This window comes from Zosterops lateralis (genome assembly GCF_965231275.1).
Source record: "Zosterops lateralis genome assembly, chromosome: 4".
Lineage (NCBI taxonomy): Eukaryota > Metazoa > Chordata > Aves > Passeriformes > Zosteropidae > Zosterops > Zosterops lateralis.
Genome location: NC_139765.1, coordinates 13848351 through 13992529, shown reverse-complemented (window position 1 = coordinate 13992529; position 144179 = coordinate 13848351). Strand labels below are relative to the sequence as shown.

The window sequence follows — 144179 nt, the reverse complement described above, 5'->3', positions numbered from 1 at the left end:
AACTGTTCTTTTTTTCATCAGTTCTTCAGTATTCAGAGGTGTATCTGTCAATGATTTTAAATCAATTTAATCACTTTTTAAATAGAAATTGTGACAGTGAAATCAAACTCACAGGATGGAGCTTGGTTTTGTGCAGCTAGTACATAGTGTGAGATGAGTAAGTGTGGCTGCAGAATATACAATTTCATTTGATTTTATTTAGGATGCCATCTCTATCTGAGAAGAATAGCAACTTTGATATGAGAATTGCATTAAAGGTCCATGCTATATTCTGTGAATATCACTATAGGTTTAAATTAGCATGTTGTCTCTTTTCTAGTACTCAGCTCAGGTATTTTACCACCTTAGCTGGTGGTAAAGTAATAATAAGTCTTTAGCCGTTGTTTTAAGAAAAGAGAAAATTATGGAAAAAGAGAAGAGAAAATGAGCTCTGTCTGATCACTCAGCCCTAAAGAAGTTTATGGATGGTATAAATAGTATGTCTTTCACCGTCTTGTGGTTTATTTTTTGCAGGGTAGGGGTTGGTGTTTGTGTGTTCATTTTTGTCAAATTTTATGGATCCCAATCTAGAGATTTCAAAGGGGCTGCACATTTCACACAGTCTTAAACTGTGATGATAAATCAGTGCAAGGAGAAGTACGTCAACCACCAAGTTAATACTTGTCAGAGATTTGAATGTATTTTATGTTGGAAGTGACAGGAATGCCACAGCTTAAAAGACTTCTGTATGGCAAAGAGTCATTTAATATGTGAAGTGATAATCAAATTCTAGTCCCAGATCATGGAGAAACTATATACAAAATAGGATTAAAATAAAACCTTTTTTTTTTTTTTTTTTTTTTTGTCAAATAGACTAAATCCATGGCATTAAATTCAACATATGAAGTTTATCCTTGTAAAATGAACAGTAACAATAATGAAAACAATCTGTAGTAAGACATTAATCACTGAAGGGTTTTCCTCAAGCTTTGTGGTAAAGACTAACTGATAAAAATGAAATTTGAAATGTTTATCTTGTAATATAACAGTAAAAAGGCTCCTCCGTGCCACCCTCGGGGTGGGGGGGGGGCGGGGCAGTGAAAGAGGAGTTGCCTGGTCGCTTAGAAACCGTCCGCAAGCACCCTCTCTCCGACTCCAGAGTAGACTGCCTGCCGCCCTGAAAGAGTCTGCCCCCTAGACCACCTTAAAAACAGAGCTCCATTCAAAGAAGCCCGGTGCCGCTCCCAAACCGCTCCCGAGCGGCCGCCGGGCAGCCAGCAGCCGCCGCAAACCGATGGGGCGGCCGAGCGACCGCGAGGCAGCCAAGCGCCGCCGAAAAAGCCGAAAAGTGAACAGGGCCGCCCGGCCCTGACTCCTGCCGCCGTGGGGCTGGCTCCCGGCGTCCCCGCGGTCCCCGCCAAGTCGCCCGCCCCGGCGCGGCAACCCCCAGCGTGGCTCCAGCTGCCGAGTCCCCGGCCGCCCAGCCCAAGCCCCGGCACGGAAAACCCCAAAGCCCGCAAAACCACCACGTGGCGCGCCCAGATCGCCGCCGCCGCGGGGCTGGTGTCCCCGCAGTCCCCGCCAAGCCACCTGCCCCGGCCCGGACCCCCGCCGACGCTGCCGCCGCTGTGAGGCAGCGTGAGACTTCCAAGACGCCATGTCTGGTTGCAAAACTGCCATGAGAACCCGCAGCCCCTGCTGCCCGAGGGCGACCCTGTACATGCAAATTAGAAACCCGAGGTGCATCTCGGGACTCTTTTAACACCAAAAACCCCTTATAAAAATAAAACTAAGTAAAATTAAAACACACATGAACCAATACTAAGCCGTGTAAACCCTAGAGTATGAGGAGAACTGATTTTTCCAGTTTCTGTGACTCGCTGTAACTTGAGAGTGCCAAGCCAGAAGTGAGACCCCGAGGAAAACAAAGGAATTTCAGAAGTCTGGGAACACTCCCAGCGAGGGAAGAGTTTTCCAGCCCTGCTCAACTTCCTGCACCAGAACTGACCAGCACCCTCCTCCTCCATGGCGCAGCAGCGGGTGGTCACAACCTCTCGAGCAACCATTGTAAGAGCTGATTAATAAAGGCATTTTAAAGATATTAATATTATCTCTGCCCATTTATTTATAACACTAACTGCCTAAAATTTCCATCATTTTATGGAACCCTAATGATTGAAAATTGAGTACAGGGGATTTAGTGAGATTCAGGATGACAACACTTTTTTTTGGAGGTTTAAAACATTCAGTGAAAAGCAACATGTAAAGCTTTATTCATTGTTAAAAAGTGCATTCAGTTTGTCTACTTTGAGCAGCCTTCCTACAACCTTTTAAGCCGTATTGGTCAGATAATGCTGAAGTCCTTACAGAAGTGGGAACATGTTTTAGTAATAAAAATGTTATGGTTTATTGCTGAAAATATTTTTAAAATGTAATCCATTACATTAATGAAAACAATTTAGTAATTTGGTATAGAAAAAGGTCGGAATTTATTTTCCAGTGCTTGAGGCTAGACTAGGTTAAATTTGTTTGAAACTGTCTTGGTTTGGATAGACAGGTATCTGCCAAGGAAGATTGGAGCCTCCCTGGGAATGCAAGCCTCCCCCTCCCCTTTTTCAAATTATTATAAATTTGCAATTAAAAGGCTGTCAGGCAAAGATTTTGGGAATAGGTATAGCAGTTCTTTACTAGGGATATTAAAAATACAAATGTTGTAGTACAAAAAGAATAAGCAAGCAAACAAACAAGGAATCCCAGAAAAAATCCAAACAAACCTCTGACAGAGTCAGAAAATGCAACCTGACGCCCTGTTAGTCAGGGCATTAGAAACAGTCCAAAGTCAGCCCTCCTGGAGTGGCAGATGTGTCCTGTTGGAAGCAGAGATGATGGTCCTGTGGAGCCAGGGGTCCCGAAATGGGTCCAGTCTTCCTTTGGGAGTCCCATGGGAAACACTGGAGTGCCTGGTGATACTTGTGGCTCCTTTTTATCCAGGTGGAAATGGTTGCTCTTCTGTTTTCTAGTAGAGCATCTCACAATAGGATGATGAAATGTGTCATGCCATTGGTGAGCTTTGATGGTGCGTTAACAAAAGATATTCCCATGGGGATAGTGAAAGACTGAGCAGAGATAATACCCCACTCGGTTTTTAACAGCTGGCTTGTTCTCAGGGAAGGCAATTACCCCCTCCCTTCTGTTACAACAGATAAAAAAAAAAAATCTTTGGCTATCTCTTTGTTTTGGTTAAGTACCCTTAAGTATCCAACACTCAGTCTCCTTGGTAACTCATGAGGAAAAAATTCTTTAAAGTAAAAAAGGAGCAAACCTAACCCCCAACAGGAACAAACCCAATTTCTCTGTGTATATGAAAAGTTAATTAACAAACATTAAATCAAACTAACTTTGAGGTTTGGATGTGGAAAGCAAAGTCAGACAAGAAATAACGCTAATTGCTGGATGCTATGAGCAGAGTTGAGAACAAAAAGTGCTGTCAGAACAGCTGCATTCATTTTGTTAGCAGGATATTTTTAAATATATTTTTAATTTGCATGACCAGGGTATGGGGACCTGTAGCAAATATTAATGACCTTTGGAAGAGTGAGAGCCAGCACCTCATGGGCATGGTGACAAGGCTTAGCCTGGTGTCTGGGTAGCTGGTGATGCAGAGGCATCCAAGGGGTGAGGTGAGAGATGTCTGGGCACAAAGAGCTCTGGGACAGGCAGGGGACTTTCCACAGCACAGGTACAGCCTTAGGCAAGGACCAAGGCCTAGGGATGAAGGCCCATACTGAGGTTTCTCACAACTTCTCACAATTTAGCTGTTTCCACTCAGTCTGATCCAAGATTACAGGTGCCTTGCACCAGGGATTGCCTAAGGGAAGAGGTGACAGGGCCTGTTGGTGGCCCAAGGGCCACTGTAGCCCTACATGGGGATGTCTGGGTGTGGAGTTATCAAGAAACAAAAAAGTGAGGGATGCACAAGAAGTGTGCTGAGAGCACTTTGATTAACAGGTTATCAAGATCCCAACCATAGGGGTTTGTTGGGGGCATCCCAATAAAGAAAACAAAGCTCAGCCAAAACAAAAAGCCAGTCTGCACCTATTAAGAGATATATTATCAATGGGAAGATAAAAAGTCTGGAGATAAGGTACCCCTATAAGGAGAAAGAGTGGTGAGGAAACAATATTGATTGGCAGAGGCACAGCAAAAAGAAGGAGAATCATAGTTGCTATTCTTGAAGGGGACATATATCCAAAAATAACTTGCAAAGAGCCCTGAAGAGGTGGTGAGGATTTGATAACTGTACACCTTGTCCTCCTACATAGCAAGTAATCATGGCCAGATACCTTCAAGACATGTGAGCCTGGTGCTCAGATGCAAACTTGGACCTGGGTGTCTTAGTCCTTATAGGTACAACAGTGTCAGTGGGTGAAATCTGTTCTGCTTTGAAATAGACTTGCCCTCTGCCTCCTCCAATACAGTCTGGAATTGAGATTTACTACATTGATACACTTGTGTTGCAGCATTAATCGCATTCCTTCAGCTGTGTGAATGGAAAAGGTGATGTTTGCAGAGCTTTCAGACAGGATGGGTACTCTGTAGGTGTTTGTACTGGGATTTAACTCCAGCCAGTAGCTAAGCCCCACACATCCACTTGCTCGCTTTCCCCCACTGTGGGATGAGAATTGGAAGAGTAAGGAAAACAATGGGCTGAAATAAAGAGAGTTTAATAGATAAAACAAAAGTCATGCACACAAGCAAAGCAAAACAAGGAATTCATTTGCCACTTCCCATGGGCAGGTAGATGTTCAGCTGCCTCCAGGAAAGCAGGGCTATTCTATCCCAGGCAAAACCAGGACATTTTGAAAGCATAGCCACTGAAGGTTTGGAAAAATCTGCAATTAGTTTTCACTCTGATATGGCTAGGCTGTAAAAGCAAAGAGAGGACAGCAGAAATTTCAGCCTGTTTTAGCCACCCAAGCTATATTACCTGTCTTCAATGGTGGTGGAAGTGATAACTGATAATTGAGAGGCTTAATCTTCAAAATATTTTGGACACTGATAAAAAAATTAATTTTAGAAGCTGATTCCAAGGTAGGTTTTCGGGGGGTTTTATTCCCAAGAAAATATATCAAAAACATCAATCCATCTGAACTGGAAAATTACGCATAAAAAAAAGAAAACAGGCTGATGCATTCTAGGAAACTGGAAGCTAACCAGCCCTACCTGAGTCTTGGTCCTGATCTGGAAACTATGCATTCTCCCATTCATGTAGTCCTAGGAAGCAAGCATTTTATTCATGGGGATACAAAGGAGCATTTTTAACTGAGCTCTTCATAAAATCTTACGTGAACCAGCCAGTTTTTAATCTAATTTGCTTAGGAAGGAATATTTCTGACAAAGCTCAGAGAGCTTTGAGCCTCATCTAAGTTCTGCAAATTTCAGGAGCTGATCACACTGTTCAAAGTGGATGGAATTTAAACAAGCCCTGAATGTTGCTCAGGTACCATAGGACAGTCCCATGCTCTGAACAAAGAAATATTTATCCCACTAGTGAGTGGGATGTGATGGTTTTCTGCAAAGCAAGGAGAATTGGGACAAAACCTTTCGTAATATAGATCGACACCCTTTATGATGGTGGGATTCAGATTCTATATGAAGCATATTCTACAACCTCAGCAACTGCCAGGCAGATTATATAAATATTTTTCTTCAATTAATGAAAGGAGTGCTGCAATAAAGGGCACAAAGAAAACAATGTATTCAAAAATGCTAATTCAAAAATTCGAAATGATGTACTTGTGTGGAAGTACAATTTTGCCACACCCTTAGAGGGAAACTGCTGAGAAACTCCAATTCTACTTTGATTCAGAATTTCCTTATCTTCTTGGCATAGTTTACAGCCAGATGCAATGGCAAAATTTGATGATGAAGTAAGTTAATCATCTTTAAATTGTAGTGTGCAGAGTCATGATGTTATGGTAGGAGTGTGATGCAGAGTTGTGTTTTATTGCTGTTTGTCATCACATTAAATTGGCTGAGTTGTGAATTGCAGTAAGGGCATTAGCATTCACAACCATTACTGCCTTGAACACTGTCCAGCCTTTTCACTTCCCTCTTTCCACTCGTTCAGTAATTCTGCTTTATGCCTTTTTTGAATGCAAAATAGATTCCATCGGATTTCCTCCCCTCTCCTGGCTGCCTTTACTGGGAATTGCTGTAGAGAGGAAAGCTGCTTTTAAGTTCCCCACCTTCTTTCAGACTTGTCATCACGGGTGACCAGTTGTTTTTTGCACCTTTGAGTTTTGTTCATTTTCTATACCAGTGAGCTGTAAAAGCCCTTATAAACCACAAAAGTTTGAGCACTTCAATTTTCACATATTATTTGCATGTGTTGGAGAATCTGGGCACTCAATCTAACTAATCAATCAACTAATATTAATTCTTTTACTTCCACAAATGTATATTCTAATAGGGATGAGAAAAGTTAGTGGTTTCAACACATCTAGAATTGGACTAACAAAAAAAAAGTTTGGGTTGGGAAATTTTTAAGAAATATGTTTTGTCCTTTCTGAATATTCTCATAATATACAAATTAAACTTATTTTCAATTCTGAGCATGGAGCATTTTATCCTCATTTTCCACTGCTAGTGAAATAGAATGGATAGAAAGCCCACCCTGAGGCTTGTAGAGGTCTGAATTGGACTCAGTGGAAGCTGAGTGAACCCTGAGTTGCACAGAGACTTGTGGAGAAAACCTTGTGGTTTCATTCAGCTTTACCTCCAGCTGATGGCATGATGACCTGGGTCAGCTTGTCATGGTCTTGTACTGTTGAACCCTAAGCTCAAAGACATTGACTTTGCAGCTTCTCTGAGTGACTTTGCCAACAATTGACCACATCTGATGGGGAAAAGTGTTCATTAAGATCCAGCTGGAATTTCTCCTGTTAAAACTTGTGTCTGTTGCCTGTAGCACTGTTTTCCCTCTTGTGTTTTTGCTGTGTACCTACAAGCAGGTTTCTCTGCCTGCTCTGCAAACTACCATGAGCTTGTTGAAGACTGCCATAAGATCTCCCCTGAGATCCCTGTTTTCTTCCTCTTATGGCTGAACAAATCCAGTGTCTCAGACACTTCTTACACTTGTGTGAGCCAGTGCTGCAGTGGTCCCATGTTACTGGCCTTCTCCTGGTCTCATCCCAGTTTGATAATGTCTGTCTTCCAAAACTGGACATCATTCTTCACATGTGGTCTAATGAGTGCCAAACAGAAGAGAAAGAGGATAAAATTATTTAAGTTGCTGGGTCAAGTCTTGGTAATGAAGCTTGGTACCTGGTTATTGATCTCAGTCTGGAGGGCTTATAGCTAAACCGCAATGGCCATATGTGTCAGAGAAGACAAAAAGATGGTCAGGGTGGCTAAAGCCTGTCAGTGCCACTGGGGTCCTGACAGTTGTGTACCATCCTACATAAATTTCAAGTTTCCTTGAGTAAACCTGAAGATTTGCCATTGGTCCAGACTCACCTTTAGCTACCAAAAATTAAGTATCATTTCTAGGTGTTCCAAACAGGTGGATTAAATCATTCCCCAAAATTTTTTTGTCTGTGTGCAGACACCAGGTGAGAGACTTAGACTTAGACACTAAGTTGAAGTTTTGCTTTTAGGCAGCTAAATTCAGATGAGATGACAGTTCAGATGGGATCATACCATCAGATAGTACTCTTGCACCCTTGGAGTAGAAAACAAAAGTTTACACTGTTTCACTTCAATGTAGAAATTTCTTCCTCAACTTCAAGCCTAAAGGTCTTATCTTCAAACTGACTGGTTGGAAGCTATGGTTGTGTCTCGCTTGTGTTAGGGCATGGTAGAGTTTTTCTCATTCACTGATGTGGTTTCCTGCGCTGGATAGGCTTGCAAAAGCATCAGAAGTTATTCTGCAGGGGTTCTCCAGCTCAATCTATGTAAAACGTGGTTTGCTACTGTACTGAAAAATGCTCAGTTTTGAATGAGATTTTGCAACCATTAAGTACAGATAATGGGAGTGTGCTTAGGATGCTGGACGCTCTAAACAAATGCTATCCAACAACCACCTAACCTGCTTTTGGATGTATGGTTTGAAAACCACTGATAAAAGAAAAGTTTGGAGAAAAGCATAGTTTGCTAAGAAGGGCTAGATGGCAGGGTTGAAATAGAAGGAATCTTTTGGAGCATTTTAGCATTGCTTTTGTCCTGAACGCAAATCCAGATGTCTCTGAGTTAAGCTGAAATTGAAAAATCAGGGCTATGACTTTCTTACATCATGCACATGAATTGTGAAGTCAAAACAGTCTTAAGCTTGAAGTGATGCATCAGACTATGGAAAAAGAAAAGGACTCTTTTGCCATGTGACTGAGAGACTGGACTTCAAAAGAGGGGTGCAAGAAGTAGTCCAAGCAAGAAGTCAAAGCAAGAAGGAGTCAAAGTCTGAGTTGAAGTCATTGAAGTCCAAGCAAAAAGGGGTTGATTTTCCTCTCATTCAGTCTTATATAATGTTGCAGCTCCAAGCAGTTACAGCTCTAAGTAGTCACATCCTTAAGCAAGAATTTCCCACTAGTTACAGACTCAGCCTATTGTTTGTGTTACTTGGCAGTCTTACAAAACTATATAGTTTCAAAAACCTTGATATCTGCATATGCTGTACTTTCCCAGTTCTCCTCACATCTGTGGTCGCTTATCCCACGGCATGTATCCCACCAAGGCCAGGATATCATTAAGCTCCTCTGTGCTCTCTGTTCTGTCCCCCATTTGTTCTCCCATTCTCTTTCCACATGTATCTCTTCAACACTTAGCTTGTAAAGGTCTTCACTATTACCCTGGGCTTCAAAATCTCAGATTTACCTAGCAATTTCTTTTCTCAGCTGTTGACTTTATTACTGCAGAACTACTTCTGTTTTCATGAAGTGCTGAGAAGACAATTTAATTAGCAGATCAAGAATTGGTCTAGAAGCACCAGTGCATGACTCTCTAACCGTAACCACCTGTGATGAAGAGAGATTGTACTTTATTCCATTAACAGCTATTATGAAATTTGGGAAGGAAGGGAAGGAAATGACAGATGGCTAACAACTTTATAGAGGGTGTTGATGTGATTGATTTTTTTCTTAAACTTTGTGAAGAAATGGGCCACTGTCACAAAGTCACTCTGAGGCTGCAGGGTGCTGGCAGTCCTCACCAGTGCTCTGCTGCTGGGGAAGGACATTTCTGTTGTGCAAACACCATGAGTGGCTGCCACTGGCCCTGACCCTTCTGGTTTCCAGAAGAGCACAGTTTTTATTTCTGGAGAACCTGGGAATGGCATCACAGCAGCCAGCACAGAGAATTTTAAGGCTTACTACACCCAAGCCTGATTGCCTTCTAGCTGTCTTGAAATCACATTTACCAGAAGTAAAGATGAAAGCAAATGTAAATGAGAATTTGTTTACATAGCACAAATGTCTGTGATGCAATTACAATGAATTTAGAGACAGAACTAAGAAGAAAACTCTTCTTTTATCCACCCATACTTTAATGAATTTTAAGAGGAATTTCTCGGTTCAAGGAAAAAGTGTTTAACCAAATTTGTTGCCTGGGATTCTTCATGGATATAATGTTTGCATCTAATTTATTCTCTGTGGCTACATTTAAATGTAGTTTAATCAAAATACTGATTTCAATCTTTTCCCAAGGGCTTGCCTCCCATCTGCCACTTCACGTTCAGAAATACTTAGTTTCATGTAGCCATGCCCAAACCCCATATCTTCTTCCTAGATGATAAACAGTTTCTGCTAACAGACTTTCTTCTCCCTAAAGAAACCCCAAGTTCATTCTAAGAAAAATACTCTTGTTGGCTTGCTACAGTCATATTCATGGCTGAAGGTAAAAAGCTTTTTTCACACACCAAAAATCATATTTGCATCAATGCTGAAGTTTTCCTCTAAGTAAACTGGTATTCAAACTTGTGTGTACATGCAGCACATTTAGTGCTTGTTTTTGACTGGTGTGGCTGTTACATATGTTGGTGTGGCAATGCATTATTGCCCTGCCCTTGGCAGAGCTATCATGTAATCTGATAAATATTCAGATTTAAGAACAACATTCTAGCAAACACAGTGTCTCCCAGGGACCATCAAAAAGTGCTGGATATAGAGAGTGATTTAGTTGTTTTGGGGTTGGGTTTTTTTTTGTTTGTTTGTTTGTTTGTGTTTTGGGTTTTTTATTCTTTCTTAATTTTTTTTCCTGATTACAAAATTTTCATGGAAATAAACTCATTGTTAGTTTAGCATTAATCTGTTCCTGGTACTTGCTGTTTATTTGCTTCAGAAGCTCGGTGGCAATATTTTATTTGCAGATTTAATTATCTCCATACCAATTAATTGTGATTTGTTAATAATGGTAATAGTAGTAATTGAAACAGAAAGATAGGAGAAGCATGCTATGTACCAAACATGTTGATAAAATAATTTCCAAATGAAACATCTTTCACTTTTTTAAGAAATAATGGGTGAACTTAAGGCAGTGATTTTACAGGGAGATGGGAGCTTTTCTAGAGTGCAACAAAATGTGTTTAGATACTTGTACAAAATTTGTGTTATGCAGCAACTGATCCAAAACTCATTGAAAATTTTTATTTCAGTGGTCTTGGGATCAAACCCTTGTTTAAGTAATTTCTTAACCCATTGTCAAGCAATCTCGGATTTTGCCTCTTTCATATGAGAACAATTAAACTGAAAATAAACTAATTAGAATTTAATCTGCTGTTGCAGTGGGGCTCAGGAAATTAAGGATTGTGTTTACTGTGGAATTTATTCAGTAGTCCTAAATTCACCTAGGAACAGATTTCTTTCCCACATTGAATAATCAGGCTTTACTAATTTGAAGAACTTACTCCTAGAGCCCACAAATCCAGGGTAATACATTTTCTTTAGAGAGGAAGAAGGCAAAGCTAACCAGGACTGGATTTTTACATGTAAATCTCAGGGATTACAGGAGCCTTTCCTGCCTCTGTGCTTTACATCACTCTCCCAAGTAAGCCAACAGAGTGGGGCAGAAAGCCTAGAAAACAATCCAACAGTCACCTTGAAATTTTTTTTTCCTGCTTATGTCTTGGTTTTGGGTTAAAGGTGGGCAACAAAAGTCTTCTGGGACCCCTGGAGAGGATAGGACAAAATTCCTGAGAACACAGATATACAGTCAGAAAGGCTATGACAAATCTGCCCCTGAGTTTGCAGGTCTTGTCTGCCCAAGAAGGCTCCTGCTCTGATGCAGCCCCTTCTCCCGCAAGGTGCTCATCAGGTGTTCTCAGCAGCAATAGGGCAAAGCACGTGGGACTGCTGCTGTGCAGTGCCCACACTGTAAAAGACTTGCTCTGCCTCACCTCGAGGAGACAACACTGTGGCCTCTGGCAGGGCCACGCTAGCACTGAGATCCCTAACCCTTGTGTGGGGAAAGAGATTTCAAACAAACAAAAACACCAAGACCAAACCAAATACCCTAAGATGAATTAGTGATGTTTGTTGTAGTAGTGAATACCCATGCAAGTGATTCTGAGCAATAAGATCATACAATAAATATTCACTCCATGTTATAAACACATATTATATTATTGGCTTTTCGCAAATATTAAAATGAATGGTATATGTATAATGTTGGAATAACTGTGCTACATGAATATATGTGCTGTTAATAAAATTTACAAATAGTAGTGTGATAAATATATCTTAGGTCATAGCACAATATTAAAATGGAGATTATGTGATGTTAAAATGCTTTTATTCATGTAACTAACTCAGAGAATGGTGAAGGCAACTTGTGGATTACCCTATCTGGATGAAGATAACAGTGACTGAAACCAGAACTCCAAAGGAAGAATTTATTGCCTCTCTGTTATCAGGGAGTGTAAGAACAACAGGATGGAATCAGAGGAGAAATAAAATATATTGATTTAATCTAAATCAAGTGAAAGGTCAAAACCAAGCAAAAGAACATCTAAACTTAAAGGAATGTTTGAATAATGCATAATGGTCTATGAATATGCAACAGGCTAATGCAATGGAAAAGGATTTAAAGGGTGTTTTTGAGACGGTAGGTGTGCTTTTAGCTGAATGCCAAGCACCCAGCCATAATCTTTTGTTTTATTTCTGTCTCCTAATTGTCTTTTAATTAAACTTTTTAAATTTAACCAAGAAAGTGAACCTAGTTTTTCATGCTCCATATAGAAAACCCTCTTCTCATAGCTTGCCCCAAGAAGTCCCATGGATCTTTCCTGTCATGACTAGGTCAAAGACTCAGCCAAGGGGCAGAACATGATTTCTTTTCCAGGCTGCTGTTTTAACACACAGGAAAGGGAACCTGTCTAGAGATCAGGTTGCCAGCCTTGAACTTGGAAAATTTGATTCAGTTTTCTCTTCTGCAGCTGATTACTTATAAGACCTGAGGGAAATAATTTTATGTCAGATTCTTCAAGGTATGATGCCCATTTGTTTTCCATGGAAATTGGTTAAGATTAGATGCTAAGTACCTTGATGTTCTCTGTGGGGCCTTTGAATTTTTACCTGAAAAATGGAGATGGGATGATTCATATACTTGATAACTGTACTAACAGTTGTGAAGTTCCTATACCTAATAGCTACAGAAGTCATAAATTTACTGCAGGTAGAGCTACATAGTTCCAAATGCTAATTGGAAACCTTTCCATCTCGTTTAAAAGGATTATTTTTTGCTTTAAAGATAAACTTCTTGTAATATTCAGATCAGTGGTAAATTTTATTATTTACTTGTGTGAATCCACCAACTTTTTAAGGGACTTTACTCTTATTTATATTTCTTTTCCCATGATTATTGAAATAATACCTTCATCACTAGGTCTGTAAATTAGCCATATGAAAGAAACTTCAGCATCAGTCAAGGCAATTAAAAATTTGTCTAGGTGGAAAAATACTGTACCTTGCAGATGACACTCAAGCAGCCACATTTTTCTCTAGAGCTTGACAGATTTATATTCAGTCATCCTCTCAGGACTAGACGCAGACTAACCAGGATAAAGTGATGTTCTTAATTCACTTCTCAGAAGGGCTTTAGTTACTTTAATTCTTTGAGCAAGTTCATTCAGGGTCTCTGTGTGGCCTGATATTGTGCCATGAAGAGGTATCCTGAGACACTGGACAGAGTTCAGGGGTGAAAATAAGGATTGCATGTGGCCACAAGCTAATCTTGGAGCTTAACTGAGAGCTTCTGCCTCTGAAACACCTCAGAATGTGTTGGCTGCTTTATTCATTTGACCTCTGCTTTTTGCTGCCTTTTCCTTCTGTGGTTCTCCTACCTGTCAGATGCTAATTTTTTGGCACAAACCTGCATTGGTTTTGGTTTTTGGTTTTTTGGGGTTTTTTTTGTTGAGTTGGTTTTTTTGGTTTTTTTTTTTTTTTCATTTCATGGTGTGCAAGTACTAGAGGGAACATCATTAGTATGAGAATTTACAACAGTGTGCAAAACACTTCTTATTCTTTACTTGCTGCTGGAGAATCAGTACAGGAAAAGTGGTATAAGGGTTTTTTTCCCCCTATATATTTTTCTGGGTTTTTCTACTGCATAAAAAAATTTTGATTAATTTGTGCCTCTTCCACCCAAGATGCATTAATGCACTTCTCAGAATAGAATTAAATTCCTGGTCACAATGAACCAAGAGGATCTTCAACTTCATCTTCCGTGAATTTTAAGAAAGGAATATTTATTTTTCTTGTGTACCTTCAGTCTAGGAAAGAACTGCAATTATTCCTTTGCATTGTGCTGAATCAATCACAGGAAATAAATAGTGGCGTCAAACTGCCTCTTAAAGAACCTTTGGTACTTTATCTCACCTTACAGACGTGAGCAGATTTTGGGCAAGTGACAGATTGCTCCACACTGGTCAGCACAGGATCCAGGTACCCAAAAGGATAGCACAGTCCAATGGTAGCAAATAAAACAAGTCAACTCTCAGAGCTCATTTATAGTAAGATTTTTCAGCATCAAACAAATAGAATCTGCTAATAACAGATAGGCAGTTGTTCTAATGAAGAAATCCTGATTTAACCACTTTGCTCATATTAACCTTAATGCTCTTAGTGTTCAGAGTTGATCAGACTCTGACTTACAAGGGGTTCTGTGGGACAGGGACACTCAGTTACACCTGAGAATTGAGCAAACCACATCACCAATCTTATCACGAAGTGATAAAAATCTGTACAAGGAAGAAAAATGCATCTGTGCACACTTTCCCAGACTGCCTTAATGTTGCACGCATTCAATATTCAGAATTATTCTGTGAATAATTTATGCAAAAATATTCCGGTGGTACAACCGTTTCAGTGGGTATTTGCTATTTTGGGACTTGTGGTTGGTCAGCTATTTCCATGTGACAATTACCACTTTCTGCATGTGTGATTCTTACATGTGGCTCTTTAGGGTGAAGATATTTAACTATTTGCTGAGCTTTCCCTATGTGCAAATGAATTTTGCTTTCAACAATGTACAGGAAAAGAAAAGAGATAACAAAAACCAAGCAGAGATAAAGGATTGCAAATATTTGAGGAGGAGCATAAGTACCAACAAAATTCAACTCTACAGCAATTTTCAGTGTTATGATGCTCCAGTTGTAAAAACTGCATTTCCAAGGGTTTAGGAGTCTACCCCTAAAAGCTACACCCCAGGTCAGTTTGGGGGTGCCTGGAGGCCTCCTAGCAGCTCTGAATCATAAACTAATAGGACAGTTGGGGTGGAAGGGACATTTAAGGATCCTTTAGTCCAACCCCCAGCAATGAGCAGGGACATCTTCATCTAGGTCAGGTTGCTCAGAGCCCCCACCAATCTGACCTTGCATGTTTCCAGCAGGGCTGGGTCTCTCGCCCTTGCCAGCCCAGGAAGCAGAAAGCCATGGTGTGAAGCCCAAAGTCTGGATCTCTGCACTACAGCACAGAGCCCACCTGGCTGCAGGGATGAAAATATTCAGCAATGATGGTTTATTGTGATTTATGAAAACACATGAAAAATACATTGATTTTTCCTGCTTCCTTCCTCTCCATATATTATTCTATCCTTGCTCTTGGTTAGATGTATCTGGTTTTGGAAAAAAAAAAACAAAAAAAAAACAAAAAAAAAACAAAAAAAAAAACAAAAAAAAAAAAAACAAAAAAAAAAAACCAACCCCAAACACTAACACATCATATGAGCATGGCTTCTTATTTCTTCACTTTATCATGTCCAGTTGCCATCCCCACAGCTTGGAGACTTTTGTGGTGCAATTCTTTCCCATGCAGCACTCAGACAACAAAGCTCCCAGTGCTCAGGATGAAGGGCTGCACAGGAAAGGGACATTAATAATGTCCCAGGGAATTTTCAGTTTTCTCTGAATGTGAATTTAGCTGTGTTCCCTCCTGCTGAGCGAAATGATAATGAGGCAATTAAACATAAACAGGTGCAGTGAGGAGCTGCTCTGGGTACAGCAAACCTCCCCACTCCAGCGCCATGCTCGGCATCTGCATCTTGGTATCATTGAGAAGGAGTGACAGAATAATAATTCTCATCTCGTGTTAAGATAGAAACTTGTCAAATTCAGAACCTTCTGTAATGAATGCCTTTTCTCTTTTTCATAGGTTCTTTGCATTTGCCAAGCTTCATTTCAGGAATTTCTCGAGTGAGGAAATGCACCCTTAAGAATTACTGTGTAATGAATTATTAATTAATTATCTGAAGCTTTATAGCGTTTATAAACCTTTAGGTACTCAAAAGGTCTTCTATATTTTTTAAAATATTCCGGATGTTTAATTAATTTTTTAAAATGGACTATGTCCATCTTTAATTTGATCAGGTATGCTGTGGTCTTTACCACCTTGTTCTGGAAAGGTAGAGCAGAAAACCCACACATGCACATGTGCATAGCTCTTTAGAATTCTAGTTTATTTAGCCCATGAACAAAAAGTTAACATTTGATGGATAGTTTCAGGAAAGCAGCATTCCTTCTCCAAAGAAGGGGAGGGAGGACCTGCTGTGGAAAAGTTGACTGGGCACAATGCTGTTACTGCTGGGTTGAAGGGTGGCACAGTGCAGGGCACCTCCTCTCACCCTCTTCCTGCAATCACCATCTTGCAGAGGCTTTTTTTTCTATTCCTCCTTTTTTTATTCTTTTCTTTTCCACTATATAGAAGATGTTTCATATCTGTTCAATATAAGTTCATTGTTCCTTTTTATTTATATGCTTCTTTGTTGCACCCTGAAGTAAACCCTGCCCAGCTCTCAGCGCCATCCTTCACTGACCATCCTTGATGATTCATAATTGTGCATTTACCTCTGAAATCATCCTCTACCTGTAATTTTTAGGCCTTTGCTGTCACTCTATGAGCATATTCTCAGGGATCCCCTGTGACAACCTTCTTTAAGAACCTCTACAAAGAAAAGACACGCCACTTCATATTCATTTGCGTCTCAATCCAGGAAACTTCTAGTCAAGCTTTAAATATATGCTGAAACAACTTTTCCAGTATTTGATTAATATATTTGAAGTTGTCACTGGAATGATATCTTTTCCTCTTTGAAAGGATTTTATCTGATCTTTTCACTGTTCTTTGTGCCTAGAAACTTCCATAGGAAGCTCTGCTGAGAAACATATGTACACATGACTTAAAAACCATCTGCTTCTCTGTCACCTGAAAGACTTTGCACAGAAAGCTAATGCATAATTTATCATAGACATTTTTTGTGTCACGTTTGGAAGTTGTAGCTTTTTTACCTTGGCTCTACAGAGGGGAAGATGCTTTTCCTGAACCAAAAAGCTTAAAATCCAATCTTAGTACCACAGGTAGAGGTTTATGTGCTTGGCTTGAGCAGCATCTGCTCTGTACCTGGTGCAGTCATGTCCTGTATGTCCAGCAGTGCAACTTCAAGCCTGCCGGTTTAATCTACTTTTATGGGATGCAGTCTTCAGAAATCTGGTCTGCCTGATACAAGTAACCAGTGACATGAATGGGAATATAAATTACCTTAATAACTATTTTCAAGGCTTCTGTAATGCAGTTTAAATGCAGCCCATTGCTGTAGCACTGGGGCTGTGCACAGCATGCAGCCAGGTGAGGAGGCAAGTCCCTGGAGTGAAGGATGCTATGCTGCACAGATAGCATCACTGCCCTCACAGTGACATCCTGTAAGCTATGTGGAGCAAATACTGTGGGCAAAATGTACCTGGCAGACAAAAAACTCTTTGCAGACTGAAGGATGCAGAGGTAGCTTAGGCTTGACAAGCCTGGATGTCTAAAGAGAGGATCTCCAGACTTTGTTCTTGTGCTGTTTCGCTCACGACAACATTGGGAATCAATGCTAGTTCTGGTGATAAGACTCTTAAGACTTTAATCAGTTAATTACCAAAGAATACAAGTGTCTTTGAAAATGGATATTTAGATATTACATTCGTTGAACAAGTGCAGTTGTCTTTGTCTTTCAGTACCGTATTAAGGATACTGACTGATTGCTCAGCTTCAAAAGAGAAAAGTTTAATAGATATAAAAATAGGTTTATATTCCTTATTTAGGATTTGTTGAAAAGCAGCTGCTGAGGGTACCAGACTGTAGTGGGTGAATCTGAGATATAGTTTTGACTGTAGAGTTTTGGCTTGTGCTTCCACTCTAAACCTGAAATACACAAAGTGAAACCCTCACCTGTTGTTTGTGCCACGTGCTGAATAGTAACTTGACATGATATCATGTTTCTAAATCTGAACTTGTCCTTTCTGGGTCTGCTTACAGCAGTGTGGGAATAGGTGTGAGGATGCCAGTGCATGCACATTACCTAGCTTGGTGTAAAATCTTTTCTTAGGAGCTAGTTTGAACCAATGGCTGCAGTGCCTTTGCCCTTTGCCAGTGATATTTGTGCTTTAATACTGCCTTACTACGTACCACATGGGGTATTTTTATAAAATATGAGTAAACATAAATTGTACCATTATATATCTGAAAGTTATTCTGCCACCATCCTAGATATGAAAAAGCAGATGTTTCCTCTGAAGTTCTCTTTCTCCTTGTTGTATATTTGGACCTTTCTAGTAATCTGTAGTATAGTAATTTGAGCTTCACCAGGCTATTAAATGTTGGTTTAAATAACTTTATCTCCTCCTATATGGTCTTAAGCAAGTTTTTATATCATCGTCAAAGTTCATGGTTGTCATATGTGCTGTTGAATGTGCTAATAACCAGTGAAAATATCACTCCTTATTACATTATTGTACTTACAGTTTTCATGACAGTACAAAAATGATGCTCTTAAGCTCTTGCATGCATATCAAAGTGCTCTGCTCCCTGTCTTTACTTTGTCATTTCTGTTATTCCTCCATTACAAACAAATTTTCTTGTTTACTGTTCTGTCAGGAAGACTATTTGTGCTCTGGCTGTAGAACACACTGCTTCTTACTTGTTTTTTCATGAAACAGTTAACCAGCAGGTTTGAGGAGGTGCTAGTCAAAAGCAGTCTCTTTTATTGATGTTTTCATTGTTTATTAATTCCACATAGCCAGAAAGGGTTTCTTTTACTGATGTGTACATTGCATATTATTTCCACATAAGATAGAGGTATTCTCTGACAGGGATGTAGCAAAAAGAGTAAAAGAGGCATAAAACAACTCTTCACCTGGCAGCAAATGCTGCCCTCAATCCCCCAAGCCCCAGATGTGGACCATCATTAAGAAATTGGGACACATCACTGCTGCTGGAAGCTGAGTGCTGTGAGGACTCCTGCATTTACTGCTCTGTTAGCTCCCATTCATTATTCCTTATCTCTGCTCTGTCCCCACACATTTTCTGGTGAAGACAATATGTTTTTTTAAGGGTTTTTCTCCACTGAGAAATGAGCTCTAAAAACTTTGTTTTGCCAAATATGCATGAAGGGAATTGAAACATGCTGCCTTTCCTGATGCTGGCAGCAGTTCAGTGATCTCAGTGGTGGCTTCAATGGTAACAGGAATGGCCACAGGAGCTGCAGGAATGGTAGCACAGAGAGCAACAGGAGGCTGTGCCTGTCTCATGAACCATCACATCTTGCCTACCATAGAACATACAGCATTACAGGTGAGGGCACACAAAAATTTAAAGGACTTTACAGCTAAATTGGCTTATGTCTTTTGAAATGAAAAATGTTACAGCACAGCACCAATAAATAACCTGTGAAGGCCAAGACAATACTTGTGCTAGTAAAAGGCAGCCACTGTATATCAGTAAAGTCCATTTTTTAAAAAGTTTTGGGCAGCACTCTCTGTCTCAGCACAAGTATATCACTGGTGTGTTTGGCCAGAAGCTTAGTGAGAAAAAGCAAAGGACAGAGGGAGAGATCCTCCACCAGCTTTGGGCTCCAAACAGATACTCATATTCCAGAATCCATCACATGTAGCATTGCCTCGTTCCTTTTCTATTTCCTTCAGCAGTCAGAAAGCATAGGACAGCACACAGCTGCTTTGGGTTAATTGGATCCTTTAGCATCTTTGTTTTGGCTGCTTTCAAAAGGTGTTACCTTGGCATGGTTTCATTCAAGGACTCTAATAGATCCAGGCAAATACTGGTTTGAGATTTTTTTTTTTAATTCAGAAGCCAAACCAAAAAAAACAGGAAAAAATGGCTTAAGTCAGTTTTCTGAAGTTTTCTTTGGCAAAATGAAACAAAAAAAAAGTATCATGTCAAATATATCATGTATCAAACCCTTGAATGAACCAAAATATTTCATTCCACCAAAATTGAATGTTTGTGTTCTGATTACTCTTGCTTTGTTTTTTTATTGTTTTTTGTTTGTTTGTTTGTTTGTGGTTTTTTTTGGTTGTTCTTTTTTTAATTGAATGACACTTTGAACAAATAAGTCACAAAATTTTACTTGCAAATGATTGGAATGGAAATACTTGACATCTTCAGAAATCTATAAATTAATCTTTATTTCAGTCAAGGATTTAGCTGAATTCAACCTAAATTTACTCATTTTTTCAGTATTTTTTTCTTTGTGTTGAATGTTAATGGAAAAATATCCCCCAGAACTTTTCTTCTTGCTATTGAATTGATTCTGGAATTTTCTTATTGCCCTGCCAGTGAGCTATTTTCCTACTTTTACAGGGTTTCTTTTGACTTTGCTTTTTTGTGATGAAGAACATTTCAGTTTTGTTTCTTAATGATCTGAAAGTTCCTGTCATTTGATTGTGAAACTGTTAACATTCTACATCAGCTGTGCCTTGGCCTTCCTCTGCCTATTCTGTAATAGTTAGAGGCTGACGAGGAGTAAGGTAAATTCTGCCTGTGCCATTTTAGAGCAGATGTTTCTGTCAATACTCTTTTTTCCTAGACTTGCTTTAATTTTTCCTTTCTTTTTTTCCCCCCAAACAGGGACATTCAGTTAAAACACAAGTGTGAAACTGTGCAAGGAGAGAGGAATCAAAGGTTCATATTTAGCTTGGCACATTGCATGCTCTTTAAACACCTCCTGCCTTGAGGATGTTTGGCTCTACCAGGGAAGCCCGCAGTCCTTAAGGCCAGAGTCCATCTCTGCCCAGAAATGTTCACTTTCCTGTTTGTTTGCTCCTTGGCCCAGAAGCCTGGTAATCTGGACTTTTCCCAAAGTATATGTACTTGTGGCATAGGCCACTGTAGTGAGTCCAGGGCATTTGGAAGATGTCTGTTTTATGGTTTTATTATGGAAATAAGAATTCTCAGCAAGAATTTCCAGTGGACTTCTCTACAAAGCTGGAATCTGGGTTTATTTTCAAGCTTTGCACAATCCATATCCTTCCACCCGTTTAGCTTTAATCTTCTGCATGTGATAAAAGTGTTATTATTTTTGGAGGATGAATGTTGTTTCAAAGGCTCATAGTCAGCCCCTTCCAACTTTGAAAACATCACCTTTTTGAAAGAGGTTTTCTTATTCTGCTTTGTCTGCAAAATTGAGTTTTAAATATTCCCATAAAATCTCTTCATTTCCTGTGCCATGTGCCTGGAAATATACTGTTTAGTTTGTTGGGAATTTGAGGTTCAAAAATAATACTGCATTTATATATAGAGTTAAATAGGCTTGGAAATAATCCTTTTAAGGACGTTATTTACATGACCAAAAATAATCAAGATCTGATTGTTTGAGAACTATAGGATAGAATGTCAGTAATACTTTAACAAGCAAACTAATCAACTGGTCCTCCAATGCCTAGAACTGATGAAATAGATTCTTATTAATTCTGCTTGTAAATGCTTGGGAGCCATGCAAATTCCCACTGGTGAGAGCCAGATGGGTCCCTCGATAGCGAGATTCTTTTATAGGTTCATTGCTCATTTCTGCGACTAATCCTTTCCTCCTGATGAGGAGATTGTCCCCACTGATCCTATTTCTGGTTACACTGTTGTTCTCAGAGGCAACAGGAATACAAATCATGGCTGGCACGTCCTTCTTGTGGCTGTACTGGGCACTGAGATTTGAGCTCACCTCCAAACTGTTGTTGCTGCTGGGGATGAAACCTCACACTGGACTGAGGATTTCCACTTCTGTCTGCTGTCCGGGCCCTTCCTGGCAGCTCAGCAGAAGAGAAAGGGGGTGAGGATGGGTCGCTGAAATGACAGAAAAAACCAAAAAATCTCCAACAACATTTTTAGTGTTAGAGAATCAAGGCATTACTTTATTCTGGCCAGGATGTACAACAGAAGTCATTTCATCCACACATTGGCCGGGTTGTGCAGAGAAAATTATTCCATCACACATGACTGTTTTCTAGATTTTTCACATACTTATACAGTCAAAAACCAGAAGACTCATTGGTTCAATTTTCATTGGTTCCAGGTTATGCAATTCTTAATATTTGGTTTCCTACTGGTTATTGATCCCTTTGCCTTCTATGTTAATTAGGTTCTCATTCTTCCTTCTCTTATCTATCTTTTCCCCAACTGATACTCGGAAGACTTTAGAACTCAAAGACAGAGTGAGTTTTAAATAGGTAAGTAGTTTATTTGGCAGAATGAGGGACATCTCCTCCAAAGGTGTGCACACCCACTTGCCCACTTGCATTTTCTTTTATCTTCTAGAATGTTACATTTGCATCAAGTTTTGCAATACACCTATTCATATACATATACACATATACATATACAATACACCTATCCACTTGTACATATTCATTCCCTGGCTCCACCCCTCCCCTTTGTATGCTAATCATCTTATCAGTCCTTTGTGCCCGCGCAGTTGTCTCTGGTGGTCAGCTCAGGTGTGATAAATTTGGGGTAAAAATTCGTGTATAAAATAATAATCCAATGTATAAAAAGAATGATGTTAATAAAATGTAAAGTCTAGTAGGTAGCAATCTGATCCCCAGCCTGCACGGCTTCAGTTGCAAAACAAGAGAAGGACCATCAGACTGAACAAAGACGCTAGCCAGCCCCAATAAGAATCACACCCTTTCCAATGCAAGGAGAATTCCTTCTTGACGACGATGCAGATTTCATCAATGCCCTGGCACGATATGCAAACTGAAATCAACATAAGACTGACCTGTATAATTGGTATAAGAAAGAACCTTCCCGGATCTGGATCAACGGGACTTGACAAGATCCGGGAAGGCCATCAAAAAGAAATTTGGACTATTTGGCCCACCCTGGACACCTGGACTGCCTCAGGGCAGAAAAATCCTATAAAGCGGTGGACTGAGGGCCGTTCGGTGTGGATTTGGGCGTCCTGTACCCTGGCGTGCAGACCCCTATCCACCCAGCGCGGTGCTGCTAATTTCCTATTTTGTGGTCTTCTCTTTTATTGGTGATTGATATCGTGTTATTAATAAATTGTTTCTTTGTTAATCTGATATTTGCGATTGCATTTATAACATCAGGGGTCTCAGGAGTTGCAGAGGATGAAGTAAAGTGGTCTTCATCAGGGTTGACCTTCTTACCCCCTTCCCTTGCATATGCTTACTGATCCTTTGGCCACAGTCCAAGCCATGAGGCCAGTTTCATCTGGTTCCAGGGGCCCCAGGAGCCTCCTCATCTCAGCATCCTTGGTAGTTTTGCATATTCGTGTCCTATTATCAGGCATCTTTGCATTCCTTCTTGCTGTTCTTGCATGTAGTCCTGTCCTTTTCTGTCTCAAGCAACTAATACAGTAAAAGACAAATATTAAGCAATACATGTCATCTAAATGCCTATTCTTATTCAATACCTTCTCGTTTCTGTGATTAATACTCTCTAGTTTCTAACCCCATGTTTCACAACCGGGTGTCTCCAGCCATGCCTGGGGTGATGTTTAGAGTTGATGTTTGTTAATGGTCACTATCTTTTTCATATCTTCTGAGCTACTCCCAGTCTGTTGAGATGTTAAGCTCATCAGGCCTCAAATGGTGAAACAGTCCTTTGAAAAGAAGCTTCCTTTCTCCCGGGGCAAAGGTGAACAAAACCCCTGACTAATGTTATATAAATGAACTTTGAACTTTGTATCATTTCCAACACCCTGCGGCTGGCCTGGGGCAGCCTGCTTGACCTCGCAGAACTTGATTGCTGTGCTTTTTGGTTGGATGAAATCTTCCTCTGTAGCTTAACAAAGCTAAAGTTTGCCTCATCTCTAACACATTTTAGATTACATCATTTGACTTTTCATCTTTTCATGTTTGGGGTTTTTATGGCAATTTCCTTCCATCTGTGTTGCCCAGCATAAATGTGTCAGCATGCCTCCTGCAGAGCTCAGCCTGATGAGATTGGCAGATTCACCTCTTGTAGATCCTTTTACTGGCCAACCTGTTGCAGGTGTCTCAGACATCTTAAAAACCCAAAATCCCAAGAATTCTTTGAACTTTTGTTTCCAAGTCATTACTTTGAACCTCCAACAGCACCACACACATCCTGGCCTGAGCTTGAGCCTGTATCTGTGTGTGTGCTGACCTGCTACCAGGCCCAGGGAAGCTGCAGACCTCTCTGCTTGCCTTCTACAGCAAAAACGCTTTCAGTGATTGAAGGAGTAAAATCTCCTAGAAGATGCACTATTATTAAGGTGCAAGGAGGAATCTTTCAGAAAGGAGAGAAGGCAGATTTTGGGTTACTGCCATCCCTTCAAAGGGAGGGATTTCAAGCCTGCGTGTGCCCCTAATGGGTTAGTGTGCTCCAAAACATGCACTGGAGCTGCAGTGTGAGCTCTCTCAGCCTGGGAAATTGCCCTTAGGAAGAAGCCCCACTGAGAAGCAGGGACTGTAGGAATCAGGTCAGCCTGATGAGCAGCAAAAGCTTGTCCAGGGATGCAAACAGCCATATGGTACAGGCTGGCTGAGCCCCCTGGCTATGCAGACCTCATTACTTATCAGCAGTGGAAAGCCCTGCCCTGGCCTTCCACCAGAACTGGATGTCAACCAGAACAAATCCATAGTTGGACAGTGACAGATCTTGAGCTGGGGAGCTCAGGAGCATCAGTGCAAGGAGGGAGACAGGAGTGTAATTAAAAGTCTGCAGGAGGCAGGGAAAGTGCCAGCTGGATGCTGGGGGGCTTTCATAGCAAAACAGTGGGTTCTCTCTACAACCAGGGATGCTGAGATGAATTGTGCATCTCTATGGGTTGGAAGGATCAAAACAATGCCCTGACTGATGTTTACCATGAATTACTAATGATTACATGAAATTTGAAAATGCTTTGGGCAGTGGGCAGTTTTGGAAACTGAGATTTTGACAAGGAGTGCATACAGATTAGAGCTGAAATCAGGTGGAACCATGGCATGGGCTTTCACTAGTCAGTAAATTCTGGCCCCTAAGGTGACAGAGACCCACTATAGAGTAAGGGGTCCCAGATGAGTTTATGGCAGAGGTTTTGTATTGTCTGGGGTATGTGGCTCTCCTACCACACATTTCAGAGTCCTCTCCCTTTGAGGGTAAGATTACCAGTTGGAATACATGTTGGGTGTAGCAGACAGTTGTTAGACAAATTGCTCTGGGATTTTACAGTGACGTGAGACTTTTCTCAAAGAACATAAATTGGGACTAATTGTCTCAGGTGAGGAATGGGGTCAGTCTCAACAGATGCTCAAGACTTGATACCTATTTTGGAAATGTATCCTTTGATTTTTGGCTGCTAGGGTTATGTAAGCTACCTATAGTGGAGAGTGTAATGTTAAAGCTGCAATAGGGAAAGAATATTACAGCCCAAATGAAAACACAGTAGTAACTGAGAGCTAGCAATGTATACTTGTTAGCCTTGAAATATATACTCACAGAATGTTTATATGTCGGTGCTTTTATTGAAGAGCTCTGGGAATCAGGGGTACAGACCCAAATCTGACTCTGACATGGATTCAAAATGGACACGGTTTTATACCCTTTCATTATGTAACTATATATTAATTATTCAACCCATATTGTTCTATTGTATACATTGAACTTATTCAAGCATGAATTCTTGTAATTTTCATCAGGCCCTCCAAACATTGTTTCTCATGATTGCTATAATTAAACAATAATCATATTCAATTACCAAACAATCATTACATTTAACAATCATATCATTTATCATATGATGATTATGCAGGTGCAGTTTCACATGATCTAGTAAAGACAAAGCCTAACCTTCGTTCCCAGGGCCCACCCAGGCCCAACCTTTCTTTTCGCCCCTCCTGAATCTATTGTATACAATTCCCATGATTTTAGAAACATTTTAACCCTATGCCATCATACTGATTTATTTTTTTTTTACCAAGAAGGTAACATTTGCTGTTGACTCCCTGTTTTGACTAGACAATTTTAGGCATACCTTCCCAGATAGGATACTTAGTAGCAGAACCCCAATAAAGATGCTGCTAAATGAGGGGAGATCTTATATTATTCTGTGGAGCAGGAAATACTACATGTGAAGTGTAAGACAAGTGCTGGCCAACCTCTCTAGTGGTGCTGCTGGGAAACCTGTTGGCCCCATCTCTGTGCTGCTCCAGGAGCATGGCATGGCACATCCTGTCTAACCAGGAGTGTGCATGCATGGTCAGCAGGTTGCATTTGGGTTGTGTCTTCTCCTTGTTTTAAACAAAAGTCTGCACAACAATAAATTGTTTCCAGTGGTGGAGCATCTTAAGAGCTATAGGGCAATGCTAATATGCACATTTGTGTGTGTGTGTGAATTTGCACAATTTGCTTCTTGTCCATCCAGGGTAAAGGTTATTAACAGCTCTACATAGAGATCTGTTTCTGCTCCCTCTTCAGCGTGTCTGTTCATGTCTGCTTTCCCTGTCAGTGACTATTTGCTTCTGCTGCCCACCAGAAACAGACCTGGGATGGGGTTATGCAACCAGATATTTACTATCACAAGCCATGAAACAGGCCTTCTGTTTAGTTTTCTCTTGCCACATTTCTTCAGCTCCATTCATGTGCAAGCAGGCGGTGTGTCTGCAAACAGTGTGGTTGCCATCCCCAGTGCCTTCTGTAAACCTCTGTCTCCGTGCCACAGCTCTGCCCCTGTTTCAGACAGTACCACATTGGCTGCCACCTTCTTGGCTGTCTCACTGCAGCAGGCCTGACAACACTCTTCTTCCAGCCCAACGCAGACTAGGAGCACAGCAGAACACCAATGTTCCAGCCATGGATCCATGGCTGTGGCTGTTGGGACTGGTGTGCCTGGCCAGGGTTTTCCTCTTACCCTGCCTGCATTGCTTAGGGATACAGGAAGCTTTGAAGGCCAGGATTTTCTTCTCTGGCAACACAGCACCTACTGAGTTGGTCCACTGCTGAGAAGTGTCGCAAGGAATGTCATAAACAACCAAGGATACAGACACAGCATTAAAATGAAAAGCATCTTATCCTGGCATCTGAACCTTCTCTGGTAGCTCTCAGGGACCGCTTGGTTAAGAGAAGTCTATTCCATGACAGAATACCAGTGGGACAGATCTCAGTTCTGTTTCCTCCCTTTTTTTTTACTGTCAGAAGAATTCACTGAATTAGCTCAAATTCAGGGTATTTTTCTCAAACCTTTTACAGGAAAATAGTAATACTCATAGGCCATATTCCAAGAGAAAGACCTTATAGTTATCTTCACATTCTTGGCCTGAGACCATGCTTGTAAATAAAACACAGATGAAGAACTGAATCTCTTTTAAAAAAATGCTCCCAGGGTGTTGCAATGATAATGATTGTGATCATAAGGGAAGCAGTTACAGACAAATGAAGCTGTCTGGAAAGCCTGGGGAAGAGGTTAATCAAGATGGTTCACCCTGGTCTAACTCTATAAAGCACAAAGTGATATAATTAAATAAAGAGTTTCCACAAGCACCAATGCTGTGCTCCATAAGTTTCTAGAGAGTAAGTCTCTAGAAATACATGATTGAAGTTTGCTAATGTCACATAGGAAGCCATGCAGTGAAACTTAGACCAGAAATCATTAGATAACAGGCTTTGATGGCAGATGTGTAGTAGAAAACAAAATATCTAGTCCAGTCTGGTTTTAAAATAAGTTTATTTGAGGCTTGTAATTCTTTGATTTCAAGGGTATCCAATAATCCAAATAATGAACGTGCACATCTTTCTGATTGCTTGGGCAGCTTAGGTGACCAAAATAGTGAGTATGTCTTCCCAGGCTCACCTGTCTGTCAAGCTGTGGGCAAACTTTCATGTGTATCAGGCTTCAGCTGTTGGGGTTTCTGTAATTATTTACTTTTTTCACAACAAGTTGAAGTTATTTTATTCAAATTTTCATTAACTCTTCTGTGCTGTAGGAGACCAAGTCATATTGAAATAAAATTAACTTTTGAGACCAGCTGTCATGGTCTGTTTGGGCATTTCAGATTTACAGGACAATGTACTCTGTAAATTAAGTTTTATTTTACAAGCTCATTGAAAAAGAAAGGAAGAAACACAGCAAACAAGGGCCCAATTGCCTTTCATAGACTAGTCTGCCATACGAATTCACTAATTCATAACTTGACAACTTGTAACTCAACTCATGCACCAATGTGCAGAACATTTGCCTAACTTGTGGGAAGATGTTCATCCTTCCTACTCTGCCAGTGCACAGGTTATCCCTGGTGTTACACTGGGAAGCACAGCAGCCCCAGTGCAACTGCACTTGCATCAGCTTCCAAACCTTTTGGCTTAAGCGGACATTTTTATACCTTCCAACATGGAAGTTTTATCTGTGCCATTTCCATGACTTAGCAGATTCTGAGGAAACTGCAAGACAATCACCATGCAAAGACAATGGCTGCAGGAGACAGCAATCTGCAGGTGATTACAGCTGGGTAATCGCCCTTTATCTCTTCCTGTCCCTCCATCCTGCCTCTTTGATATACCTTTGAAACAGGGACACAGTTGCCGATACACATGCGCCATGAGCTGTTAGCTGAAAAACCTTATCAGGCTCTCTCAAATACCTGAAAGGAAATTAGAGTGATATAGGGCTTGGCCTTTTCTCCCAGGCAGCAAGTGAAAAGAGGAAAAGGCCTTAAGTTGCACCAGTGGAGGTTTAGATTGGATATTGGGAAAAAAAATTTCACCCAAATGTTTGTCAAGCACTGGGAAGGTTGCCTAGGAAAGCGGGGAATAACCATCCTTGGAGGTATTTAATAGGTGTGTAGAGCTGGCACTTAAGGATATCGTTTAGTAGTGGACTTGGCAGTGTTATATTAAGGCTTAAGGGTTGGACCTGATGGTCTGAGAGCTCTTTTCAACCTAAGTGATTCTAAGAGTCCGTGGACTCAATATTTTCTGAGCTTGAGAAAAGCTAGCTCTTCTCAAGGGAAACTTTTTAAGTTTTTTGGTGTTTTTTTTTTCCAAAATAACCTTGTATAAACAATATTCTTTTCCCATAACAACAGGTGTTGTTTGCTATTTCTGTTACTCAGCCAATGGGAGAGGTGTCAATCCTATGGACCAATAACGTGTCTTCTTAGCGCAGCATGCTATAAAAGGGCTGAATAAATTGTAAATAAAACCTGATTTCTACTGCCTTCTGACTGGAGTCAAGCATCTTTATTTTGTGTCCTATTGTGACAAGAGTCTATAAAACTTTGCCAGGAACTGTCAGTTTTGTGAGTCTCCAAACTCTCAAAAAATCATGAACTGGGTTTCACATGGTTTTGGAAACAAAGAGGAAAATTAGGTATCTTGCAGCCAGACCACAGTTCTGTCAAGGACAATGAGAGCCACAATTTTGCAATACCTGGTCAGACAAAAGTCCTTTTTGAAGTCATTGTTACTATAGCCACATCCAGGATTGGAAAAAAAGAACTCTGGCTTTTTCACTTCAAGTCTGGATATCAGGAGCAGTTTGGGGGATTTGTATGCATTTATTTTACACAGAAACTAGTTTGTGGCTATGATGTGTTGATTTACTGCTCTAAAGCTGTTCCTGTATTATTTTATCACATTAAAGATAAATTGCTGTTAAATTTGTGTAGACTATTTGATCAGCTGTCACCTAGTGTTTACACTTTATTGACCATTTTGTAAGATTGGACTTTCTCCTGAAAGTACTGCCACAAACCTGTCATGCTTGTTTCTAAAGTATCACGTCCTAATGACCTCGAGGAAGACACGACAAAGATCACAAGAAGTTCACAAAATTGTTGAAATTTTATGTTGGAAAAGACCTTTATGATTATTGAGTCCAACTATAAACCTAACACTGCCAAATCCACCACTAAACCAGGCTACCATGCTCTTAAAAGACATGATGATGATGAACTCCATGGGAGTGTTTGCATTGTGTAGTGTTATAAAGGAGACAGTCGGATTTGAAAAATAAAAAATAAAGTTTATTTTCACGTAACAGCAAACTTGGAAAGCCATAATTAAAGGACAGCCCCGATCCCGGGATTGAGACTGGGTGAATGTATGGACAGGCCTCTATTGCACCCATCCTCCCCCGTTCACAAATCCCACCACCGAGGGTCCAGTTTTTATACAGTTAATTCTCCCCGAGGCAGGGTTCCTTTGTCCACCTCTACTCAGATTGCATATTCATGCCTCTTCTGTTGGGACTCTGGTTCTCCTGAATAGTTTTCCTCCTGAACAGTTTTTCCAGCAGAAGAGGGGAGTTGATTGGTTTCCAAGAAACCGGTATGGTTCCACTCAGTCCTGACAGCCGGGGCATCCAGATGTTAAGGCATATCTGATTTTAATCCTTAGGTGTAACTAGATTAATCACCGTTGATGGCCCATCTCCATGGTGGTGACTCCTATTCCATTGCTAATTTCTGGTTACCTCTTTGGAGCCACCTGTCCCCTCACAAATGTAGATCAGTTTTCCCGACATTGGCTTGTGCTTTCTTATTTTTATATTACTTTATTCCTAGCATGAATTATTTTATACAGACATTCCCCATAACAGTAGCTTCAGCCTTCTTCAACTGCCAGTGGTGAGGGCACAAGGAGCACTTTGCCCTCCAGTATTTTGCCACACAATTTTCTGCTGCTCTTTTCCAGCCTCTCTGCCAGCATAGTTATTTGTGCAATGAACCAGATGACGGACTTGATTGGGCTGGAAAATATTTAAGGAGTGTTGAGCCTAGTGGATAACTGTTGCCTAAGACTGTTATACTAATGCTACAGCTGTACTGTGCAATGTCATTGGCCAGGATTATCATTCTCACTGGCATCCTGATTTATTAAAAAACTATGGATATTGATCTAATACCAATATCCAACTATGACGGACAAAGACTCTCTAACAATTTAAAGTTAGAAAGTGTATGTTTATTACTACGCCGGGCAGCGTGCGGGATAGCTCCCAAAAACACACACGCAATTTACAGATCATCACAGGGTCTTTTATGTACAGGAGTATTGAATACACAAACTACAAATGCATATTCATAGCTCTGGTACCTCCCATTCCCCCGCTTCATATGGAAATTAGCCCAAAAAGCCATCAAGCATGCATAGTTTGTTCTTTGAAATGGGTCAGTGGTCTTTTTTATAGGGTGGGGTCCCAAAATGATGAAGTAAGATGCGTCTTCCTCCCTTGACTTTTTAACCTTTAGTGTTCGTGACAGCTAAATCCTGTTTTTTCCAGGACTGTTTGATTTATGATTGTATTGTATTCATGGGGTCTATTGATTATTCAGGATGCAAAAGCCTAGTTTGACAGCCTCTCTGATTTATCAGTTCCTTCTAAGATTTATCAGTTCCTTCAGTCTGGCTTCTGTTAGCAAAAGGGAAGTCCTAGCTACATTATCTCAGCACTATCTATTTTGACTACAGTCTTTAATTCTTCTAAATCAATGCCTCAATCCCCTTGCACTGCTGAAGTGAAGCAGAGGAACCAAACTAATCTTTTGTTATTTACTTTACTGTTCTTTTCTACTTGCTTATGATGGCATGGACCTATTTTGCTATAAAAGATTAGCTTTTCAATATAGAAAATATTATAAGTACATATTATATTATTGGCTTTTTGCTAATCTTAAAATGAATTCTATATGTATAATGTTGGAAAACTTTGCTGTATTAATATAATTTCTTTTATTTCTGCTATTAACAAAACTTAGAAGTGGTGGCGTGATGAATGTATATATATATCTTAGGCTATAGCATAATATTAAAATAGAAGCTATGTGATGTAAAAATGCTTCTTGTAGCCAACTCAGAGAATGGTAAAATTACCAGGAAATTCTTAACAGCAACAGACACCAGAACTCCAAAGGAAGAATTTAGTGCCCCTCTTTTATCAGGGAGTTGGAGACAGAGTGGAGGAGAAATGGAATGGAGGCGGGCTGGGGGTGGAAACAAAGCAAAATAATAACGCATGAAGGTCTCTTAATATGGTGCTTTAAAGAAGTGTTCTGAGATGGTAAAGGATGCTCTGGGCTGAATGCCAGGCACCTGGCCATTTAACTATTTTGCTTTTCTGTCTCCTAATTGTCTCTTTTTTTATTTTATTAAGCTTTTTTAATTTTACCAAGAAAGTAAACCTCATTTTTCACAGAAAAGAACCTAATTCTCTGGGAATGTTGATTGTGACCAAATATTATATTTGTAGCTAGCCATGAACCAAAGCAGTTTATTTTGCCTGGCAATAATCACGTTGCTGTGTTTGATTGTAGTCTGTTCTGCAGTAATTTAATGGAGCCCAAACTAAAAGTTCACCTGTAAGGAGGGCAAAGTATGGTATACAGGAAAATACAACTATAGTATGTAGTACTTATTCATATTTAAGCAGAGTTTTCAGCCCTGATGGCATAAGGCTGTAACCCAGGCTTTTATTTTACAGTGATGTGTGCAAATGAAATAGTTTGAATCTCTTTTCAGTGACTACTTCTGTCACAATGATCCTGTATGGATCAATTTTTGTTAAAAGTGCTTTGAAAATTAAAATGCCACTTAAGTTGATGTCACCACTTTCTTATAACACATAAGAAATTCTCACTATGTGAATGATACTGTGATAAATTTGGGGTAAAAATTCGTGTATGAAATAATAATAATCCGATGTATAATAAGAACAATGTTAATAAAATGTAAAATCCAGTAGGAAGCAAATCTTTCCCCCCAGCCTGCACGGCTTCAGTTGCGAAACAGGACAAGGATCATCAGACTGGACAAAGATGCTAGCCAGCCCCGATAAGAATCACTTCCTCGCCAATGCAAGGAGAATTCCTTCTTGACGACGATGCAGATTTCATCAACGCCCTGGCACGATGTGCACACTGAAATCAACATAAGACTGACCTGTGAAATTGACATAAGAAAGAACCTTCCCGGAATGGAACAACGGGACTTGACAAGATCCGGGAAGGCCATCGAAAAGAAATTTGGACTATTCAGCCCACCCTGGACACCTGGACTGCCTAAGGGCAGAAAAATCCTATAAAACGGTGGACTGAGAACTGCACGGCGTGGATTTGAGCGTCTTGTACCCTGGTGTGCGGACCCCTATCCACCCGGCGCAGCGCTGATATTTTCCTATTTTGTGGTTTTCTCATTTTGCTGGTGTTCGATATTGTGTTATTAATAAATTGTCTTTTTATTAATCTGATATTTGCCATTGCATTTATAACAATATTTATTAACACTTTCTAGTGTTACAGTTACCTGGAAAATATTTTAGTGCTCAACCATAAATGATGAACGGGTGACTACCATGATCTTGTAAAACGTTCAAAGGCATGTCTATAATTACATGCAACAGGAATTTAATGGGCAAAGGGAAGAGCAACTGTGTGTAAAGACCCTGCAGGGTTTGTTATTTAGACTCTGCTCTCCAACCTATGAAGCTTAGCTGGTGCCTCTGTGGATCGATGACCTAAAACTTTGCGGGCATCTGGGAGTTGAGATGTATGTCATCTTTCTGCAGAAGTAGAGGCAACTGACTCAGCTTATCAGTGATTACAGAGGACAAAATAAAGGGCCAGGGAGTGATGCTGGAGGGGTGAGATCATATTTTGAAATCTGTGTAGCATTCCTTGTGCAATGCTCAGATGCTGGCTTGCAGCTGTGTCCCTGCACAACAGCCAGAGACATATGCCCACACACACCCAAATCCCTTTACCATGTGCTGATTCTTCATCATCTGACCTGGGGCTCAGATCAAACCTGATGTCTGCAAGGAAATCACACCTGTGAGCATGTGCTGCTGCTTAGCCAGCACAGCCAATTTGCACATTGAGGCTTCTCTTGATGGGAAGGGAGTCATGGAGAGGCACCCAGGGTCTAGAACTGTTCTGCAAATCTTCACTAATTGGGCAACCTTTGACAAGAAGCAACATAAGAAGGAAGAGCAATTTTATTTTGTACAAACCAAATATCACTCGGGCACAGGCATTCTTCTCATAGTTTTACTCATTCTTTCCTATTGAGAAGCTTGAAGGTGTGTCTGCACGTGGTCTGTCCAAAAACATTTGTGGCCACAAAGAATTAGGGAAGTTAGCTGTTTAGTTCTCATCTCATGTCTTCTGGGTTGTTCTTCTTAATGGCAGCCACATGGTTGGCTTCTGAATGGGTCTTTTACACCTTTCAAAAGTTGCCAGTGACTGTGAATCGTTTGTCCCTCCTTTTGTCCCACCTCTGTGAGTCATTAGGTAAAACTGCTGATTAACTCATTGTTCTTTTGTCTCTTTCTAGGTGTAGGCTGTTGTATTTAGGTTGTCTTTGTTTTTCCTCAATCTAGATGTTTCTATAAATAGAAACTGCAGATAGTTGTGAAATTTTATAATCTACTAATTTAGATGCCATTGACACATGCTTTTCTTTCATCCCTTTTTCTTCCACTTCTTCCTGTTCTCCCACATCCACACTTTTCTACTTTTGCTCTATCCATAACAAGGCTGATATTTCTACTAAAGCTCATCACAGAGTTGTGTGCAGGTCTTCTGCTAAACTTGGGATCTAATGGGTCTGGGAAGGTAGAGTATTGAGAAATATGCTTGATATTACTTTATGTTGGAAAAATTAGCTGCTGGTTATGACAGCAACTCAGGCTTGTTTCAGCTTCACAGAGAGGAATGCAAATATCAATTTCTAAAATTAAAGTGTGAATGTGCAAGATCATGATAAAAGAAGATCAGTATACCTATGCTCTGACTCTGGTTACACAGTTGTCTTCTCTCCTTCAAACAGTTGGTCTGGAAAGGTAGTTGCTTACTTTCTCACCCCACTGCCTAAGGAAATGCCTGGTCAGAGCTCAGGCTGCCAATGGCCCATGGGATAGACTTGCCCCCAGACGATCAAAGATAGAGATTCACTGGCTTGCCAAATGATATGGTGTTCCTGAAGAGGAAGGTGTTCCAGCTTCACACGGGGATAGAAAAAGGGAACGGCGAACAGTCATTTCTTCTAGAGGAGACCCACAAAAGAATCCACCACAGACAAATATGGGCTTCCCCGCCCCTCCCCAAAAAATAAAATCTGTCTTTCATCATCTCACGCTATTCTAAAACATAAAACTAAGAAAAATGACCTGATCTTATAAGGAGGTTAGAGGTATTAATTAATGTTTGAGAAGCACTAAGTAGTATAGCAATCAATTACATGTGATCCCTATGAGTATGTTACTAATTGTGAATTCAGGCCAGAGTTTGAATAGGATATAGTAAATGAGGTATGAGGCCATGCACTTAGCAATGAGCCTAATGAATCATTGCTCATTAAATGTATGCTATCCATGTACACAGAAAGGCTAAAGGTGCTATGTAAAAAGGTATGTTATCCTGTAATTAAAGATTTTACAGTGCATGTAAGAGCTGCAAATTTAATTTGTCTGGGAAACATTAAATCAGGCATTTCCTATCCTCAGAAAAACAACTTTGCAACCCTTACACTTTTTGAATAGAGGCTTTTTATGAAATTCAGTAAAAATTGTTTAAATATTGTGTTTCCCCTGCTTGTTTTGCCACAGTTGGCACTGAGCTCCTTCTCCCATGCTGCCTTCGCCATCTGGAACAGACTAAATGGCTTTCTGGGTTGCCTTAAATCCCATCACCAAATCCTATCTTGTGGGCCTATAATTTCTGTCCCTCTTTCTCATAAGAGAATTCAGTCCCATTTCTTGACCAAGCTTGGCTCCATTAAACTTAGAACTCTGTCAGGTCTTGCCTTTTCTTCTCTACTGTGTTTTTATACCACAGAGACATGTATCTATAAGATGTCAATACATCTGCCTACATTTATTAATACAAAATGGGACCATCAGTGATTTAGTATTCTGAAGTTTTCCACATCAGATTAATTAGTTCAGAGAAGTGTTTAGTTCAGTCTAAATTAGGTTTTAATGAAATAGCAGAAAAGTGAGTATATGTGGAAAATCAGAATGACTGTTCTCTTTCTAAAGAAATCTGAATTCCAGTACCCTGTTGAAGATAAAGGTAAATAAAAAGCAGAGAATCAGATTGCATCCAGAACTGGATATCATCCAATATCTTTCAGTTTGGTATTGTAGCTGTATTATAAATACAGTCAACAGGAAATAAATATCTAACAGTAAAATGGATATTAATCAAGTTCAGTACTGGTACCTAACTTTCTCCCATGCTCATTTTATACAATTTCTTTATGTTTAGGTGGAACTTGAGTGACTCTAATGATATATACTTTCGTTATTGATTGGTGTAAAATTCTCTTGCTTTGCTTTTAAAGACACAGCCAAAACATAAAGAGCACATGCCCAATGACTGGAGGTGTGTGTTAATACTACAATTATATCATGAACCAAGTTCATCCAAGGAGACTGATTTCACCATAGAGTTCCCCTCCCTGCAAAGATTTCAACAGTGCCTGGCCACAGTTTCTCCACACTGCTCCACCCTCCATTCCATCCCATCCCCTTTAGCAGGTCCTTGCAGTTGCAGATCATGTGTACAGGGAATCACTGAGGAATAGGCCTTGGAATGTTCCATCCAGGGAGCAGCCACTGTATTTTACCCTTTAATTTCTGTACTCTTACCACCCCTGTTAGGATGTGAATATGACTCCTCAGTTTCCTCCAATTGTACCCCCAGTACTCTGCCTGTGAGGTCCCCAGTAATCTTTCCATAACTGTGGCACAATGATCTCTCTGATCAGCACATAAATAATGGCTTTCTGACATAGGCCAGAAATAACAAGTCGTGCAGGGGAGGTTTTGACAAGGGCATCCACAGAAAGTGGAGATGGCACTTGCTGTCCTTTGATCTTTTGTTTCTAGTATGTTTTTACTCTAATTGTTCTAGTGTGCTGTCTCTTTACATCATTTATCCACTATTACTTTATAAGATGTATTCGGTTATTTTTTTCCCACTATATTTAAAATACCAGGCATGTTGGTTCTTCTCGTCACTCTGAATTTGTCAAATGTGATCTCTCTCTGCTTTGGGTGAGGCTGGTACAGTGATGCTGTTATCTCCACCCTTCTCAGCCTCCATGGCTGGGCAGAGGTGACAGATCAAATGGTCACATCCTGCGGTTTTTTCCTGGGACCACAGAACCAGTGATTGTCCAGGCACTAAAAACTCTCCTAAATATGAGATTCTCAGCCTGAAAAAAGACATTCATTCGTGAATTCAAAATTCTTTTGTATGATATTCACTGTGTTCTGTGCTCTTTTAAAAAGAAAATAACATTAAGACAGCATACAGATGAAATTGAAAAAAAAAAGAAACCAACTCTTCCCTGCTGACAAGCTAATTTTCAGTGCTTTAGGAATTACAGAGTGAAGTAAAATTATTTTATTGCCTTCTTTCATCATTATGTCACAGTACTAATTGTGCTCCTGGTGTTCTAAAGTTTATCATTCTATTTCCAGCCATTGAGTTCCTATTTCTTTATTAAATTAATTCTTTAAACACATGCTTTATGCTGCTAGTGAGGCCCTGGTAGCAAACTATCATCTTACAATGACACCAGTGGGTAAGTTTTCATCCACTGCAAAGATAGAAATGATGGAACAATGGCTGTATAGAATAGAAACCATAGAAAAATTATTAATATTTTTCAGAATGATCAGCATATGCTGCCACAGAGTGAATATGAAATCATCACATTTTAATACGGAAAAATGATGAAGTCTAGAGCATAAATAATAAAAGTTATGCAAACATATTTTTGCATGCATATGAGAGACTGAGTATGGAAGGCACTATACATCCTAAAGGATACCTTGCTGCAATCACTGCTTTGCATAGACTTCAGTAAGAGTCACCTTTCATTTCAGATACTATTCCCAGCTGATTTCAGAAAGATCTAAGGAATTTCAATCAAGAAATGAGCACATCTCTGATAAAGATGGACCCACTGCCACACCTCTGATAAACTCAGGGCTTAACATGGAACAAAGGGTCATTGCTGTCTGTTTTGGGAAGTGTTAGCACACTGCTTGCCAGCATAGGCAAGCTTAATAATGACAACCAGCTTCAAGGTGCCTCCCAATCACTGCTAGAAAGAGATGCATGAAATATGACTCTGTTTTTGTTAAGAGTGTAGTAAAGTTATTGCTGGAGAGGACACACAATTGAAGGATTAACCACCAAGGAGAAACAATCCCTTATGAGAACCATACTTGTGCCACTAAAGGGAGTGCCTTATGGCAATTTAGTCCAATAGCCAACACCAGTAAGATCTCAAAAACATTTTAATGTAGTCCTTAAAGCAACGCTGTGCCTTTCCCCATGACTTCTAGAGGCCTTTTGGCAGCTAGGGATTTCTGCACAGAAGCCTCTCCTGTGGCACCCCTAGACTGGAGCTGCCAAAGGTGATGGCACAGGGTTTGGCACTGCTGGCTATAAAGCACCTGGGGCTGTCCTTGGCCAGGGAGGAGTGGTGAGGTGCTGCAGCTCCTTTGCTCTATTTGGGTAAACAGAGGCAAGCTAGGGACCAGGGCTAGAGGTTAACAAATGCTGAGCCCACAGGAAATTCCAGCATTAAGACTAAGGCTCTGCTACTGAGGAGCACATTTATGCCTAAATGAGGTCTCCAAGCACAGGATGCCTGTCATCAGTGCATTTGCCTGGCAAAATTTAGTGGTGCAGGTTCCAACCATACTTTCAGCAGCTGTCATGGGCTTGTTTGCAGACACTGTCTGGCATCACTCTGGAGTCTCTATTTCCATGTCCATATTTTTTTCCATTCATGGATTGTAGGTGCAACCCCTGACAGAGCCATCAGAAATCACACCCAAATATTTGGGAACAGAAATTTAGCCTGATCACTTGAAGCCAATGTAGCCTTTTCCCAAGGTCTTTCAGCTATAATCAGGAAGTTCTTTATGTTTTTAATAAGTTGATGGTGAAGAGTTTTATTTTTAAGGAAAAAACCTTTTTTTTCCTTTTTTTTTTTATTCTCAGTAATTACAAAATTTCTGGTATTGACTGAAACAGTACATAGATGAGGCAGATCATGGCAAGATTTTGTTTCAAGAGCTTTGTCACTGTCTTTCTTGTCCTATTACTCTACTTAAGTGTTCAACCTTTTCTGTGTGAAGACCAATAAATTCGACAAATCACTGAAGTGATTTTGTCATACAAGCAAGTGCTTAAGGCAAATTTAGATCATCAGAATAATTTCCCATTTTTCCTACATTTAAAGATATTTTGTATCTTATTTTCTGTCTTGTTGCTAATTATCTTAAAAGGGGCTTTGTAATAGAAAAGGCTTTTTGTCACTGAACCAGTCATTTTTCTGGCACACTGCACTGCTAGTAATGTGATTGCTTAAATAAAAATTGGTGCAGCTTTAACATCATAATATATTCACTCATTTCTTTGCCTTTAATTGTAATAATATAAGACATTATGAACTCTTGGTAGATATAGTAATATCCCATAAGTATTTCTACAGGATTTATGTTGTCATTTAATATTATTTCAAAGGACAAAACATAATTCTTGCCGTTTTGCTCAGCTACTCATTTTGTGATTTTTTTGTTCTCCCACTATTACTGAAAAGAAATGATCAAATTAACCATTTTAACAAGCATTTGCTAGTTGTGCCTACATACCATTCATTTAAATGACTTGTGAAATCAATCAAATAATGGGGCCTAGTCTTCTTTCCCTGAATAATGACTTCAAGGAAGATCCACCTCCCTCTCTGGGAAAGAATGGATAGCTGGGAATGCTCAGGGGAATAAAAGGATTTAAAGCACCGCGCATAAAAGGCTGAGTAGAAGAGTCTTTGAAAATAAATGCAGGCTTCAACAAAGGATGCTGAAAGAAAAGGGTACAGAGGGAGCGGCTTGATGTAGATATGGACAGCGCATACAGAAGAGGCTGCTGAGGAGATGCATAATACCCCAAGAGAATGAGCTATAGGTGCTGGGCTGCAGGCTTCGGAAAATGCATTTTGATGTGGGGCACAGGATGTGCAGAGGCTGGCTGTGGCTAATGGGTTAATGAAGAGACCTCAATAGGAAACCAGTCTGGAAAATTAAACTAATTATCTCAAAAAAAAGTGTTTGTATTTCCACTAGTATATAATGAGCCGTTCTTCACAATCAAAAAATTATGAAGGTGCCAAAATGAGATGAAGTCCATTTAATATTTTAAAAATTACAACCACACTTTTTTTCCTATATCTCATATTTAGGAGGAATTGAAAATAAAAGGCACCCAATTTCTCATCAATCTAGAGTGGTGAAAAGAATCACAACATTGCCTCACAGTTACACAACTTCTGTCTGAATTTTTTGCATTTGTAGCAAAGTCTCATTGGAGGATTCTCTTAGAGCAGGACTGAAGTAGGCTGTAGCATTTCTAGTGAGTGTTTACATACACTTCTCCAGAAAACAAGCAAGCATAGAAATGATTAAAGAAGATGGTGAGTAGTCTTCTTAGATTAGCATCCTTAGACTTCAGAAGATTTTTTTTAAAATTTAAGCTATTTCCTCAGTTTTTGTCATTTCAGTGAGTAGTTGGTGGGTTAAATGTGCAATTATAAAGGAATGCACACATGGTTAACATTTTTAATTGTGTCAAGAGCTAACAGCTTCATGGGGAAGTGCTACATCATCATCACTGCCTGACAAAATTCCAATAATGTATGTTCAGCCACCCCCAATTATTGAAGTAACAGTTGAGTCACAAGACTTACTCATGGATATTTGGCATCACTCTCCTCTGAGACTACCTATTGGGCCAGACCAGTCATAGGTTTGACCAAGTATTTTAGTGACTGTTTTTCTAGGAGTGTTTGCATTGCTTTGTGAAGATCATGTTTGAACAATTGAATAATGTCTGGAAGAGCATAAAAATGCCACTGTCCTTCCATAATACTTTGTTGAGACTCAAATGCTGCAGTGTTTTCTGAATGATACAAGTTTTAAAATAAATATAACAATTGGGACCATGCTGACTGTGACAGATATACAGGATAACCAGAGGTGGGTGCAATACTTTTGGATGCTGAAGAGCATCATCAAGGCCCTGTTCTGTAAGTTGATGTCATACTTTCACCATCCTCACATGAGGTTTCAGAACCCAGAGCCATGTGCAGGTAAATGACTGCCATCCTTTAGTCTTGCAGCCTCTGACCATTACTTCTTGGTCACTAATTCCCTTGAGGTGAGCAGGTACACCACAGGTCAAGAGGGTATGGAGATTTTGTCCTTAGCAGTGCTGTGGGTGACATCTGAGAAGCTCTTCAAGGATTTGATCTCCAAGATTTCTGAGAGAGAAGCCTTGATAAGATTCTTATCTTATTCTTCTCCTTCCAGCCTACTGCAGCTATAACTACATATATAAGATTTTGCTCAACCTCTGAGTGCCACTAGGTTATTGTGTCCCTTGAAAAACTCCTTTTTCTATCATGGTACACGTTTGTTGGAAATGTAATTTCTTTGGAGCTGTGGACTGCAATTACCTGAGTGTTTTTGCAGGTGTAAGAGGGTACCTCCAGTGTGGTAGAGGAGACTGAAGTGTGGGGAAAATCAAGATATTACAAAAAAGATGGGTTCAGCAGCAAAAGGCAGGAATAAATGAGAAAGGAAAGGCTTCAGATCTAAAATTCAGATAACTGAGGATAAAGCAGGAGTGACAGACACTGCTAAATTGATTGAGGAAGGGCAGTTGGCAGCAAATAGGAAGATACATGCAGCACCTGACTGCGCAGCCTCCTTCAGACTTTGAAGACACTCTTCAAAGTCTGACAGCTTTGGGGAATGACTGCACTTTAACTATATACTGGAGGTTCTTGTTATGGAAAGTCCACGTGAGGATTTCCGACCAGTTACTCCATTGAGTGCTGGAATGCTGTACAGTTCTGGTTTCATGTAACAGGAATCTGCTTTGTGCAGATTCATGATCACTTTTCATCATCACATCAACATCACTATGAAAAACCAGTTAATATCTGACAAATGGGTACAGTCTGGGTACTTGATCAAAACTACCCTATTGCTATGAAGTAAATTACTAAAGTTAACAGAATGACTGTGCTTTATAAGTGTATGAAAATGTCACTTCATGACCATGATCAAGAATTTTTTTGCCCTTAACAGTTCTATTGAAAGGCATATGATTAAAAAGAAATAATATGATTACTGCTTATTGTTTCTGGCATTCAACAAAATGGAGAAAACTAAAAAGAACATTTTTTTAACAGGACAGCTTTGCAATAATACAAAGAACGGCATTCATACTTTGCTTTTCTGCCATGTTGTAAATATTTCAACCCCAAATAAGTTTGTGTAGTAGATGACAAATGTATTGATTTTGTAAGTATAAAATTTTGAGCAATGTCATATGCTGCTTTTTTTTTAAAGACCAAAATAATTGGAAGATCTGCAGCCCTGAGGAAGGAAGAAAATAGCAATTATCTGTGAAACTTGATTTCTGTATTTGCACCATAATGGTGAATTCTTTGCATTTCCTTTGTCCAAAGGTTAACTTTTGTTTATTTCCTAAACCCTAAAGAATAGTCTGAGCCCTCACCTTTGCAGTGTCTGAAGCTCTGCAGAACTGACATTGATAGGCAATATCATCTTGAAAATAAGCCCTTTCTTAGCTTTCATGTGAGTAATTTTCTTTCATGTACTAATATTGCTAAGTTTAGCTTGTGGTTGGGTATCTCAAACAGTGGCCAGATGAGCAGTTAGGGCTGGAAACAGACTTCCTGCCCTTGCTCTGTACCTGTGTCCTGTGCACCAGCTGTGATCTGGAAGCTGGGGAGTTGGTTGAGATGAGGGTCAGGGGTTTTCAGCAGCAGTGGAGATCCACTCTTGTGCCTCTCTAGCTCCCAGACTAGCCTGAATCTCAGTACCCCTAAGCAGACACAGTTAATTTTGTTTCAGCTGAGACCCTATCCAAACTACACCCTTTGTTAAAGAAATTTCATCTTTGTGAAGGCTTCAGGTATCTTCTAGAGCAGATTTTCTTTTACTTACCATGCATCCTACTACTACTCATGTAATTAAACTATCAGGGCAGACTTGGGTTAGTTTAATATGTGATGCAGCTTTCAGAAAACTCCAGAATTAGCAATGTCATCCTCTACTGGTAAGAATCACAAAGGCAGACTTCAATGCAGGGTTTAACTTGCCTGTTGATGATTGCACCTGTTTGTTACCTGATTTGTGAAAAGTAGAGATCTGAAAGATGAATTAATGTATTTTACTCCTCAGTGCAGAACCATTCTCTATATTTGATTTTTCCCCTAGCCTATCTTATCAAAAAGCTCATAAAAATGGCACTAGCCAAGAGAGTTCACTGTTAATGAATATTCTTTGATGATTTCACTAGATTCACAAGATTCTTTGATTTTTTTCACTGTGTTTTTAAGGGTGAATATATAGCCAATCACATATTTTTTCCTAGTGAAGATAGGCTATAAAGTCATATCTGGCAGAAGGGGTTTTCCTGTAATTTCTTCATTTTGTGGAAGATGGTTCTCTGCACCTTTTTCTGAGAACCTGGAGCTGAGCAAGACTAAACAATAAATGCAACTGTAGCAGAGATCTGGACTGCAGAGAAATACCCTCACACTAAGAAACGCATAGCAGCTGTTGCAGCAAGATGAAATATGGTTTGCAGAAGCTCTGAACCTCAGTTGCGTTTATCCCACAAGCTGTCACCAGTGCAGCCACACTGTGAAGAAGCACAGTCCCTAAGATGGACTGCTAGAGAACTTTACTGTAATTTCACTGCAACATCAAAACTTAAAAAAATACGTGTACAAATATTCCTGTGTCTCTGTCGCTTCACTAGTTTTTTAAACTAAAGTTGTGGCCCTTCAGCTTCTCTCATCAGTCCTCTAAGCAGAAACATGGGATCCAAGAACAATTATATGTAAGAAAGGGCTGTAGATGGAGAATTATCAAACTGAAGTGTGTGAGGTGGGGAGTGGCAGAAAGAAACTCCTTTTAGGTACAGTTTGTCACTTCTCTTCCTCTGTGAGTTAATGCTTTTCTTTGTTCATGCTTCACTGATTGTCTCTCCCACTAGGCTCAAATTCTGCCTCTCAGCAGCCAAGGGTTATGGGGAATAAGTCCTGAATGCAGACAAGGAGTACTTAAGATCAGGAATCTCAGTCTCCAGGATGAACAGAGAGGCTGGATACTCTGGCTGAAGTCTGCCAAGGCTCAGAGGAGCACAGCAGCATGCCAGGTCCTCCCTGGATTTGAGCATATCAGCTTGGTAAGTGTCCAGTAAGGGGGCCCAAACTGCAGTGCTGCTTTTGTGGTACATTATCACTATTACAGTGGCTTTACCATAGAACTTGTCTCAAAACCAAACCAGCTTCCCAAGCTAATGCAGAACAAGGCCTTGAAGACAAATAATGATGTATTTATATAGTGCATTTCTTTTTACCAGCAAACAGGAAAAAAAGCACATTGATTCCAGATTACAATGTTAGAGATGTATGAAGAACATCTGTCATTATGACAGAATCATAAATCATCATGCTGAAACCCTGACATGCCTTTTTTCATTGGCAAAGTAATTTTTTAAAATGAGATATAATTAAGTTGCTTAGAGCCCCATATTATCTATTTTAAACCTATTATATTTCTCATGTGAAAACTGTCAGGTGAAACACTGGTTTGGTTTTGGTTTTAAATGAAGCTAGTAAAAAAACCTGACCACTGTTCATCACAGCAATTCAGAGTGCTGCTAGGAACTGTCCCTTGTAAAGAAATTATAAGGAAAATAAACTTGTGAGTAAGTGAAACAATGCTGTAGGTGCACCAGCAAACCATCCTGCCACGGAAGACAGATAAATAGTAAGAGGTCCGTATATCTGCATCAGGAATTCTCCAGTGACTTGAAGATCAGAAAGGAAATCCTACAAAGAGTGAAATCAAGGGCATATTGTAGAAGCAGTGGCCTGCTGGGGCAATCCTGACATGATTAACAGCTCTTCTCCCATGGGAAAGTGCATACCAAAGGAAAAGTCCAGCCATAAATACCTGTGCTTTGACGTACAGCTCAGAAAACTGGGCTGTGGATGTGTGTGGGATGAATGATAAGTGCTAGAAACATTGGCTCTACTTTTCTTGGTTGCGTGTGGTTACTTTCTCTCTCCTACTAGCTGGCTGTGTAATTGATCCTAAAAGTTGTACACAGAAGAAACTTGTAAATACTCAAGTGTGTTTTATAAAGACAGTCCTGCTTGATGACAAAGTGGTGGTCTGTTATCCTCAATCTCAAAGCATATAAGTGAGATGGATAATAAAACAGTGGCATAAACATCTAGAGATAAAACTAGAAAGAATCAGTCACAAAATGAGCTACAAATTTCCTGGAGCATAAAATGGAAGAAAGAGAGATTCTATAAATACCAAGAAGTTAGAGGAAGAGAAAGGCAGAGGCACAAATAACAGATACCCAGAACTGAGAGAAATGTTTTAATAATTTTGCTACTTTCTTCACATAAACATTAATGATAGGTAATGACAATGCTATTTTTTAACAGAATGACATATGCCAGAGTAGGGAAAAAAACAAGTAAAAGAATGTTTGAATAAGTCAGACATACGCAAGTCTCTAGTGCTTGCTGAAATTCTCTTTAATACCTACTGGGCTCTTGACTCATCTCTGAAAGTTCCTGAAGGGGTGGATAAGTCACCAGGGCCTACAGCAACTATGTAGCCTAAGAAGGAAATACAGTCAGCACCATACTTACAATTTTTGGTAATTAGCAGAAATCTGACATTACATTTTGCAAATTACTTTAAACCAAACATGCACTTGATTTAAAGCCTTGCTCTTCCTTAATTCTTCCCATCATGGAACCTGGGTTTTAAAGAAGGAAAAGAAAAATTTAGTAAGTTTTTTGTTTCTTAAATTTGACATTGATGGCAGGCTTAGATTTCGACACAATTAAGAAGTTGTTGGCTCTTTGCAGGGTTATAACCATTCCTGCTTTTGAAAATGGGAAAGGAAGAACCTAGGGAGCAACAGAGTACTTTGCCTAATGTCAATACTGAGAAAGGTAATGAGACAAATTATTGAGAAGGAAATTCATGCACATCATGAGAAGAAGGTGATAAGAAGCATCCAATATGAATTTTTCAAACTAATCTAATTTCCTTCTTGAATAAGGCAACTGGTCCAAAAGATAAGGAAAAGCAGTTCAAATGATTGTATGTAAGACCCAAGATGTACCTTGGCCTGAGTAAGGCTTTTGACATTGTCCTGCATGCTCATAAATGAACTGGAGAAAACTTTTCCATTTGAAATCACTCCTAATTCAATCCACTGTTAAAAGCAAACCTAATACATGGTGGCTGGTAGCTGCACATGGAGATGTCTTGCACAGCTCCTAGCAGATAGGTTTCTGTTAATGTTTCAATAAAGATTTAGATGACAGAATTAGAAATAATTTTATACCTATAAGCTTAGGTAGGTGACAATATGTAAAGATTTGCAGAATGTGCTCAAGGACTGAATTGGAATTCAAAAATATCCTCATAGGTTGTGAAATCCAACATGAAAAATTTGAACAAAGGCAATTGCAGAGGGCTACATTTGGGAGGATGAAATCAAAAGCATAAATACAAAATGCCACTGCAGATAAGGATCTGGTGATTAATGAGGGCCACGAATGAGCCGACAGTGTGATGCTGTTGAGGAAAAGAGATAAATGTAATTCTAGATTTTCTTGAATTGTCTGCTCAAGACAGTGTATCTAAGATGAGATAATTAGCATGCTCTTCTTGGCACTGGTGAGGCCTCAGCTAAAATACTGTTTTAATCTGAGGTGCCATAATTTCAGAAAGATGTAGATCCAGCTGGAAACAATCCAGAGATCAACAAGGATGAAGACTGGAAAAATGGATCCCTAAAGCAAGGTTGAAGTTCTAGTTTTGTTTTAATCTTTAAAAAAAAAAAAAAAAATCAAAACAAACACACAAAAAACCAACCAACCAACCAAAAAAAAAAAAATCAAACAACCCCCCCCCCCCCAACAAGTTATATGAACTTATACAAGTTCAACAGTCTTTAAGTACATAAAAGGCTATTACAAAGAGGGTAGTTTTATGTTTTTTTCATGCCCACTAATGGCACACAGAATGTCAAAGAAACCTTTTCCAGCTATACTACAGTAAGTATGCCAGTAACATACTCTAACTAGAAGAAAAGATTACTGCTGGAATATATTACCCAAGAAGGTTGTATAATACTTGCCATTATTGATTTTAGATACAAATCAGAGGGCATCTGCAGTTATCGAGAGAGTTGTGGACTTTATTTGAAGCTAGGAGATGGGCCAGGTGCATGTTTTGTAGCAGGTGGCTGAGATCACTGGAACTGTGACAGAGCATACAAATTATTACAAGGTAATCCATAACACATTTTCACTAAGAAAGCACTTGAAAATTCCATATGTGGTTCTGAGCATATTCAGTTGCTATTATGGAATATTGCACAGGTTGTTCTTTGGTATTTTTTTTAACATCTTTCCCTTGATTTTGTGTTGTGGGATTTTTGGTTTGTTTTTATTTTACCACAGGAAGGCTTCGTACACCTTTGATTAAAAAATATTGAGGAATAACAAGCTACATAACCCCTTGAGATTCCATCCAAATCTATACTTCAATGATTCATGTGCCAGCTACTGTATTTTTCTGAGCTGTTGAAGAACTTTGTAAGCACAAGTTAATTATTAAACTAGTTTTTTTCCCAGGGCAGTAATGACCTAATCATTTATGATAGTCATCAAATGACAATTAAACAAACATATCCAGAACAAATACAGATCAAATAATCTTTGCCAATGGAAAAGGACAAAATCTTGTTTTTGTGCCAGTGGGTCTGCAAGACAACAGCACAGATATAGACGTCAATAAAACTAACAAGTGCAGACTGCTCAACTTGGAAGAAATTCTGTTTTAGAAACTCTTTTTATTTTAAGTTTTAGGACATTTTTCTACCATGGAAAATTAGAAAAATGGGAATGAGAAAAAAAATGTGTTTTGAAAAGGTTGGAAAGTTTTGAGTGCTCAAATTACAACTGAACATTTCAACATTCAGAACCCAAAATGTTGCAGTCACGGTGTACCACATATATATATCTATATATATCTACCTATATATATCTATCTTAGCTAGGGGAGCACAGAGCCCTCATATACACAAGAAAATGCCAACCAGAATTACTGTGCAAGTAAAATAGCATTCTGCAATATGATATTTTTTGTGTTAGCTCAAGATAAATCTCTTTAAAATCATACTCACAAAGGAAAACTGAGCAAACACATTTATTTTTCTATTTTTTTTTTTTTTTTACTATTTAAAACTAAGGGGTTTTTTTAGAAAATACGTTCTTTGTTAGAAATTCAAACCCTTATAAACTTCTGACAAATTCTAGTAACTACTTAATATTAAAATAACAGGCTCAAAAATGTTTTCTAGAGAAATCTTTGCTCATCAGAGTTGACTGTAGGGTTGACCAAAATACAACTGTAAACCGGAAGTGCTTCTGTTACCATTGTTATTTTAATCTAGTAAAAGGTGATCCTCAAAGATAGGATCAGGGTTATGACTTTCCAGAAATTTATAAATATTTAGTTTTGGTATTTATAGGCTATACTTCATTGAATCTCCACTGGTTCTTTTGCTCTTTTAAAACTATACTTGACATTTAGACACTAGAATAAGGATTTCACACTGCATAAGAATTTTCTCTCTTATAAGAAAACCACTGGAGCTTGTGAATTTTGCTGTGCAAATGGATAAATACTGACATAATACATCTGGCTTGCATCAGGTGTGTTGGATGGAGGGAGACTGACTCAACCGATGTTGATCGATCAGGCTCAATTTTATTTGTTTTCTCGCTTACATTTATATTCTAAATAATTAGTTCATACATATTGCAAAAGCCAAGCTCCTGATTGGTAGTGACTACACAATAGCTTACTTCATGCTATATCAGCATATTGCAACAGTTGTATCGCCTTGTAGCATTTAGTTCCTTTTTTCTCATGATCTCAGTTTCTCTCCCTCATCCTCATGCTGGCCTTGTCCTAGCTTCTAGTTACAATATTAGTCTGAGAGCTATTGTGTCCCTTATCCTCTAATCATTCCTCAGCTATCTTCTCCACACAGGTGTATCATTAGACACCCCACCCTTGGATCAGCAGCAGACTTGCAGAATTTCAAAGACCCTGGGACAAGTATGTCAAGGGTGGCCTTAATCCCAAAACACAGGGAGGGACAATTGAGCAATGGAGGTTGGAGTAGATCACCTTTAAAGGTCTCTTCCAAACCGAACTCTTCTATGATTCTATGACCCAAGAGAAGACAACTCAGCTCAGCTCAGCTTGCTCAGGGCAGCCTTGGTGAGGCAATTTCATTCCTGGGATCTGTAAATGTGGAGGTGGACTCTTTGCTTTGCAGGCCAGGGTGTTGTTACAGCCCCACTGCACACGCCAACAGACTAAAGTGTCTTAAGCGGCTTAAATACCTTTAAGCAGCTTTGAAGACTTAGATACTGTAAGCTTATAAAGCAGTCTAAGCTGCTTAAACCACTCTAGGACTTTAACAAGGGCCTCACGATCCTGCTCCTCGCCTGGCAAGGGAAACAAAGCCGGCTGCAGCTCCCTTGCCATGGGCTGGAACAATGGAGCTGCAGGGCTGCCACAGATCCAGCAAGGAATCTGCTGATATTGACACACTTTGTCAATGATGTTGTATGAAATAATGCATTATATATTTTCTCCCCTTGGTTAACTCATTGTGACTTTCTTTTCTTTTAGCTGCCTCACTTCCCAAGCCACCACTGTGTCTTTTTTTCTATTTTCGCCATTTAGCTCAGGCACTTTCAGTATCTCTTTTGTGTCTAATTAATTCTTCCTAAAGAGATCAGTGGGCTTCTCTTACTGCTGTGATACACTTTTATGAAGAAAACACGTCTCAATTCAGCCTATTCAGTCCACAGACCTGTGCTGGGGATAACTGTTCATTTGTATCACGATGGTTTAACCTAAATCTAGAACTTTTTTCTCAGAAGAAAGGCATGAGTTGATAGAAGCATTGTGGAAAAACCCAACCATGTAATCCCAGGAAGTACCAGTGGCAGTCATTAAGTTATCACCTACAAAATCAGGAAACCAGAAGGGAGAGCATTGTTCAGAAGAAGGAATACAATGCACTGAATCTGTGTCACAGTTTCTGGTGTTTTGGACGTTTCATAAAGGATGCAGGAGGAGAAAGTATGGGGACAGCTGTCCAGAAAAATAGGTAAATATATGTTCCTACACTGAATCTTTTAGGGTTGAAAGGGCTTTGTTTTCAGTTTTTACTCCATCTGTCTGAATTTGGGGTATGCTGCGCAAACCACAAGTCATGTTGTTCTTACCAAAGGATGTAACACCCCCTCCCCCTTAAACAGAAGACAGCAGCTGAGTGTAGGTTTGGTTTGGTTTAGTGACAATTCACTTTGAGCTCCCATGCTAATACCTAGGGCAGTGGTGATAATATACTGGAGCACTTGAGTCAGATGTGATATCCTTGCTGCAGAAGAACTCTCAGGTCTGCATCATCCCATTTTTCTTGTTGTTTCCAGTTCCTTTACAAGGAACATTCTCCTCTTCTTATTCATGTCCTTCACCCATTTCCTGGGGACGTATCCTGACTTCTCAGGTGTTCTCTCTCCATAGCCCTCAACTTAACTGGGCCCATATTTTTCACAGGCTAATGGAATCCCATCTCATGGGCCTTTGTATACATCACACACTTCAATCACAATTTAGCTAAGAAATGTAACTATAAAGCTTCTAGTTACCAAAATCAATGGTTTTGAAAGACTTGAGGGCGTAAGCGGGAAGAGGGATAATGGTCATCCCTAGTTACTTCTGTATTTTTTGCTGATTATCTATGTTATGCATTCCTAAATGACATTACCTATCACCATAGTGTTTATTGAATGCACATGATGTCGGATGTGACATAATTATTCAAGCATCATTTAACACTTTCATTGGGGCTGGATTTATAACAATTTTTTTTCCCCCAGTATCCTGGAAGCATGTTTGTCTCTGTTTTTATAGAAGAAAATTATTTGTAGCATGATCTATTCTTTTCAAGTCATCGATGCATAATCTCTTCTCCCATTTATCCACCTGTCAATAATCACTTCCTTCAAAATGTGTTTGAAACCGCCACATATGATGTCAATAGAATTCACTAGCTTGGTGAGTGATGGAATTATTTTTTTCTTAAATATCGGTTAGATATGCTCCCATCAGGCCACACCACTGGTGTCACTGTTAACTAACAGTTAACAGTCTTAACAGTTAACACTGTTAACACTTAACAGACAACACTGGTGTTACGGTTAACTAACAGATATATTTGTAATGGAGTATTGGAACTCCCACTTCCATGGGAACATGGTTTCCTTGGGTTCACGACTCACGATGTTTACATCATCCCCCTAGTTGTCCCAGATTCTTCCCCAGCTCCAGTCAGTTTTGTAGGAAAAAGGGCAGGCTGTCTGGAGTAGCTGTGGGCTTTGTGATCAGTGGATCAGTGTTACCTGCTTGGTGTCCATACAGTTCTCAGGCTGGAGGGTGTGAGCTGCAATCCCATTCTTTCAGCTCCAACAATAATTTGGGTCTTATTTGTCTCTGGGAAGGTGCTCATTTTGCAGCAACAATTAATGATGGGAATTGGGGATGGTAAGTTTAATTGTGAGCATGGAAAAGTAATATTTTTAAACCCTGAAAGCTATATGTAGTCATCTATTCACAACTCATGCATTTTCTTTGCCATATATTCTATTACTTCTGAGGAAATAAAGGTCCTATTCATGTTGCAAGAGAGTTTGGGTAGTTTCACAACTGAAGCAATTTTTCAACATTTATAAACCAGAAACTAGAAACCAGACATCAAGTCATGTATACAGGCCAGGGTTTGGCAGACATTTACACTTACGCCCAAATTTCAACTGGAACTTGATTTCCCTTGACTTCCAGGAAACATCAGGGTGTGTTAAAATTAACTTTGCTGCTTTGAGGTGACAGCAGCACTGCACGTTTGCATGGCTTGATAGACAACAACTGCATGTGCCCCAGAACTATTTTGTTGGCTGTGTTAAGCCTGGTGAGGTCACACAACTGTGCTGATCCATTCACCAATGGAGAAAGTTTTCAGTGCTGCTGCTGGACTAAATCACCCAGCACCGGCAGGTTGCCAGGGTCATGTTGCTGGGCAGATCATCAGGTGTTGGCCAGTCACTGAGGGCTGCTCACATAGCAAAAATGTACAGGACAGCACATTCACCCTTCCTTCCTTCCTTCCCCAAAGTCAAGATGACTGTCTCCTTGATGAGTCTGTAGGATTACAGCTGATCTTGCTACAGGACAGCATGAGGCTTCTATAAGCCAAATTGACGGTTTTCCTCATTCCTCCATTTTCTCCCAAACCTTGATACTCCCACCACTGTTTTATATATATATATTTATTAAATCTTGTTGAGCTGAAGTAAAACAATAGCTTATTTCAACTTCAAAAATTAACTTTTATTTACACTTGTTCCTAGCTATTTTTTTCTCTTTTCCAGCTTTGGTGGCTAGCTTCTTCAGCTAATGGATGACGCAGAGAATTGCCTGAATCTATTATGTGTCTGTGAACACCAAATTCCTAGATTGCAAGACCAGCCCAACTCTTTGCTCTGCTGGAAGTCATCTGAAGAGGTAGATAGAGCTTAAGACTTTAGGAAGAAAGCCAGAGTTTGCACTCTACCAATATTAATTTCATGCATTCCCACCTGCATTCTTCATTCTGTAATTGGGCTGTGCTTCCATCTCCACCCACATCCTGCCTTGACACACATCCATGTGCGGATGACGGGCAGTGACAGGTAAGCCACCAGCCTGCAGGCTGAGTCACCCCAGGAAGGCAGACTGTCATCTGGCAACCAGGATGGAGAAGAAGGAAGTGTGCCAACCAAACAGGTGATCTGAGCAATGCATGGCACCCCACATGCCAAAACAGAGGTTGCACAATGTTGGCTGTGACAGAAAAATATGGAGAAGAACACAAGAATGCATTTCCAAAATGGCCTTCATAGTAGGAATGAATAAATACCAAAACTCAGCCTGTTTATTTTCATGGACCACTTTAATAATGAAGATAGCATTCAAGAAATATAGCAGAATATAGCAATCAAGAAACAGAGCAATGGTGTAGTATAACTCTCTCAGCATTTTTGTTTATTTTGGGTGTTTTTTCCTCTGCATGGAGGCTTGAAAACAGGATCACAAACACAATTTATGAGTATGGAGCAATTATGTTATTTGTTGGATTGTACACACAATAAATGACTGTGAGTAATGTGCTATTAGCCTAAGCATTAATACCCTCACCACCTCTGATGCAGATAACCACTGGATTTCTGCTGGTCAGACAGATGGTAATCATATGATTAAGTGCCAGACTCCATTGCTCCTTGCAATAGGATGATCCTCAGTTTTGCTGAATTGCTATATTCTGATGTTTTTTTCTTCAGTTTTAGAACTATTTCAGATGTTAATTTTTCCATGAGTCCTCAAGTGACTGCTGCCAACTCAACAATTTAACTTCTGTTCTTGATTCAGCTTTTTTTTTTTTTTTTTAATATATCTTTTTTTGCGTAAGTGCTTGTATTGTCACTTACAGGTTCACAAACTTTTTTTAGTCAAGCAGACTTGGGATCACATGGCCTTTTGTTAAAATATTAAAAGTGTGAAAGATCTAGCAATATGGTGGGAGACAGACTGATCTGTACTTGTTTTTTGATGTAATTTTAAGCACTTTGCTGGTTTAAACATGTGGGTCTTGCCAGATGGCAAAAAGACTCAGATACTGACACAAACACCCTGCAGGGTCAGATGTTCCATATAACTGGTGGTACCAGTGATGGTCTTTCTAAAGCTAAGCAGAAAAGTTTGGGAAGGATGAGCAGAACAAATTGGATAAGCCCAAAAAGGGTGCATCATAAAGAAAATAAAAACTCAGAAATAAAAGTTCTATAGTCCTGAGACAATGAGAAGTGTGGAATTACAGGAAGAAATGTGAGAGTAAACCAATCACTGACAAATAACATCCTTTATAAAGATGCAAAGGAAAGATGAACAGAGATGTATCAAGTACCTCGCACCTGAAATTGAAACTCCTGCCTTGGTAGGAAACCACAGATATTGTTTACCAAGTTACAAAAATCCTGTGTGGGTAGTTTAAACAGGAAATGGGCTGATCAAAGAAAAGATAGGGAAATATGTACAACAGAGATAATACGGATCAGCAATGCATTTTAAAGAAGTCAGCAGCAGAAAGTTAGTCCTACTTTGACATGAGATTCTGTAACATGAGATGATGTGAATCTCTTTAAAAAGAGATTGCTGTTGGTGTGGTGATGACATCAAAAGAGCAAGTTGTAGTCCAGTAGGTAGCAGCAAAACCATGATGAAAGACATTTTGGTTGTAGTAGAAATGCTAAGAGACCATGATGTCACTGCAGAACTAAAATCTAAAAAGTTGTTGGAAAAAACCTAGGAAAAATGCCAACTTTTTACAGAAGGCAACATGGAGTTGTTAAAATATTCAAATGTGAGACTGGGAAAGTGTCTCTCTGCCCTATACTATAGGGGAGGTCATTTGCAGTGGAATCCTGAGGAAGATGATACAGAATTGGATGAGAGCAGCCTCTGGACTCAGGCCCAGTAAACCAGATATTCATGCAAAAGAGCATCCTGAGAGAACACGTGTAATGACATGCTTTGCTCATCACCATCTTCATTGGTTACTTTTTCAGGTTGCTTGACATGGGCTTCAGGAATGCCCTGTGGAACTTCAGCACTCAGCTCTTACTCCATCATCACAGCCTTGCAGAGAGGGGTGGATGGCTGCATCTGGGATTCCATCTAAGTAAGAGGCTGGTTCACTTTGAACACTGGTGTGAAATAAGGCTACACTTGCTTTTGGGGCTGTTTAGCATTATCATACATAGCTACTGTGTAGGCAGCACAAGCAGCAGCATTCTGTGGGGTGGATTGCACATATCTTGGAAGCATAAATTGTGCTAGTAGCACTGTGTTACTGAGCCACAGACCTGAAAAAACCTGTGAAGATACATAACCTAGCAAAAGAAGTAAGCCAGACAGAATTCAAAATCAGTTATCAAAGCAAACATCCCTGAAAGCTTAATACCAAACATCAAAGTCATGCTTGAAAACATGAATTCTGGGAAAGCAGATCTTGTCAGTCCTGTCCATATCCCACTTCCGACTAATTAGGAAAGAACTGACAGTAAAAATAAGACAGTCTTCCACCACTCATACTCATTTCAGCATATGGAAATTCAAGATATTCAGTTCCAGATGAAAAAAAGATTTTTTAGAATTATTATTTACATGTAAGTGCAATGCTGAAATAGAGACATCAAAGATGCTAGGTAAACTAGATGCCTTGAGAAAAAGAAAGTGCCTGCGGAAAAGTCTGAATGTTGGTCTCTGTCTCAGCATAGAGCTGAACTTTCCACCACAGTCAGCAGGGAGCATGGGATATAATTGTGCATTCTCTGAATGGCAGCCCCCAAGAATTCCCTCAGAGATGATCCAGTATGTGTGAAGAAGACTCACCTGATGGGAATGATGGTGATCAATGCCAACCGCGTGTGCTAGAAACAACAAGGAATGACAGTAAGAAATGGAAGATGCTACCTTCCACTCAAGAATAACATGACGGCTGCAAAGAAGAGCCAATATATTCTCCATAAGGGCTTTGTTTGCTCTGCAAAGCAAAACTTGCATTAGCTAGCTTCTCACTGGAGATAATAGTTGTGAAGGGGAGGAAAATAATGCTCTTGCTCTAGAGATGCAAAGAGTAGCTGCTGTCCAGGTGAAAGCACCATACCAAATACTTCAAGGAGCCAGGGAAAACCTTTTGCTGAGGCATTACTGTGTAACTGCTGCAGCCATGGTGGACTGGGGACAAAGTCCTTCGTCCATAAGAGTTGACAGGTGTGGGACTCAGGTAGTCATGCCTGTGGAAATTACTTGATCCCTGATTAAAGGGGCTTTGCCTTTTATGTATCTTCAAAGGTATCTAGCGTCTACTGGTATTTTTAGCAGTGATGGCTTATTTTCATTACCTAGACTGAATGAAAGATCTTTAATCAAACTGTATTTTATTAGAGACAGTTCTGCTGTTTAAGCATAAATATTTGGTGTGCAATCTGGTGTTGATATGCAAGGTTAGTAATATCTATAAAATAAGTAGTTGGTTTTTTATTTGCAATATCTACCAAGTTGGTTTTGTTTCTTAAGTTTGATAGACCTGAGTGTACTTTTTGAGGTGATTCCTTGTTGAAATAAGGGGGCACATTGAATATATTCAGGATATATTGTTTCTGCTACAATTCCCAGTCATTTTCTTAGCCAAGTTTTAACACAAAACCACTAAATCTATGCTTCTTTAGAAAAGTAAATCTCTAGAGTCTGTTCTCAGCTTTCTTCTACATTTCTTATAATATCAAGCCCACACATAGCCCAGATTCCTCAATGGTAGCTGGTGAAATTTTTCCACTTTCTCATGCTATATATATTCCTATGTCCTGAGCAGCAGCCTGTGGCTGTGTTTTGAGTACAGACTGCTGTTATTTTAGATATCTGCCTCCATAAAGGAGCATCAGTGTTTCTTACACGTCTTCATAATGAGAGTTTTTTCATTACTTTCACCTTTTTCAGAGGCTTAACCTCATTTCCAAAATGAGGTTGTTCTTGTTCTCCAGGTTAAATAACTAAATACAGATATGTCTGTGTATATGTGTGTGTGAGTGTGTGTGTATAAAATATTGGGAGCCTGTCCATCAAGATCCATATATATTTATATGTATATAGTGGTTGAAGAAAAGAGCTTTATTTAGGAGGGGCTCTTAAATTGTGCCTGCTTTTTAAGCACTTACTGAAGAGAAGTTTCATGTGTGTTTACACATATTTCTGAGTAGGGGTGCATCAAAGAACAGACTTATTTTCTAGAATCAAAACCTTGGCTGAAATATCACTGCCTGGACCACTTGCTACTTGCAAGGCTGATAGCAGCAAGGGGATATAAACCACAGCTCACACTGGCCTCAGCAGTACTTTAAGGACACATTGCATGGAATCATACATGCTGTTTCTCAGGTAGACCATGTGCTTTAGTAATCCGCCTTTATGCGGTGGGAGCATCAAGATGAAGGTCGTGGGTCCCAGAACACAGCTGTGATGAAGCAAATCTACATTGTGACATTCAAATTTGTTATATAATTAGAGCATTCAATTATAGACTGAAAGACATACTTAGACTGTATTAGAATATTCTCTGATGTAAATGAGGTTGGGTTAATTCCCTAACAGGCCGGGCAGTGATGGGAGGTGGAGATAAACTCCCAGCACTAACTGGGGACAAAATTAAGCAAGTGGCATTCTTGCCTGCCCTGCCCTGCCTCCTCCTGTGCTCTGGTCCTATGGCCATGAGAGCCAGCTCCACACTGAGAGCCCCTGCCACGGAGAACAACTGGGCAATGTCCACCTTTTGTTGTAATCTGTAACAAATGATTTCTCCTTTGGGTTCCAGCTGCAGCTCTGCCCTTCCAGGGTATCAGTTGAGTGCAGCCACAAGCACTGGGAACAGCTAAGGCTCTTCAACAATTTCAGTAGTTTTCTTGGATTAATACTGGATTAATTTCATCTCTTAAAACAATAAGTTCTGATAGGAGGCCTTGTTTCTCTAGGCTGATCTGGCAGGTTCAGCCATAGCTTACATAAACTGGAACATTGAGGCTTGTTTCAAAGAGAGAGAGAATGCAAGCCAAGGCACAAATATGGGCCCCTATTTTCCTCTGAAAAATATTATTAGGTTTCCATTTTTCCTCTTAGGCAGCAATAAGCTACTCCTCTGAGTGAGCAAAGGGTCCTTTATGTTTTGGAGATATTTGAAGAAATTACAATGGCATTATTCTTCCATAAGTCACTTCCAAAATATTCTGGATCTCATGCAGAGGTGGAAAGAGTCTGTGACCAGACTGCACAGCCTAGAAACAACTGAGATTAAATGCAAGGGCAGCAGGCACAATGTCCAAAACAGATAAATCAGGGCAACTGCATAGTTGCATTCTTGTTTTTCCACTGTACTAACAGAGAGGGCAAAATAAGCCTGTATAGCAAATATATGAAAAAAACCACATATTGGAAGAAATATTTCTCTTGTATTAGCATATTCTCTGCTCTAAATGAGTTTGGGCTAATTTCTTATCAGACCAAAATGGGATAAGCAGGGGAGATAAGCTCTTAATATCACATTAGGAAAAATTAATTAAGCAGAATAAACATAATTTATTTGATTCTTCTCTTTCCTATTTCAGTTGTTTTCTTTAGCAATCTCAGTAATGTTCTTTAACTAATTCTTTATTTATTTTCTTAAACAGAAAAAAAAAGAAAAAAAGAAAAAATTAAACAAGCTGGAAAGAGATTAATTTTATCCTGGTTCCTCATTCTCCTCAGCAGATGAACAACTGCAGCATCAGCACAGATTCCTGCTACTTGAGTTAATGGAGTGCCACTACCAGTCACGGGTTGTCATCCTCTGGGTAAAGCACTCCCAGAAGAGGATTGCTGATGAGCACTGGTGAGAAACATGAACTGAGGATTTGCCTGCTGGCTGGGATGGCAAATGATGAGCTAGATGTATATTCCAGATATAAGGTAACACAGCCTCTTGTGTCCCCTCCAGCCTCTCACCATCCTTGTCCTTTTTCTTTCCCCACTTCATTCCAGACCTCATCTCCGTCTACAGGAAGTCACAGAGGATCTCAGCTCCTGATCTCCCAATCTGATGAGCTCTTTGCTCACTCCCCAGTATGACACTCTTTGCTTCCAATCTGCTTGGCTGGACTGCCCTAACTCCCAATTCCTTCTCATGATCCTGTTGCCCGATCCCGAGAGAAAACACAAACCAACAGAGTGTCAGTTTATGCGGTGCTTTGTTCAGGGCCCTGGGGACCTGAGGACTAGCGTCCCAAGTCAGTGTTCCGAGTTGGTTACAAAAGATGGTTGGTTACATCTTTTATACCTTTGACAAGTCTTACTTCATCAGCCTACGTGCAGTTTCCTACATACTTCACTTCAAAAATTCACATTCATCTTCCAGGTAACCTTTCTAACGGCTATAAATTTTGCACGCTTGCTTTAGCTAAAATAAAGGTTAATTTTCTAAGCTTAACTCCCACCATAGAAAACATTTTATTGGTAACCATGTAATCATATTTCACAAGTAATTTGTATACCTATATGTACTACATGCTCTACTAAGTCCTTTAAACGTTGTTCCTTACATCAGCAGATTCTCAGGCCTCATTTCTCAGGTTTGGTTCCCATGGGCCTGCACAGGGACCAACTCCTTAGCCTAACTACTGCTAACGGAGGCCTTATGGCAACAATCCCGTTTCTCATCTAGAATAGGCTTGGTATCCAGTATTTCTGTCTGAGAAATTCTTCACAGTGCAGCTCTGTTCTCTGTACTCTTGATTTGAACATCTGTGTTGCTGGAACCAAGGAAGGCAGAACCCTGCTTTTCTTTTGTTGACTAGACCTCTTACCATGGCCATCCTTAGCAAATGGGACCATTTAGGAAAGTCTTCTGTTGAAATCAATGTCATCTTTATTAAACATGCACCATGACTTTTCATATACCTGTCACTGACACAAAAACTGTCTTCTACCAGCTTTTAAGTCCTTACACCAAACTTGCAGTGTAGGTTTTGTCACAGAAGACACCAGAATTTTTAACCACAGCACATTTTCCCCTACAGCCTGTCAGACATATCAGAAGTGTCTGAGTTGTTTTACACTAGTTCCCCTTGAGAATGTGTGTCAAGTAGAAAGTCCTGGATGACACAATTTCATATTGTTTAGACAGGACAGCAGTAGTAATGCATTTAGTCTTATAAAAAGCATTCTAATATCTTTAGTGACCACTATACAGACTTTTTTCCCTTAGAGAAGATAAGGATTGTCCTTGCAAACAAGAAAAATTAGATCCTGTAGTGCCAAGGCCTGTGCTGTAAGTAGTTCAAGGTGACCAGTGTACAGCTCAGACTGTTACATAAAACAATTTGCAAAGATCAGTGAAAATTAAACACAAAATGACAGGTTCTTCAAGAAAACAAGACCCAGTGAAAAGCCCCAAGGACTATGCTGAAATCATGTCCAGTAAAGATAAGGAAAAAGTGACTAGACTCAGTAGTGCTCTTGAAGAGTAATTGAGAGAAGATTCTCTCTCAGGTGCAAGAACAATGGTACTGATTATGTGGGTGATGCTGATGAAGTTTATTGCTAACACAAGATCTAAATATTACCAATGCAGGTCTGAAGGGCTATAGACAGATTCAGCTGGAAATGTGCAAGTTTGCAGAAAGCACAATTGAAAAGCAGCCATGGAGCTACTTTAGGATTTCATCTCCACTTGTTACTCACATGTCCAAAACTGAGTGTTCCCATCCTCAGGCTGGATGTTCCCTGCAGGTGTCCCTGCTGGGGTGGGATCCACCTGGAAGCTGCCCTGCAGCCTCTGGAGATCAGTTGGCCCAGCTGGCCCAGGCTCCAGGAGCATTTTGTACCCTTTTGCAGGCCCACGTGTACCAAAATCTATCACAGCCATCACCACTCTCCCATCTCTGGAATGCATTAATTATGCAAACATCCAGACAGCTCCTCCTGCAATTCTCACTTGGTGTTCTTATCTTTGGACAAATTATCACTGCTTGGGAGAGAGGATTGGTGTGTGTGGAGGACACACTCCCAGACCCGACTATTTTTTGTCACCATCACCGGGGCAAAATTGATATGGCAGAGTAAACCTTGCTGTTGAGCAAAATCATGAGTGGTGGGCTATTCTGACTCCCTGGTGAGCCAAAACTTGAGCTGCAAAGATGCTCAATTTGACCTAAACTGCAAAAAGATAGGTAGGCAGCATAAGCACAACAGCCTGGTTTGTACTTTTTCTTCCCTACCCAGTTCTTTCCTTTTTCATGTGTTTGATTTCATTTGATTTCAGCCCTTTGATTTCTGTTTGAGAAAAATCTGCTTGAGATACTAAAGCTGTCCTTTGGAGGGCTGCTGTTAATCAACATCCAAAAAGCTGTGTTAGAGACAGCAGGGCATTGCTGCAATTTCCATGTTTCTGTGTGACCAACAGACAATATGCTGTCCTGAAGTTTTCTAGCAATGAATTTGCTATTCAGTGCCAACACCAGGGAGAGAGGCTCAGTTCCCTTCCCCTGCAGCTCTTGAGCTGCTTTGTCCCTCTCCCATATGGCCCTGCCTCTCCAGGGAAGGACTGGGCTCTGTCAAGAGCTCCAGAAGAATTTCCTGTCCACCTCAGTGAACTGAATAACTTTCTTCTCTGAAACAGAAAACCCAATATTTTGTCTTTCTTACTATATTGAAGCCTGTTAAACAATGGTGTTTTTCTCACATAGACTTTAAACAGTGAATAAAAATTGGAGTTTTAAAATTGAAGCCTGACTTTTCTTCATTCTAAATATTTTATTCTTCTTTTTTCCCTTATACTTTTTCTATCTTTAACAAGGGGTTTAAAAGATTTTGTGTGATCCATACTGCCACAGGAATAAACAAGCATTTGAAACCTCAAACCCTATCCAAAACTTGTTTAGCAATATAGTTTTGTTACAGTGACACAGGACCTTTACTTCATTTGACCCTCTGGGTCTGTTTGCTTTGCTGAAATTTGACTCAGCAAAGTTAAATCCCCTTCTATCATTCAGCAAGACAACTCATTTTATGTTTGGATACAAACCAATTGCTGCCAAAGCTGCATAATCAACTGCCCTAACATTCCAGTTAGTACTCATAGAATGGAAAAAGAAATGGTGATGCTTGTATAGAAATACATCTAACTTCTATGGGATGCTCAGCAAATACCAGGACAATAGATGGTGTATTAACTACTATGTTTTCCAACATTCCTTTTCCTTGGCATAGTTTATACATTTATATAAGGGGATGGCAGTCTACTGTCATTTTATTGTGCAGAATTCTTGAGTGGATGCCATGAAGTAATCTTTTTTTTTTTTTTTTTTTTTTTTTTTCCAAATCTATTTTTACTTGATATTTGGAAAACTGTTCTGTAATGACAAGCTCTGGAACAAAATAGAAAAGACAGGGCATTTTCTGTATTTAAAAGATTTCTCCATATGACTACAAATAAAATTATGGGAATATCTATTCTCTTTTTATTGCATATTGTTCAATAAACATGGTTTTCTCTTATCTCTTGCTATACAATCATGTGCAGGTTTTATTTTGTCTCTGGTTCATTATTAATATTTATATCTACTTATTATCAAACAAAACAGAGCAATCAGTTGTTTAAGGATGTGCTGGAGCAAATCATTACAGGAAAGTTATATTTATTTCCATGTTCAGGCTATGGAAGGCTAGCCAGGGATATCTCTTTCCACTTAAAAAATTTAAGTCCATTGGAAAAGAATTAGATGTTGGTCAAATAAGGATTTTCTTCTCTTTTTTTTTTCTTCCCTCCTCCATTTTTTGTTAAACATTAGACTCCATGAAAAGCAGCCTATTACCGAAAGCCATAAAGCAGTTCTTTCCCTGTCTTAGAGAAATCTACTTGAAATGTGTGCAGCCTTTTTGATCCCCCGGCTCCCAGTCTGGGCAAACAGATGGAGTGTTTCTACCTGGTCTATTATTTTCTTTTCCTCTTCTCCCCTTTGAGCTAAGCCATGCTCTACATGCAACCCCAGAGGAAGAACTTTTAACCCGACACACAGCACTGGGCATAGCTAAGCAGATCACAGAAAGTTCTCAGTGCTCTTCAGTCCCAGCTCTTACGGACCCCAAGGCATAGGTATGTATCTGCCTCATTTCCCTACACTGCCTGATTATATTTCCACCCTCTGCCAAGCTGGTGATGGCCACAGGACTGCAGTCTGAAGAGGGAAAGACCGAAATACTGCTTTCACCAAGGTATATACGAGAGGTAATTGTTGGTTGCTTCCAAGTCTGAATTACTCAATTTTCAGGGACTTGCAATATCACTAACACAGTTTCTTTTTTCCACTACCTTGTTAAATGGAAGAGACCCTTCTCTTTTATTTGAAACATTGTTTTTCTTCAGCTCTCTATATTTCCTCTAAAAGTCCTTAGGCATTTTTTCTTAATACAACTCTGTGCCTCAGCTACTGCACCTCACAGGTAACCATATAAGAAGAGTGTGGTATATCTGATATGACTCCTGCGTGACTCTGATCTGACACAGCCCTATAATGCTGTTGGGATGCGATTGCTACACAGCAGTCCGCACCGAGCTAGCACAACACTGCGGGGATATCTTAGAGGCTGCAACAAGAGTGCAGCAACACTGGGAAGAAGGCAGTGAATTGTGGCAAAATGTGAGTAAAGGAATGGAAGGACTGAAGTGGAATATTAACAGTAAATGCACACGGAGAGAAAGTATCAGAGGGTGAAGGCTCCTACTCTCTGCAGACACTGGAAATAGATACTGACAATGATAATAGATAATAGGGTGTTTTTTTTCATTTGTAATACAAAAGAATGTACGTAAGAAAAATGATGTAGGAAAATGAAAGGACAGATTAACAAATGCACCTGAAACTGTGAAAGGTATTGGACTGGCATCATTCCAGTGGCAAAAGTGGGAATCATTAACTTGAGCTATTTAGCATTCATATCAGGGCAAGACTGAAGAAAACTACAGAATGGAAAAAATTCTGCACTGGTCTATTGGATAACTATAAATAATTTAAAGCAACTTCAATCTTATCTTTTACAAATCAGTGGACAACTGATTATGCTGTTATGTAGTTTTATCATAGCTACCTCCTTTTATCAGGAAATGGTGGGGGGTCTTAAGCTAATGTACATTTCTTTGACTACTATTCTGGTTGCTCAATTTTTTTCCAGGGAAAAAGAGTTGTTACATTCATTGCTTGATACTGCTGCTATTCAGATCTGGTTTTACATTAATTCTTCTTGATTTGTTGCTCACCTGTTATTAATGAAGCAGAAAACAAGAAATAAAATTATGTATTTTGTAAAGGTGAATTAAGGTTTCAGTAACTCTGAAACTGTGGATAGGAACACTGTGACAGACTGTCAGGAATTCCAACTTGGTCTAGTTCTAGCTACTTTGGTGGAGTTATGCTGAACCATATTTTCTGAGAATCTGAATTTTAAGTATGCTTGCTATGTTCTTCATAATACAGTACAATCTCTGTAGGAGTAATAATTTGGGAAAATTTTGCTTTGGTCAATATCTGAAATGAAAATTATGTCATTAGCTGTGAGCTGTCTCCCAGGGCAAAAATATACCCAGTTACTATTTGAGACCAGGAAAAAAAATTGCAATATTCTTCTTATTTTAATATTTTACTAGATAGTGGTAATGGCAAATTAGAAATTACTTCAGAGTTCTAACTTCATTTTAACATTTAGGATATCTGCCTGCTGCACATTTAATATGATTTTGAATTACAATAATATGTGAGATATCTCAGTATTTGAGGTCCCTCACAACAGGCCCATGGGACAAGAAAATGCAATTTCTGTGTAAGTGCAAACAGAGCTATAGACTGTTCTCCCCAGGGAAGTATGTGATTGATACATGTATATATATATAAAGTATAGATATGTATGTTATATATGTGTGTGTGTGTGTGTGTGTGTGTGTGTGTATCTATAACTCAATCCAGTTGTGTTTAAGTCCAGAATACATCTCTGATGCCTGAACCATAATCCTTGATCCTATATCCTGAAATGTCAAATGATACCCTCAAAAAATATATTAAAATTCATTATACTCTAGACATATTACTAAAATATTCCTTTGGGATATGACTTGTTTGAATAGAAGTACAAGAAATAAATTAGGCAGTTATTTACTTACATATTGCCCACAGTTTTATAGATTTATGAAGAAAACAAATCTGGAGTGCTGCATTGCACAGCTTCATAACACTGCAGTTATATTTTCCCTTGTATTTACAGACTGGCTTATTTTAAAATCTATTCAAGCACTGGAAAATCATAAATATGCAGCTCCACAGATCTGGAGGTCAGGTTCCTGTGACTGTAATACATATCTTCTTTGGGCAAAGCTCTCCAGTTTAGGGTCAAACTCTGCTTGCTTTTCTCACATTTGATTTAGGATAGAAATACATGAGTGAAGGAGCAGGTTTTGTCAGAGTATTTTATGGCTACACAGTGCTGACTGCTGCAAACACGAGCAAAAAAAGTACTAAGATTGTAATCTTAGTACTTAAGAGGGGCAGAATATGACAATATTTGGTAGAAATATTACTAAGGGATCTATCAGCATGCTCATGATTTTATAGGAAATCTGAATAAAATATGCCTGATTTATGGCTATTTATCCCTCCTAACCAGAACTTCTGATGGCTCATAGCTGAAGCCTCATTTTGACTCCTCTATTAATATTAGAACTTTTAAATAAAATGAGCCAACAGATATAAAAGCTGGTATCACTCTTAACATCTTCAATTTCTGATCATAAAAGCAATTAAGAATCACCCCTTTATTTTAAATCCAGAAGGGAGCATGACTGAGAAGCTGAAAAGGTGGCATCATGGTACCATCAATGCTCTGTAACTCTCATGTGATGGGGCACAGGAGAGCTGCCACTGGCGTAGTCATTGATTTTTGAAGATTCTCTTTCCTGCAGCCAACCTAAGTATGATAAACCCTTCTCTCACCAAAAAACTGGAACACATAGCAGTGCTGTGTTTAGGGCATGACTGAACATTTGAGCAGCTGAAGTGGCACCACTTCACCCCTGCACTTTTGTCTGGACTGTTGCCAAAAGAGTTGTGTATCACATCATAACCCCAGGAAGGAATTTCTATACAGCTGGGAATTGCATGTGGAAAAGTGAACCTTGCCCATCTCCCACCCTTCTCCTCCAGATATTAACCAAACAAAAGGATTTTTAAAATTGAAGTGCTCTTAGATGTTCAATATTTGCCTAGATCCATAAACGTCTTGAGATAACCATGTGTGGGGTTGGATATTATCTATCCAAAATTTATATATATATATAAAATTTACTCCCTTTAATTTCATTATAATACCTAATAATTAATACCATAAATAGTTCCATTATCATGTAATCCCCTAAGAATTAATACCAAAAATAGTGATGGCAGAATGAAAAAATTGGAGAGCAGCTTGGGATATCTCATCTCTTATGTCTTGGGGTTGAAATAAGTTATATTGCCATTTCTCTTATGGCAAGGAAGACTTTCATAGCTGAGAGGCCAGGCAACAGGCCTGAAATTTCTGTGTGGCAGTCTTGAGGTAAGTTCAGACACAGATGGTTGAAGGGTTCAGAAGGTGTTATTCCAAGTTCTATGTCTTATTCCAAGTAACACAGTTCTGTGTCTATCCACTCTGGCTTTTAACCAGGATTGTGACTTGTTTATCCTCTGTTTTGTTGTCCCACCCTCTATTCAGGGCTGTTCAGAAAAGTTGCATAATGAAACAGAAGAGTTGGTTTGGCTCCAGCTGCTCCTGGTGCCTGTTGTCCAATGTGGGTTTGGTTTAGTTGTGGGGACAACACTTGGAACACAATGAGAGAGAAACTCAAAATACTCAGAGGCTTTTGAAGAGCTGAACATTTTATTTACTAGCTAGTTACCACTGCAAATAAAATTTTAAATACTGAAAATAAGATTAGTTTTATCTTTCTGCTAGGAAATTTGTATCATATTCCTTTGACTTAAATGGATAGACTCTGAATCTTTTAATAAGCTTTCCTTCTTTGAAAACCAACTGTCTAAAACCAGCAACATGTGAAAGCAAAACAATTCTTCTTACTTTCCTTGTAGGTATAGTCAGAATCCTATCTCCAAGCAACCTTAAAGAAAGTTTTCGATGCTACTTTTCTGTTCTTGTTAGTTCAGCATTGCCAACAGTAAAGGCCTTGTTGACATTAGGCAAATGTGCAATGATGCAGCAAAATCAATTTAGTCACACTGATGCAAATCCCTCACACAGATGTAATGCCTGTGTGCAAAGTAGGGCATTTCTGAATGTACACAATATTTAAAATGAAGTGAAAGAGAGAGATGCTATTCCTCCCAACTGATTCCTTAATGTGATTCATATAGATGCTGCTGAAAGCCTAAGTTAAAGGAAAGGGACTTTCTGGTCAAAAATAAGGGTTCATTAGGAGTACTGTTGATCGGGAAGAAATATTATGACCTTTAAATTGCAAGTTGCAGTAGCTTAACAGATAGAATAATACTTTAAAAATATCCTTTATCTTTAAACCAAGGATATTTGACCTTAAAATCACTAGCAAAAGAAATATGTGATTGTATAACTCCATTATATGGTTAATTTTCAGAACAGAAGTGAAAATTAATGTGGTTTTGGTCCTGGGCTGTTTTTAGTAATTTAATGTGATCTGCTGTCAACAAGAGGCAAAACAAACCTCTGAGGCTCAATAAGAATAAGAGAACAAAATGTACCTTACTGTGGGTATTCAGTTAAAGTTCTATGGGCAAAAAATGGCACAGCCTGTGAAGGCGTTATTGAAAAACAAGTGGAGTCAGCAAGGGAGGTGACAGTAAGAATACCAGTAATGAGGTAATGACCATCTTCCTTTGCAATCTGAAAAGGTTTGGGGATTTTTTTTTTTTTTTTTTTAAGTAAAAATGCTTCAGCCAACTGTGAATTTGAGATAAAAGTTTTAGTAATTTTGTAAGTGTCTTTCAGCCGTTTTGGAGGAAAAAAGTACCAAATGCTTCATGTGGCAGTATATAATTCATTTAACATAGTAAAAATGAAATATCAAAATCCAAATAAAATATATATATTGAAAGCATAGTTTTTAATCAAACCCAGACTATGTTGCAATACTTTTCTTTAAAAAGTATTTTCAATTAGGGGAAACTCTTTCCCAATCTGAATGGAAGCACAATTTGAAACCTGGGATCCTTTTTGTTAAGTGAATCTTTGATTCTCCTTGCAGCTGAAGAGACATGCTAGGGAAGTGCAAAGATATACTTCTTTTCCATGTACATTCACCTACAACCTGACTGTTAAAGCAACATTTTCCCCCTCCACCCTCCCTCAAAAAGAAGACTAGGAAATCCCTTTTCAGGAATGAAGTCAGGGCAGAATCTCATCCTGGTAGATTAGAGTCTCCCAGTAGAGCCAGGCGACTTGAGGAAATGCTGTTTTGTTCATATAGTACCAGGAGCTGGCAGTGCTTCATCTTGTTCTAGCAACAATGCTAACAAGACCCTGTGTAGGAAAGAATCACAGAATATGCTGAGTTGGGAGGGACCCACAAAGAGCTTAGGCAGGTAGGGAGCTAAACAATCAATTATTACTGAATTTTAAACCCACAGGCAATACAACTATACCCCCTGATTTATAATTACTGAGATTCATCAACAGAAGCTGTGGCCCCCACTGGGCAATTCCCAAGTTCCTTGAAATGAGTCTAATACCCAAGGAGGTTAATTTTGCTGCTGCAGAAAAATATTTCTGACCTTTTACATGTCAGAAAAGAAACTGGATGTGACAGATTTGGAGCTGGCCTGTGATAATTTAGGAATATGGTCTGTTGGCCTGATTATTTCATTGAATATCTGGGTTTAACTCATCAGAGACTAGCTTGCAGTTGCATTCTTAAATTATCAGGGCTGATCTGTACTCATTACCCTGGGATGCCCCACTTCCATTGATGCTGCACAGCCAGGGAGCACAGGGATTTGGAAGGGGAAGACATTAAATTTTGAACCACAGTATCTCTACATGGGCCGAGCATCCTACTCATCCCTAAGAGAGACATAGGGTTCCAAAGGTCCATTGGGAATTAGAGATGGGACCTGTAAGTGTCTGATAAAACAAGTGGATAGAGCATTGTTAGGAGACATTAACTGGGATATGTTCATGTATATCTAGGCTGTTTCCACATGTTTGTGGAATCGATGAAAGTGAACCCTAAAAAACACCTTTGTTAGAGAAAGGTGTTGTGAATACCACAGTAATTTCCATCAGTTTTTATCTAATACTGAGTGTTCAGAACTGGCATGTTGCCTCTCACCTTAGGCAGGCTCTTTTTCCCTGAAAGGGAATCTAACAGGATCAACCCAGGGTTAATTTACAAAAGCAGAGTGTCTTCTCTGACCATGAAGCCAACAAGAAACCGTGCAGAGGTGATATTATTCCATAGTTTACAGTGGAGGCATGTTGCGTGGAGAACTGGAAACATTACATGGCAGCTGGCTCACTCCAGAGTGCTGCACCCAGCCTTACCTGTGGTGAGCTTCCAGCTGAAACTGGTCAAGCAAATCTCTTCTCAGTTGTGAAAGTGTCTGTTGTTATTTGCCAGGTGCTGGACAAATATTTTACTTGGGTAAAGATCATATATAATAGGACACAAAAAAGGTTTCCAAGAAATGATTCTCCAATCTGGAAAAAAATTTTTATGTGTGTGTCTGTATATGTTAGCTGAGTGAACTATAGAAAACAGAAAATTGAAAATTTTAAGAAAATTACCAGAACCAGATTTTTCTCACTCTCTCCTTACTGAAAGGACAATGAACAGTTTACTATAGCTTGATGGGCTCTTGATTGTGGACTTCCAAAAAGCAGCCCACATACCTGAGGTATATTCTAGATCAATTCCTAATTCAGCCTTCAGAGCTTGGGAGGCACTTTGCTCATCCATTGTTCCAGACGTTTTAGTATGTTAAGTTCTACTTCGCTGTTTCTGGAAAGGTTAATATATTATATCTCCCTAACCATTAATTCCTAATGCATTCATCTTGCTTTCAGTGAACATATTTTATATTTTACAGGTTTCAAAAGCCAACCACATATTAAGATGTCCATTTCTCAAAAGGACACAGACCACTAAAGGCTGTATATTCTGCAACACATCCTTTCAGTGACTGATTTGTGTTGTTGTAATAAAGTCTGGCCAAAAAGCTGCCAGATCAACGTCTTGGATGACTACCGTGTCAAAAGCATTTTTTAATAACATAGGTGGAGTGCTGAGTCTCCTCCCCACTTCCTCCAGTGTTGCCACATAAAGGTTAAACTGGGCTGGCACACTGCAAAGTCCCATGGCTTTATTCTGGTCTGTAAAAGGAAACTTTGAAAAGAGATGGTTTGGTGTCACACAGCTGTTGTAAGAGGAGGAAATGCACATGCTGATGTTTAGCAGTAATCTGGGAAGATTCGCATCTGTTGCATTTGCAAGGCCAAGAGACTGCTAGAAAATCTAGAAATACAGGAAAGAGACAAACTGAACCAGGGACAAAAGCAGAAAATTAGAGCCAGCAAGTAAATGCTAAGTGCAAGGAACTTCTAGTTATGAGATCTCCATTAATTTCTTCAGTGCAGCTGGCAGCCATTTCTTTCTGCAGCTGAAGTTTCTGAATGATAACTTTTTGTGGAGTATATCACCGGAATGTAGATTACAAATTGCAAATATCTAGATTGCAGTGACAAAGTTTATATCTGAACTGAAGGCAAAATGCTTCTGGAACTTGCTTTAAATGGGATGTCCAGAAGAAGCAGGGGAGGTAGTAAAACAAATTGTGAACAGAAGTAATCAATAGCATAGCAAGGGAAGACAGAAGCAGCCTCAGCTTCTGGATGTTTCCTGTAGCTATTCATCTTGATTTCCAGCTATCAGCTTGTCACCATGGTCATTCTTTCTTCATTGGTTTGACTCATTCCAGTGAAATACTGGAGAGCCCAATGAGGCACTTATTTAGAAAAATTAAAAACTGTAGTCAAAATAGATAGTGCTGAGATAATGTAGCTAAGACTCCCCTTTTGCTAACAGAAGCCAGACTAAAGAAACCGATAATTCTTGGAAGGAACTGATAAATCAGAGAAGCTGTCAAACTAGGCTTCTGCATCCTGAATAATCAATAGACCCCATGAACACAATACAATCATAAATCAAACAGTCCTGGAAAAAACAGAATTTAGCTGTCACAAACACTAAAGGTTAAAAAGTCAGAGCTGAAGAAGACAATCTTACTTCATAATTTTGAGACCCCACCCTATAAAAAAGACCACTGACCCATTTCAAAGAACAAACTACGCATGCTTGATGGCTTTTTAGGCTAATTACCATACAAAACGGGGAATGGGAGGTATCAAAGCTATGAATATGCATTTGTAGTTTGTGTATTCAATACTCCTGTACATAAAAGACCCTGTGATGATCTGTAAATTGCGCGTGTGTTTTTGGGAGCTATCCCGCAGGCTGCCCAGCGCCGTAATAAACATACACTTTCTAACTTTAAACTGTTAGAGAGTCTTTGTCCGTCATAGTTGGATATTGGTATTAGATCAATATCCATAGTTTTTTAATAAATCACCAACAAGTTGTCTTCCATCAGAAACTAAACAAAACCAGCTGTTTTCAGATGTGTTGTGTTGGTCTTGTCTGCATGACCATTTCTAACAGCCCCAAGCCAGCTGTGCCTGTGTTCCCTGATGGGCAGGTGTGGTGTAGCTCTGGCCAAAAGCTGTGCACCCAGGCCGGTATACCGGGATGCTGCTTCTTTCACTGATCCTTGTCACATTTTGTCTAAACAATGTGGTTACATTTAAAAGCTTGTTCCCTCACCCCCTCGTCTACATGTACTGAATGGTTGGTTATCTCAGGGCGGTTTTTTCTGTTCCTCCATGCTCTTTTTGTTCCAGTCCCAAGTACTCCTAATATGATACTAACAGGTAGGCTCTACATTCAAATTCAAATTATGCAAGTCCAAACTTTCATTTTAAAACAGATGCTGTTCAGATGCCATGAGATTACAGATTTTACAGCACAATTTGAGCGAGCTTTGCAAACATCCCAAGCAAACAAACTTTGCAGGAAACATAATCCTATTATTTTACTAAGCTTTGGGACACTGCCTCACGGGATCATAATTTGAAACAAAACCTCTACTCAGTTCCTCACAGGGTGATCTTTGAACAATTACACGGTATTGCTATTTTCCTGTGTTGACATCTGTTAGAGAAATAGTTCATACTAGTTATAGAAACTGCCTAGTTTGATGATCTTATGACTTGCTATTATTCCTCAAATACGTATTATTTACTGAGTTTCTGATCATGTTTGCTCTCAATACTAATCAACCATTCTTCAGTTATTGCCTGTTTCTCAACAGACCCTTCCTAATGGCGTTTTTGGAAATTTTCACCTTGCAGAACCTGTACCATCCTCCTTAACTTTAATTCCTGAACCCATTTCATCATTCACACTTGGCATGCTCTCAGCCGCTAGCTCCTGTCACAACGGATTGTTAGCACATCATCATAGGGCGTTGAATAGCCAAACCGGGGAAGGGGGGAGGATGGAGGACTACGGGGCTCTCTCCTGCCATTTGGTGACTCTTAGCAAAGGGACAGAGGCAGCTGGACTGGGAGGCAGAAGGTGTACTTCAGGAGACTGCTTCTGGAGGCTTTTTTCCTTATGTGTGGGCAGGTCAAGGGTTGAGAATGTATGGCTTGTCCCCTCCACTGATAATCAAAGAACGACATTTCCCTCTTAACAATTCCTCATTGTAAAGCCAAATCCGTTCCTCCTCCCCAAAACAACATGTAGTATTGTTCTCCTGTTACCATGATAAATTATGCATGTGAGGCATGCTGAATCATGACAATGCTCCTGTACACAGTTGTTCCTTGTGCTGAAGAAATTTGTATTTTGTCATGTACGACTTTTTTATGGTTCTATTTATTATGGAACCGATGTCAGGGTCTTGATGAAATTGCTAGGAAGTGGAACGTTTACTAGGTGCTCTGGGAATTAAAGCACAGACATCTGGAATATTCTGAGGAGCTTGGATCAGTTTATGGTTGATCAGCAACTAACGTGTAAGCAATCCCTTGTGTCTGCATGCCTACTTCATGGGAGCTCACAGGATCATAGAACAGTTTGGGTTGGAAGAGACCTTTAACTATTATTTGCTTCCACCCCTACCCTACCATGGGTAGGTCACTTTCCACTACACCAGGTTGCTCAAAGTCCTGTCCTGATAGATAACACAGAGAGTAGAAATTTTCAGTTCTTCTGAAGCTGCTGGATAGAGCTTGAAGACCAACCAACAAAAAAAGATAAAAGAACGTAAAAGTGTGCACACAGGATGCTGAACGCAGCTGGAACCAGTAGATAAACAGATAATAAGGAATATAGGGGCTTTCTGGGCAAAGTTATGTAAAAAGAAGCAACAGCACATGCCCTAAGAGCAAAGGTCATCTGTAAAATAGGGGGCACTTGGTGAGTACAACCACGTAAGACCCCTTCAGACAACCCTCTAGGAACATTTAAGGACTTCCAGTAGCAGGCAGTTGCATGCAAATTAGTTCTATGGAAAGTGATGTTTATGTATTAGCCAGAAGTACACTGTAATCCACATGTATGATCATAATGGAATAAATACCTTGTTGTACCTTCTGGACACACATCATATTAACAGAGCTATCCTTCTGATGTGTCCAGCACTATAATTAAGAATGCCTGCTGTCGGATACTCAAAATTGTGTTAGAAAGTTTGTTGTCTATCTGATTTCAGTATCAGTCCAACATTGCCTTGAACACTTACAGGGTTGGGGCATCCACAATTCTCTGGGCAGCTTGTTCCAATGTCTCACCAGCACAATACTTAAGGCCTTTCATTCAATAAAATGTTGTGTCCAAACAAGTATTGTACTTTCCTGTTGTATCTTCTTAATTGTACCAATCACCAATTAGCTTCAGTCAGGTAAGGTGGCTGCATGTGGCAGTACTGCTGTGATCCGCCAAGCCAAACACAAGCCGAAACTTGCAGATTCACCTGCACGTAGGGCGGGAGAAGGTTGACCTCTTTTAACGCCCTGTCCAAGGGACAAAGACCTCTTACAGAATCACAGAATTGGTCAGGCTGGAAGGGACCACAATGGATCATCTGGCCCAACCCCCCTTCTCAAGCATGGTCATTCTAGAGCACATGCCACAGGACCGTGTCCGGACGTTTCTTGAGCATCTCCAGTGAGGGAGATTCCACACCCTCTCTGGGCAACCTGTTCCAGAGCACGGTCATGCACGCAGCAAAGAAGTTTTTCCTCAAAAGGAACTTCCCGCCCCCCCTCGCCCGGACAGAGCTAGGTACGCACCCGGCACACAGAGCGGCCGCCGGTGCCGGGAGAGGGCGGGGCTCCGGGGGGGTGGGGCTCGCGGCGGCCGGGCCGGTTCCCGCGGGGCGGGGCGGGAGGGGCAGCGCTCACGGCACGTCGCGGGGGCGCGGCCCGGGCGGGGCGGGGCGGCCGTTGGCCGGGCCGTGGGGCAGCCGCTGGCGGGGCGGGCGCACAAACACCCGCGGGGCGGGGGTCGGGAGGCGGCGGCGCCGGCGCGGGCGAGCGGGCGGTGAGCGGCGGGGCCGCCCCGCCTCTCCGGCGGCGGCCGGCGTAGGACAATGGAAGAGGCGGCAGCGGCGGCGACGGCGGGGGGGCCGTGCCCGGCGGACCGACCAGGGGCAGCGGCGCTCAGCGGGGAGAACGAGGCCGAGAGCCGTCAGGGCCCGGCGGAGCGCGGCGGTGACGCGGCCCCGCTCAACCTGTTGGACACTTGCGGCGTGTGCGGGCAGCCCATCCAGAGCCGGCGGCCCAAGCTGCTGCCCTGCCTGCACTCGGTGTGCCAGCGCTGCCTGCCGCAGCCCGACCGGTACCTCATGCTGCCCCCCGTCCTGAGCCCCGCGGCCGCCGCCGCCCTCAAGGAACCGCCGCCGGCGGCGCCTCCCTCCTCGCCCGTCTCTTCGCAAGCTTCACCCCTGCGCTGCACGCCCAGTAAGTGTCCCTTCTGCCCTGCCCACTTTGCCCCTGCCCGGTGGTGCTGCCCGCTCCGCCCCGGGGCCTGCGGGTCGCGCTGGGGGGCCGGAGCCGGCGGTGCCGCGGGCGGGTGCGGGTGCCCGGCCGGAGCCGCCGGGGCGCGGGGCTGGCGGGACGGCGCTGCTCGCTAGCGCCGGGGCTGGCGGAGGGGCTGTGCTTCGGCTTGGTTTGTTTTAATCCTTGTTTTTTAAATTTCCCACCTCGGAGGGAAGGCAGAACTGATGTGCTTTCCCAGGACCTCTGTGCGTGTATGGAGAGGGGCGGTGAGAGCCGGCGGGCCGCTCCGGGCCGCGGGTGCCGGGCCAGGCAGCCTTTCTCGGGAGAGGCTTTGGCTCCCTCCTGGCCGGCGGGCAGCCTGAACACGGGTTGATAACAAGGCACAAAAGCGTAGCGAGAGAACAGACTTTTTTTCGAGTGGTGCTCGGAGCGTGGAGCGCGGCCGAGGGGGAGCCCTGTGGGTGTCACCCGCCGTGCGCCCGTTCGGCCCGGAGCGACCCCGCGCCTGGGCCGGACCGGGGCTTGTCCGCGCCGTGGGCAGCCCGGGTGGCTCTGCTAAGGCAGGCAGGCACCACTTACCTGCTAATTACCGTGCCGAAGGGACAATGCCGCGAGGAAGTTTTGTTAAGCTCCTGTACTGACACAGTAGCCTGTGTCGATGTATTCGGAAAGTACATATCGCTGTCGAAGATGTGGAATAAGCTCCTCTAGTTTGAAACTGTTTTCCTAATGTTTTTGTTGTTCGGTTTGTTTTGGTGGGGTTTTTTGTTAGGTTTTTTTTGTTTGTTTGTTTGTTTGTTTTTCCCTAGCTCTTGTAGGCTAGGTCTAATGAATCATAGTTTTGTTAAAGGCAATCTCGTCTTAGAAAATGTGCAACCAAGCATCCTGTCCTGGAAGCTGGTCAAGGTCTTGGAAAAACTTGTGTAGGAAAGAGGAAGTGTGATGGAAATTGAACTAATCCATAGGTATTAGTGGATTGTTTAGGTATTGTTGGAATGTGTAGTGGGGACTCAAGTGAAAAGTAGTAGCCCCAGGTTGATCATTCTTAAGTCCTTTAAGTGGACTTAAAAAAACTTCACCATTCTGCCAGAGTTCTGACCAAAGATTACCACTTGAATATGTAAAGCGTTTGCAGGTGTAAAGGAAACACCCTTTCACTTCAGAGAAAAAAATACTTGGAGCAGTTAGAGATTTGCTTCAGAATATCTGCGAAACTCCCAAGTATGTTAACAGGATATGCTGAGCCTCTTCATCTGTGTGAATGTCTGTGTTAGTATAGTCATTCAGTCTTTAATTTTAGCGTGTAAAGTATGTCGTAGTCAGAGTGCCTAATCGAAAGTTACAGAATGGGAAAATCTGTGAGACCCAAAGCCTACATACTTAAGCTTGATTAATTCAGGACATGTTATTGCTTATATGTCTGTGGGTAGAAATGGGAAATTCTGCATGGGAGGAACAGAAAAACACAGGCTCTGGAGTATGATGAGATATTTGGAGAAGATATACTTAGAAATAGTAAAGAGGGCGTAGATACAAGCTCAGGAGTTTGCCAGGTAGTGTAAGAGGCAATGCCATCATTGTCTTCCGAGATTTGAGGTCATGAGCAGCACAGGTCCGTTCCCTATTTCTGCTATATTTATATAGAACATCTGGGATTTGTGGCTGAATGAGATATAAAAATTAAAAGATTAGTGCTGTTCAAACATCTGCTTGATAATGACTCACAGCAACAGTAAACTTGCAGCTCTGTTCCCTCCTTTTGATTGTCAGTTGGTTCAGTATGAATGACTTTGACAGTATACATACTCCTTCTCAATCTACAGATTCGCAGACATACTGTATTTTTGATGACAATTATTTTAACCCTGTTGAGTTTTCTCCCAAGGTGCTTTCATGCTTCCATACTAGAGTTCATTGTCCAGTGGGAAGAAGAAACTCACACTCGCCTTGAGGCATTTTTTATATCTTTTCATGTGTTTGCCTTGGTTAAAATCGCAGGGCCTGTATATTAGCTAGCTATGGCTATATACTTGGTGAAGTGCATTGTCTACTTTCTATTTTCCAACTGGTGCAAAAACCCCCTGTGAATTTGAATTTAGGATTGGAAAAAACCCACCTGTTATTGTCCGAAATGGATTATGTAGAGGATATTTGTTACAGCTGGAGGAGTTCTTAATTTCTCAAAGGATAATAGGAAGAACCAAAGTAGTGCAAAACTGTTGCCTCTTCTGGTAATATGTTGTGCAAAATGCTTATGAGGAGTGACATGAAGAAATAAACTGAAGAGTATAATCTTAGAAAGCTGGATAACAAATGATTTTTCTGATGTAAATTATGAATTACTGTGACTAAACTGAAGAAATTAACATCAAGGAAGCTGTTTTCATTGAAGGGAATGTCCCAGGTATGGAACACAATAGAATTGCTAACTATGAAAATATCCTGAGAGATAAGCAGAGAGGTTGCTTCTGCACCTGTGCTGAGCACTTGAATTGCACAAAAATAAGCCTGAAGAAAGATTGGTAGAATGAGGTCTGTCTTGAACAAAAGAGAGGATGTGATTTGAAAGTGCTTCAACAAACCAGCCTTGTGTTGTATGAGTACTGAAATTAGCTGAGAAACAGGTAGCTAAAGAGGTTGAGTTTCAAGTATAATCTGAAGACACTTTTTGTCTTTGTTAAACTGTTTCCAGGAAGAAACATTCGTTCACTTTACTAGAATAAAATGTGCCTTCAACTTCCAACAAACTGACAAGTTATTTGTTGGCTCTCTCTGTGAAGATTCTAACAACTAATTAAGGAGCCGTGAAAGAAAAGACTTCAAGCTTAAAGTGAATTAAGAATTCTGGAGTTGCTCACTTGAATACAAGATTCAATGTGGATAACAGCAAACAAGCGGCAAGATGTGCAGAGGAGTTTCATGTGACAAATGTTAACTAGTATTCCTCTTGCAAAGGCAAACTAGTGGAGAGGCCAGTTGGCATGGATGTATTCTATACTGCTACATGCACTCAATTTTGAAGTAGAATAACTTCTACAGAAAAGAAAATCTGGAGTTTCTGATTTCTCTACCATTCCTGAAGTTGGAGGTGTTGAAGAATCATCAGTATGTTGGACACCAGTGGTTTTAGCACTGGAGACCTCGCTGCTTTCTGAATGTTCAGTGGTAGCTTATTTGCTATAAGTGATAGTTTCGGTGTTGTATTGCCAAAAAATGGATTGCCAGACAGAACATTATGAACTGCAGGGAGTGCAGCAAGAGCAGCTCTCTAGATGTGTGTCATGGTTTGACAAAACCAGTGAGAGGCTCCAAGTCAGAAATACAATGTAATAAGAAGAAAGGTAAAAAGGTAAAATAACATAAAATAAATGCAACAACACAAAAGACCACTGACAGAGTCAGAATACAACCTGAGCAGGGTGGTGGAAGCAGTCCTGATGAGGTGGTATTCCTGAAGCAGTGATCCTGTAGAAAGGTCTGGTAGCTCTGGTCCTCTGGAAATCCACTAGGTAAGGGCTGCTTATCCTGTCCCAAATCCCAGATTCTATCCAGGTGAGAATGCTTGGCTCCTCCCCCTGGGCAGAGCACCTCACAATGGGATGAGGAGTTGTGAAGTGGGTCCTTGATGGCCCATTAAACAGAGATAACTCCTGGAGGGAGTTACCTGTGAGTCATGGACAAGGCGTTGATGGGCCATTAGCGGAAGAGCCCAAAGCCAGGGGGGCCTGGGAAGAACACTGCCCCACTTGGTTTCAGCAGTTCATGAAGATGGTGATAGAGTAAATACTTTGTGTACATCCTACACTACAACCCAGGACAATACGACACTTGTGAGCAAGTCTCTACAGCCACCTGTACTAACTATTTGGCAAAGTTCATGTGAGTTTTCTTTTTGTTTCTCAAATAGCCATTCTTTACTGTCCAGTTGTGCGAGTTACAACTGGAGCATACACAAAAAAGGCTGTTTTTAGAAGTCTGCCACTTGCCCAAATTTTGTCTGGGCTGCACTTCAGTGAGTGAGTAGTAGCCTGTACTTAAAGAGTAGTGTTTGTAATGTGCAGACTCTCATAGTACTCGTCTGGAATTTTCACATGTGAAATCGGTACATGAAAGCTGCAAAGTTAGAGATTGAAATTCTGTTCCCTCTCAAAACTTTTCAAGTTGCAAGTAGCTTTGTTTGCTCTTCATCATAAATCTGTGCACAAAATAGACTTTGAACTGGTGCGGGGAATGGAACTATATAGCAAAGTTTTATGGAGGTATCATCATGATGTCTTACTAGTCTCAATGCCAAATCAGTAGACAGAAACTTTTTTTTTTCTGTAACTCCTATATAGCAAACCTGCTAGCAAACAAATTCGTATGAAGCTGTTAGAAGCACATAATGTTTGGACAATCCCATGATCTGTATTCTTGGGGAGTGTCTGGACTAACATTTCAAATATGCTCAATACAGGCTAAGTAAGGAATAAATAAGGATAAATACTTCAGAGTTACTAAACAAGGGTTCAGAGATGTTAGTATTTCAGGTTAGTACTTCCCAGAAACACTTGCTTGGCAATACAATTTAAAGTTCTCTAATGATGGGATGAAGACCTTACCCTTGACTTCCCCTCACATATGTGTGTGGCATCTGCTTTATTATGTCCCACAGTCAGTCCTTTTACAGATAGCTTAAAATTCTTTCAGATTCTCGTCTGATATTTATATCTGGACTTTCCGATGTCATCACTTCATTCGACCTTGAAAATACAGCTTTTGACATCGACTTAAAATTCATTACTTGTCTCTTTTCTTACTTCCCTCCTTTAGCTGGATGATGATTGAGACCTTTGTTAGTGAGTTTGAAGGCTATAATACTTCATTTACTGTTTCTTATGGTGAAGTTCAGTTTTGCTTCCGTGTCTTGGTAGTCTAAGAATACTTAAGATTCTTGTTCTAAATCTGCTGCTACAAATGAATATTGCTATTTCATCCTTGATAGTGCCACTTGCTTAAAGCAAATTCTCTCTATCTTTGCCATTACAAAGAGCCCATGTTTTATTTGTGTGGCTGTATACTCAGACTTTCATAAATGTGGTTGCATCTGTGCATCCTTTTCACAAGAAGGATCTTGTTTCTGCTGTGGTGTATCAAGAAGTGAATTGTTTAATCTCCAACATAAAGGAGATTTTGGAGTGCTAATATTTAGAAATAGTGTATAGGAAAGCCATAGGAAAGTCTAGTTTTCATTCTGTTTTGGATTTGTGCTTACTTTGAATTGAAAATTCCCAGAGCCCCAGAGATTGCATATGTGAAATGCATTTATCATTTGAGGTGAAATACAATATTATTGTTTTGATAGCCTGTAATGGACAAATCTCTTGGTTAAAAAGTTACAAAGCTAGTAAAAGCTTAAAGTATTAATGAATGAACTATTTAGAGAAAGTTCTTATTTTGCTAGTTATAATAACCTTCTTTTAGAGAAAGGTATGCTCTCAAGATCCATACAATGGGATATGATACTTACTGTACAAGTGTAATTTGAAGTAGAGATATATTTGCCAAAAGTTACTGCTTTCTCTTCTACCAGGAATTCTATAAAAATCTGGAGGCATGCCTATGCAGCCTTAAAGGCAGGCAACTGCATGTTGTGGAAATAAGCTTGAATCATGCTTGCTCTGATAGATGATTAATATAAGTATGTAATAGATGTTTGTCTTATGTATGCAGAATAATATTTCTAGGGTAGTTTGGATGCATTCATGTTCTTGCTTCTTTCGTGCACAGAAAGTGGGAGATTGCTCCTAATGGCTTCAGTTGTTCATCGGATGCGTGTTTCAATTGCAGTTGCCAAGCTCATTCCAATTGGAAGCCTTAGAGAAATTAGGCTGTACAAGTTATCAAAATAGCTGTATCATTGTGTGAAACTTCTTTTCAGACAAAGATTTATATCCTCAGAAGCCAACCTAGCTCTGTTTCAATACAAAATCAGCTTATAATGTCTCTGGTTAACAATTAGTACTTTCAGCAGTGGAAAAGAATTCTAGATCATAAGGTGAAAAGATCATAAGGAAAGCAAATATAAGGTGAAAGGATCATAAGGAAAGCAAATATATACTAATGTATTAAAAATTCTCAGGTGTCTAATTAAAGGTGTATTGGGTTGTTTTAATGCTTATAATTGAGATATCGCTTAAGAAAATGTCTTGTCTGAAGAGCAAGGAAAAATAATGGTGCATATGTTCATAAAGAGGCAAGTGGAAGAATGTTTTTGTGGGCTAGCTTATTCCTAGGAAAAATATCCTGAAGAATGTGCAGCGGGCTTTTAGCTTGGTCTGCTGAATTTCATGAGTATTACAAAGCAAAGTGACTGTGTTCTCTGAACTTCACCCATTTGTTAAGTTTGAGAAAGAAATTTTGTTGGAACTCCTGATTCTGAATGTAGTGTTGTTAAAGAAACTTGTCTTTAGTACAGGAAAATCTTTATGCCAGTATTGTGTATGTTTGCTAAGATGCTGTAGGAGGAATTGCCATATTATTTAGTGGAATTTCCCAGTAACGGTAAACTTGTAAAGCTGGTATTTTGCCTGTTGTATCTAATCTAAAAACAAGTCAGGGGAAAACCAAAGGAACTTCAAGTGAATTCTAAATAGGACTGTATTTCAGGATGAGTAACTGGCTACATTAAAAAATTCATTATTTCTGAAATTGGTAATTTAGACTTTTAAAAGGTTTTTGCAGTAAAATAAAATACTTTAATACAGTAATACAGTGGTTTGACCTTGGATGGATGCTAGATGCCCACCAAAGCTAGTCTGTCACTCCTCTTTGCAACTGGAAAGGGGAGAGAAAAGGTAGCAAAAGGTTTGGGGGTCAAGATCAGGATAGGGGAATCACTCAGCAGCAATTATCATTATGGGCAGAACAGACTCAGTTTGGGGAAATTATTGAATTTATGACCAATCATAATCTGAGTAGGATGATAAGTGAAAGCAGACTTCAAAAAAACCTTTCCCCCACCCCTCCCTCATTCCCAGGCTTAACTTTGGGCCCGATTCACAATCTCTCCCCGCTGAGTGGCTCAGGGAGACAGGAATAGGGGCTGTGCTCAGTTCAGCACATGATGTTCCTGCTGCTCCACTGTGAGGTCCCTCTGATGGGAGACAGCTTTCCACAAACTTTTCCAGTGTGAATCCTTCCCACAGGCTGCAGTTGTTCGCACACAGCTCCAACATGGGTCATTTCCATGGGCTGCAATCTTTCAGGAACAGCCTGCTCCAGCGTGGGCCCCCCAGGGAGTCACAAGTCCTGCCAGCAAACCTGCTCCAGTTTCCTCTCTCCATGGATCCGCAGGTCCTGCCAGAAGCCTGCTCCAGCACAGAGTTCCCATGGGGTCACAGCTGCCTTCAGGCATCCACATGCTCCAGCACAGGGCTCTCCATGGGCTGAAGGTGGTTATCTGTTCCACAGGGTCTCCATAACACACTGGTCAGGCAAGGTTCTTCAGGTGCATGTGGCCTGAAGTGTGGGTTGTGGGCCAGTGCAGATGATCCCACTGAGTGTTAATAGTACAAAAATCTTCTATTGGACTTGCTATTTTATGTCTAACTTTTATGTGCTGTAACAGTTTTCTGATGCATTCTTTTTTCTTTGGCAAATTTAAAGGTCACAGAAAAAACATTTTCATAGAAAAATTCAGTGATGCTTTTAAATTTTACCTTAGCAATTAGGTAGCTATGGAGTTGTGTATATTTAAAGTACATACTTGCAGTTCAAATGTGCTTTGAAGGTGTCAGTGACATAGTTGAACTGACCAAATTATCTACTTTTTTGCCTACCAGCCAGAGAGTATGTATAAAACCATAAATATTTACCATCAAAGAAAGCATGAAACAGTTGTGTGAAGTAACTAAGCAGATGAGATTATTTTTAACAGGAAACAGTCTTGCAAAATCAGCTATGAAACTGAAGGTTTAGCCAAGGAATGTCCCAAATTACTTGATACCATCTCTTCAGTGATTCAAGTAAATGCTTATTTGAAGCTTTTATGTGGGAGAAAATTGCATATTACCTTACGTACATTACTAACATGATAGAGGACTGATGTTAAACAATGTTTCTAGTTATTTTTGAAGTTTATCAGTGGTCTATGGGAAAAGGATTACAAGTAAGCAAGACTCTGCTCTTTGAACTGTACTCATGGGTTTTGAGGGCCCTTGTTTGTAACGTGGATTTGGGTCACGGAGACATCCTCATTTCAAAAAAGAAATCTGTAGCTCTAGTGCTGAATCCTCTGTAAGTGAGAGTACATGGACAGGGGAACTAAGCCATTTGCCTTTTGAATGTAGAAAGATTTCTGATTAATAACTTAAGTTGCCACAGGCAACTTAATATTAAAATGGAGCGTTTCCTTTTCAACTGTAGTCCCTCAAGTGAATATAGTGCAATTTGAATAAAACAAGACTGTAGTGCAAATACCCTTTGAACTAAAATGATTGCGTAATTTGAAAAATGACTGCATAATTTCCCCAATGAGCTAACACATCTGTCTGGACTGTAGCTCGTAAAAAAGAAACAAGACTGTTAACATACATGTTGACTTGGAACCCCGCCCCCCCCCCCCTATTTTTTAGGATGCCTACCTGAGGTCGGAAAGCATTTAATAAAACTTACTTGATGGGCTTCATTTGTTTCTAGGCATGTGCTCTAGAGTCTGAGCCTGGTCAAGGATGTGTGAGCTGAAGTTTGTTGGACTAATGCCGTAATCCAGCCTTCACGCAAGTTCATGTTGTGCTTTAGGCGACTGCTGCTGAGCCTGCTATGTCAGGGTACTTATAACACTGATGCTCTTAAGGGAGGGAATGCTGGCAGCTGCACAGGGAATGAGTAGGTGGAAAGAAAGAGGGAGAGAGCTGCAGCACTGCTACGACTGGAGAATGAGACATTTTTAAGTGGGAGCAAGGTTCTAATTTTAAATGCAGGGTGCAGTGCCTCAACAAAACAGCCCAGCACCAACAAGTCTGTTACTAGAAATAAGCAGTGTGCAAAATTGTCCTCAACAGCTGTAGGAGAAGGGAATATAGGTGACCTTGTCCTTGATAAGTAACAGCTGTGTTAATTACCAATACTGCCTCACCCTTGATAAGTCACAGCTATGTCCAGTAAAGAGAAGAGTGGTAAAAGGGAGTGGGTTAGCTGGTGAAGGGATCATCATGGAGAATAATGAAGGAAGAGGAACCTAGAGGAAGAGGGAATGAGAGGCTCGTGACAAAAAAGGATCCTGGAGAGAGAGAATCACTGCTGTGAGGTCAGTGTGGGTCTGTGGTTAGAGCCTGTTGTTGGAACCTGCAGTCACAGTCTAGCTGGGTAAAAGCCTGCACTCAGAGTCTGCAAACTAATATCTGCAGTCATAGTCCAGCAGGAAATAACCAGCAGTCAGAGGCTGCAAGGGAAACCTCCAGCAGGAGCTTGCTGCAGCCAGAGTCAGTGAGCAGTTGGAGTCAGGATGGCTGAGCTGTAAAGAGGAATAAACCCAGGACCCTTCTCACGCTGTGATAAACAAGAAATCTGTGCCTTTGCTCATTTCTACCCTTTAACAAAGAGCTGCTGCAACAAACAGTGAAAGTGTGAATTGAAACACATTTTTTTCTAACCTGGACTTTGCTTTAAAATGAGTAAGCTAGTTGCTGAAATAATGTAGGAATATAAATTACATGCCATCTTTGCCAGTTGGTTTAAGGAGAAGGAGTAGCAGCTTTGAATGTTCTTTGCCTTTGGAAAAACTTCGATGACTTGTAACTATTGTTTCAACAGTTTTCAAGTAAAAGTTTGAATTCATAGCATTGCCTAGCTATGCTATGAATAGACTGCTATGACAATAGAATGTGTTTATATGTTTTATGCTATGACAGTAGAATAAAACACCATTTTAGTCTGAGGACAGTAGAGCAGAACAGCACACCATTGGAGAAATAGATAAAGGATGTAACTTAGGCAAACAGAAGTCCTGCAAAAGGCGACTAGGATGCCAGCTCAGCTTTGCAAGGCTGACAAAGCAGAAGTTACAGAAAACAATGATAATTGTGCTTACTCAAAAGTGGGAGTCAAGGAATAGCCATCTGAAAAGGACACTGTACATTGAAGACCACTGAAAAAGACCCCCAAAGAACCCTGTAAGGACTCCCAATGAGGGGTGTGACTATGTCAAATGAACTAATATATATACTTCAAGTAAGCTAATAGCTAATGAATGTGTCATTGGTGTGTATGATGAAAACCTGTTTACTCCATGCTCAGGGCACTTAATTAGAGTAAGGATCCTCCAAGTGACCAGTGCACTGGAATAAAGAGCACCTGCCTTCTAATGCTCAAAACTTGTTAGATGTTGGAACCCTGGAAGCTGAAAGTTTCGGACTTTCTGAGCTCAGGGGTTAGATAGTTTCTCTGTGGCTGATTTCAGTATGACAGCCCCAAAGTGATAAATTAGAGTAGCAGGTAGTTCATCAGTTGGCCACTGAGATAAAGACAATCTGTTTAGCAGACTGGCTTTGTTGAATGAATATAGAGCTGTATAATGATGGGTAGTGAGTGTCCCATAGTAGGACCTCAGTAATGGTAAAATATCTGGGAACTTTGATACTCTGGGGGTATAATATGTCTGAATTGTATTTTATCTCTTTTGTGTGTTTATGGATTCCTACTTTTTCTTGCTTAAGCAGTTGTTCTTCAGCACTCAATAGTTCTGTTCTTTATTTGCTTTTGTCTTGTTTGGGGGCCCTTCATCACACATTAGTAGCTACTGTTCTCACTTGTTTTAGCGTATGGACTTTGTTGAGCTTACTAACTACAGACTACTTGGCCTTCCATAGTTCAGTTTTATCTTCCTGAGTAGGGAGAAGGGACTGTGAGGGTATAACCTGCTGCCTAGCATATCTTGGAAATCACTGAACTTAAAGTACTTAGATTGTTTAGTGTAATCAACTGTTAAAGGAACTTCCTTTCTTTGGAGGAGTTCTAAACTTTCTTCAGTCCTGTCTGTATGCAAGAAACTCAAATGTGGTTTCAGAGCTCATGTGTTAAATATTGCCTGAGTATTCCCTCAAAACAGACACATAGAATTCTTTCCTTGGATAAGCATAGGTGGTATTCAGATAGTTCATCTGAATGGGAATCCAGAAATGCTAGCAGCTCTTTTCGTCAAATGTTGCACTCCAAGTTGTTAAATAGAATGTTTGTTTTCTGCTTCATAGCAAAGGCAGAGTCCAGTCTTGCAAAAGAGTGTTCAGAAGTTTCTGGAATGGAACATGTGGGAGGACCTGTGGTTTTCCCACATCTAGTAGTGAATTTTAAACAAAAAAATGAAAGAAAACAGTCCTTAACTTATGTTTGTCATAACTCCTATCTGTACCATAAGAATGACTTGCAAATATTGCTTTTGTCACTCAGTAAATAAGTATTTCATATATGGACTGTTGGCACTGGCACCATCAGTAAAATTGTGTGCATCTTTATGGATTATGCAGGGAGAGAGTTCTCTGTTGCCTTTTGCTTTTCAGAAATGGCCTTCTAGCTGGTCTAGATACAAGTTAGAAGTGAAGCCATGATTTGTGGTAGCTCATGTGTCTTCTAGATTATCATCACAGCCATTGGCATTCAATGGGGCCAAAGATATCTCTTCAAAATAGTGATTCCAGAAGCTGTTTTGGCAAAATGAAGATGACTTTGTTTATGGGTATCCCAATAAACAGCTGACAGTCTTCTTTGCTGCATTCCACCCTTTGTGCAAAAACTGAATGTAGTCTGGATTCTTTAAGAAGCTAAATGCTAATCTTGTATCCTTTAAAAGTCCATTTAGCAGCAGTATTACTGTATTGTGTTCCAATCTGATATTATGTATTGTGTGTTTGTTTTTGTTTTTGGTTTTTTTTTTTTTTCCCTTTTCCCTGCTCCCAGTTCCATTGAGATGAGGTCAGATTTAAAATGGTTTCTTTGGCTGCCTTTTTAACTGATTTAAGTTTTTGAGACTATAGTGTAGGTGTTGTAAGCTGTGGGATGTCTGGCTTTAAACTTTTGCCAGAATCACTGTTGTTCTGGTTAAAGTTGTGGCTAGTTGTTTTTGCTTTTTATTTGTCATTATGGCAGACAAGTAGATTAAGAACCACAATGCCATGGTGGAACTCTTGTCATTATTCCTTAAAAATAAAGAAAGAATAGAAGTACAGTTCTAGTTCATTCCCAAGCTGGTATTGGATGCCAAATGTAGTATTTCCAGAACTTCATTATCAATCCTTTGAGGCAGTATGGTGCAAGAAGGTGGAAAGAGATTAAGTGAGTCTAAAGGACAGAAGGTATATAAATGGCACTTACGAAGACCAGTTTTGGTAGAGGATGAATTTTCTTAAGCTTCATTCTTAATGCTGAAAGTGTCATGCTGGGAAAGCATCTCTAAAGGAGTTCTTTAGTTCTGAGAAAATGGAGGAAACTAGATTTCTTCAGTGGATGTTCATTCACATCAGCCAACAGGCTCTGGGTCATGGTTCAGTTACCTACTTTAGATTAGATTACAGCAACAGAAGGAGGTACACCATGGGAACATAAGCAGTATCACTGCTGGCTCTGTAACCTGCTGTTTTCTGAAAGCTGTAGGGCAGCAGTTAGAAATCTCTGTTGTTTTTATTTGATCAGTTAGTGCATCTCTTCAACCCAGAAGGAATATGTTTTATTAGTTACATTCAATAATTTTCATATTAATGCAATGTCAGAAGATATGATAACGCTGCTTCTTAATTAATGCTGGCTCTTGCAGGCTGCATAGCCATATGTGAATCTCACAGTGCATATATTGCTCCAGCTTGGTAGTCTTAAAGCTATGCGGGAAGTGGAAAAAGCTGGGCACCCTGCTCTTTGAACCCTTACAACGGTGCTGTGGCATACTGGGCGCATGTAAGAGAAGAATGTAGAGTGAGCTGGCTTTTTATTCCTGACCATCTGCCCCCAAAATGCAATCCCTGTAATTTGCAGTATACTTGGAAGATAATCTCCTCTCTTAATGACTGATTTTAGAATACTGGAAGGATTCTTGCAGCAGGGGTGGATAAGAGTATTAGTGTAGTTACTGGGAAGTGGATGTTTTTAAGGTGTAATTCATCTGACCAAGTGTAGACATCTGCTTTAACAACGAGACCACTCATGACCTAACTATTACCTATGTCTGCAATGACTATGAAGGCAGCTTGATGTAACTTTCGGATGAATCCCACTGAAGGTATTAAAGGTTAGTAACACTACAAAGAAACTTTTTCCATCTTTCGGGTGGAAAATTTATTCCATGGAGTCAGCATAATAAATCAGTATTAGTTTTGTGGTACCATTAAGAGTTGCTTTTTCATAGATGCAAAAATCTTGCATGTGACAAGCTTTCTTGTTGAACAGCTTTTAAATATAATGTGCAGTCAGAATAGACTGGAATCAGGAGTCTTGGGTTATATTACTTAAATAAATTGAATGGCTTGGAGCTTTACTTTTTTATTCCATTAATAATGTCGTGCAGAGCACTCAGACTTATCTGATGTAAACTGCAGGAAAGCGTTATCTATATTGTTTTCTCTTATTAGAGTGGGAATTTCCATCAGACATTTGTTGTACTTTTCATTTTCTCTGTCCCTGTCAACAGCAAGCTTTAAAAACTAAAAGACTTTAAAATACTGCCAGGTCAAAGTATTTGTTATATAATAGACTTAATTGCAGCACAGATTGAAAATGTACCTTTAAAAATACTCAGAACTTACTGATAAATACATTAATTCCTCTTTCTTGCTGTTGAGTATCCAAGTGTTGGGCAGTGTACTTGGATGGTAAATGTACTATTACCATAGTGTTGTTGAAGAATATATTGAAGAGGCATTAATTAGTAAAAAAATCTCTTCTTAGTATTAATCAGCTCTTTTTTCCCCTGCACCCTCTCACCAAACAAAATTACCTAATCAAAGCCAGAACCTATTATTTTAAATCAACATATTATTTCTATGTACTTTTTTTAAACATCCATTTCCTGCACAAATATTTTATAGATAAAGTTGGAGTTCTCCATTGTATTTTGCATCACTGTTATCTATATTTTGGGATAGTTTGAAGGAAACATAATAGAGGTCATGATGACTTCTGAACTGTCCTTGAGGAGAACCTCAAAATGAATATCCATGTAGTAGAATATGGACAGATGCCATGAACACAGTAGTTAACAAGTTGATGCCTCTGAGTATTGACACTTCAGCATTTTAAATCAGGTTTTCCTTTGGAGCTACAGACTGCAGTTTGTTAGGGTGCAAAGATCTGTGTGCCTCAGTTGTGTTCTCCAACAGGAATTTAAAATCACAATGTCAAAAATACGTGGCATAGAATTGGCAGGTGAGTTGAAATTCAGCTGTCTGAACTAGAATATCTTCTGCCATTTCTGAATTTTTGGAATGCCTGCAATATTTTAAAAAGGGATGGTAGATGTACTGCACAATCCACAGGAGCCCTGTTTCCTTCTGGAATAGTAGCTGGAAGTCAGGCATGATATTACCCTCAAATTAGGTATGTCTGTTTAGGTACCTGAATTGCTCCCCTGAGGCTAGTGGCTGGAAAAATGAGGGCCAAGAGGATAGTTTGCCAAGTCTCTTAGGTAGTTTGCAGTTACTGAGTGATTGAGAATGGAAGGCGACTTGTGAAGGAACAGGTTGCAAGGATTCATCTGAGCACTTGAAGAGGAGAGGGAGCAACGTGAGCTACTCAAAAGCCTTGAGTTGCATTATCATTCCTGTTTGGATGACATTTATCCTGAAATACTCTGTCTAAAGCCTGTTACCTACTGTTATTACTGCTGGTTCTAATTTGGTTCCCTTAATATGATCCAGATATTTAGAAGTTATTTTTTGAGGCTTTTTTTGTACCTTCACATCTGCTCAGTGTTAATGGGAACATTAAGGTAGCTGGGGCTAAACAGAAGTGAGTGAAACATTCACGAGTGTCACGTGTTGGAGTGTAATTTTCATCCTTTCAACAAAGAATTAAAAAGAACCAGCTCCTTCAGTGCCTGAGAAGGGCTTGGTTCTTTGGGTTGTGACTGGCTGCAACTGTCCAAATTATACTCTGCTAACCTGCTATTTTTATAACAATGATTTATGGGAATAGATGCATTGTACTGCAACTGCTGAACTAGCAGCTGGTGGTAGATGAGAACTCAAAAAGATGAAGACCAGAGTATGAAATGTAGTGCTACAAAGAAATGATTATTAGCTGTGTTGTGCTCTAAGGCAGGGTCGATCTTCGTACCAGAGATTCTGACAACAAATTTTTATCCCAGTCTTTTTTTTTTTTTTTTTTTTTTTTTTTTAAATTAATTATAACATGTTAACATGCTGCTATTATGGAGAAAGGTACTAATTTCCTTGTTCCAGAAACACATGGATACAATGGACTTAAGTGCTGTTGGCAAGATCCTGGAGTATCTGTTAAATGGTATTTCAGTAAAATGTATAAATCTAAGCAGCATTAAACCCACTTTCAAAATGTTGTTTCAAAATTAAATACTTGGCTGATCAGAGAAAGCTATGCAAGAATATCACAGAATCTTCAAAATCATTACATGTTATATGTCTGAATTCATTACATACCATTTGGAAATACTTGACAATTTCAGGACTGGAAAGAATGTATTTTAATTTTGATGAAAGAAATGCTCATCACAGTCAGCAATGACAATTGGCTTAATTGTTCGCAGCTTCTGCATCATCATTTAAGCACGTTCATTGCAAGACAGTGAGACTTTTTGTTTATCATCTTGTACTTAAACATTGTCTGTCCCACAATAACAATGTTTCCCTTTATTAGCACTATGACACTTCTTGTAATTGTGTTGTTGAGGAAAATGCATTGGACAGCTTTGGATGTGAATGTAAACTATGCTATCAGAATTTCTTAAGGTATTCAGAAGTGGCTGGAGAGTCAATCCTTGTAAAATTTACAATTTTTGAAGTCTAATGTATGCTATCTAAAATGTTTGAAGATTGGGCATGTATAGCAAAAACAATGAACCATTTTACAGAGCAGCTGAAATATTTTAATTTGGCTCTGCAGTGCTTTCCAAGAAAGTCAATGTACTGCAGCATAAAAACTGGCCTGTAACACTCTTCCATAGGGGGGATTACAGCTAATAGTCTTTGTCTGCTTTTCATTTATTTGCATTTTAAAGGATATAAAATAAATTAACAATTAATTATAATTTTAATAAACTTTTTGCTAGATTGTTGGTTGGTTGGAATGTTTATATCTTGGCAGTAGGTGCCAGTTTTCCCTTGAGATGTATCTGCTTATTGGTTTAACCGATCTCCTCTCTACTAGCAGCAGCAGGCTGTCACAACTAGATGGGAGCAGCTTTTTCTGGAACAAACTGGTTTGAAGAAGTTGCCAATTTTGCAGCACCAGTAGTGGCTTAATGAGAAGCAAAAGGAAAGCAGTAATTATTTTTAAAATTGATTCAGACGTTATTGCACATGATACTGCCTCTCAATTTTCTAAGTGTTTGTTCTTAACTGGGAAACATGACCTGTGTAAATATAACAAGCTTACCCTCAAACCCATGCATTTTAATGAAAAGGCTTGCAAGTATTAATGGTATCTATAGAAAGAGCAAGAGGAGAAAAGAATCTGTAGCTCACATTTGAAACACACCAATTTTCTATGTAGTTATGTTAAAAATCTTACAGCTGGTGCTGCCTTCAATCTCTGACATACTTATTAGTTTTAATTATTGTGTCCATGTTTTAAACATTTTAACTGCATGTGTAACTTGCTGTTAATATTTTTTGTTCTGAAATCTGCGTAGTTAGAATTTCAAGCAAAACATCTGTAAAACTGGGAAAGATTGCTGTACGAAACCCTAATTATTTATTCTGTAATGACTATGTCATTGCAGGTAAAATTGCCAGTTGCTTCTAAGCACTGTATTTAATAAAGAGAGCTCTCTTTCAGAAAACTAGTGGGTTTTTTGACTGATTTAATCTGAAGAAAGGGAACTATTAAGTCCTCCTTTTTTTTAGTAAAGCGCTTTGCATCTACTAACAAAAATAGCCTCTTGGATCTGCAAATGATCATCCAGTGGCTTCATTAAATTGGCTCTGAAACCTGTTTGCAACAGTGAAGACGCAAATGAGTCAAAATTGGGGCAAACCGGACCAGTCTCCTCCTATTGTCTTGGGATGCTTCAGTGGTCTTGAATGTGCTCCCAGGAAATTGAGTTTCAAGTTGGAAATAATACTGTATAAGCTATAAATCCATTCTGCTGAATGGCTTGAGATGCCCTTGTGGGTGCAGCATGTTACTTGCGAAGAAGACTCAAGAATGAACCATGATTTTTTTCCTACTTAAAATTCCTACCTTGAATTCCTTGAAAGAGGTGCATGTGTTATGAGCCTGTAGCCAGTGGGGGAAAACACTTTCCTCTCCTGGCACAGCCCCATTGAATCCATATTGCAGTCCCTAATCCAGCTTATTTTGTGGCAGCACAAATCTTTCTGTTGTCATGGGATAGAAATGAATGAGTGAGGGAGCCAGCTTTGCTACTTTTGTTAGCATTATAGTGTTCTGGCCTGGTTCAAGCAAAATCTGAATGTGGGATTCCACAACGACTTAGTTTTTTTTAAGAATGCTAAGAAGGGTGGAGGTCTTCACTTTTACTCCTTCTGCTTGAGCTACATACACTTGATCCAGCTCCCTTTACAGCTGAAAAAGCAATGCTCCTGATGCTAACTAAGATCCAGCTATTGAGATATGCCTCTGCCCAAATTAAGGTTCAAACAAGATCATATGCTGAAGTCAATAATACAGATTTTATTTAACATAGAATATCAGGAAGAAAGGTAGAAAGAAACAGAAAAGAGAGCAGAAAGAAAGATCAGGTGGAAGATAGTCACCACCTGTAGTGTCCTTCTGATCCTTCTTCACCCTGGGCTTCTTGGTTGTGGGAATCTCCAGGTCTTTTCACTGTTCATGCATATTAGCAAAGAAACAAATTACTGGTCATTGGCTATAGCGTTCTACTGTTCTATTGGGTAATTGATTCCCTTGCTTCTAATGCTAATTAGTCCTTGTACTCAGTCTTCCTCTTTCTTTGAGTTGGTCGTCCTGATCTCACCCTGCTGGAATGATGTTTTACCAAGTCCAAGCTGATTTCAGCACAGTTGCTGAGCTGGCTTTCCTTGTGGCCATAAATTCTGCGGTTCTGTCCATTTTCAGTGATATGTTCTTCTCCCCCAGTTTTGTTAACTTCCGTTTAGATCTGAGATAACACTCAGACAACAGCACCCCTTTAATCTTATCTCACACTCCTGCTGTGGTGGCTTATCTTACAGTCCAAGTTCCAGGTATCAAGGGAGGCATTTTTGGGCAGCTTCAGTGGTTGGTGGTGGCTGCAGATTTCAGCTGTCCCAGAACTTGGGGTGATCTTTGTTTGACCAGTGATACACATATGAGCAGTTGCTTCCTTACACACATTTCCACAGTGGGAATTTTCATCTGGATGTGTTACCCAGAATGAGCTAACCAGGTCTCACTTCTGCCAGGCCTGGGGATAGTGCTCTCCTGTCACTCCATTCTTTGCTTATCTTATGGCAAAGTCCTTCTGTGGTTGTAACAATGTTTGAGACAGGCAACTGGGTTAACTCCTTACACCTGGAACAAAGGAGCAGATAAAAATGTGGGATCTGCTCACTCACTTACTATCCTCACAATTATCATGATGATGATTATGAAACTCCTCCCAATTTATTAAGTCATATGTTTTCACCTCTCTGTGCTTGCTCCATTAAAAAGAAGTAAGAATTTTATACAATTACTTTGACGAATATAAACCCTGATACTTGAGATCGTTTGTTTTAATTCACCATCCTGAGGTTGACTAAATCTGGTTTAAAACTGATTTGTGTAGCATTAATCAAGCCAAGATTATAACAAAAGCAAATTTACCCTCACGCAGTGGTAGAAGAAACCCCTGACATGTAGCTGGACAGCATAAGGAATTATAGCAAAGAAAATTAATGAAGATTTTGGGAGTTGTAGGCAATTTTTTTCCTCTTTTTTTTTTTTTTTAATTTTTTTTTTTTTTTTTTTAATTTTTTTTTTCCATCTCACATTAGAAATTTTAAGTGATTTCTTGAACAGGTACTCAGCAATATTCTGTTGGCACACAAACAATTTGGTTTATATTAGTATGCTTCCTAATTTCTTGCCTCCCTTTCCTTATCTTCCATATTTTCAACTCAAGCTGATTTACAAATGCTAGTTAATGCAGCTGATCTGATTCAGTCGCTCCAGGTTTAATCTTCAGTGGTGGTGTTGTCCTCTTCTCATCCTTGTGCTGCTTCTCATGTTGCTTCACTGTAGTCAGCAATGCATTTGGTCAGTGAAGTGGAACAGGGGATGAAAGTGAAGCTTGGGAGAGCAGGAAAAATACATCCATGTCTGAATTGGTTTGCCAGTCTGTGTCAATACCCATCTCCCAAACACATGCAAAGACTGACTCAGACACCTGTGCTGACCTTAATAAAAGTGTGAGAAATCAGGTTGTGATTTGTGTCAATCAAACAGTACTTACCTGTGTATGTGTGTCTGCAGGCAATGCGGACAGAGACCATGGGATTATTATAAAGAAGAGTTACAAAAGAAAAGCAGCTAAGTAAGGCATGGAAGTGGGATTTAACAAGGCAACTATACAACAGTAGGCTTTTAGCTAACAGTTTGTTTTAACAACAAAATTGTAATTGTTTGCAAGTAATTAACATAAGTGTGAAACTACCTTGTAATATAAGTTTCAAACTATCCTTTGTACAAGTTATTTTTTTGGATATGGAAGAATTTTTAATCGCTTGATGAGGGTAAGTAAGACCAGCGTAAGCTGAGAGGCCCTACAAAGGCATTTTGGAGCTTGCTGACTTTAGGTTTTATAATAACTGAGAGAGAGACCCTAAACAGACAGGCATCAAGGTATGCTAGCTTTAAGTTGTGTACTGATTGAGAGGAGGCTTGCAAAATGTATGCTGACTAACAGAATATATGTGCTTGCTTAAGCAAACTATATAACCAAAAATAATGGTAGTGGAAAAAGATTTTAAAAGAAGAATGAGAGGCTGGAGATGCAGCAGAAGATCATCTTGGACCACCTCCCCAACAGATCTTCAAAAACCACAACTGCTGAATATGAAGAAAAGCAAGTAAAAAATAACTGAAAAATTGGGGAAGTGAAGTGCCTAGAATGGTACAAGAGACCACCACTTGAGAGCTGAATTCATGTGTTGCTTGAATTTGTACGGAGACCCCTCGCACACCCAGTGCTGTCACTTGCTCACCCTTTTATCAAACAAATCAATAAATTGGCTATATTGCTTGATGTATTGGGAAGTGTAGCTTTTCATTTATAAGAAAAGGAACAGAACATAATGATGCCTTACTTGTCTAAATAAGGGAGCAATATGTTTTAAAGAAGTAGATAAAATAATGTATAAGTAGACACACAGGATGCTCCATGTGGCTGGAACCATTGGATAAACAGATAATGAGGAATACAGTGGGTTTTGTGGTAGTTATGTAACAAGAGGTAACAGTGCATGGCTTAACAGAAATTCAGGGAAAGGTTGTGCGTAACACTGGGGGCTCTCAGTGAGTACGGTCACCAGAGATCCCTTCAGAGGACACTGTAGGAACATAAAAGGACTTCTTCTAAGAGGTGGATACATCCAAATTAGTTCTAGGAAAAGTTATGTGTAAGTATTAGCCAGGAAGTACACTGTAATCAATATTTATGATCATGATGGAATAAATACCTTTTTGTAAGGTTTTGCGACTCATCAGATTAGAGGAAATAGCCTCTGCGTGTCCCGTGTGCTGCAATAAAAAATGCCTGCTTTTTAATACTTCAAATTGTGTTAGAAAGTTTCCTCCCTACCTGATTTTGGTATCAACCTGGAGCATCGTGCTTTGTCAGGGTCAAGAATGAGCAGTGAGGAACAGGGAGGGTGGTTTGTAATTGGCACTGTTGAAAAATGTAAAAAATAGTCTTTTTTGGAAAGTATGTAGCTTGAGTATTAGGAGATGTATTCACTCTTGACTGTGGTAAATTGATTTGCTTAATTACAGGAGAAATTCAGTACTTGCAATTCTGCTAGCTACTTGACTTACCAGAACTGAATTTCTCATTTATCCTTGCAGATGATGGTATAAAAAATGTTGGAAAAGTTGTAGCCAAAAAATGGAATTTGTATATCAAAGGAAGCTGCACAAATGTGTACTGAAAATGGCACTTAGAGTAAAATCAGGCTTAACACCATAGCTGTTCAGATGAAAGTGAAATGCCTTCATAACGAGTGAAAAACTGCTTGCTGATTTTCCAGAATGAAGAATTGCTTTAGTAAAATGGGGGGACTTTCATTAGAGCACTGCTTCATCCTGATTTGCCAGTTAAATCTTGAGCATCTGTTGGAGGATTCTTATGAAAAAGTTACCTTAATCTTGTATGAAGCACTTGGAGTAAGGAATTAAGTTCTTTCACAGAAAGTGAAATATTTCATAGTTTCTGTACTTCTTCATTTTATTGTAAAAATGAAACAGGATCAGATTTAAGCCCACACTGGTTTAGTTAAACATGCAAGTGTTGATTTACATATTGGTGTTGAATTCATTGAGTTAAACAGATCTTTTTAAGGCCCTGAATCTCTCTCCCCTCAAATGGGAGTTGAAGGTCTAGAATCTGTGTCAGTGTAGACTTGGATGACTATTCTACTGTAGGCTTTTTGCCTGTGACTTCCATGTCTTAAGTGATTATTTCAGCCTAACTTAGTTTTAATTGCTTCCTTTTTTGCTTGTAATGACTATGGTAATTTTCTTCAAGTAAGATGTCAGTGCCTAGCATTTTAGAGATTTTTCTTGGATGTTAAAAACAAGCCTCAGTGCTTTTCTGCAGAAAAAGGTGTCTACTCAAAAATGTTTGTATAGATATTTTCCATTTCAACCTAGTCTACTCACAGCTCAACCCCAAATTTTGAGCTTTACATTGCCCTTTCCATTCTGTTGAGAAGACTAATCGTTTAACCCTTTGTGTTACTGGTTCTCAGCTTTCTTCAGCCTGGAGCCTAAGTATGTTTCTGTCTTAGAACTGTACCCCATTGTATCATGTAGAGGAGAGAAGAGAGCCTTGCTTATTTATTCCTAAATTCATCTTGCTTTCTCTTGCTTAATGTGAAGGTAGTCATGATATTAGTACACGTCCATTCTTCCTCTCTACAACTCACCTCATTAATTTTGAATATACTACATCTGTGTTCTCATATGACATGGATGAAGGTCAGTCACGTCACACTGCTGGTGTGTGTATGTAATACCACTCAGTGTCACTTACTAATATTCCACACTAATAAGTCTTTATTTTAATCCATTCTATAACAACAAATCATCAATGGGAATGCATTCCCTTTATAGTAAAATAATTATTTTTTATGAGATTAAAGCAAATTCCTTATGGCATTGAAACAAGAAAGTGTTTGACCTTGGCTGATATAATTATGTCATCAGGGAAGAACAGGTAAACGTCTTCAGTGATAAATGAGAATTTGCTTTTTCTTGCTCACACCTTATTGACATGAAAGTGTTAAAACGTCATTTCAATAATATATATCCTTGCAAGTTGTCTTTGAAGTTGTTTAATATATCTTAGTTTGTGCACGCATAATCAGATATTCTTTTTTCCCCCCAGTCGGTGTTATCCGCTGTCCAATTTGTGGTCAGGAATGTGCAGAGAGACACATCATAGATAACTTTTTTGTGAAGGATACCACAGAGGTTCCCAGTAGCACAGTAGAGAAATCAAATCAGGTAAGTGCATTAACATGTAATCAAGTTAACACCTTTTGGATGTGTGTGCATATCCTTGGCTTCTTGCTGTGTGGCCTTTTTGCTCTTCATATGCAGACAGAACTTCAAGTACTTAGACATCGCATGGGGTAGCTACTCTAGAAAATCAGTTAAAATGTATGAAAATGCATGTGAAGACATGGTTCTCTTACCCTAAACTATTTTTAATTGTTGATATAAACTTGCATCTTAATAGCAAAAGATACAAGTAAGGAATAGACATTAGAATGGCAATATCTGTACTTCAGACAGGGTACTTGAAGCACTCTTGGAAGCAGAGACTTGAATAATACTACACCAGGAGACCTAAATGGACTTTATCACATTATTGACAAAACATGGCATTAAATAGCTGGAATCCTGTTGCCAAGGAAGGGGCTCAAAATGCTAATTGGGGAGGATGGTATATTGTAGGGGCTTCTTGTTTGTTTTCCTTATGTGGACTGCCTCTTCTTCCTTTTGCAGTCAAGTAATAGCCATCTCATAGAAGTTGCTTATATGGAATATAATAAATGGATATGATTTCTGCTAACTAAATTGTAACTATATCAACATTTTAGAAAATAATTGTTACAAAGTAATAAAGGAAGTTAGTGTCAAGGAGCAGATGGGCTCCTTTTGCAGATGTTACATGTAAAAATAGGATACAGGATGTAGTTTTGAGATAAGTCTTGTCCCAAGACAGAAATGACCTTGAGATGGAAAAAGTTGGGACAGTTTCAAGTAAAGGATCTGAAGCTGTGGTTTTACAAGGCTAATTTTTTTGGAACATACTGCTTACTTACATAACACAACGCTTAGTACACACGCACAACCTGTGAGGTTAACTAGAAGACAAAAGGAGGAAGAGTGTAAGTCTTCATCACAGACCTCTGAAGGAAGACAGAGGACCCCCTGGCAACAAGTGAAGCATGCGCCAGAAGAATAAGTGACATAGATTTTAGGATTGGAAATAGGAGAGAATTTACAGGAAACATTGATGGATATGTATTAGCATATGGTATATAAGTATAGTTTGAAATGTATTGTACGTACGTGAGGAGGGAGATAATCCCTCTCCATACCCAGTCGGTTTTGCTTATGCCATATCAGAACCTTAATTACACTTAATCACTGCCAAATGTTATGTATAATCCAAGTGTATTTCATCTCAATTAAAATGCTGCTAAAATTTAACTTTTTTGTTTATTGAATTGGACATAGAGAATTTCATTTATGACAGGAAGAATAGTAATATTGGAGGGTTTTTTCTCATGTTCTTTTCAGGAGGCAAGTACTAGCGAGTGTGGAAGCAATACCAAATGAACAGTCACACCTTTGTATGATCACAGTTAAACAATCTCTGTTAGGAAAATATTGTGTGCCTTCAGTTTTAGCTAGTAAGGGAGTATCTCATGCATCTCTTTAATCATGAACTTTTTATTAAACTCCAGCAATTTACTTTAAATAATTCAGCCTCTTTGTATGTTGCTGCATTCTTCTCAAGAATAGTACAGTAAGGTTGCTGTATCAGTGTGGCTTGCATTTAAATTCATGCCTTAATATTTGATTGGTGGTCTCCTTTTATTTTGAAAATTCCTTTCTTCCGCTTTCCCATTCTAGGGAGCCTGTATCATTGGCTCTTGAGCTGTTTGCTTCAGGGGCAGTGTCTTAGAGGTCTTTTATTGTGCGTTCTGCTTGTTTCAAGGCTCAGCTGGAATTTGTGTTTGCGTGTGTGAATGGTCACATCTCTCGGGAACAGATGACAGGACCCAGTCAGGTTTGTGATATATCAACTTGATGGCTATTGAAGGCATAAGTGGTGTCATCATCTCTGAGGAAGAGGACTTGTGTCTTGCAAGCCATTAAACTGTTCTGATTTGAAAGAATTTTGAAACTGGATTTCTGAGGAATAGTAGACCTTACCAGAAACTGAAATTGATTTGTGAGTTGCTGGAAGTGCAAGCTGTGTTCTTGCAATGTAGGACTATTTGAACTTGGCTTTTTTTGGATTTGGCAAGGGGAAACGTTGGTTTGTTTTTTTTGTCCCCTGGGAATTGCAGGATAGTATCTGAATTTCGCAGATGGTTTTGAGATTTATACAGTCTTCAATACTGTACCAGTAAGATTGACAAAATGAGTCATCCCTGTTGAAAATTTCATCACAACTTTTATAGTTACTTTAAAATTAGGAAGAGAAGCAACATAACAAATAATGTTATGCAGAAGCAGTCCTAAATGTTGTTTTTTTCTTGAGAGGGTAGGACTGTCCCATAGCCTTTGCTTAGTTACATAACAAGTCTTTGAAGATGCTACTTTGGGGAGTGGTGATAGAAATGGAATTCTTTTTTTTCTTGGGAGTAGTAACCATGTTTTCGTAAAGTCTCTGATCACCCCCTTTCCCCTCACAATATTTTTTTGCTTCCTGTGAAACTTAAGTGGAGAATTCCATTCATTGAGTGTTGTGAGCAGATATCAGGGAGGTTCTTGAAAGCATTTATGTTTCCTTAAGGTCCCATGTTTCCTTAAGATCCTTTCTAGACTTCGATCTTATTCTTCCATTCCATGTTTGTTTCTCCCTTTCCCTGACACAAACCAGCAGGTTTGCACTTTGAAAGTGACTCTGGTCTTCAGCTAAGGTCCTTGGCTGAACTCAGCACATTTTCTGTAGCAGTTGAAGGCAGACCAGCAGACTTTGCTGATCTAGCAGAACAGGACATTCATGTGTTTTTTTCTAAAAAAATGGAGCTATATGTTTTGTTGGATGCCTGCTGAGTGTGTACCTTACCTCTTGGAAACGAATGATGTGCAGTTCCCTTTGAATAGATTTATTTTAGTATGATAATGCAGCTTTTTGTGCATTCCTTTGTATGTTGACATAAGAAAAAAGCTACACTGTTCTGTAAACTTCTCTGTTGTGGAACAGCAAAGTTAAATCAATAATAGTTAAACGGATTAGTGTGTTGTCCAGGGGGAATATTATGAGGTTTAATGATAATACAGTCTTCTAATCAGCCTGTCTTGTTTTGGCTTTGAAGGAGCAAAGAGAAAAGGAAAAAAAATTGTCATTAGCATAGGCAACAGATCAGAGAAATTAAAGTAGAAAAGATACAAACACTTGCAGGAAGTATTGCATCAGAGATCATCCAAATTCTATCCAAAACTGCAGCTATTTTATAGGATTTTTCTACTGAGATAGTTAATTTGTCTTCAATAGTTTTGCAGCTTTATTTGAACACTTAAGAAATTAGAATTGGAAGCAGGGCACAGGTTTTGTGCAAATAATGTTGTGGCTTAGAGCGACTGGTCTGTATGATTAGCCTTATATGTTTGTTGTCAGGAAGGACTGCTTTATTTCAATCCAAGAGATACTGCAAAAGATCTCTTGCAAATGTAATGCTTTACTGTTTCAGATTCAAAATGGTACTAATGCTAAAGCAATTTTTAGCTTACTGAATTAAAACTGCAGAAGTGAATGGCATATCATGAAGCCTGGCATTGTGGGAAGAGAAAAATAACTGGAACCTATCAAAGTGCTATCCATTTATCTATAATCATGTTTATCTTTATCAGTGCCTGATTTGGGCACTTCAGTACACTACTAACATAGCTGTGCTTTCTAGCAATTACTACTGAAAACTTCACTCACGAGAAGTGAGGTAGCATTAAATGTTTTGTGCTGGCTATTAGCATAGGAAATTTTGCAAAAGAGAAGAAAGTCACAGGAAATGAAGCTGAGATCTTCCTGAGAGTAATTGTTGTAGGTTGTGGGCAGCTAGGACATAAATACTTTGAAAGAACAGATGTTTTATGTTTTTTTCCCCATTGTGATTTATTAAAGGACTTGGCAAAATTATTGGCTTCTAAAGAGAAGTTTGAAAATAAAAATTAATTATACTTCATTTGTAAGAGTGAGCAGAATGAGGTTTCAGACCTAAGAGATGTAGCTGAAGCAAGTGGTAGATTTGAGTAATACTAAAGGGTAGACAAGTGAAGGAAATTTAGGGACTTTAACAGAATAAGATGGTGTATGCAAAGACATGAAAATGAGGAATGTGAGGTTGATGCAAGAGAGAAGACCTTAGTGGTAACATGGGTGTTGGTGCAGCATACTGAGCCACTAGTGCATTTTAATTTAAGTTCTAATTCTCATAGCTTCTGTGTCCAGAACAGAATGTGTATAAAAATATTCTTGATGGTAAAAAAAACTTTATGCATCTTTACCAGTTACTGACCTGAGACTTTAAAATACTGTATTAGGCATGAAGAACAGATGGGTTTTATGTGAGATGCTGGGAATGTAGTAACAAAACAAGGGTATCAGCTTAGATCTGATACTAGATCAGATATTAGGAAAGCAAGTCTGACTGCCATAATGAGATGATTAATAAGAATTCAGAACAACAAGTTTCTTTAAGTTTGTATGGTGCCAGAGGAACCACTGTTGCTTCGCGTATCTGTCTCTCAGGTCAGCTCAGCGTCGGCTGGGCCACCCTGCTAGCTCTGATACGTCCAATAGTACCTTTGCGTGGGTCTTTGGCTCCGCAGTGCTTTTGCCTTAGCTGTCTCGGCCGTGGTTCGAAAGAGGGGACACTCCAGGCTCAGGGAGAAAGATTTTATTCGGGTAACTCAGGGGCAGCCCCTGGTTCCAGGCCTGTGCCTCTGGGGAGTGACCCCCGGCCTGTCTTGCAGGGGGTTTTTCTTCCCCCAAAATCTCGGGGGTGGACACAAGTTACAAGACCAATCAAACAAAGCCAGGTGGGTAAGGTCAAAATGCAATACACAACATTAACAAATCAGGTGAATTTGGGATGTGGTCTTGTGAGACCCACCAATCCCTGTCAGACACCTCTCCTGAAGGTTCTGGGGCCTGGGGGATGGTGGACATGTGGGGGAGAAATACAATGGGATGGGGGAAAATACAATAGGATGATCGAAACCCAAGGCAGAGGATTAGAGTTGTCTTGGCAACTCTTATCAACCTCTGATAAGCACAATCCAAGACAGGAACTTTACCAGGCTAGGGTTAAAGTCCAAATCACATCAAACCTACAACTAAGAAACCTATGATACCATTTCAGCACCCCCACAAACCACTGTGTGTTTTTCCAGGGAAGAGCTATTATGCTTAAAGAGCTTACAAAAGCTGTGACCAAAACATCTTTGAAAGCCAGCGGTAATAGACTCAGGAAGAGTCACAATATGATCTCGTATGCTTTGAAGAGATGTGGATATTGATGGGATGGTGGGGTAAGAAGGATGTGTTGATCAGATTTTGTGCATCTTGAGCTGTCAGAACATGGTTCATACTTAGAATTACATACAGTCACAGTCTTTGGTTTTGTATGTGCTGAGAGATAGTTACGGAACAATTAGCATCAGTGAGGTCTGGATCCAGTGGGGGAAAGCATTGCGTCTAATTTACATTGGGGAAGTTTGGAGTTCACTGACAATTCATCTAGACTACTTTGCTCTCTTCCTTTGAAACCTTTGCTTGATTATTTAATCTTTTTAATACTTAAAGTGTATTTAATTGGAACAGTGGTTACTTACTCCAGTAGCTGAGAAGACAGGTCTATAACCTCAACTCTTGCAACTAAATGTGTTTTTTCTGCCATAAAAGCTGGTGTATTTACTTAAAATAGTACTTACCTGCAACATGCTGAGTAATTTCTGCTTTCATTAAATTTGACTGAAGCCTGAATGAACACTTCCTGGGGTTATAAATACTAGAACTCGTAACTGAATTAAATGTAATTACAAGGAAAACTCAATTAAAAATAAATGTCTGTCTGACCAGAATAAAGGCTTATAGGTTAACTTGGGAGAGTTTTCATTGAAATCACTGAAACACTGCTTGTGTGAGTCACAGAAATAAGAATGAAAGGAGTTTTCGGTATCGTAAGTGCATAAAAAATATTTGCTGTAATTATACTTCCATGTATTTTAGCTGTATGGCTTACTCTAATAACTAGGAATTTTAACAAAATCCAACCTATATCTGAAAATGTATATTTGAAATCAGAGATAGGAGCAAATCTGATGCTACCTAGAAGACATTGCTGTTTTGACAGCTTGCTATCATTATTTTCATACTAAATCCAAAAGTGCAGCTCTGTGCCAGCTACTAAGGAAAACCCCCACTCTATCGCAGCTGAAATTGGGACAGAAAGTAAAAATTTTCAATTTCCTGATTTCAGTTCACTTTTTTTGCTAATGGAAATAATTCCTTTATTTCCATTTTCTAGACTTTTTTATGATGTCTTGGTATTTCTCCGTAGTCTACTGGTCTGGATAGGAATAAGAATTTTTGTTGTTAAGAGAAGAAGGGGAAGAAAAAGAAAAACCAGGTCTCATTTTTGTAAAGAAACAGAAAAAGGGGCACAAGCCCAATTTTTTCTCCTTTGCAGGTCACCTTTAATGAAAAGAAATTGCTTCAAAACTCCAGGTGACGACAAGGTGTCAACAGCCCTTGTGCTGTTGTAACTTCATTTCTCAGAAGATGCTTGCTTTGAGATGTAACATGATCAGAAGAATAAGCACAACACTGGGAATCTGGAACTTATGTTCAAATTCCAGTTCTGTCAGTAACTTGCTATCTAGCCTAAGGCAAGTTTTTTGCTAATTTCCCCCCTTTCCTGAAAGGGAAACTGGAACATAGTTCTATGTATATATTCTTTATCTGCATAAGATATAAATATTTCCTTCCTCTAACTTAATCTATATTTACCTTGTTGTGGGTGCAGAAGTCGTGCGGTTGAGTTTTTTAATCAAACTGAAAACAAAACTAAGATCTAACATTTTCTCCTTGTTGTTTCTGTGAGCAGAAATCTGTCGCTGTGATCTGTAGAATGTAGCAATTTTCAGACAGCTTGAGGCTTTGGTTTGCAGCAGTGCTGAACATTGCCAGCAATGGGTGGTGGTTACCTAAACAAGGATCTGCATAAGAATGTTCACTATTTTTTACTACCAAAACCCCATTGAAGGTAGGCAGAGGCATTTACAGAGGCATTGTAAAGGAGGGGTAAAAGTGAAATGATAGGATGAACGTGTGAAATCGTGTTGTCCATCATTCAAAGTTTTCAACCTGTTGTTCAGATTGTGGTACTGTAGCAGTTTTTTCTTGCGTATGTATTTACTCTGTGCAGAGAGATTTTGGTCTGCTCTCATGTTTGTTTTCCTTACTTATTTTTTTTTCCCTGGATCTGTTTGGTGTAGTCCAAAGAGCCCCAGGTTGGAAAATTCTTATGCATTGGTTGCAAATCTGTTCTGGGGTAGCTTTTTTGACAAACTTAACTGGAATACTTTAAGAGGTGATGCTAAGGTTCTTGAGAGAAACCTTGCTGCTCCATATGGTATGTGCTTCCTGAGACCAAGCAGGTGACCGGAAGTTAAAATTAAACCTGCTGTGTGAACTGAGGGAAACTTCTAAAATCAAGAGTAGTGTTGTGTTCTGTCATTAGTAAATATTTTACAACAGCATCTTGTATACAGTAAACATTGTATAGCTTCAAAGTGTGCAGGGAATGGCAGAAGGTAGTGGTCTGACTTACATCACTTCAGGCAAAGATTTTAGGGTAACATTGAGAAAATTATCTGCTTCTTTGAAAAGTCACATTCAATTCCGTCTGTGCTCTTATTTATAATGCTCCTGTACCTCAGGCATTTTTCCGTTCTCATTTCACTGTTTTCTGAAAACTATGAAAGTGCACTGATGATGTATGAAAAATAACCTGTGTATATACTCCAAACTTATTTGAACAGCTACCTTTTCTTCCTCTTGTCAGGTCTGCACAAGCTGTGAAGACAATGCAGAAGCTCATGGGTTTTGTGTGGAATGTGTAGAGTGGTTGTGCAAGACCTGCATCAGAGCTCACCAGAGGGTTAAATTCACAAAGGATCATACTGTGAGGCAGAAAGAGGAAGTATCTCCAGGTAACATATTTATAATTTCACAAAGAATTTGTGTCTGTATTGGAAAATTATATTGGACCAACACACTTTCTTAAAAAAGTGATAAACTGAAAACTGGTTTTCTGTCAGTTTTTTGTCTGGGATAAGCTGGAATAGCAGTACAGATTTTCTTTTTTCTTAATTAACATGTTTTAAAACAATAAATACAAACAGATTTTATCTTTCAAATGGATTGATTGCAAATTATTGTCTAGACTTTGGAGATCAGTTGCAGAAAATACTTCTTTAGGCATTTGGCTCGTGTAGTTTTCCTAGAGGTCTAACAAATTAAACATGTTTTAACATGAGTTTTATTGTTGTATACAGCAGGAAAAAGAGCACTAATAGATTACATTTTTTCATCATTCTGATAAAAAGCCAGCCAAAATTCATGTTTTAGCTAAGTATCTTCTGAGCTTGAAATATTTTGCCCTAGAAATGTAAGGACAGTATATTATGAATTGGGGTGGTTTACCTCAGTAGGATCTAGGATAATTTGGGCTAGAAGGGACCTCAGGAGATCCCAGTCCAAGCCTCCTGCTTAATGCATTCAGTTCTAAGTTTCAGTTGCTCAGGGCTTTGTCCATTTGGGTCTTATGAGGTGTACAGTACAGCCTCTCTGAGAAATCTTGACTCCTCTGTGAGTCAGAAGGTTGTATTTTTATTCATTGAGAACCTTTTTTGTTTCAGTTTTTCCCCACTGTGTCTTGTCTTCTAGTGTCATTGTAGAAGAATAATAAATATTATAGGCTGCTAACAAGCATTCTACTGGTTCTAGTACATCCATTGGACTTGCATGATTTTTCTTGTAAATATATAATTTTAATTTGATTTTTAGCAGTTGTTACATGTTATTTTAAATATATGTATTAGAATAGATAATTATTTTCATTCTGCCCCATCTAGTATTGTGAGGTAATCTATTGCTCAAAGGGTATCTTCCACCATGATACTTTGAAGATATACACTGTATTCTGTATCCCACTTCCACACATGGTTAATCAAAAGTGATTACTGAGGGTACTTTCAAGAGAGGACAAAAGTCGGTAGAAGTGGATAATGGACTGTTAGGCTTGGAGGTGGGAATGGTCTCAGTGCACTCAGGCCTCTTTAGGAGGCAGTTTGTTGGTGAGTTGGAAAGAATTTTGACTGAAGGATACATATCTGAGAATAATGTCTTCCAGATTTATTGAAAATAAATAAATGAATAGGTATGAAAAAGAGGCCTTATCAATCTGTAGTGAAAGATGGGCTGCAGTGTGAAGCCAGTTTTCATTACAGGCTGTATAATTCTTATTAACTCGGTGTCCAACCTAACTCTTAGGAAATCAGGCTTTGTCAGTCAAATAGTTTAAAGAAACATGTAATTTCTGGGATCTGGTGGTGTTTCCTGCACCCTTTGATATTTGTGCAGTAGAAACTGAAGTGAGACCTCTCACCCATTAAGAATGGGGTCCTGAAAGGAAGTTGGTATCTCCTGGTTATACACTTTGAATGTCTATGTCTTGATATCTTCAAACCCCTTTCCACCAAGTCAGCTGAGAAAGAAGACAGAGCACTAATTAAGTCAACCACCTCCCCATCTCCATTTAAGAAGGGAGCTTGCTGATTGTGTAATGTCTTTTGTAGCTGCAACAGTACTGGCTGCTCCTTTTGTAAATAGTTTTGTGAGGCCATAAGAGATTATGTTAAAATAGGTTTTATTTTCTATTAGAAGAGAGGGTGATAGCTTCATGCTTGCAACAAGAGTGAGACATTGCAGTTTGAGCTTTTGGCTGTTACAGTCTCTGGGTGACCTGATACATGCTTGTACATCTAAGGAAAAACAGGAGAATGCAAATCTTGAACAAGTTCAGTAGACTGTACTAACATCTTCCTTTATTCAACAGAGGCAGTTGGTGTGACCAGTCAGCGCCCAGTGTTCTGCCCTTACCACAAAAAGGAGCAGCTGAAGTTGTATTGTGAAACCTGTGACAAGTTGACCTGCCGAGACTGTCAGTTACTAGAGCACAAAGAGCACAGGTATTAAAGCAAAGTGTATGTTTTATCCACCTCACTTACAGGAAGGTAGCCTGAAGTAGATTGTAGTTATAGCTGTATGGAGCAGAGTCAGCTGGAAAAAGTGCAAATGAAAATTTTCTGCTCAGACATGAAACTCACAAAAAAACAGAGATTGTATCCCAAAGAATGTGACTGATAAATGTGTGTTATATTTAGAATAAAACCTGATTCTTCCAGTTGTTAATCTGGTGACTTAAGCACAGGACCTTTTTTACAGTCAAGCTATTTGGTTGGAATTTGTTGCTATGCAGCTTTTCAGAGAGTCCATAGAAAACACAGGGGCTGTCTTATGCAACTGTGCACTTACGGGTAACTTCTCCATTTGTCCTTCAACAAGATTATATAACAACATTACCAAACAGTTCCAGAATGGAGCAAATGTTGTTTTTTTTTTTTTTCTGTGAAGAGCCCTTTCAAAGGAAGAGTTAACCTAAGTTTGGCCAATACTTGGACAACACTATACCACTCAGATCTTTGTGTTGCTGTTCTTTTGGTCGTCTCTTACTGGTCACTGAAGCTGAAAAGCAGAATTATGTACTACTTCTGAGTGCAAGGCAAAAATCTTGCTGGTTAACACTACAGTAGTGTTCTGGGACAGATGCACTCTGGTTAAATATAAATATGCTTGCTATACCTGATGCAACTACCCCAAGAGTTTACTTGCCTGACCAGGTGTAAGTGTTGGTTGGCTCTTGCTCCTTGGAACAGGCTAAACATTGCGCTTGCAGAGTTGCATTCTTCCTCTTTTATTCTCCTTCTCTTAAGATTTATAGCCCTTTTATAATGTGCCACCTCTTTTTTTCCTCATATTGTTAAAGATTTCGGTTCCTTGATTTAAAATGTTGCCAACTTCTACCAACTCAGCAATCTCTTCTATTTCTGCATCCTTGTCTTGCATGAAGTAATAGCTTACATGCATTTTCACATTCAAAGTGATGTATCTCAAAACAATTTTTTTTTTGCTAAAATTAGTCTATGGTAACACAGTATCCTTTTGTATTTATGAAAATCATGAATTCTTCCCCCAGTATGACAGGAAATACACTATAAAATTAAATATACTATAAATGAAATATATGAGCATTTACTGAGATATGTTTCCATGCTAGTTAAATTTTGGATTTGAGCAGCCCCTTTCTTAATTAAAGAAGTATTATTTCATAAGTTACTCTGCTTTTTAGCACCTTTTACATGTGTAAATCCTCACTGCTTTTTACTACAGGTACCAGTTTATAGAGGAAGCTTTTCAGAATCAGAAAGTTATTATTGAGACACTAATCACCAAATTGATGGAGAAGACTAAGTACATAAAATATACAGGAAAACAGATCCAAAACAGGTTTGTATCACATTATGAGGTTAAAACTGACAGAAGGCAACTTTACATATACTGTACTTTCTTGAAATGTTTAAATTACTGTATTTTGTATATCTCTGCTTTTATTCTTCCAGAAAGAGGAATTCTAAAGTTCACTGTGATTGTTGCCTGTTCAGTAATGCTTGGTTGTGTTAGGTGATTCTTCTGCTCAGCCTGTGGACTTAATGAGCAGCAGTTGCTTGGGCTCAACAAAACTTATGCAATAAAGACTGTAGAAGACAGTCTTAAATGCTTCCCTATCACCAGCAGATTAATTTTCTTAGTGTAGATCCCTCTTAGAAAGTGAAAGGTTATGACTCATGTTTTCATAATGTTTGTGACATGCATTTGAAGATTTATGCTTGGGGCTCTATTCACTGGGTACTACAAACCTAGGAGAAAAATAAATGTGTAAAATGCAATCTGCAGCGAGCCTTTGTGGCTGCTCCTTCAGCAGAGTTCAGGGGCAGCAGTACCCAGGGAGATTCAGCACAGCCAGGGATGCCCACTGTGACTTGAACTTTTCCTTCATCTTTTTAGTAGAGGTTTCCCCAGTATAACATTAGGCTTTGCTGTTATGAGTTTAAACACTGTTGTTGAAACGGCTAAATTAGTGCCATTCTACCTTAGATGGAAATTAGACTTAAGTAGTTTTGATTAGCACAGACCATTCCAGAAAAGTGCCAGAACTCTGAAAATCAACAATTTCAATTACAGTGAGCATTTAATTCTTATCAGTGATAGACGTCAAAGTTATGACATTTGAGTTTGCCACCAGCTAATTAATCATTGGTCACTCTTACTTGCTCTATTTGTCACAGTAATTTTCCTGACTATTAGTATCTGATGATACATGTATTAATTGGTACATATGACCAAGAAGTATTGTACTCTAAACAACAGATTTTCTTTTTAATACTGTTTAGAGGATGGGTTTATGAGTTAAAGAACATTATTTTCTATACTGTCTGCTTACAGAATTCTTGAAGTGAATCAGAATCAAAAGCAAGTGGAACAGGATATTAAAGTTGCCATATTTACACTGATGGTAGAAATAAATAAAAAGGGAAAAGCTCTGCTGCATCAGTTGGAGGTAATTTTATTTCTATTATAAGAATGAAAAATTTCAGTCTTAATATTTTTTCTATGTATTCACATTAAAGTAAATTTCTAGTCCCCTGTGCATGTCCTATAATGATTCCAAAGTGGAGAGATGTGCTATACAAGGACATCCATTTGAGCAAGTGGAGTTTTTGGTGGAGGAAAGTTTGGTGTTGGAGGGGTGACTAGTTTCTTTCTCCATGCTTTTGCAATTCATAATTCTATGCATCATGCATGAAAATTGTTTTACCAGAATTTTTTGTGATTACAGTAATCCAGTAGCAAATCACAGGAGAGAATTTTCTAGAATGGCTACCTGGGAAAATATTATCTCCAGTTGTGTTTGAAAAAGTGTGTGTGTGTGTGTGTGTGTGTGTGTGTGTGTGTGTATGTAGAAAAGCACACACATGCGTATATATAAATATATGTGAAAATGTGTCATTAGCACAGAAAGTCCTAATATCTTGAGTATATGTGTAGTGGCTTTTCTGTTTGATAGCTGCATCAGGGGGCAGAAGGCCTTTTTAGAGGAACTAAGTGAAACCACTTGATCATTGTGAATTACCAGTATGAAAGCTATGCCTTTTAACCCTAAATTGAATTTTTTGACTGGAACTGCTTTTCTACCCGCAGACTCTGGCAAAAGAACATAGGATGAAACTTCTGCAGCAACAACAAGAAGTGGCAGGTCTCTCCAAACAGCTGGAACACGTCATGAATTTTTCCAAATGGGCAGTTTCCAGTGGGAGCAGCACAGCACTGTTGTACAGTAAACGTTTGGTAAGGTTAGGAAGACAGCTCTCGCCATTCACCTAGAGACTAGAGCTAAGTCAGATGTGCATGCACATGCTTGTCAGGAGTACTAGGGTATTAGAATCTTTAATGATTATCTACTCATTGGAATATTTATATATGGTTTTTGTGGTTTTCTCTTGACCTTAAGTACAGAATGTTTCTATTAATTTAGCTCTCTGGCCATGGTTCTCTCCTGTTACAATACCACAGAACTATTGTAGATCTGCAGAAGTAGGAACAGCTCCTTTTCTCTTGAGTTGAAAACCATGAAGTCATGAAACACTGGGAAAAAACGTTGTGTGTCCTACATTGTCATAGTGCTTCTTTACAGTACTTGCTATGGCATCTGAGTTAATGAAAATCAGTATTTGTATATGATATACAAATGTGATCAGTGTCTGGTATCTAGCATTTTAATGTAAATGTTATTGTATGTCTTTTTCTGTCAGGTTCATCTCCCACTGAAAGTCTTTCAAAATCAATAAAAATTAAACTAAGACTTTTGTTTGTCCTTACAAACAATTACAAAGCTAAATATTTCATTGGTATAATGACCCTGAAGATCTGAGTGCATATTGTCTCAGTAAGCTGACTGTTTGTGATGGACAGAAATCCTAGAAAATTTGAAAGGAACAAAACAAACCAAAACCTTAACTTGATTTTTCCAAAGGTTACTAGATTGTACTTGCCTGATTGCAGAAATCTGGGGTAGTGTTGAGGAAAGATGCTAGATGCTTTTTTTTTTCAATTCCTATAAACTGTTTCACTAAGTTTTTTTCTTCATTTTCTCATTGGTTAGTTGAGAACCTACCAGAGTATTTCATTTGAGTTTTGGTTTGCTGTTGGTTTTTGATGGTATTTTTTTTCTTTTTTGATACCTGTTATTGATACTGCAGGCTATAGCAGAATATTGCTTGTTTTTATCAACTTCAAGTAGTTAAATTCATTTGGTCTGCCTTATACTGCCTCAGCCAGTCATATTTTTTTTAAATTTAATAGAGAAAAAGGATATCAAACTGAGTCATGTTGTTTATAGTTGCTTAGTGTTGCCACCAAGACTCTGCTACATGAGTAAGAAAACAAGTTGAGTTTCAGGCATCTTAATCATATAAACATTAGGCAGCTAAAAGAAAGGACCATCTAGCCCAGAAAGTCTCAGCAAATGAAAAGTATTTTTCAAAAGGACAGATTGAGCGTTAGAAAGTTGGTGCTGCTTGGGAGTTGAGTAGATAACCTGTCTGTGGGCATTTGGAAAAATCTATTTCCAAGTAATTTTGCATAGAGGAGCCTGTGAGACTTTGGCTCCAGTGTATCCAGGAGAGAAAGGAAGGAATGCCCATCAGACTTAAAGGCAGCATTAGAGCTCAGGGGCTGTACTCTCAGGCTGTACTTTTCACTACTACTAACACAAGGTAAATGGTGAGGAGTTTATCTACAAAACGTGTGTGCACAATAGTAGGAAAATAATGGAGCAAACTATGACAGGAACTGTGTATGACCAGTACTGGTGAGAGGGCAAAAGTCTAGAATTTCTGTACTGTCATCTACTTGATTCTGGTAGGGTACATGAAAATCCTAAGGAAATCTCTCTCCGAAATAGTAATAATGCACTTAAAGTTTTTCCGTGGTCATGTAAAAATTTTGAGTCACGTTAAATGTTTTTTGAGTATGGTCCTAAACTGACCTGCCTAAAACTGAAAGAAAAAACGTGTACTCTGCAGGCTCTTACAAAATTTCTCTGGGCTGGGAGTCAGGGGGGAAGCCAAACTTCTATAATTTTGAACAGTTAAGATGGTTTCACCAAGTATATTTATTTTCCAGGAAACAATCTATCACTCAAAAAAACCACCAGTGGTTGGACTCCCCAAGTGTTTTTTCAAGATCTGCTGTGTGTGATTCTAAAATTAGTGCCTGTTATATTTTGGTATATCAGTTCCTCACATTTCTGGTGAAACAACTGCAAGACAACATTTTCTTTCTAGGAACTAGATAAATTGTGAACATTTGGTAGAATATTTTCTTGTGTAATCACAGTCCAGTTCTTTGGAACCAAGGCACTGGAAAAATCTGAAAATATCTTTGAATATGAGTTTTCAAAGACAGTTTATAAAAATCTGTTGTTTAGCTGTCTGAAGAAAACTTAAATTTAGTACAAAAGAAAATTCCCTGTGATCATACTTGTTGCCAAACGAATGGCGTACTTGGAAAGAAAAATGAATGGGCTAAAATAGATTTGTGGGGGAAAAAACATTAATGGTTATGTAAATCTGAACTTCATTTGCAAGTAGTTAAAGTCATTGAATATAATGGCCAAGATTTTAGAAGGATATGTATTTCTACAGGGAAGAATTGTTATTTTTGTTTAGGCTGTAGTTAACTTCTTTTAAAACTACTTTAGGAATAAGAAAAAGGTATTAAAAATACCTCTTTATTTGTAGCTTGGACAAGTTTCTCTATCTTTAACCTCAATTCTCTAGGGGCTTGTTCAGAGGGTTTTTGTTGGTGGGTTTTTTGATTGGTTGCTTTGTTTGATATGGGTGTGTGTTTGGGTGTTTTGTGCTGTTCAAATACATGTCTCTGGCCCCAGAGGAAAAAAACCCACCTTATTTTTGTTCTTATTCTAGATTACATATCGACTACGGTATCTCCTCCGAGCAAGGTGTGATCCTTCCCCAGTAACTAACAATACTATCCAGTTCCACTGTGATCCCAGCTTCTGGGCTCAGAATATTTTCAATCTAGGTATGATAAATTTTTTTATCCCTTGGATGTCTTGATCCTATTTTGAAAGCAGCTTTCTTTTTGTGATGATAGCCTCTGCACTATTCGTATCTTCATTTACTCTGTTAAATTTATTTCCCTAACTGTGAAAAACATTTAAAGTGCCATGCATGGCGAGGCCAAAAGTATTGTTAATCAATACTTTGATAAAGTGTTACCAAACTTACCTTGTTTGAATGGTGTAAGTGATGGTGAAAATAGCAGCTTTCAGTTTTCTGTCAGTACTTCTAACTTCTGGCTTCTGAAACAGGGAACACGATTTTTAACCCCATTTCACATCCCAAGAAAGGGTTCCTGCTGTCAACCAGCACTCCCAGGTCCTTTCCCATGGGACAGCTTTCAGCCGTGATGATAAACACCCTAGGAACTCAACACCTTAGCAGGAGGACTTAAAGGATTAGAGGTCTTTCAGGATTTTGACTATTCTGCTTCCTTTCTCTCTCCACTGTTATCTTGGTGGGCATTTTTGGGTTTTTGTCATGTGCAAAAGGCTTTGTGAGATATCTGTGGGACATTTTCTGCCTTTCATCAGAAAGTGCTCTCTCAGTGTACAGAGGTGCAAATCTATGATTCTCTACAATGTCAGAGGAAGGAAAGTGTTATGGCAGTTCTTTAAGGCAAAGAAGCTCCTTTTCCCAGACATGAGGACACGGGATGGTAGCAAGGAAATTCTCCAAGTTCCTTCTTTATAAATAATTTTCTTAGAGACAGGAATTGAAAGTGAAACCCATTTGCAGAAACCAGCTGTCAGGTTGCATGGCAGTAACTCTGAGCTGCTGCTCAGCTGAGATGTTTGTCATGAGCTAACTTTTTCCTGTGCTTGGTGGGCTCTTTTGCTTCTGTATGTTTATTTAATGAACTTCATTAAATGAGATACAGTCCCTTGCATTCTGCAAAGTGTTGCAATAGAAATGGCACCTGTCTAGACTAACAGTGGGGGTTTTGTAAGTTTAAGTGATTGATAAAACCAAATCATGTTTATCTAATTTCAGAAATCACAACCTTTAGGCCATTTTGTTTATGATCAGACATGTTCAATTTCTCTAGATAAGCTAGATATAAGAATCAATGAAGAAAAATAAAGTCTGAGTAAAGAAACAAGTTACTTCAGAAATTGTTTGAGTTCTAGTCAGACTGCATGTCGCTGACAGTGTGTTGGCATTTCTGCTAACTGCCATACTTTGGTATTGATTTTATTCATTTTGGTTAAAATAGGTTCTTTAGTAATTGAAGATAAGGAAACTCCACCACATATGCCCAAGAGCCCTGTGATGGAACCAAATTTACAGCCACCAGGCAGCTTAACTCCCAACCAGCTCTCCAAGTTCCCAACACAGATCAGCTTAGCTCAGCTCCGCCTCCAGCACATGCAGCAGCAGGTCATGGCTCAGAGACAGCAAGCTCAACGCAGAGCAGGACCAGTAGTTCAACCAAACCCAAGAATGCCAGGAGCCATGCAACAACCTCCTGCTTCTCATCAGGTAAGTTAGGACTGTTTTCAGAGTCTCTTTTTTCCATTGCACTGAAGGAGAAGGTAAAGTAAAATAAGAAAAAAAGGAAAGAACATAAATCTAGATACATAACTTCAGATCTCTTCATCTTCAGCATGTAGCTATGTAGATGGTTTAGAGGACATTTTCTTTACTGAGAAATGAATGGGCATTTTAAACTCGCCTTGCAAAATGCATGGTAGCACCTAGGCTATATTTATTCTTAAAAAAAAAATCTTGTTGTATACAGCCATATACAGTGCTTAGCACATTTTTGTGGCTTTGTCAAGTGATCAAAAAGTTAATGTCATTAATTTTTTTCGTTACATCTAGTTTGCATAATACCCAGTGATTCTCTTCTATATCTTTCAAAGTTGGAAATTCTCACTGGCTCCTGTTATGTCTCTTCATATATTAAAAATTCAAAACTGTCTATTAGGTTTTAAGATTGAAATTCAATGCATTTGATTATTCAGATAAATGGTGTGGTACTATTTGTTTGCATATAATTTATGAGGAGTTTCAGAAGTTTAAAAGGACCATTTAGTAAAAAAATGTGTGGAATATAGAACAGATCTCAGCTAACTTGCAGAACTGTTTTTATTGTTTTTATGCAGGCACCTCCGCGCTTGATTCATTTTCAGAATCATAGTCCCAAGCCCAATGGTTCAGCTCTGCCTGCACAACAGATGAGATTTCCTCAAAATCAGAACCCACCAAGGCCAGCAGTAAAGCCCAACCCATTGCAAATGGCATTCTTGGCACAGCAAGCTATAAAACAGGTAGAGTATCTTTCCTTTGCCACACTCCAACTAGAAACTGAACATCAAATGTGCCTTATATTTTATACTATACTTCTAGAGTGCTTTTCAATTAAACAGACTGCATTATTTTTCTATGACAAGATACCCATAGTTTTCTTAATGAGGTAACTGTCAAGTTGCTTTCATTTTGACAGTTCTAAGCAGCTGAAGCATTAGGGAAGTGAGCCACTGTGTGTGCTCTGTAGCTGTTTCATTCTCTCTGCTGTTGCTGTGGTTTCTGACCACTTATGCAAAACTTAGTGTGGCCATGGTCTGCACACTGCACTCAGTGAGTAGGCAAATCAGACAATCCCAGTTTAGCCTAATGATAGTGACTTCACCAGGAACTAGGTAAAACCTTGACTAAAAAGCTAGAGCTTCCAAGGTTCCCCAGAGTATGGCAAATCTGAACTCTTACAGGTGAGGGGAGAAAAGAGTCCACAATTGTGGGACCTTTGCTGAGACTGATCAATGCCCAGCTGATGAGCAGCTGAACTGGGGCAGAAGCAAACACATCATATGTATTCTGGATGTTTAGGAATGCTCATATTTATTAAAAAACATATTATTGCCACATGAGTTGCTGGGTGCAGGTAAGCAGGAAAGAATCAAACAAATCCGTGGGCTGAAAAGTGATGTAATACCAGTTATGTTTGCAATGCTTATGATGTCAGAGAACTAATTTCAGCTAAATGGAAGAAAGCTGTACAATATCTAAGAGAACTTGTGAGAATAAAAAGTAAGTCACTTCTATTCTGGGTCTTCTTTTAAAAGAAGACTGACCTATCTACAGGCCTGTCTTTCAAGATACTTCATTATTCAGTAATGTCTGTCTGAAACTAGAGGCCAGTAAATAGAATAACTGATTAAAAAAGGAATTGAGAAGAGTCAGATTTTGCCTGCAGTTGCCAGGAAATTCCATTAAAGTCACTGAAAACTGCATACATCTAAATGAGAAAGAAATTTCATTTGACTTGACTGTGCACTTCATATCATGATGTTAAATGTATATGTGGATGGAGATCCAGTCAGCTTTTCAAATTCTTAATGACTTTATGTTGTTAAGGGAAGCACAGCATCAAAGAGTTCAAGGTATCCAGGTGACACTGTAGCCATTTATTTGGTAAAGCACTGGAGCAGTTGTACATTCAGCCTATTAACTGTAATGCTTTATTTCACAAAAGCTGTTACATTTCTTCCACAACGCTGTCAATGAAGCATGAAATATTAATAGATACTTAACACTGAGGTATAGCTTTGAATTTAAGAATTTGCATTAATTTCTTCTATTCGTAGTTTTCAACTACTTGTCATCTTCTGTTGTCTTGTGAGGTTGGTTCTTGAACTGAGATAACTTTAGAGTAGATCAGGATTTTATGTTTGAATTCAGCTTCCGGAGCTAAGCTGCTGGTTTTGACAGTATATTCTGTAGATATGACCTGTTGCTAAGAAAAAAAATGCTGAATGTGGATTTTTATATCTCCTTTTTAGTGGCAGATCAGTAGTGGACAAACTTCAACCACCCCTTCAACTGCAAGCAGCACGACATCGACTCCATCCAGCCCCACAGTTACCAGTGCTGCTGGGTGTGATGGGAAGAATTATGGTCCCCCCGTGATAGATTTGAGTTCCCCAGTGGGTAGCTCCTATAATCTGCCATCTCTCCCTGATGTAAGTGTAACATGAAGGCAATGTTTTATGGATTCTATTTAAAGTCTTAATGTTTGTGAGAAATAGAAACCTTTTAGATTGGAATTCTGTTTGTCAAAATGAGACAGTTCTAGGAAACAAACACTGCAGAGTTGTCTGCAAGTTGCTGGAAGTACTCAACTGTTTTGGGAGACAGCTGTTAGGACAACTAAGAAAATTAAGATTACAAGTTGTAGTTGTAATTAGACTTAGTTGTATGCTGCATATTTTTCTGCAGCCTTCATAATTCTCCTTACAAAAATGTGTTAGCTTAGTTTGTTTACCCATGTCCACAGATAGCAATGGTTTGCTGATGGCATTTCTGATAGATATTTAACATTTTTAAAATCTATTTTTAACTTACTGAAAGAGCTATCTTGGGTAGGTATTAATGGTCAGCATACTGGATATATTCCTCATATCTTTTCTTCACATATTCTCTAACATGCCTCTGAGCTGGTGATAGAAAGAGCATAGTAAGATCATAATTTCTTAACCTTCTAAGCTTCTCTTTTATGGTTTCTTCTGAATGGTACATGGTTGCCACATGTCCATGTTGGAATTACTGAGTTTTGTCAAGTGACTTTATTTTTCCACATAACTACCTAACCTGTTTTTTGTGGTCTAAGTTTTGTAGAAATCTGAAGTTTCATGCTTTTCTAGTCATAGCTTGCTGTTATCTCCCATCTGTGTTTTGTTTTTACCTATATACTGTGTGTTCTCTTTATTAAAATGGAGTACATAGACTACAGAATCACAGTATCTGTCAGACTTAAAGGGGCAACTACACAACATGGTCATAAAACTACTGAGTCTGAGAGACATTTTAGCATATTTATTTCTGTGCACAGTATTATGAACTCTTCTATTTGTGTGTGATTGAGTTTATGCTTTTACGGTACACAGCCCAAATCAAATGTGCTCACCTTGCCAAAGCTGCTGCATCCACTTTGGATACATGTTATCAAACATTTTCTTACATATTGAAAGAAATCAAACATATCAAAAAGTCATTCCTCCTTATCAAACCAGAAAGTGTAGTTTTTATGGAAAGTTAGAATGCTGCATTGGGAGCCACTAGAATAAAGTTCTGTTATCTAGTCTGAGCCATGCTGGAAAGAACAAGTGTTGGTTTGCTGTTTCCATTTTGAGTCAATATGCATGGCTCCTGTCCAGAAGGTATGTAGGGCAGATGAGATTGAGTAACTTGTGAGTTTCTTCCAGTCCTGTTAAATGCCAGTGGATTAAGGGGTAGTTTGTGTAGAGCATATTATCTTTTCAAGAGTGTTTATTGTGAGCATGTCCGAAGAAAGTCTGGAGATAAACTTACTTCAGTGTGTGAAAGCTCCCTGTCTGATTTAAGCCTTTTCTGTAGCCTGTGGAGAAAAATTGGCACTTACAGAATCATCTGCTCTTAAAATAAATCACTGTCTGGATTTAGCTGTTTCATTTTTCATAGGGGAAGCAAGATGATGTGTTTTAAAGTAACCATCTCACTTTTGGGTGGGTAAACTTTGGTGAAATGCATTTTGGTCTTTGCTTTCAAAATAACAGCATGGCAGAGGCTTGTTTTGTTTTATTATTGTTGTTTTAGAGGTTTTTGTTTTGTTTTGTTTTCCCTTCTCAACACTAACTGCTTCTCTTTGCTTCTCTGCCTTTTAGATTGATTGTTCAGGAAACATCACACTGGATAATGCTGTAAGGAAGGATGGCAGTGTAGAACAGAATCAGCCAAAACCCCCTTCAAACAGGACTGTGCAGTCACCAAATTCCTCTGTACCATCACCAGGCCTCTCAGGTAATTGAATGTGATGCAATTTTCTATTAAAGTGGTGCAATAGAAAAATCTTATGTGGCAATGTTAACACTGACATCAGAATTAATTCTGTTTTACAGTATAGATGAGAAATAAGAAAATGAAGGCAAAGTTGTAGAAACCCTGGCAGGAGGTAGAGTTGAGATAATATTTTAGCATTGTGATCAGAAGTTAAGCATTCAGATCTTAAAAATTGGGGGGGGGAATGGATAGATTTTAGCATATTGGATAGAAATCCATAGGAAAGTGACACTCTCAGGTGTACACCAGATTAAGACCTAGCAGCTGTGGTAAGAGACAAGTATTTGAGAAAGTGAGATAGGATGTAACAACAGACTAGAAATGGTGCCTTGGGTGGGTAGTGCAGCACTCACACAGTGTGACCAGAGAAGTTACTGTGATGGGTGGCTGAATGTGGTGGACCTGGAGGATCCAGGGGATTTCTGTCACCATGCTGGTGGCCCCCAGCAGCTGTTCCTTGCTCCCATTTTCTAACCTGAGCTGTGGGAAGGCTTTGTGAGTGGGAATTCCCAAGGAGCACTCAGGCAATGTTCATGCACTTGCATGGTGGTCCCACATTCCAGTGGGATAGCAGAGACAGCGGGCAGTGCCTTCACAGGCAGCATAAACAACCCACTCAGGCCGCTCAGGGCTGCTGCTCAGCAGTCTGCTTTACAAGGCTCTTGGCTCTCTGGGCCCCAGACCTTTGGTCTCTCTCATGTCTGGACCCCAGACTTCATCCTGCTCGTCAGCTCAAAGTTTCCTGGCAGTTCTGAGAGATCTGCTTGAATTTAATAAGATGGAACAGGCTGCAGTGATCATCTGGAGAGGTTGAGGTACTCACCCATCAGCCTGCTTGCACAAAATGGGCCCTTTCTTAGTGCTCTCTTTCCCTCTGTTATCTTATGCTTCTCGTCCTTTCATGGAAATGTATTAAATGAGATATTTCTCAGCGTGGGAGAAAGTTTCCCCAAAACATGTGTACTTCTCTGAGTCATATCTCAGACTTGGCACAGACCTGTGTTCTGCTCTAACCCCGATCGTTCTGTCCTAGGAGGAATCAGCGTGACAAACGTACACCCTCCAATTCGCTCACCTAGTGCCTCCAGCGTTGGGAGCAGAGAGAGGTAAGGAAAGTGGGTGAGAGAAGAAAATGCAACTTCTACCTCCACAGAACATGCCTCAGTCTCTTCTCTTTAATGCATAAAGATGCCAATATTTCTCACCTTCTCTGTTAACAGGTCAGGCCTGATGGTTGTTACAGCACTCTTTACATTCTAAAAGCAGTAATTTCATTTGTCATGTATTAATAGAACATCTAAAGATGTGTTAACTCTGTAAATGATGGCTAGGTTGGCATTATTAAAAGAACACCATTTATAAATGAGGTTTTAAGTTCAGAAAAAACAGCTAAAGTAAAAAGCTGCATATTGAAAGCCCTTGTGGAACTATGAATTACTTCAGATTTAAGGAACTGATGTTACAGAGGGTTACTAAGAATTTTCTGCTGCAGTACAGTTAAGTGAGCACTAGATATCTACTGAGAGTCTACACAAATGTTTTTATCCCTTACTGATGGAATATTAATGAACAAATATATTTACACAGTGTTGTTTGAAGAGTGCAGATCCCTTAATGCGTTGCAATAAATTAGAGCATACATCTGACATGAGATTAATTTTTCATGCAGAGAAAAATCAGATGACATTCATCCTACTTGAGCTGGAAATGCAGGTGCTTTTTAATCTGGAATACCTTTTGCTCTATTCCATTTATATGGCAAATTCTCTGAAGGGCTCTTATGAGCAGTTTAAATGAACAGTTTAAATTGTTGTTTGAAGAGTTTTTACTTGCATTTAAAAATGTGATTTGATATGCTGCTGCTTGAATTCATTTGGTTAGATTTAAATTCTTCATTTTTATTTAAAAGGATAAGCAGGTATTCTAAAGTTTGACTGTCCACTCTCATCTCATCCTGTTAGGACTAAATACATGGAAAAAGACAGATATAGTTCTAAAAGTAGGGTCCAAGTTTTGGTAGAGCTGCAAGGCTCTAAGATAGTTTTCCAAGATAATGTAAATATGTGTTTTATCTGCCATATTCAGTTGTGTGGTTTACATTGTTCAGTGGAGGTGCTTTTTTGTATATGATCTGAAAGAAACAGAGATTATTGGGAAATTCTGCACTTACGGGTCAAACTATGAGTAATTCTCTAGTTTTGGGGCTGCACCATTAAAACTTTTCCATTTGGTAATGCTTTTTCAGTATACATTAAAGAAAATAAGCTTGAGTGTTGCATTCCGTAAAGGGAATACTACTCAGGATTCAAAGAAACAAAGCAGATTAACATCTTGACATCTTGGAAAGCATCAGTGTACAAAAAGTGTCCAGTTCTGACTCCTAATTTCCCTTTTTTCCTGTCTCTTCATGTCATTTACAGTTCTGGCTCCTCCAGCAGGCCACCAGGAGCTGATTCTACACACAAAGTCCCTGTTGTTATGTTGGAGCCAATCAGGATTAAACAGGAGTCAAGTGCATCAAATGAGAACTTTGATTTCCCAATTGTTGTAGTGAAGCAAGAGATGGAGGAGGAGCCCCGGCCTCGGAATGTAATATTTACAGCTAGAAAGGATCTCCTTTCTCTTTGGGGGCATTTTGTATTTATGGGGACTAAAATAATTTACTCGTTTTCTGTTGGGAACTGTTTCAGTGGAAAACTAAAATGCTAAATAAAAGGAAGAGGTGAAACTCAAAATCAGACTAGCCCTACTGCTAGTTAAATTAACGGGTGTGATCAGACTGCTTTTATCCATTGAAAACCTGGGAAATTCAGAAATAGCTTGCAGAGATGAAATTTTCAGGTGCTGCTAGGAAGTGTTTCCAGAAATATCCATGAACAAGGTACTAGATTTTTGCACCATCAGAGATTATTTTTTTTATTGGTGGAGCAGTAAATAGCCTTTCATAGCTAATTTCTTGTGTTCATTTCCCTGTGTTATAGTGTGTTAGTAATTTCTGCATACACGTTGCAAGCTGTATGGCTGCTGGCATGTAAATCTGTTATTTAGGTCAGTTTGCACATTGTCAGGGTCATGTAAATTCACATAAATACTGTCATCTGACTTCCTTTGTTCCTTCCTGCAGTCCATACTTACTTCCTTGCTGCTGGATACCAATCACAGTTCCACTTCTGATGAAGCTATGCTAAGAACAGATGCACCAGATAGCACAGATGACCAGCCAGGGGTACTGCAGAGCACATTCCCTGGGAAAACAGGATGGATGGGATCCTCGCATGCTGGCGAGGGCAGAAAAGAGGATGATCCCAATGAAGATTGGTGTGCTGTGTGTCAAAATGGAGGGAAGCTCCTTTGCTGTGAGAAGTGTCCCAAAGTATTCCATCTTTCTTGTCATGTCCCTACATTGATGAGCTTTCCAAGGTAATTGACTATTTCAATTCCAACTAAAATTGCACTAAAAGACATTAAAGTCATGTTGTGAAACCCAGGATAAGAAGTTTCAGTCTCAGAGGAAGAGAGGTGTCTTTTTTTAAAGTCTTGTATCCAGGAGTTTTATTAGTTGGTCAAAGTCTGAATTTTCATGAAACTTCAGCTTAATTGTATATTTTTCTACAAAATTTAGTAAAACTCTTCACTTATTTGACAATTAAGCAAGATCACATCTAGGATATCTGTTATTAAACTGAGACACAGAATTACCAATGTGTCATAAAATGTTTTAAGGGTGACTGAAAATATTTATATTTCTTAATAATAATGATTAAAAAATAAAAAAAGAAAAATTGAGACATGTCTACAGGAAAAATCTGAAATAATATAGTATTAAACATATTACTTCAGTGCTAAACATGGCTATACTCCAAGCATGGGATGTGTAGTGACTGGCATCTTTTATAACATCTCAGTCAGTGTTGAAACAAGCATTGAGCTTTCTTGATTGGCTGTTACAAAGCCATTGCTCAGTTTCTTGACTTTCAAAATAGAGTCTTAAATAGATTATTGTTATAAGCATTACCGGTGTTTGCTTCTGGAATTAGTGTCTTTGATTAAAATAAACGGCATTTTGCAATGCCCCAGCTTGGAAATGTCATGCAATAAGCTTGTTTGTATTAAAGGATAAAAACATTGGTTGTAACATGCTCATTGGTTAATGCTTTTATAAATATTGGGTTTCCTGATTAAATATCAGCATAGTTAACTGCTGTAAAACATTTGGATAGCAACTTAGATTAGCACATTGATATCTCTGTGCTACTCTGAACATGCATACTTGTGGAAGTGTATCTTTCTTTTAAATGTCACTTTTACTTTAAATGTCACTCTTACTTCTTGAAACTTCAAATTCCAGAGTTTTTCTTATTATAACAGTGCTATGTTACAGCTTTATGCCATAAGGAAACTCAGTAAGGTTACAGTAAGCACTTTTTAAATGAATATTCTTTCTGGTAAGGAAACAAAAAGTAATCTTGAAGCAGGCAGATAACTATGCATTACAAGACTCAGTTTCTATTAAAATTAAATAGTCAATAACAAGTCTTTTAAATGCTCCATTTTTACTGGATCATTCAGTGGAAACTGAGGTAATGATATCTGAGGGCAAGGGCGCCAAAAGCCATTTTGATAGCAGGTGTTTAGATCTGTAAGGTGCATATACAGGTGCATTGTGTTCCTAGGCTCCAGAGCACAGCTAGCGGAAGTTTCCTCCTGACTTCTGATGCATCAGATTTTTTGTTCTCATCTTTATGGGGTTGCTTTTTTTTTTTTTTTTTTTTTTTTTTTTTCCCCACCTGTAAGTCTGCCAAACAAACTTCAGTCTTTTAGCATTAGTTCCTTCAAACACAGTAAATAATAATTTTGTTATTATTGTGGCAGCAGTGTCAGTCTGCTGCTTTCATGGTTGCTTTTTGTTCCTGTTTCAGGTGAAATTTCATAGGTTTCATAGAGTCACAGGGTGTTTTGTGTTGGAAGGAACCTTTAAAGGCTCTCTAATTTGAACCCCTCTGCAATGCTCAGGGGTATCTTCAACTAGATCGGGTTGCTCAGAGCCCCATCCAACCTGGCCTTGAACGTTTCCAGGGACGGGGCAGCCACCACCTCTCTGGGCATCCTGTGCCAGTGTTTCACAGTCCTCACTGTAAAAAACTTTTTCTTTGTATCCTTGAATCTGCCCTCTTTCAGTTTAAAACTGTGTGTTCCCAGGTAGATTTGTAAGGCCATGGCATCTTTTTTCCTTCGTTCCAACCTACCACATTCTTCCTGACTCTTGGATATTTTAATCATTCCTCTGTCTTTAATTCGTTCCTTGTTTACTTGTAGGTCATGGACTGTATCAATTTTTTGTGTATCTGCCACATCATTTCTGTAAGGCTAGTCTAGGCATATGGGTGACACTGTCATAAATCACTCTGAAGTTAAGACAGTAGAAGGTAAAACTTCTTGAAGCAAAATGCCATCATTCACCACTGCATGCTAAAACTGGCAGATGGGGAAAATCTTTGGATCACTGAATAGAAAACAAGATTTTCTTTTTAAATTTGTGAATTCTTCTGCCTTACTATTGAAATGAAGTAAAGGGTGCTGCAGAAACTATTTCCCATTTATGAAGACACTGTTTATAATAACATATCTCTGGGTAAATACATGCAGTTGATCACATAACTGGTTATTGCTGGATTCTGTCTATCGTGTGACAATTCAGCCCTCTGGTGGTTATCTGCAAGCCTGCAGGTTTATTTTTTTTTTTTTTTTTTTTTTTGGTAGAGAACTATATTGAAATAAAGACTCTTCATAGTTTTTTCTATACTTTCAAGTTTATAAATTGTGTTCAACAATCAGTGGACATAGTTTGCAGAACTGTCTATCTTGTATATCTTAAGCTGAGCTTTAAATCTCCAGTATTGTCTTATACAAACTGGTAAAATCATGAACATCTGAAAGTTTTAGGGAGTGAAATATTTCCAGTTTTGCAAAGAATCTTGTCTATGGTAATCTCTCTAGATTAGTAATGTGCTGTAGATCAAGCTTGTAGAGGGTATGTAGTTCTCACCATATAATGCTAACACTTTTCCTTCTCTTCAGCCCATATCACTCCTTCAGTCCTCTCTGTAGTTGTGGTTGTACAGGGCTCTTCATAGTGCTATCCTTAAATCCTGTGAGCTCAAGTGAAAAAATTCAGTATTGACAAAGATAGAGACCATCTGTGTCTCTTTCTATCTGCTCAGACACCAGTGCCACTAAAAGGAAACAAAGTTGTAGTAAAGCATTTTTGCCAGCTGTCACAGGCTTTTGTACCACCAAGAAAACAAGAGAGATGCAGAGAAAACCCACCCCACAGATGGGTGGGATTTACCCAGAAGTAATGGGGAAAGCCTTCTGGCAAAAGGAGTGCTCCCTCACTGAGGTCAATGTGTCTGTTTGTCTTCTTTAGTGGAGAGTGGATTTGTACATTCTGTCGGGATTTGTCCAAGCCAGAAGTTGAGTATGACTGTGATAAACCTGCTCACAGCTCTGAAAAAAGAAAATTGGAAGACACCGTGGGTTTGGCACCCATAGACCGCAGGGTAAGGATAAAATTATTATTTAAAATTTCTAAGCTGAAGCAATTTTGAACTGTGTTAGAAACTTGTCAGTGTTTTACCTGTTTTCAGTTGGCAACTTGAGTATTTTATTTGGGTCATAGTCTACATGTTGAACATATATGGAAGAGTAGTAGAGAAGACTCCCAGGCTCACAACGTATGATACTGATTATGTGGGTGATGCTGATGAGATTTATTGCTAACACAGGATCTAAATATTGCCAATGCAGGTCTGAAGGGCTATAGACAGATTCAGCTGGAAATGTTCAGGTGTGCAAAAAGCACAATTGAAAAGCAGCCATGGAGCTACTTTAGAATTTTATCTCCACCTGTTACTCACCTGTTCAAAACTGAGTGTTCCCATCCTCAGGCTGGATGTTCCCTGCAGGTGTCCCTGCTGGGGTGGGATCCACCTGGAAGCTGCCCTGCAGCCTCTGGAGATCAGTTGGCCCAGCTGACCCAGGCTCCAGGAGCATTTTGTACCCTTTTGCAGGCCCACGTGTACCAAAATCTATCATAGCCATCACCACTCCCCCATCTCTGGAATGTATTAATTATGCAAACATCCAGACAGCTCCTCTTGCAATTCCTACAATTCTTACCTGGTGTTCTTATCTTTGGACAGATCATATTGCCCATCAAGAGTAGTGTATGTGTGTGGAGGACAGACTACATCATGTGTGCTCTATTTGCATTTTGCATTAAATGGAAGTTATAAGCCCTGTAAAGATTCTGATAAGGGATCAGCAAGCATAAAATCACACAGAAGTATTTTTAGAATCTCTTTCAAGACTCAAGATCCAGTTTAATATATTTGTATACACAAAGAAAAAGGGGGGAAACTGAGTTCTGTATTTTTTGTAGTTTGTCATTTGGAATAAGCAGTGTAGGATTCCTGAATTACTTGGGTATCTGTTTTTCTTGACACAGAAGTGTGAAAGACTGCTGCTATACCTCTATTGTCATGAAATGAGTCCTGCCTTTCAAGATCCAGTTTCTCCCACAGTATGTACCTCACTTCCTTCTCTTTTATGTTAGCAGCATATTTGCTGTGTTTCCAATGGCTTTCTAAAGTCCATTATCCTAAGTTAAATTCCACAGACATTCAGTGTGTTAAACCTGTTTAGTTTTATTCAAACTGTCTGAAGGGGGAAGTTAAAAGTTGAAGCATTGGGTTGGCAGGGGCTTTACAAGTAAAATTCCACAATAACTGATTTTACTTAATACTTCAAAAATAGTTACAGTAAGTAAATTCTAATGCTGCTAACTTCATATCCTGAGTTACATTACTGAGAAGGTAAATTGGGATATATTTGGGGTTTTAAACATTACCATTTTACACTAACAAATTTCAAGTCAATAAGAAATTAATTTTCATATTAGTACTATGGAGTACCCCAGTTCTCAAAATCAGGTAAACAGTACCTGAGAGCTACTACTGTGGTCAGATGAAAAGATGTTCTTCAGGACAAGTCAGTGGGGAGGGACAAGTCAATGGGGAAAGAGTTCATTAAAAAGTACTGTGTTCCTTTTATTCCTTTTGAATAAGAATTCTGAAGAACATTCCACAGAGTTTAATAATAAGAAATTACATAAGAGATTAATTGATTATTCATATTATGGTCAGGTGTTACTAAATTCAGGTATTAAAAATGTGCATCTACTTAGGAAAAAATACTAATATATTACCACTGGTTTTCATTCTTACTTACTTTCTTACTCTTTCTAAAGAAAAAAAAACCTTAATCCTACAGCCACAGTTTGGGTATGAAAACCATTGGCATCTCTGAAATTTGTCACCATTTCAAAGGACTTGTTTCATATGGTGGTCTTGTGAATGAAACTTAATAGATAGCTGGAAATAACATCCAAACCAACTCATTGGCTCTATTATATGTAGTTAGTGGAGGTTTTATATGTTTCTCTTTGATTTTAAAATAGGCATTGGAAAGAGTATATTTTAGCCAACAAATTGTCATACATCACTGTTATTTCAGAAACTGTCTGCATGTGTATTAAAAATGCAATTCTTGTATCTTTGAGTTGTACTTTGAAGATGAGACTAAATCTTGCCCACTCCCTCAAATCTAAAGATTTATAAAACAATAAATTATGAACATTGCATTTTGGACTTTTTTTTTTCTCCACTTAGGTCCCTGATTACTACAAAATAATCAAAAAGCCTATGGACTTATCAACCATCAAGAAAAGACTTGAAGTGTCCAATTCATTCTACACAAAGCCAGAAGATTTTGTGGCTGATTTCAGACTGATTTTCCAAAACTGTGCTGAATTTAATGAGGTTAGAAAAGTTGATACTATATCAGGTTTTGTTGGTTGCTTTCAGGAAAGTTGTAATGGGGGCAGAACTTACAACACAAGAACTTACTGTGTTAAACTTACTTTGATGATGAGACTGCAGCGAAAACATAGATGAGATTTGACACTGCTGTGTTCTGAGATAACTGCAGTGGAGATCTTTCCATAGAAGGGAGGAGGATGGTAACAAACATAGCTGAATAGCAGGACAGCAGCTAAAGAAAAGGACAATATTTTATTGTACAGGTTAATGGTGGGCATTATGATCTAAAAATTGGTTTAGTCCTTGCATCAGATCTTAAATTCAGTGGGATTTTCATCTGGGAGCTCTGTACTTGCCCTTATGACTTCAAGTTGCATGTTAAGTAACTTATTATCCCCTGCTGCACATAAGGGAACATGTGGTAAAATAGGGATGCAGGTTCTGAGTGAACCACAAAATGAGAGAGAATTACAGTGCAAATAAAGACTTCTCTAAAGGGTTCTTATCCAGTCACCCTCAATAGCTAGGAATTATTCCTGCACTGGTGATCTCTGCTTCAAGAAACTGATAGCTGTGGTGTCTGTAGATGACTTTAGGACTGCTCAGTCTTCCACATTACAGTCATTATCTACCAAGTAATATTTTCACTGTTACTAAAAAGGTCTGTAAGCTAGAGAAGTTTCTAACGCCCTGAGGGCATAGCTAGGTCTTTGACAGCACTGCTCTGTCCCCCTGCTCCCACTCCAGTCAGGATTTAAGAGTTCTTGGAATCTTTATATAGTTTTGAGAACCCAGGCAGTGTGGCTTTTGTGGTCAGCACCTTCTTTGTGTGTCAGAGAAAAAAATCATTGGGGGTTGTTGGCTGGAAGATCTGGCCTCACTCTGTGTTTTTGTGCTCTTTAGGGCCCTGTGCTGCATGGCCATTCTTGCTGCTGAGTGATGTTTTTTTGTAGTTTTTTAGGTAAAAGACATAATGCAGTCTATGTACAAAGCTATTTCGTGATGCACTGATGTTGTTAATTCACCCAACAGCCCAATTCAGAAGTGGCTGATGCTGGCATGAAACTCGAAGCCTACTTTGAAGATCTTCTAAGGAACCTTTATCCTGACAGAAAGTTCCCTGTACAGCCAAACAGCCAGAGTGAAAAAGATAATCCAGAACTTACCGACGACTCGGATGATGACATTGTACAGCCCCGGAAAAAGCGCCTCAAAGGAGAAGACCGTCAGCTGCTTAAATGAGCCACGTGTGTTACTACAGAAAGTTTTTTAAAAACTGAGAGTACTCATCACTGCTATCACTGTTTGGACTTGTACGTTTGTGAATATTTACTAGCCTTTCTACCCCATCTGACAAACAAATCTAATGGAGATCAAGGCATGTGAAGAGCTTCCCTGAAGTTCAAACCTTTCATCTCTCTTCTGGAGCAGTTCAGGAAATTGCCCTTTGTGTGGGATGGCAGCTGTTTAACTTTGCTTTGAAGAAGAAGTTTATATAGAATTGAACTTTAAAAACACAACATGGGTTCAACATGTGGCTTTCTGAGTTTGAAGAATGTGATCTCACCAGACTTAATTTTACCAAAGGCATGTGGCTGGCCATAATTTGATTTCTCTGTACTGTATTTAACACAAGCCATGAAAAAAGATGGTGTAATGTAATTGTCCTGCAATACTGATGGGTATAATGAAAGTGTAGTTGCCCCCAAAGAAGTTATTGGAAATTTTAAATTGTAAGGGAGTGGGTATTAAAAATAACTAAAAAAGAAAAAAAGGAAGAAGAGGAATTTGTGTGAGAGTTTCTAATGGAGGAAGTAAAGGACAGAATATTTTGGTTTGCACCATTTTCTCACCACCAGCAGGAAACGCTGTATTTCTGTACCAGTTTGTTTAACAGGTGTCTCAAGTGTGATGTGCCTCTGTTTATTGAAGTTGGTGGGAAAGTCTTGAGTGGAAAAATGTTTGTTTGCAAAACCAGTCATTTTTGTGAATTTTTAAAGAGAGAAAAAGCATCCTTTCTGTCCACAATCTCTTGTTCTTTTCTTGTATTTCTAAATATGTCAGAATGCAATCAGTATTCACTTGGGAGTACACAAGTTTGAGGAGAAAGATATTGCTCTTAAGCCCTCCATCTTTCCCTGAGCACCACAAAATGAGGATGAATTACCTTATTTTGTTTGATGTACTTTCTAGGAGCCCTGTCAAAAACATTGGAATTGCTTCTGCCCCCAGAGTGCATCTCCAGTGGGACCCACCTGTGAAATTTTTCCATCAGTTCTGTAGTTCCAACTGGCTCCCTAAAAAACTCCAAACTCAATCCAAACAAAACTTCACCTGACTCTAAGCTTTTATTTTAAGGCATCTCTGAGGGTTATTGCTTGGGGTTTAATTTCTGTGAGAGAAGATTCCCTTGACTTCAACACTGCTGATGGATGATGTCCCCAGGCTGGAAGGGAAGGGATTTGGGGTGGCTGGGACATACCTGGGGGTGTGTGGGAGCTCCAGGAGGTCAGCACAGGGAATTGCTGTCTGAACCCCTCCCAAACACACCCTGCCAACATTCCCGGGCAATGCCAGCTGTTCCTTGCGGTCATTTTGGGTGGGGCCTGTCCAGGCTGAAGCACCTCCAGGTGCCTGTTCAGAGCAGCCCCAGGCTGAGGAACCACAGGCAGCCCTTTATTCACATCCATCCCAGCACTGCCCAGGAATCCCAGTGCCCCTCCCCGGATGTGTTTGGGACGCTGGGAGCCACGGGCAGGACACTGCAGGCACAGCTCCTCCCCTGCAAACACCGAGGACAGGAGGTGCTGGTTCCCTTCCTGGGGCTCCCGGCCTCCTCCCAGCCCGCATTCCCGGCCAGCTGGGACACACAGAGGGAACACCAAGGAACATTCCTGGCAGTGAGCAGGAGTCACCCAGGGCTCTGTGCAGCTCTGGGCTAGGAAAGTGGCCCCAGCCTCAGCACCTGCTGTGATTTTGGGCTGTGAACACTCACCTGCAGGAAACGCCCCTCTGCAGGCAGGACCAGCTCTGACACTCTCCAGAAGAACTTTGGCCATAGACCAAGTGAACCCTCAGGACTTGTCCTGCTCATTTCTCCCTGGAAAAGGACATGGAACGAGCACCTTTACAGCTGTTGGGTAAATTCTGGAAAGGGTGGGAAACCAGGGTTATTAGAAGGGTTTTGTGCTGTCATGTCAGGTACCAACCAGTTCTGCTCTAGAGCCTTTCTAGGGGCTGGTGTGTAAAGCAGCGTTAACAGGAAAGGAGGAGCTGCATTTCCATAGGAATTCCCTTGCTGGTAACAGCCATTCCCATCCCAGGCAGGACCTTCCTCATGACCCTCAGACTGGCTCAGGTGCTTGGAGCAGGTGCTCAGAAGGCCAAGATTCTGAATTCATTCCCCACATGGGCAAATCACTTATCACCGTTTGACCTGATGATCCTCCTGGCTCTTTCCAGCTCAGAATCTCCTGTGCTCTGGAAATAAAGAGTAAACAGTTTTCCCTGGCGTTTTAAACCTACACGTTTTTCCATTGGAGAATGCGAACCACAGGGAAAGGGGGGAGAGGAGGGAGAGCATCAAGGCTCACCCGGGAGGTGCCGGATGAGGCCGGAGCAGGACCGAGCCCCGGTCCCGGACCGGGCGCACTCGGGGCAGGAGCGGCAGCGCCGGACTCGGCCCCAGCGCCCGGCCCGGAGCGGCTCCTCCCGCCCGCGGCCATCCCGGGCCCCATCCCGGGCCCCATCCCGGGCCCCATCCCGCATCCGCCCGCCGAGAAAAAAGCGGCTCCGCCCGGGACCCCCAGCAGACACCGGCAGGACCCAGACCCGAATTCCTGGGCCCGGACCCCGGTCCCGCCCCAGCGCCTCGGGCTCGCGCAGCGCTCCGGGCGACGGTCCCGCCGCGCCCCGGGATGAGCATCCACCGCACCGAGCGGAGCGGGCGCGGACCCGCCGGGATTTATGGGCGGGGCGGGGCCGGCACAGGTGTGAGGGTGGGGCCGGCACAGGTGTGAGGGGCACAGGTGCGCGGGGCCCCAGAGCGGCTGCGCGGGGCGGGGCCGAGGGTATTTAAGCCCCGGGAATTACCTTTGGAGCCATTTGGCACTCGGGGCGGGAGCCTGCGGCTGGGCCGGACTCTGTATCTCTCTAGATCTTTTCTTCTGTACTTCTTTTCCTCTATACCTCTCCTCTCTCCCCTCCCTTCCTCCCCCCATGCCGGTCACAAACACCGCCCGACACCGCCGGGGTTCCGGCTTTCCTCACATCCCACCGGAGTTCCGACACACCCCCCTGACGGGCCCCTCCCTGACCCCCGACCCCCTCCCGACCCCCGGTGTGGTGTGTGGAAAGCCGAGTGCCGGCGGGGTCTGTGAACAACCCGCCGAGCGGGCCCGGCCCCGTGTGGGGCTCCAGCGAGGGCGGGGGGCTCCGGCCCCCTCTGGGCTTTGTTCTCCGGCGCCCCGAGAATTCCCCGCGGCTGCGGGAAAGGAGAGCGGGGAGGACGGGAAGAGAGGAGAGATCGGGGGGAGAGGAGGGGTAGGGAGGCGGTCGGGGTGAGGAGGGAAGCCCTGCCCCGGCTCCCCCCGAGCTCCCCGGGCTGGGGCCGGATCCGTCGCTCGCGGCCCCGCCCGTCACCCCTGGGCCGAACCGGGGCCGGGACCGGGGCGGGATCGGCGCCGGGACGGGCCTGGGCTCGCCGCGGGCGGGAGGGGCCGCTCCGGGCCGGGCGCTGCCGCTCCTGCCCCACTGCGGCCCCGCCGGGGCTCCGCGACCCCCCGGGCCCCGCCCGTCCCTGCAGCGCCAGGGGAATTTGTTCTGAGTTCTTTATCCAGCATAGGCAGGTAATTGCCATGGAGAAACCCCAAAAATAAAGGATATGCGGTCGGGGCGCGGACAGTGCGCTGCTTTAAATTAAAAACCCGTTGGGAAACCCATTCCACGTCTGTGGACCAGCTCATTTCCAATCCTGGACCGGCCTCTGTGTGACTGGCTGCGATTCCAGCTGCTCCCACGGGATTTTCAGCCCGTGGGACTCTAATGAAATGCCAGGTGCTGAGCACGACAGAAAGTAATGGGAAAACTCTCTGGATCAGGCAGTGTCCCAAAGAGCGCCCAGCACTCCTGGCTGGAATCTGGGGATCCCAGCACAGCCCCTCCATAGTTCCTGTGTCTCTGGCACTGCCCAGCATCCCTGCCCAGGGCTTGGGGGTTCCAGCACAGCCCCCCAGCACATCCCGCTGCCTCCTCAAGTCCCCTTTAACCAGGATCATTACTGGGGTGGGGGCACACAAACCCAGAACTGGCTTTAAGCAGTTTTGGGGAATCTCCTCTCCTCACTGAATTCTCGCTGACAAAACCCAGCCTGAGGCTCAGCTCCCCTCAATCTCTCTGAGGAATTAATTTGGATTTCCCAATCTGGCAGGGCAGTGGTGCTGTTCTCCTCATTGTGTGTCGTGATAGCAGTAACTGCTTAAGAAATAATTCAGAGAAATTCAGAGGATGAAGAGACAACAAGGAAGAGCTGCCAGCTCCAAACAAGGGGTGCTCAAACCCCTTCTCAATGATTTGCTTTAATTAACCAATGCAAATGAACAAATCCAAACAGCACTGATACAGTTTTATTCTTTTTAATCGAGTTCTAGAGAACTATTGCCGATTATAAAAGAACATTTTTAACCCCAAAACTCTTCTAGGAGATACAGAGGGCAGGGCTGCACTGCACCCCCAAGCCTGGGAGAACTGCGAGAAAAGACAAATCCAGACTGACATTCCTGGGAGGTTGGTGCAGCTTCTGCCAGCCAGAGCAATCCTTGGTCTGAACACACACCTGTGAATCCCAGGAACCAGGGACATCATCAAAATCGTCCTGGGCCTTTTCATTACAATCAGATTTCCACGGAGAATTAATGAAATACAGAAAATTAAATGGAAATGGAAAGGAGCAGCTCCCCCAGCCCATCAGGCTGCAGCATCCAAAAGAAAATGAACATAAAGATTATGGACTGGGACCATCCTCAATCCCAAAACCCTGGTGTGGAATACCACTCTGCTTTGGTTTATAAATCACCACTTCTCTCTTAGTGGACAAACCCTTCAGCTTTGCTTCCAATTCACCGAGTTCCCAACTGTGGCCACTGGGATTCTGCTGCAGACCCAGGAGAGCACGCAGGGTGTGATCCCATGGGAATGCTGCCCAGGGGACACAGGGACCTGATCTCTTCCCAACAGCTCCCGTGTGCTCTGTGTGTCCCCACAGCTCCAGGGTAACACGCCACAGCTCCCTGTGCCCGCTGCCCTGGGGAGTGTCCCTGAGGTGCCGCCAGGAAAGGGCCTCTTGGGGACACGAGCCCAGGGCCCCAGGGGAACAAAGGAGGTTTCAGTCTTTAGCTGATCCAGCAGCTGCCCTGGCGGTCGCTGTCACAGCCCCGGCAGAGGCCACCTTGTCCAGGGCATTGCTGCCAGAGGCCACTCCTGCAAAATCAGGGAAAAAAGGGATGAACCTTGGAGCTCCTGGAGATAGCCAGGAGCTTTGCCAAAAGACTGGAAGAAAAACTCACATCCCTGGCAGAGATAAAAACAGAGGGGAAAGACCTCCTAGAGGTCTTTCCTCCAACCAAGACTTGTCTTAGATCAAACTCATGGGAGTTTGACCCCAATACCTGAGGTTAAGCAGGAAAGAGAAATAATAAAATGCTGACCTTGAAGCAGTTTGTCCAGCCAGTGGCAATCTGGACGATCTCTGGAATTCTGTGGCCGTGGTGAAGCCCATGGGAGCCAGTTAGGCTGCATCAGCCTGAGGGAAAACACAACTGAGCAGTGCCAGGAGAGCTCATGCCATTCATTAACGCCCAGTAATTAGGATTTTTCCTGCCTTGTGGAGAGGCACCTGTATCATTCCATGTTAATTTCACAGACCTTGCACAAGTTGGCACCTCTGAACACAACTGAAATTCTGCTCCAAGAAAAAGCTCCAACATCCCTTTTGTGTGGTTTATGGAAACATCCTCCCCTTCAGTTTGGTCCTGTCCTGGTGCATTTTGCCTTTTCCCATCACAAGTCATGTCACACTTCCAATCACCTTTACTGCCCTTTGGAGAACTTCCAAACTCACCACAATGCTTTCAGCCAGCAGAAATAAATCTGTGGAATATCTAGGGTTAAAGTTCCAGAACATCCTTCTGGGATTTTGTCAGCTTTGGTTTCACTGATGCCTTTAATGTTCAGCAGCTCCTTCTCTGGTGCATAAGCCACAGCCCCCAGTGTGTGAAATCCAGCTTCTTCCAATCATTGCCATTTATGCCACATTGCTGGGAAGGGGAAAGGACACCTGTTAGTATTTCTAGATATTCCACCCCCCCCCCCCCCCCCCCCCCCCCCCCTCCACAGAACACAAGTAAGAATTTAGCAAAGAAGTTTGCAGATTCACCTTGTTTCAAAGGAAAAGAGTTTAGGTTGGTTATTATGAGGGAATACTTCCCTGTGAGGGTGCTGGCACAGGGTGCCCCAGGGAAGCTGTGGCTGCCCCTGGATCCCTGGCAGTGTCCAAGGTCAGGCTGGATGGGGCTTGGAGCAAGCTGGGATATGGAAGCTGTCCCTGCCCATGGCAGGGGTGGAGCGGGAGGAGTTTTTAAGGTCCCATCCAGCCCAGCCCATCCCGGCATTTCACAGCTCCAGCTTTAGCGGGGCCCTGCCGGAGCCAGCGGCGCGTCCCGGGTCCCCCCGCCCGCGGTCTGGAGTTCCCCGCGCTCCCCGCCCGGGGCCCCCTCAGGGTGCCCAATTCCTGCCCTCTGTCCCCTGCCCCTCACGGCCCCGCTCACGCCGCCGCCCCCGTGACCCGCCTCGCTCACGGGAGTGCGCACGGCGGGAGCGGGAAGCGGCGCCGGGAATGCGATGGGAACGGGCTGCGGGAGCCTCGCCCTCGGGCTGCGCGGAGCTTGCTTGTAACGGCCTCTGTTCTTCTTTTTTCCCCTTTTCCTTTTGTCCTTCCCCTTTTTTCTTTTCGTTTTATCCTGTATAAAAAATCACGCTATGAAAAGCCGGTGTCCCTAAAGGAGACAGAGGAGTCCTGCAACTTCATTCGAATGAAGGGAGAGAGGCCACTGGGGCACACACCCGCGGGGTTTTCTCTCTCGAGGTTTCAGAGGGCGCAGCCTCCTTTTACCCTGAACTCCCGGCCACATGTTGGTCTCTGCCTTTCCCCACTGGCTGAGGAACTGGGAAGGTACATCCTTTCTGAACTGCCCGCGACATATACCCCCTTGAACCTGTCATTTTACCCCAAAGCGCAGAAACTCAGGCTTGTGTGGCCCCATTTGTGGAGTTTCAGGAGTCAAACTGTCCGGGTTCTGAAACAAACCTGCGGCTTGAAGTTGGGAGAGAACTACATCCCGGATGATATCATCCAAGGGTTCCTCAGCCGGCTCCAGAAGGCTGCAGAGGCATTCCCACAGCTCAGGCAAAGGAAGAAAGGGAGGCAGAACCAGAAGAAAGGGTCAGCAGGGGCAGTGCAGCAGCCAGAACGAACGGGGAGCACGGGGGACAGGGATGAATGTGGGGGGACACCTCAGGGTCCCAAGCAGGGCGGCACAGCCACGGCTCAGGCACAGCAGGTCGGGAGGTGCCGCTGCCCCGGGGGCAGCTCTGGCAGAGCACACGGAGCCTCCGGCACACAGAGTGGGTTTGCCTTTCCCTGAACCCCCCATTCTCAGCAGTTCTGGTCTCAACACCCATTTCTGCTGAGCCTTCTGCACGGCAGGTGGATGGACCCTTCCCAAAGGGGATTCTCTCACCAAGGTGTCCTTCTCTGCCCCTTCTCTGGGCAGAGGGGATGCTGACCCTCCGAGCAAGACCCTGAGAGAGGCTGAGTTCATCAGCTGCTTCCAGAAAACCAAACGGGCTTTGAACCTCTTGGTGAGAATGGAGGAGTTTCTATCCCATGCAGGGACAGAGCTTTTCCCTGTGTATCCCAGCAGCAAGTGTTCAGAGGCAAATTTGAACAGAAAACACTGCCAAGGGACAAAGGTGTGAATTCCGGGTTCTTCAGAACCCAGGACAAACATTGTGTCAGGCTTGTGCAGGTTTCCTGGGACAGGCTGTTAAACCAGAACTAGAAACATTCAGTCGAAGATGGGACAGAGTAGCCAGAGGGTTGCAAGACCTAGCTCTTTTCAGATCCAGGCTGGGAAGCCCCATTGCCCCAGTATTCCTGGTTCCTCCCTTTCTCCCCTGGCGGACCCTCTGGATTGTGGAGGGGATGAAAAGCAGGAGCACAAGGATGTTCCCAGTTATACCAGCTCTGCTCAGTGAAACACGAGAGACCAGGAAGAGAAGGAGCCAGCAGGAATTCTGTCAGTTGTGACCAAACTTGTCCAGTGGACACATCCAGCAAGCTCCTTTCTGGGCAGTCATTAATAAGGAGACTCCAGAAATTGTGAACAGCCTTAATGCAGGACACCAAGCTCAGCCTTTTCCTTGAGAGGCAAATAGAGATAACTTGTGCCTGCTCAGGATCAGGAGCAGCTGATCTGGCAAGAGACCAGAGTTGAGCGTGGAGCAGAGCTGGGCCTCCCTGGTGGAGGCCTGCCACATTCCTCCCCACATGGCTGCCAAGTCCCAGGAAGTGCCTGTTCACCTGGGCCACCTGCTGCCAGCAGTTGTTTCCCACTTCCCACTCCACACTAATGTTTCATCTCTGGCACTTCCAATGCTTTGCATTTCAGTGGGAGCAGGGAGCGTGTCTCCCATGGCAGCAGTGCCAGGAGTCCAGGGCAGGAGAAGGAGCTGAAGAGAAGCACAAACTGAAGAGGTTTCTCACTGCAGCTCAGCTGATTGCTGCTACCAAAACCCAGTTCTTGCAGTAAATCAATCCCAAGTCTTTGCTCCTCCATTCTGCCTCAGTTCACTTCAAATACCACTGGATTTGGAGCATCTCAGTGGCCAGGGCAGCTCCAGGTGCCACAGACAAGACCCTGGGGGGGGACTTTCCTTGTCAGCAGTTTGCCAAGGGACCCTCAAAACATCAATCCTGTTGTTTTCATTCAGGGAACTAGTGGGATTCTCAACCCTGCAAGAGGCAGAAGCGACAATAACCCTGGCCTTTCCTCACTAGGATTTTCAACATAAGGCAAGGTATTGTGTGTCTGTTCAAATTACCTTCAAAGACACAAAGATTTAACAGAGAGGGGATTCCACCCATCCTGAAATTCACTGGGAATTAGAAATGAACACAAAATAAAAATGAATTATTCCTATGCCTTACATCACTTACTCTTTGCATCAGTCCACAACGCTCCCCCCAAGTGGCAGAAAAGAGAAGGCACACTCAGGTTAGGGTTAAACTGTGTCTCCTTCCTCTTTCCAGGCCAAACTAAGGAAGCACATCCAGAATCCCCACACTTTGGAGTTGGTGCATTTCCTATTTGGGCCACTGGAACTGGGAAATCTTATTCCCAGGTCTCATTGGGAACTCACTTTTTACTTCTAGTTCACACTTACAAGCAGACAGATTGTGCAGAAGGGTTAGAAAATTGCTCATGTCTGGCCACAGCTTTCTCAGGAACTTTCAGAAGTGATGCTGGTTGTTCCTGGCCTCTGATCCATTTTGCAGCTTGAAGTAAATACAGGAACCCCAGAATATATGAATCTTTCCACCCAATCAATAAAGCATTACTGTGAATGAAAGGGGCAGCCAGCTCGGGTTCCCACTGGGAATCTGCCTGGTCTACCTTCAGAAATACACAGAACAGTATTTGCACTGAAAATAGGAAGCTCAAATCCCAACTTGGAGAAGGAGCCAGGAAGCACACAGGAATAGCAACCTATTTTCCATTTTCTAAAATGCCAGCTTGTAAGGTCTCTAACAACAATTCATTTGTAGATTAGACTTTGTTTTGACTCCAAACCAAAAAATTCTCACGTGTCCCTGAACTGTCCAGTCTCCTTCAAAGACTTAGGCTGATGTTTCTGAGGTGACAGAGGTGATCCAAGGATCAGTTTTGTCTTTGATTCCTGCTTCTCTGTGTATCCCTGGTTTGACATTTTGACCATTTCCTGCACGTTCTCTCCTCTTTGTGTGATTTGTGTGTGACCCAGACCATCAACAGCTGTGGCATCCCCAAGCTGGCCCGGTCTGTCCTCAGCCCACTGCCTTCTAAAGACACCACAGATTTCCTCAGAGGACACCTGACACCCAAAGAGAGAAAGCTCTGGGATTCCCTGTGGGAGACATGGACCAGATCCAGGGGAGGACAGAGCTGCCATCTCCCCAGGCTCCCCAGGCTCCCCAGGCAGAGGGAATGCTTGGATGCCCTGATGTTCCTGCTTCTCCCTGCTGTGTCCTCAAAGACACATTCCTTGGGAATGTCATCTCATATTCCCACTTTGTGTCCTAGAGCTGAGTGGGCCCGAGATGTGAACATCCCCAGCTCCATCCCAAAATTCCACAACAGCTGGAAACCACCCACAGAAATCTTCCGTAGAGCTCCCTGGGAAACAGACATCCGACACTTGCAAGAGGAGCTCAGTCCTGTGTCCCTGGGGATCCTCTCTTCCCTCCTCCTCCAATTTCCAGAGGGATGGAGCTGCTTGGGGTGTGGTGGTGTGCAACAAGTAGCTGGCTCAAAACTCCCTTGGAACTGGTTGCTCCATTTAAATACGGAAAGCAAATGAGGCTGGAAAAGGGCAGCAATAATCAGCCTCTCCTGATCCAAGGCAGCAGGACCCTACAATGAGCTCCAGGGACACAAGCTTCCCTGAAGAACATCCTGAGCAAAAGCTGCCAGGCCATCACTCATCCACCAGTGTCCTTCTCCTTATCTCCCATCAGCTTTCCCCTTTCCTGGTAACCCTGACCCCATGTCTGCCTTTCCAGCTCTCCTCAGCCAATGGATGAGACTCATCCATCAGAACTCCTCACTCAAGCATGGTCAGAGGGCTGAGCAGACACAGGCTGGGGATGCCTTCCACCAGAACACCCCTCTGCATGGAAACAGGGAATGGACCCACACCCCCAGAGCATTGGCTCCCACCTTATAACCTCATGAACCCATGGACAAATAAGGTGACACTGGGAATCCTGGAGACAACTCCCTGCCATTATTAATAACCACCGAGAGAAGATAAAGATCAGCCCAGGGATTATTTCCGTAAGCACTGCAAAAGTGCCCCAGCAGCTCTGCAAGGAAAGGAATCCCAGGTGTTTTCCACCACAGGAGGCAAAAATATTGACTGACTTCATCAGTTCATCCATAGGTCTTGTTCCCCAACATCAGCCCACCAAAGTGACATTAAGGATGAGGTGCCAAAGATGCTGCACTGTGTGTTGGTTCTCCATATGTGTAGAGATGTTGGAATCATGGAATCACAGAATGGACTGCATGGGAAAGACCTTAAAGATCATCCAGTTTCACACCCTGCCACAATCAGGGACACCTTCCACTATCCCAGATTGCTCCAAGCCTGGCCTTGGACACTTCCAGGGATGGGGCAGCCACAGCTTCTCTGGGCAGCCTGTGCCAAGGCCTCACCACCCTCACAGGGAACAGTTTCTTCCCAGTATCCCATCTAAACCCACTCTCTGGCAGTGGGAAGCCATTGCCCCTTGTCCTGCCACTGCAGGCTCTTCCTCAAAGTCCCATTCAAGCTCTCTTGGAACCCCTTTAGGCACTGGAAAGGGCTCTGAGGGCTCCCAAGCCATCTCTTCTCCAGGCTGAATATTCCCAGCTCTCCCAGTCTGTCCATGTAATAAAAGTGCCCCAGCTCTTGGAGCACCTCCTGGCCCTTCCTGGCCCCCTCTGGATTCCCCTGAGGCTCTCTCCATCCGTCCCAAAGCCCCCACAGTTTGCACAGACAGAAGTTGCCTACAGGAGGAGTCTGCCCCAAGGGAAGGGCACACACAAACCTTGCCCTGTTGGAAACACAGGGCCAGGGAAGAGCAGCCCGAGCTCCCAGCGCTGCTGGAAAACATTTCCGGTGAGGAAGGAGACAGCAGCTCCCCCTTTGGTTGCTTTAGACACAATCAAAGGCAAAACCACCCATTAGAGGCTGAATAAAACAATATATTCCAGTCCTGCAGGGAACTGACAGGGTGCCAGGTTCAGATAACTCTTCTTAATGAGACAGCATTATAAAAAAGGAGGAAAAACCCCTCTCCTTTCTTCAGAAATCTTGGAAAGTTCACTTGCAAACCCAGAACCAACCAGGCCACACCTTTGCCTCAGGTTTTTTTCCCAAGAGAAAGATGGACCTTTCAACAGCTTCAAGGCTCCTTTTCCATCACCTGTTACTCTGTGGCACAAAACCTTTATCAACACTTTTAGTTCAGAGTTCAGAGGCTCCACCTGCCTCCTTGTTTACATGAGCTCACACTTTGGAAATTGTCACATCTCCAAGTCCCATCCAACTCTTCCCAAACTCCACATGAATCCTTTGCTGGAGGAAACACCAAGTTTTCAGCTTCTAATCTTTCAAAACTGGAAGTCCAGACCAGCAAAGCACTTGACCATCCAGTTTTCTGTAGCCAGCTCTAGTCTGGTAAAAGCCCTTTGAGACAGGCTGGTTTTCCATAGCTTTCTGTTCTAATCTAAAAGATTTATATGCATTACTACAAAAGAGTTCAAATCCACAGCAAAATACCTAGAATCCAATTATATCAGCAAAATAACTTATTTTTTTCATGCACCCCATCACAGGTCCTGGGTGGGACCATCAAGTGGTACAGATGCAGTGTGGACCAGGGAAAGAACTAGGATCATTTCTCTTCTCCAATTCCAATGTTCTCAGTGAGGTTGGGAAAAATAAGGAGAATTTAGTTTACATGAGAAGATTGGAGTCTGTTTTTAGTGACTGGCAGATAACACTCACAGCGAAACATTTCCACCTCTCTCAGCACAGGCAAACCATAAAATGGCAGGATGGAATCTGGGAACAGAAATTACCAGATGCTTTTTTCCAAGGTGGCATCTCCTCAGACAGCAGCCAGTGTAAGCACAACTCACAGGAGATGAGAGGAGGATATTCTCCTGGGATAGACATTGTCCCTGTTTCCCTGCCATTCACGTCCTCAACAGCAAATTTTCCTTACGGGTAACATATAAGAAAAGAAAAATTCCAAGTAAATTGTTAATTTTCCAGGATGACAGCCCCAGGACAGACATTTTCCCTGCTGTGCTCACTTGGCTGGAGAAGAAAAGAGTGAGATCTGCTAAATTTCCCTAAGCCAGGCAACACAAAACAAAACAAACAAAAAAATCCTTTTCAGGTTGCATCAAAAAGAACCTTTCATTCCACTTTTTCACCATTTTCAACAATCTACCATATTAATTTTGTCTCTCTTCAAACAAAAAGCCAATTCAGCTTTGAGAACCATATACTCTGGTGTCCCAAGTTAACACATAAATGCATTTCTCTTCCCCTGTGCCTCAAATATATCTTTAAAAAGAAGCATCCAAAGTCACTTTTCCTGGGAACCTGCAGAATTCTGTGTCAGCAGCTCAGCATTGCCTGATGAAAACCCCACAGATTCCCAGTGCGTTCTGCCTGCTTGGATTTTCAACTCCCCTTCCCCTGGCTCTCCCTGTCCTGGCATCTGGGGCAGGACAGAGTTCGGTTCACACTTCATCTTTCCCTGAGCTGCCTTTGGGCCCCGCTGTGTCAGCCCTGCCAGGCCCCGCAGAGCAGCATTTTCTCCTTCCCTCCGCCCTTCCAGAGCTGCCTCCCGCCCCGGGAATGCCCCTGCGCAAACCCCACAGCCTTGCCTTGCTTGTTTGTTCCCAGCCCCAAGGGATTGCAGTGAAACAAGAGCTGAAAGTCTTCCTCAAAAAAAGGAAGAACATTTAAGTGTGTCTAAGCAACCCCTCAGATTAATAATCCCTTTCTCTCATCTCCTCCCTCACAAGGAGCACCGTCCATCCAGGCAGCCACTTTCCCCCTACCCAGGGCGCATGCGCAGGGTGCCGCCATCTTTGGAAGGCCATTAAGTGGCGTGCCGTACCGCCATCTTTGGTGTGGCATCACATGACTGCTGGCCTTTGCCGCTATCTTGGGTGCTGGCGGAAGCCATTTCCAGCTGAGCCGCCATCTTTGGTGTGGTACAAGAAAGGCTCCCCCACTCCTCACGCAGGCGTCTGTCTTTCCGGCTGCCTGAAATGCCTCCGCCCCTCCCCCCCCCCCCCCCCCCCCCGAACTCCGACGCCGACCCAGCGCTTTCAGCGCGATTTGTCGCGGCGTTTCCCGGTGTGAGGACACGGGGAGTGGCGTCAATGGCGCCGGAGGCTGGAGGAAGCCGCGCGAACGGCAGCAGGCAGCGAAGGGGACGCCTCTGTCACGGTCCCGCCATTTTGAGTGTGGCTCAACCCCGACTGGCCATGTGTGGTGTTCTGTCACGTGATTGTTGCCGCTTTCGCCATTTTGGGAATGGCACTCTGCCGCTCCCGTTTCGCGCCGCCATGTTAAGAGTGGCATACGGGCGGCTCTGTGCAGGCCGCGCCCGCTCGGTGTCCCCGGCCCGTGTCGCGGTGCGGCCGCGCCTCCGCTGCCCGGCACAACCGGGGCCACGGCGGTCATTCTTGTCAGCCACCGCCCCGCACGGCCACCGCTGCTTCCATCGCCACGGCCCCGCTTCTGGCCGTGACTGTTTGCATTCCTAACTCTCCTTCACCCCTCCCACTCTGTTTACAGGCACCGCCTCGCCGGGTCCCGGTTCTCGCCCTTGGCGTGCTCGGCAGACGCGGAGGCCGCTGCTGCCCCGTGTCACCCAGCAGGGGACAGCGGGGA

The 144179-nt window shown here is 40.7% G+C and overlaps 1 protein-coding gene and 2 long non-coding RNA genes across 4 annotated transcripts; 1 reads left to right on the top strand and 2 right to left on the bottom strand.

Moving 5' to 3' along the window:
- Positions 1-68001: 68001 nt before the first annotated feature.
- Positions 68002-73742, bottom strand: LOC310908553. Its single transcript, XR_014589877.1, has 3 exons — positions 73497-73742; positions 69178-69333; positions 68002-68157 (listed from the first exon to the last, which is right to left on the bottom strand). It is a non-coding gene; the product is annotated as an uncharacterized lncRNA (long non-coding RNA).
- A 603-nt stretch (positions 73743-74345) lies between these two features.
- Positions 74346-130430, top strand: TRIM24 (tripartite motif containing 24; the record flags this gene model as incomplete). 2 transcript variants are annotated; one of them, XM_083859545.1, is made up of 19 exons in its annotated part: positions 74346-74715; positions 97520-97638; positions 105444-105591; positions 107499-107631; positions 108893-109009; positions 110006-110120; positions 110762-110908; positions 113548-113665; positions 114920-115185; positions 115812-115976; positions 117489-117668; positions 119349-119484; positions 120557-120629; positions 121944-122112; positions 122648-122943; positions 125951-126083; positions 127031-127105; positions 128253-128402; positions 129435-130430. In XM_083859545.1, 19 exons carry the CDS (start codon positions 74346-74348, stop codon positions 129642-129644), a joined length of 3120 nt encoding a protein of 1039 aa, XP_083715671.1. In that variant the 3' UTR covers positions 129645-130430. The 2 variants fall into 2 exon arrangements, with proteins under 2 accessions (XP_083715671.1, XP_083715672.1); XM_083859546.1 differs by having other exon boundaries at positions 129356-129465.
- Positions 130431-135105: 4675 nt separating this feature from the next.
- Positions 135106-136004, bottom strand: LOC310908880. The gene is made up of 3 exons (XR_014589965.1): positions 135835-136004; positions 135520-135715; positions 135106-135201 (listed from the first exon to the last, which is right to left on the bottom strand). It is a non-coding gene; the product is annotated as an uncharacterized lncRNA (long non-coding RNA).
- Positions 136005-144179: the final 8175 nt, after the last annotated feature.